Source organism: Erigeron canadensis, chromosome 6 (genome assembly GCF_010389155.1).
Source record: "Erigeron canadensis isolate Cc75 chromosome 6, C_canadensis_v1, whole genome shotgun sequence".
Classification (NCBI taxonomy): Eukaryota; Viridiplantae; Streptophyta; class Magnoliopsida; order Asterales; family Asteraceae; genus Erigeron; species Erigeron canadensis.
In genome coordinates this window covers 1,003,053-1,114,118 of record NC_057766.1, presented here as the reverse complement: position 1 = coordinate 1,114,118, position 111,066 = coordinate 1,003,053, and the positions used below count along the sequence as shown (strand labels likewise).

At 34.2% G+C, this 111,066-nt stretch overlaps 5 protein-coding genes and 2 pseudogenes across 7 annotated transcripts; 1 reads left to right on the top strand and 6 right to left on the bottom strand.

Moving 5' to 3' along the window:
- Positions 1-5,092: 5,092 nt before the first annotated feature.
- On the top strand, positions 5,093-11,124 carry LOC122605152 (uncharacterized protein At5g08430-like). 3 transcript variants are annotated; one of them, XM_043778041.1, is made up of 11 exons: positions 5,093-5,207; positions 5,344-5,434; positions 6,017-6,084; positions 6,214-6,401; positions 6,588-7,464; positions 7,593-7,696; positions 8,166-8,225; positions 8,605-8,655; positions 8,961-9,031; positions 9,418-9,620; positions 10,421-11,124. In XM_043778041.1, exons 2-11 carry the CDS (start codon positions 5,346-5,348, stop codon positions 10,792-10,794), a joined length of 2,085 nt encoding a protein of 694 aa, XP_043633976.1. In that variant the 5' UTR covers positions 5,093-5,207; positions 5,344-5,345; the 3' UTR covers positions 10,795-11,124. The 3 variants fall into 3 exon arrangements, with proteins under 3 accessions (XP_043633976.1, XP_043633974.1, XP_043633975.1); XM_043778039.1 differs by having other exon boundaries at positions 10,418-11,124; XM_043778040.1 differs by lacking the exon at positions 5,093-5,207 and having other exon boundaries at positions 5,255-5,434; positions 10,418-11,124.
- A 5,323-nt stretch (positions 11,125-16,447) lies between these two features.
- On the bottom strand, positions 16,448-18,106 carry LOC122602995 (protein CROWDED NUCLEI 1-like). The gene has a single exon (XM_043775609.1). It carries the CDS (start codon positions 18,104-18,106, stop codon positions 16,448-16,450), a length of 1,659 nt encoding a protein of 552 aa, XP_043631544.1.
- Positions 18,107-41,147: 23,041 nt separating this feature from the next.
- Positions 41,148-45,346, bottom strand: LOC122602994 (annotated as a pseudogene).
- Positions 45,347-51,543: 6,197 nt separating this feature from the next.
- On the bottom strand, positions 51,544-58,230 carry LOC122603771 (AP-3 complex subunit mu). The gene is made up of 8 exons (XM_043776569.1): positions 58,041-58,230; positions 57,856-57,946; positions 57,550-57,660; positions 55,925-56,014; positions 54,896-55,143; positions 54,519-54,728; positions 53,907-54,114; positions 51,544-51,961 (listed from the first exon to the last, which is right to left on the bottom strand). The coding sequence occupies exons 1-8, from the start codon at positions 58,073-58,075 to the stop codon at positions 51,716-51,718; spliced, it is 1,239 nt and encodes a 412-aa protein (XP_043632504.1). The 5' UTR covers positions 58,076-58,230; the 3' UTR covers positions 51,544-51,715.
- Positions 58,231-63,317: 5,087 nt separating this feature from the next.
- Positions 63,318-70,979, bottom strand: LOC122602993 (probable flavin-containing monooxygenase 1). Its single transcript, XM_043775608.1, has 5 exons — positions 70,512-70,979; positions 65,013-65,250; positions 64,717-64,883; positions 64,169-64,515; positions 63,318-63,977 (listed from the first exon to the last, which is right to left on the bottom strand). The coding sequence occupies exons 1-5, from the start codon at positions 70,977-70,979 to the stop codon at positions 63,632-63,634; spliced, it is 1,566 nt and encodes a 521-aa protein (XP_043631543.1). The 3' UTR covers positions 63,318-63,631.
- A 1,153-nt stretch (positions 70,980-72,132) lies between these two features.
- Positions 72,133-78,743, bottom strand: LOC122602992 (stemmadenine O-acetyltransferase-like). Its single transcript, XM_043775607.1, has 2 exons — positions 78,620-78,743; positions 72,133-73,469 (listed from the first exon to the last, which is right to left on the bottom strand). The coding sequence occupies exons 1-2, from the start codon at positions 78,741-78,743 to the stop codon at positions 72,133-72,135; spliced, it is 1,461 nt and encodes a 486-aa protein (XP_043631542.1).
- A 21,790-nt stretch (positions 78,744-100,533) lies between these two features.
- On the bottom strand, positions 100,534-105,703 carry LOC122602989 (annotated as a pseudogene).
- Between the last annotated feature and the right edge of the window lie 5,363 nt (positions 105,704-111,066).

Sequence of the window (111,066 nt, the reverse complement as noted above, 5' to 3'; positions counted from 1 at the left end):
GTATCATTTGGTATCCACTAATCCTCCAATCAGACTAGTGTCCAGATGATTCTCAGTCACTTAATAATCCTTTGATTATCTCAAATTTGACCTCCCTTGTAAAGCGGTGGCTAGTGGCTACTGGACTATTACCCAAAGGTTTTCAACTTTGTAGTATGATACACCTTAAACTCTCTATGTTACACAACCCTCACGGATGCCAGCAGCCAGAAACCGTCACTTACTTTTTAACTTCATGTCCTATCCGATAACATTTAAAAAATATTTGGATGCCATGTATTACACGAGCACACTTCTAATCTATGTAAAAACTCTAACATCTAGTTATTTTTGAATCTATGATTACAAAATTTTGCATGTAATGGGCTCCCTTTGGGGGTACCAGCGGTGTAAGGCGTTTTGAATCCTAAACATACTGCCCGTTTGGATTTCACTGCTCAACTTGATGGAACGACCTTCCCATCGCCGTTCAAAAAAAAAATCTATCATATTCTTTCTTATAGTATTTTTTTTTCTTAGAAATTATAAATTTGGTGTGAGAGGTTATAAGTTTACCATTTACCAAATTAACTAAAATAGAAAACTTCCATTAATTTGAAACTAATCGATCAAAAATGTGAAAATATCAAATATTATTCATCATATATAATTCAAAACTAATTAAATTTTTCCCCCCATTGGGTATTTGAAATAGACATTTCTACTTCGAGTGAGCTCTCTAGCACGGACACGGTTAAATAATGTATGCTAGACCTCTAGCTGTCGAATCATGACACGAAATATTCAAGAGAAATTCACCTTTAAAAAAAAAATTTTTTTTTATCTACTTTAGTGTAAGAATAACTAATTAAAGTATGTTGTTATACATAAACACTCTTATCATTGTCCTATGATTTTTTTTTTTTTAGTGTACTACGTACTTAAATTTTTTTAAGCAATTAGTTAGTATGTTTAATACAATTGAAAAGTTACCATGTTTATATCTTTTGACTTTTATAATTTTAGAAATTTGACTTTGAATTTTAAAGGCCAAGATTTAAAGGATTGTGAATTTTAATGGTTAGGATTAAAAGTTAGCTTTATTTTTTTCTCTATGCTATGGTAGCCATATATATATAATAGCTCGAGTCTGTTATAATTTCATAAAGTTACCGGATAAACATTTGTTTTCAAATGGCGAGTAGTATTGATAAACTTCTTAATTATTGCAAAGTTTGTTTGAAGGTTGTTGGATATTTTAGTGTAATTGGGTCAACTTGTTTGATCAGTATTGTCATAATAATACATCATATAGGATTGGTGGTGCGGAGTGCACGCTTATTTGAATTTATTATGACCTTAGGGGCGAAGCACCTAAGGTACGGGGGTCCGGGGGCAGCGTCCCTGGGAGCGGGGTCCAAGGGGCAGAGCCCCTGGCTGGGGTCGAGCTGCCAGGTCAGTTTGGAAATTTTTTATTTCCGACATATTGCTATATTGAAAATCCCTCCGAAAATTAAATTTTCGGAACTTGAGGGACCAAATGTGGCAACTCGAAATTCCTAGCAATAACTGCCCTTTTGTTGATAAAAAGATATCCCGTAACAGAATTGATCATTCTGATTTTTTTTTCTTTCTTCTTTCTGGTTCTATTTTCTCTCAAACACAAACGCACAGAAAATTCTTAATCTTTGATTGTATCCGATTGAATAGTTTGGTGAACCGCCAAATTGATTCAATCTGAAAGCGATCACGTGCCTTCAAAGATTGTTTATATCTGGTTATCTGTTTGTTATCTCGAATTTCCCCAACAAAGGTTAATTAGAAACAGGATGTCATGATTATTGCTTAATCTTTGTCGTTCATGAAGTCACGTATTTATGTTAACTAGAGTTATCGCGGGATGTGGCGGTGCAATGGCAGCGGAGTATTTAGCGGTGGTGGTGGCGAATTACAGGTGGCCAGCGCTCTTGATCTTATTAGGACATATCTTCAAGTATAGTTTATTTACTATGAGTTGTGACCACAACATATATAGCTGAAATGGTTTCAACTCCTCTCTCTTTAGTTTTCTCCACTTTCTATTAATAAATGAAACAACTTTTTTCTCATAAAAATCCATCAAGGTTTGAAGAAAATCGGGAGGGGGATTTGTGGGCGTTTCCCTCCGGAATTTGGAATGTCATTGAAACATCATTTACAGTGCCCCATCATGTGTTATAAAGCTGTTGGTTTTTTTTTTCTTTCCTTTTTTTTTCTTTTTCACGGATGGTCAAAAATGTTCACTAAAGCTTTGCCTTTTAATTTTATTAAAGATCCTCCACTCACCCAAACACCTCATCCTTTATTTATTTATTTTTAATTTTTTTTTAATGTCAACAAAGCTCCATCTGACAGAAGATGATTCTCTTATGAAATGTCTTGTCTAACCTGATTACCGAGTCGAATTAGATGACTTGCAAAACTTGGCTAAGTTTGACTTAGTTTTGAGGTGGCACTTCTTGGCGATGACACAGTTTCAAAACTTTGATCCAAATTAACCAACCTTTGAAAACAAGGAATTGTTATTCGTATTACAACAGTTATGCTTTACTTACTTGTATAATATGTTAAAAAAATTACATTGTGGTAAATAAATTTCTATTTGTGGTACTAAGGGGCAAGGGTATAGTGTCAAAAGATTGACAAATTGGCAAATTATCGACGAATCACAAGCCGCCACGTGTCGTTGCAAAAAACTAGCCAAAAACAAGCCAAAAGTTGTCAAAAGTGGTGGCGTAGTGATAAAAAACTTGTCAATTTAACCAATTTGATAACATAGCAAAGGTAACCGGAATTATAATCAAACTTGCTGGAAAACTAAAAAAGTGACCCTTTTTTTTTATAAAATGAAACTTGGGCTCAGAATTTGGGGGTCGGGAATTTTGAAAGTCGGAGACAATGCACGTTGTGCCGTAGCTAATCGAGTAGCTCTAGAAGCATGTGTACAAGCTCGTACCATGGCTGCTAACCCGAAGGGTTTACCCTGCCAAGATACGCTACGGATCGTCCGGGTCCCAATTTTACGAACATTTGTATCATCATCGCCCATTTAACCGTGAACCTAAAAAACCGTTCAACGATATCATCATCGGCTAAAAACTACTTTTTCCGGCTACCTATTGCTTTAATGGAACAAAATCCGGCAATGCTACCAAGGTAAAATCTGGCAACGCTACCGCTAACACTACCAAGCTAATCACAAACAAGCAATTAACGGTAATGTAAAAAGATAAATATACAGCAGCAGTAGTACCGGAAAACCCAAGAAAAAAGTTGCCGGAAAACTAACCGTCGTAAAAGGAGCAGCAGCAACAACAGTTAACGGAAAACCCAAGAAAGGGCTCGCCAGAAAACCATAGCCACCGTAGCAGCTGTAAAAGGAGCAGCGGCAGTCTCACCGGAAAACCCAAAAAAGGGCTCGCCGGAAAACCAAACCAACCAACAAAGCAATAGTATATCGATTAAACCGTGAACCCCCAAAAAGGGTCGCCGGAAAACCGAATTTCAAGTAGTCAATGGCCAACTACACCCTTGCACAAGCCAAAATATGTTTTGGCCTAATGAAAGTGAACGTTTTTGGTTGGAAACGATCGGAAACCCCAAAAGGGGTTTTGAATCTCACCGGAAAAGGGTGCCATATAACGTTAGGAGCATCAGCAAGTTTTATCGGCACATATTCCGGCAATAAAAGCCAAGAAAACGGTAGATCTAGCCTCAAAATCGAAAACCCCAAAAAAATGTTTTTAGGTTTCTGGCAATGTCGAAGAGATTAGCACAAGAACAAAAAAAAAACGGTCACAAGTACACGCTCTCACGTTCAAAAGGATTGGCCAAAACATGCCGATATATATAGCCAAAATTAGCCGATACAAGCCGATGGAGATGCTATAGTGTAGTCGATTAGCCGATGTTTGTCGATGGTTTTTGCCGATAAAACAAGCCGACTACACCCTTGCCCCTAATATCAATTTCCTTAAAGATATGAATAAAAAGTAAATTGACCTAGTTAAGTGGTCTCTTTATGAGGGTTTGACTTGGATATACCCAAGTTCAAGTCTGAAGGGGCATGGTTTACCCCTATTAATCGGCGTGCCTTCAGGCAGATTAGTAGAGATTTTTTCCCCCATCGGGTATTTGAAATAGATATTTCTACTTCGAGAGAGCTCTTTAGCGCATATCCAGTTAAAACAACGTTTGCTAGATCTCTCGCTGTCAAATCATGACACGAAATTTTCAGCGAAATTCATCTTTAAAAAAAATGGTCATCGATATAGTGGCACAAGATGTGACACAGTTACGTGACACATGGAAACCAAGAAACTTGGAATGTAGCATTAAACCAAATTGTAGATGAAAACTATACTGTGAAATAAAATTGAATTATAAATGTTTATAGTACCTTGTTAAAATAAATTATATTTGATCGACGTTGCCGATTCAATTATAGAGTATACATAGTTATACAAGTTCACTATGTTGTAAATTAAAAACAGTAAATTTTAGAGAAAAACCTATAAAATCAATTACGGAATAAAATAATATAGTAATGTTTTTTAATTAACACTAACATGGTACCCGGGCAAATGCGGCGGCGTGGCCACAATGTGATGGTGATGGACGGTGGTGACGACGAGTAGTGTGGCTATTATGTAAATTTAATTAATATAATGGTTGATATAGTTATTTTAAAAGTTGAGGGACTAATGATGTTTTTGTTTCATTTAGAGTGAAGTTGTATTGTATTTATGAGGTATTGTTTTAATAGAGGACAATTCTGACATTTTCTCTTTATAACTTTCAACAGGGGTCTATTCTTTTTAATAAGGAGGGTCTATTATTTTTAATTTGGAGTATAGATAAAGTAAAAAAAAATTAAAAAATAACATCATATGCTAACATTTTCCCTTCATTTTAACACTTGTATATTAGATGAGTTGAACAATTTGCTGACATATTAATCCAATGAGTTGAACACTTGCTGACGTGTCCTTAGGCATGTTGATGTACGTTGATCCAATGCCTTTAGATATTGGACAAGTGTAGATGATTCTGCATTCCCAAACCCACCCACCAACCCAAAACCCTTTTTCTGCAAATCAAAAAAAAATATCACTCCTCACTCACTCACCAACAGTGAACCGTGTGTTTTTTAGTTTCATCATCATCGGCACAAAAATTCTCCCTAAAAAGTAAATCTTGTTTACATTTTACTCAAAATGGGTCTTTTCTTATGATCTGTTTTGTTTCACTTTAAGGAAAAGTTGTCTTTTTTTCTTTTAAAAAAAAATCTTGTGTATTTTATTTTAACAACACCACATTTGACAGAAATGACAAAGAAGGAGAAAAATGCAGATGATTCTGAAGAATGGTGTTTTTTCTGCAAAGATGGCGGCGATATGATTATTTGTGAACATAAGTAAGTTTTTCCTTTTCCTTTTCTTTTATATATATAATTTTTTAATATTAAAGGATTTTGACCCTGTTTGAGTATATACTTGTCTCTTTTGTGTGTGTATATATATATATATATATTTATATTTATATGTATATTTTTAAAGCATTTAAAATAAATCAGTAGTTGGTTTTTTAGGATGTTAATTTGTGGATTAATTCTATATATATTTTTTATTCTTTTATCATCATCATTATGACTAAATGTAGCTGAGAAAAAAGAGAAGAAAGTTGTTTCATCCATGCCCATTTTTCATGTTGTTACTTTATTGATTTGATCATTGTTTTTTGTATTTTTTTTTAATATAAATAAATAAATAAAGAAAATGAAATCTAGATGAATACCCAGCTCAGTTTACGCCGAAAAGTCGAGACTTTGATAAATTTGTAAGCTTGAAATTCAAAAAAGAATGATAAAAGAATAGTGAAATTTACTAGATATTATGATATATAAAATGGCAGAAATCTGTTTTTATACATTAATTTATAATTATATATGTCTCATTGTGAATAAATAAAAGATGTTATATTTGTTTACTTGTTTCAGGGATTGTATAAAATCATATCATGAAGAATGTGCAGGTGCAGCTGCAAAAGCTAAAAAATTTATATGTGGTAAGCCAATTTTTGCTATTAGACGCAAGTTACGTTAAGTAACTTGATTGGTATTAACCAAATAGTATTTTTCTTGGTGATTCTGCATGTGAATTTATATGTATTTGATTGCTTTCTGTTTGTTCCCAGGTGTACATAAGTGCAACGATTGTCGTAAAACTCCCGATTTTCAATGTTATGTCTGTCCAAATAGTTTCTGTAGACGTTGTGTCAAAGATGCTGATTTTGTTCGTGTCAAAGGGAAGAAAGGATTCTGTGAACACTGCTTAAAGCTTGCTCTACTTGTGGAGGAAAACAAAGATATCGACTCCGATGGGGTATTGTTCTAAGATTACCATTATATATGTTTGTATGATATAATATGTCTGATTGACAAGTGTTGAATTAAACATAATATCAAAGTCTGTTTATAACTTACATATATATGTATATATATATATATAAGCTAGCATTCAACAAAGCTGTTTTTGTATTAGTTCTTAACTTGAGTTCTGGTCATTCAGGAAACGATAGACTTTAACAATCTCGAGACATATGAGACCCTGTTTAAGGAATACTGGTGGATTGTTAATGCGAAAGAAAAGTTGACTCTTGCTGATCTAAGATCTGCCAAGGTGCGGTTGAAATCGGAAAATAATTATGATTCAGACAACTCTGATGAGGGTGACGAGTATGAATCTTCAGATTCCGAAGATAATGAGGAAATTGAAGCACGTGATTCGGGGAAGAAATCGAAAAATTCAAAGCGTGGACGGCCCAAGAAGAATGTCAAACAACAAGTCAAAGAAAAATCAAACAAGCCAGAGTTTATTGGCTGGGGATCAACCCGTCTCATAGAATTTCTTAAATCTATAGGGAAAGATACAACTAATGCATTAACTCAGAGAGACCTGGAACTCATCGTAGGGAGGTATGCTAAGGAAAATAACTTGATCCAGAAGAACAAGGTAGTTGAATGTGACGATAGGTTATGGTCTATTTTTAAGAGAAAAACAATTAGGATGAATAGAATATTTGACTCTTTGGAAACCCATTTAGCAGAGAACCAAGTGGTATCATCAGATGAAGATGACTTAGGATATGATTCAGAGGAAAAAGACGATGATAATGATGATGACTTGGTGATCCATAATAACAAGAAAAAGAAAATGGCAGATAAATTAGTAGAGAAAAAAGAGGAGGTGGTTGATATTTCATACTATCGTTTTGCGTCGATTGTCCCTGAAAACATTAGGCTTGTGTACTTGAAAAGAAGTCTAGTTCAGAAATTTGAAAATGAACCTGAGACTTTTGAGTACAAGGTTATTGGAAGTTTTGTAAGAGTTAAAGAAGACCCAAATGGTTTCTTTTCAAAGGGTTATCAACTTATTCAAATAACAGGTTGTCTTTCAAGATACTTGATTTGTTCATGAGTTCTTCTATTGTTTAGATAATGTTCTTTGAAGATCATCTGTTTTATGTTGGTATAAATGTATGATGATCTATCGTTGGTATGAAATATTTTTCAGGGGTAAAGCAATGTTCAGTTGGTGAAAATCGACAAACTTTTGTGCTGCAATCTCTGGAAACAGATATATGTATCAACTCACTTTCAGATGACGACTTCTCTGAGGCAAGGCTTCTGTCAGGTCACTATGACCTTATTTTTTCCTTATGCTGTGTTTGGGTTATATCTATTAATGGCAGAAAAAACTAAACATATGGCACCTGCTTAATAGTTGTATTAACTGACATCAAATGCTTTAAATATTGCCAGATACGCTGTTATGCGTTAAGTGCTAAAGTAGTGAAAACAAATGCATATATTACTGGAAGATTGCTGTTGCTTTCTTAGAATCCAAAATTTATGAGCATAAAGAAGATACCAACACTCGATCGTTAAACATAATGCTTTAGTATTCCTTCTCATAAAGCACTTACATAGAAATATATAATAAGGAATTCTGTGCTTGCAAAAATACAAGGATGTATCACGTTTCACAGCTTCATAGGTTATTTATCCCAATGTGTTTTTCTTCTAGACAAGAATACAATATGAATGTTTTCTGTAGATGCTGACAAATATAACTTTTTCATTTCAGGAAGAATGTCAAGATCTGAAACATAAAGTGAAATCTGGCATACTTAAAAAGCTGGAATTGGTGAGCTTGTAAATATTATCGTACCTTTGGTTATATATTATTACTCATGAATACTTTCTTTATCTATAACATAACTTTTAAACTCAAAAACGATCAATGTTAAAGTCAACAAAACACTCGAATCAATTATATGTTCCTATATCAGACGATGTTCAAGATTGCATAGAAGCATAAAATAGTTTAGAGTTTTAGGTTTAATAAAATTAGGAAAAGATATCTTAACTAAGTGCTCTCAAAAGAAATCAGAAGTTAGGAAATATATAATTAAATCTTATAGGGGCCTCCTTATGTAGCATACTTAATATGATTTTTTATTTGGAAACAAACTTACTTTCTTTGAGTGTTAATAAGAAACTGACTAAATCAACTTGTGTATCAGGTTGAACTTGAAGAGAAGGCTAGGAGTTTGCACAGGGACATTTTAGCCAATGTATGGTGTGAAACATGCATTCACATTTAAATAGTTTGTCAGATTCACCAACTACCTTACTCAAATCCGTTGTCATACAATTGGCATATCTGGAATTTTTTTTATCCTGTCTAAACTGCACCTTGTCGTCTATCCTTTTACCCAATTGGTGTATAATCAGGCAGGCAATACGCGAATTTCAAACATGGTTTCGTCATATTATTATTTTCTATTTATTACCTCTTTAAGCTTATGAGTTGGTGAATGTATCACTTGAACATATAATCTTGCTCATTATGGTCACTTCTATGTTTCTTGTCAATCAGTGGATTCCCAGACAGTTGGTTTTATTGAAACACCGTATTGATCAAGCGAATGAAAAAGGATGGAGAAAAGAATATCCTTTTTTAGTGTTTTATGAGATTTACCTTCCTATTGCAGCATGGGTGCTTTTATGATTTGGCTCTTCACACAGGCGCTTTATGTGTAAGAGGCTTTGCGATAGCCAACTGTGGATTTGGCAAATTTGACCCATTTAGGTTGGTTTGGGCTATTTTATATGTTAGACGGGTCAATATTCGTCAAAAGCAAAACTCTCAAATTATTTCTGTCTAATTTTGTGTAATGAATCTGATTTTGGATATCAACTTGATATGCTAGTTTTCTCTGAACATTACGTGAAAAAGTTTTTCGGCCGACCCCAACCTGATCTGTGTTAAGCTGGAGAACTCATCCACTTCTAATAAAAATGGTAGTATGGTCCTTAACATGTGTCTTTTGAACGCTGCATGAATACTTGCAAGACAGAATGTTCCTGGAGAAGCCAGAAAACCAGGCAAAGTTGCTTGAAAAGCTACCAAAAGTGGTTCCTGATGTAGAAGAAAGTGAACCTCTTGAAGACGACGAGAAAGATGAAAAGGAATCACCAAAATCTATCCTAACACATACATCATCTGGAAATTTCAAAGACATTGGGATTAGTTCAGGTATCAAAAATTTTTTGCAGTCCCTTTCCTATGTTCCATAGTAAACTTCTTTACATTGAAAGCCTTGCATATTGTTTTTTGTGTTTTAGGTAGTTGCTAGGATGTGTCAAACATCATGTGTGATATCTATCATTGTTGCAAATTGCAATAAGCAATTTCTTTGCCTAATTACCTGTACCAAGCAATTCTGTTTCTGATATCCTGATTATGTAATACTCAAAAATTAGTTTCATAAGAGTTGTAGCAAACTAGATAATTTAACGTATTCAACCTTACTTTTAATACTTTTCAATTACAATTCACTCTGTTAATATCATGAGAGAAGATGATTCTTGAAGATTTTTTGTTTATAGTTATTGGATTGAGATCCTCTAAAGTTGAAATGAACTTTATAAGTAAAGTTGGGATATCTTAACCATTGGATTGAAATCAAGGGTCAATATTAAAAAGTCATCTTTGAATCTTAACCTTTGATTTTAATCCAAATATATAGATTCCCCTAACTTTACCTATAAAGTTACTTTCAACTTTAGAGGATCTTAATCCATAATTATTAATTTATTACAGTAATAACAAGTATGTAAGAAAATAGATATCCTGTCATAATAAATCAGGATGACCCCATGCGATTACTACTATTTCATGTAACACATCCAAACATCGTCTTTATCTAGTTTTATAAATGCACACAATTGTTTCAAATCATACCTGTAAATGCCCATTATGTAGTATTTTGCAAATTTCATGTAATAACATAAGGTGTCTTATGATATTGTTTTACAATTTTTTTGGTGCAGAAGAGACCAAACAAGAAGTGCCTGCATCTGAAAATTTTGAAATGGCAATGAAATTAGAGAAATTTTTCTGCTCCATGGAGAAGCAAAACAAGTCACACAAACTGTCAGCTGTAAAAACTCCAACTCAATTGTTCGACTCTTGTGACAGAAAGTTAAGTATTGATATAAGTAAGGAGGACCTTGAAGACACAAAGAGCTCTCAGTGGTATGTTACAAACTCAAATGGAGATAAGGTAGGGCCTGTTTCATTGTCAGTGCTTAAGAACTGGACTCAATTCCGAGTTGCATCAGAATCACAGATTTACAGGGGTGTTCAAACCGAAGAACAGGCCAAACCGTTGTTGGATGTGCTTCGTCTTGCTTTTCCTACGAAGTGATGTTTTATAAGGGTCACTTTGAAAAAGTTCTTTTTGACTTTGCCATAAGTCAAACTAAGCATGTGCAGTTTGAAGTCTATTAGCAGTTTTAGTAAATAACAAGAGTCGTAGTGGCTTAATTTGAAACTCATGTTTTGACTGCTATAAGTCAAACAAGTATATTAGTTGTTCGCTATATAAGGTGTCTCAAGTAACCAGTGGTTTCGGGACTAGGATGTTTATAGTTGCGAACAGTAAGTTTGGTCTCTTCGTAAGTGGAATGCTTTGTAGTTTATTATAATTTTTGCGCTTAAATATGGTGATCCGCTCTCGCCTCTGTATGTTGAAATATCTGTAGTTTGTATAGTTGTGTTGGAACCACGTTAAATATGACCGTCACTGATCGTTTATCATTCGTAATATGATAATTGACGATAACTAAAATCCCTATGTCTAGTAAATATACGATGGACATATTTACTCTTAAAGACATATTATAGGGTTTCCCATTAGATGATTGGAACTACAGGGACTTATAACGCACGTACTAAACACAAAGGTCTAAAGTGTAAATGCTCTCTATAAATAGAGAGATTTACAAGAATTTTAATCCTAATCATCTTGTGTGTGTTATTCTCTCCCATAATTCTCAATCTCATCATCAAACAATCATCTCGTTTTGGGAACCTGACAACAAATGACAAACATTCTTGTTCTCACAGGGTCCTCTGGATCGTCAGATATACTTATATTATTATCGTATTTTCATTATATTTATAATACAAATCATATTTAATCCAACATGATGTGCTTAACTATGGTGTTCCGATATTGAGCTTTATTGATTTTATACTTACTTACATGGACGAAATAGCTTTCTTGAGCTTAATGGATGACCTGTAGGTGCAAATTGGCTACCAAGATGTCGGTAGTTGTTTAAATACGATTAGGATACTCTAAAGTTTGATCGGAACTTTATTGGTAAAGTTGATCAATTATAACCATTGGATTAAATTCAATTATCAAGATTAAAATTTAAAATTTGATGTTTAAATCTTGACTATTGGATTTAATCTAGTGGTTAAAATTATCTCAACCTATAAAGTTGGATCAAACTTTAAGATCTCGATTCTCGTTCAAAACTGGGTAATACTGGGTATGGATAAAAAAATGTGTTTTTTTAGACACCACACACATTAAACTTCTTTGTATTTACTTTTTTATATTTTCATTTCATCTTTGATTACCTGATATTTTATTTATGCAGTAGAAGAGTTGGTGCCGTAGAAACAATGTTACATAGTGTTGTATACTTGTATCAACAGAGTGCTGCATAGATCATCTCCACTATAATTGATAATATAATTGATGATATTTCATTTCAGCGTTCAGGTTTAACAATCATAAGTTCATAACAGTAAAACTGATGATATAGTGACATAATGTGGGGCTGCTACATCCATATATAGATATAGATATAGATTCAGATTCGTGCTTTAATTGGTTAGTAGGTAGTTAATTCATATAATTATGTTAACACATAAATTTATACTATATTATAAAACAGATTCTCTCTATCTAATATTTTAAGTTTTAACATTTATTTCCTTAAAATGTCACTTCTATCAATTTTATATTACTAAACACACTTTCACTTTCATCAAATTTCAACTAATCATCTTTTTTTTCTCTACTCCATAAATAATTTATTCCTCCAATTTATTCAAAATCATTTATCTCACAAACCGTACATCGATAAATTATAAAAATTATATGGGTGTTCTTAAAATTTCATGCTCTTTATTAGAGATGTCATTCGATATACTTTCGACGAATTTCTAAATCCGAGTGCGAGGGCGGAACCCGTACAGTTAAGGCATTTGACTATCACACTTTATATATGACCTATCACCCCACCATCTCACCGCCGTAACGCGCGAGTATTTACTCTCGTACAATATAAAAGTACAATAAACAAATAATAAGTAAATTCATGTAAGTAAATTAATCAAAATAACAAGAATAACTAAATAGAGTCGAAGCAAAAGCATCTATAGCTAGTCAAGTGTCCTAATTAGACTCGAATTCATCTTATTCAAAACTTAATTAACAAATATTACTGGTAGTCTATATAAATATATTTGTAATGTACCAAACGATTCAAACCCACACACATATATCGCACAAGATCGAGGATAAAACCAAGTTCTCTCCGTTCAGTGTACGTCACACGATTCTGGATAATATTTTATCTTATAATAATGTGTTAGTTTTCAATTTCTTTATTAATTACTAGCTTATTTGTTTTTATGATATTTGTTTCCACCAATTAATTACCATGAGGGTCGTTAATTAAACATATATGATTTGTTTTTGTCTTAATATAGGCTTATATATATGGCGACTAATGATGACCGGTGTTTTAATTACTCCTGTGCCGCCTCAATAACAATCATGTGGTTGTTCTTCCTATGGTCCCTTATTTATAGTAATTCAAGAAAACATCCTGAATACTCAATCACGATGCACGACGATTTTCAGTTTCCGATGGTATCAACTCAGGAGTTTGACAAGAGATGTCCTGTTGGAAGTTCAGAAAGAGCAGATATAGAGAAAGAAATCATCATAAAATACTTGAAAGACGCCCTCAAGCATTGTGATCGTGAAGAGAAAGAGCATGCGTTACACCAAGATTTCCAAACTCCCACATGTGACAAACTTCATAGTTTAGGAATACTACTTCAAAGTTAATTACCTCCGATTAATCCATCAAGTTATCCTTCCTTTTTCCTTTTTTTTTTCTTTTCCTATTCAAATTGTAGCATAGTTATAACTATGTCTAGTTTTTATGTTAGTTTTTTCTTTTACGATTTTATTTATTTATAAACCATTTATCATTTTTGTTTTGAATATCTCATTTTATCTTATATATTTTATGTTATAGTATATAGTATAGTATAGTTGTTTTTTTTTTTTTTTTCATGTTGAACATTTTAATTACCCTGCTTCGAAGCCTTACCGACCTATCGTACCAAAAACCGATATTAATATTGTAACCGTATATACAACAAAATGCAAACCATGTTTTACTTAAACCGTAATTCACCTAAAACATCAATCATGAAGGGGCCAATTCAGGTTTTAGCATTGATCAGTGAACACCTTTTGAAGAAGTAAATGAATAGTCAAACATGCCACCAGAAATTAAAAGAGATAATGCATAGAATAAGAACCTACTTTGATAGGTAATTATCAATGTCCAATAAATTTTTCACTTTTTAGAAATCATCTTATGTTTATTCAAATAACTAGAAATATTTTAAATATGTTTTTACTTTTAAAAACCATCTTATATTTTAGTTGCATAAAGTAACATATATGACTAGTCATATCGATCGATTTGAAATTGTTTGTGTACAGCCTCTGAACAGGTGCAAGCGTTGTATGCTTAAACACCTTATAAACGAGGTGTATATTATCTCACTTTAGCACTGAAGCATGGAACTTTGTGCTCATAGGCTCAAGAAGTTGCTCATGTGTTGCTCATGATATAAACACTACAGCAGATGGATCTGATTCTAGCAAAAAAAGCAAGAAACGTGCCAAAAAGTCTTCTGTTGTTTAATGGAATATGCATCATATTTTGGTAATAAATTTTGCCCATTGGCCAGATTAAATTTTTTGTGAGATAAACTCAACTCATAGAGTGATAAAGCAATGTAATGTGTCACTTTGTTTCTCTGTTGGTTCTGACTTTTATCTATATATTGTCATGCATAATTATGCTCTTTATTTGACCATTTCTATAACCCTATGGGTATATGACTATTCTTGAGTGTTCTGTTAAAGTTCATATTTTTCAAGATGTACTCTATGTCCTTTGGTTATAGGAAATTATATATAATACATGAGTAGAGTAGATAGTGCTTCTTGATGACTAAAAAGTAGTGTTTTTTTTTTATGTCAATTTAGGTGCAGGTAACGAATTCTGTTAAAAAAGTTAACGGAGAGTGAGTCCAAGGCCTTATGTATACCAACTATCCAAGTTCAGGGTACTATCTTGCACCCTAAATAGTCCAGGGTACTAAAAAACCTAATTAACCAAGTTCGGGGTATTAAAATACACTTTGGCCTTTTTCTTTCAATTTGTTTAACAGCTTTTGTACGCAAATATGGTACTCCAATTTCGGTAGTTGTTTTAAGTGGGTAATACTGGATATGGATCAATAAAATGGGTCAGGTTTCTTAGACACCACACACATTAAACTTCTTTGTATTTTTTTTTTCCTTTCATCTTTGATTACTTCTTAAGGCTGCTCGTGGTTCTGCTTGGACGAGCTTGTCCTTGGGGTGCTTTTCCTCAAGGACCTTAGGCTAGGACTCTCTTCCTCCTCGTTTAAAACAACATCATTAATAATTAAGAACAAAATCGACATAGTGCATGTGGGGTCATCTGGCGTGTAACCGTTGCAAATTAAAAAAACAAAAATAGAATAAAATTTTTTTTAGAAAGAGATGAGGAAGAGGTGAGGCAGAGGTTTTAATGCTAGGGTTAGTTCCTGGAAAGAGAAAATATGATATGGCAGTGAGAAAGAGATGAGAAAGAAATTTAAGAAGGTGTCTTAATAAGAATGGCCTAAAGAGTATTTTATTTATTTATTTATTTATTTTGAATAGACAACTTTCATTCCAACCAAAAATATTACAACAGATAACATATACACCAAACACTAGACTACATAGTTACAAGAAGCAAAATTTTTCCATCTCTCCCATGTCAAGTTCAATCTCGGGACCCTATTCTTGATCGACAAAAACCCGGAAGGTTTTAAAATTTTGCACCACTTGATGAGCATAGACGACATTACCATTGAAAACTTTATCATTTCTTGCATTCCATAATCTCCAACAAGATATCATAATAGCCGAGTGAAACATATCTTTAGACACCGAACTAACCTTGGAAAATGAATGAAGCTCAAGCAAGTCTTTCATAGAGAAGACGTAAACCAGAGGAACATTACCCCATTCCCCTACCCTGTACCCAACTTCTAACGCCAAAAGGCAGACGGTCATCAGATGATTAAGTGACTCGGGAGATTCATTACGGGACATAGATTACATGACAGTCACATTTCTGGTCACCAAGTTGTCCCTAGTTGGAAGACTATTCAAAGGAGCCCTCCAAGCAAATACATTAATCTTTATAGGAATCCAATTGTTCCATTAATCTTATATATAATGTCTCCAACCGACTGATGAATAATCCTCCTACACGAAGAGACCGTATTGCTTCCATTTGCAGTCCATATCATTCGGCCATAAGCATTTTGACGGTTGGTCCCTCGTCCCTCACTTGAACGAAAATAACAATACTAAACTATTCTTCTTATTTCACAATCGTAGGTTTACATGTATATATAGTTTTCGAACCTGTACATATCAACAGGCATGACTGTTCAAACCGACACCAAACTTATAACTAACGTACCTATTCTAAAAGACGCATCCCTTCAGAAACTAAACTGCCTAACTGACATATAACTACCATTCGGTTGTAGACTTTATTCTTGACACTTTAGACCCCTTAACTTATACATTGACACTTTCACGGATTGATAAATTAGTATCTCAACACTCCTTCCTAATTTATTAATCCATGCCTTTGATATCTTCAAACTTCATAATCGTTATCCTTGAACTTTGGCTTGTTTCCATTTCCTATGACTTGATCTTTAACACGAACTATGCCTTGAACTTCTTCCTCGATTTGGTTTATCTTGTTCTTGTCTTCAATCTCATCTTGATCATCGTTGTTAACTTTGTCGGTAACTTCCATCATTTGTATCATCTCATAGTCTTGAATCTCCAACAATGTGTTTCTTGTATTATGATCTTCTGATTCAACTTTCTTGTTTCTTGACTTGATGTCTTTCCCAATCTTGCTTTCCTTTTGAAATCTTGATGGCGTTTCTTGATGCTTCTTGCATTCGTCATTGTCAACTCTTGGTTCTTCTTCTAGATGTTTCTTTCTTGAAACAACTCCATGGTTTTCTTTCTCAAACTTTTCTCTTTCTGATTCTAACTCTTTCATCTCTTTGCTTGTGCAATCTTTCAACTTCTTGAGGTTTTCTAATTCCTTTTGCATTTGTTTCTCAAATGCAATCTCTCTACTTTTCATCTTCTTCTCAAACTCTTGTTTTCCCATCTCAAAGTCTTGGAGTAATTCAAACTTCCAAAACTCTAGTTTACTTCTCAATTCACTTTCTATCTCTGACCTCATTTCATCTAACTTTCCTTTTGGAATTTCATCTTCCTTAATGAGAATTCCATTTCTTCTCTTTTTTTCTTTTAAGGATGTTGTATCCTCTTCATCCTTAGTAGTAACCATCAATAGCTCTGGTTCGTCATTTTTGAACACAAGGTTTGTTTTTTCTTCTCTATGGTTTGGTTTTGGACAATTTGTAGCAAAGTGTCCAAAATCTTGACAGTTATAACATTGTACGTTCTTAAGTTGTCTTCTTGGATTGTTTTGATCTCCAGGGCTTTTCTTCCATCTATCGAAACTATCTTCATTTCTATTATCTCTCATGAATCTTCCTTGGCCTCTTCCTTTTGTCTGATTACCACCTCCTCGTCTATTATTCCCATAGTTGCGTTCATAATTTCTGCCATTCCCTTGGCGTGTGAACAACGACTTCTCACTATTATCTTCTCCACTCTCTTTTCTAAACTTAAGCCTTTCTTCGTAAGTCTTAAGTTTCCCAATAACCTCCTCCAATTTTGCTTCCTTAAAATCAACAACCATTTCAATGGTTGCTACTATTGGTATAAACTTATATGGTACTACGTTTAGTAATTTCCGCACTTTTGTTTGTTCATCAAATGTCAATCCACATGTAGCAGCCTTTGTAATAATGCTCATCAATTTTCCGGCAAATGAATCTATTGATTCATCTTTTTTCATCACGAGTCTTTCAAATTCTGATTTCAATTGTTGCGAGTGCGCTTGTTGAACATCTTCTGTCCCAACAAATCTAGCCTTTAATGAATCCCAAATTTCTTTTGCCGTTTCACATCCTGCAACTTGCATTTGCAAATCTTCGGGCAATCCTTGGAATAGATATGCAGATGCAGAACTATCCTTTTTTATATCGATCTCTTTTGATGTACCCGTTCCTTCTACTATATCCCATATTCCATTTGCCACAAGTATCTTCTTCATTCTTAATGCCCATAGTGTATAATTGCTATTGTTTAAAATTGGACATTGATATGATGATAACGGTATGGCAACAACAGGATTGTTGTTTTCGTTTTTATCTTTCGACATATCTTTCGATTTGGTTTTCTTCTAAAACCAATAAATTTCTAAGAATAGTCGAACTTAACTTTGCGTCTAACTCACGATAATAATATTCAGATTCTAAACTTTTCTTATCGATTCTTCTAACACCAAAATAAATAAATCACAAGTATTTATAAAAATGATAGAACTTGTTACTTGGGCTTTCCTTTTTTTTTCGTGGGCTTCTACTTCTTTTCTTGTGGGCTTTATCAAAACAGATGGTCCTTTCCGTTTAATTCCAATAGAAAAAACAACGGCTCCCTTTCTTCCTTAAAAATATCTATCCCAAAAAAAAACTGGTACTTCTTCTCCTTTTTTCTTCTACACGTAAATTAGGGCTTCAATCTAATCTCCCTCTTCCTTCTGATTTTTCTTTTAATCGAACAGTGATGGTGGTTAATCAATGTTTCACTCACAACGATGGTGGTTTCTTTTTCCTTTCTTCTCTCACGGTGGTGGTGATGTGTGAAATCTAGTAATAAAATTTATAAACACGAATTACCAAAAGACTGACTACTACACACTCACAGGCAGTGTACCTGATCGCATGCAGTATAGTAAAAATCGGTAAGCCGAGATCGTTCACAAGGAATTTCGTAAGCAATTGTCTAAAGTAAGCGGGTTTTGTGACCGAATTGTCACGTTGCAAGAGTTAGTGAAATGAGTCAGTAATCCCTCAGGATTAATCGCAAAAGAGAGTTTTGATTAAAACAATAATTTAAAGGTCATCCATCTTGATTTCGCTCGACAACATGTTAAGATTGCACATTTGATGAAGTTCAAATTCAATTTAGTTGATTAAATAACCGAGACTCAAATTGATTGCCAACCCCGCACCCGTCAAGTTAACAATTTCATTTGACTCTCTTATTTAAACTAGTTTCGTTATTAAGACCGGTACCCCGAGACACCTTTTTATAACTTTACTAATTCGACAATGGTTTTGACTCTTAAGATCATCACAACACATTACAATTGACCCCAACAATAAGGTTTGACTCTTAAAGATCTCTAACGAACTAGTTATGGCGTTTTCAAAACAAGCCTATACACTTTCCAACTAGCTATAACCTTGTAACCAAACACTCCACAAACTCTAGTTTTGTCAATTAATCCGATTTGTGAAGAAGCAAAACTTAATTTATCCATTGTTACTCATAATTTGTGCACAATTCTTCTTGACCCGTTTTAAGAAGTCAAATTTGTGCACAATTCTTCTTGACCCATTTTGACTTTTGACAAAAACCCTAAATGACATATAATCGGTTCTTGGAGGTTTGGAACTCATTTTTGCAGCTTGTATGAACATATTTTAACTTAACCCACTTCAAAAATTGATTCAAAACAACCATTTTTAGCTTAAATCTGAATTTGACTTAAATTACCCATTTTGTAACCCTAATTTTGACCCACTTCATTTTTGACTTGCAATTTGACTCATGAACACTTGGGTTTGACTAGAAACATGATAATAAACATAAAATGATGGATTTTAGTGAAATGTAACTTACCAAAACAACCCGGAGCTTCAGATTCGGATTTGGAGCTTTAGGATGAAGAACACTAATTTATACCCATATTACTTGAAGTTTGAAGATAAGGGAAATGATATTTAACAATTTTCTAACATTTTGATGTTTGCTAGAGCCTTAGATCCGAATTTTATGAAGAGAAATGATTAGTGTGTGTTTTGTATGTGTGTTCTTGAGATTGAGGGAGAGAGATAGAGTGTGTGTGTGTGTGTCTGTGTAAGAATAAGACATAAGGAAAAGAATGGGAGGTGAGAATTAAGTCAAAGATAAGGGGGGTGGGGCTGGTTTCAAATGCCAGCACTTATAGACTAATACCCAGTGAATTAGTCTTATTCTGTCTATTTCTCACTTTTGCCTCTTTTAGACTATTACTCCACGAATTAGTCTTATTCTGTCTTTTTTTTTTTTCTTTTTTGCCACTTTTAGACTATTACCCTCCACGAATTAGTCTTTGAAGGTCCACGAATGCACAACTTATGTTTTAATTAAATAGACAAGAAAGTAAGCAAGCAAGTAAATAACAAGAACAATGTAAAGTTCAATTGTAACACATCAATGCAAGGATAATCATATGTATCATTGATTAAACGATGAATACATGGTTGATCTTATACACTTGACTTACAAGAATACAAAAGAACAGGGATAATTGCTAAGTCTAGACACACTAAAAACTTAAGCAATTACGAGTGACACACACTTTTAAGGTGATTAACACACATGATACAATGTGGCTGTGTTGCTTTATATAGGGGAAGACTTGGGGCAACACAGCCTGCTTTGATTGTGACTTGATGGTGGTTGTCGACTTCCAATTGGCTCATGGTGCTTGATTCATGTGCCCTTGTCTTTTATACCAAATCGGGTATGAGAGAGAGAACCCTTGCTTTGGTCCCAATATGTACATTTGCCATTTAGGGCAAATTACAGTTAGTTAACCACCCTGTGACCTTTTTGTCTTCATGCAATTTGAATGTTTCCCGCCATGATAAACTTAGGTCAGCATGCATCACGCTGAAGAGAGTTACTGGACTTCACTGAAGACTTGTTGATTATACATATCAGCAAGTAAGTCTTATCAGCGAATCCAGGTCTCAACAGTCTTATTTTGTCTAATTTTCATTTTTGCCACTTTTCTTTTTAGTCTTTATTACAGTTACATCACACACGAGTTCACTAGCGTTGACCAGTCAAAGTGGCAGGTGTTACAGATTGTACTCAACCATTAACCCGTTAATCCTTATTAATTATTAATTACTTTCTACCGTACCCGTCATAGAAATAATCGTTTCTAACCAAGCAATCAAAATAACTATTACTCAACCAAAGTTACCACTAAGATCATGTAAAAAATATCCGCAATTAATAATTAAATAACAAGAATCAATAAATTAAGATCACGACACAACGTTAAATTAAATCAATTTGAATTATAAAAATAGTGCAATCCTTACATATTGTCTCACTCCATCAAGATGGATGAAAAGGCGTTTAGCCACTTATGTTAAAGTACGAATAAAAACTAACAATCGCGTCTGGCATTAGTGTGTTAGACACTCCCCTAAACCATAGTATTTTTTAATTAGTATAAGTTTTATCAAGTATTATATATAGCACAAATCAAAATATTTAACATCAAAGTTTATAAATATATAAGCACTTTAAAAATTGGATAGAGATTCCCTAAAGTTGATAAATAACTTTAGGTAAAGTTTAATCAATCTTGACCTTTGGATTAAAATCAAAGGTCAAAATTCAAAGATTAATTTAAATTCAAGGGTCAAGATTAACAACTTTACCCCTAAAGTTGTTTTATAACTTTAGAGAATCCTCATTCTTAAAAATTCATAATGAGACACATTTAATAGCTTAGAGAGAGCTAAGTAATAATTAAGATAATAATTAGTAATAAATTGCAAGTGATAAGTTAATATAAATAACTAAATCTACCAATAAACTAAAATAGGATTGAAGTATTTATTAAACGACATGTGGCACATTATTAAAACGACACGTGTCTTTTTAATATATATATTTAATTAGCTTAAATTAAATAATTAAGATATTTATTATATTGTAGTTCAGGATATGGTTAGTCTTAATAGAAGTGACATTGTTTGATAGTATGGATGTGGATATAGCGATACTTTGGAGTAAATTGACGGGTAATATCTCCCTTAAACAACCATTATTGCAGATCTTGAAATTTATGAAATACAAGGCCTACAAAATTTAATCATGGTGGCACATGGAAATTTAAGGACCTAGTAGACGGCTCAAACTCAAATTGTATAGATAAATTTTTTTTTCCACTAGCACGGCACCCAAGCCACGACGGCACTCAAATTGTATTTCAAAGGTGAATTGAAAGTATGGTGTTTCGTATCTTGGTCATGCAGGTGCTAAAGGGAGTAATGAGGGGACTCATTCTAGTAAAATAGTGATGCAAAAAGTGAGTGAATAATTACTATAGACCAAATAGCCACGATGGCGGTCTGGTGGTATCGACGACTGGTGACAGTGTCGATTCGTTGTAAATTGATATAAAGGTAACTGATGTAAAGGGTGGTGGTGGTGTAAATATTTTTAAAGATCGACAAAGCATACCTAGGCAATGCGATGGTGATATGATGGTGGTGACTCAAAATAATGGACAGCATGGTGGCTTGATTTGTGTGATGGTTTTGATATATGAGCCTATATATATATATATATATATATATATAGACAATCAAATAAGAACAGATTTAAGATAAAAACGGTGAGAACACCTTAAAATCGTCATTTTGATGCATTAAAAGTCCATAAAACTGATATAGTGCATAACTAATTATCATTATTTAAGTGTTTAACAACACATTGATTCATCAAAATCAAAAAAATTACGTTTTTTGTTGGATGCATCATTTTGATGAATATGCATCCAAGATGGATGCACAAAACAAAAAACATGATTATTTCGATTTTGACGGATGAATGTGTTGTTAAACACTTAAATAATGATAATTAGTTATGCACTATGTTAGTTTTATGGACTTTTAATGCATCAAAATAATGTTTTTAAGGTGTTCTCACCAGAGTGTTACCCTATATATATATATATATATATATATATATATATATATATTGCACCCATCTTGTTGTTCTTCAAACCAGCTTGGAATATTGCTTCCAAGAATTTGGATAATCAAACCACCATATCATCAACTACAACCCAACGTTAAAAGATTGGTAACTGTTTGTACACTAGTCCATGATTGGATTAAGGATGGGATGATGGAGGTTTTGTGGTTGTTCGTTGGCGATTCCCCAAAGGTAGGGTTCTAGCCTCTTTATGCCAATCGAACGGTATATGAATGTATATATTTAAGATGAATGATTTTTTTTGTGAGAAATGATCGAGAGTTTTTATGATATTGTGTGTTGATCCTCCTTCGGGACCTTTTCTTGCTTTATATAGGGATTTATGCTTGGAGGAGCCGTCTAGGGTTTTTCCTCATTTCATGGTATCTTTCCAACTTCCCTTTTTGGCCGTTCTTATTGATAGAAACGGATCTCGTATATATAAGAAGTTGATTTTGTGGTTTTATTCTTCTGGGTGCCTTCGCTACTGACGATCCTTCGGGTCATAGGATGGTTCTGCAGGGCGGGTACACCATCAGTAACATTATTACGTATTGGGAACAAAAACTATTTTAGTCCATCAAATGGAACTGGATCAAAATACACATAACTAAATTAATCAAAATAACAAGAATGATATCGAAGCTTTAATTTTACACATATATATAGTTAAAAGCTAGGGTCCTAATTGATCTCAAATTAATAGCGCAGTTAATGATATATGGACTCGATCCGTGCGATGTACATAAGCGTGAAAAGAATTGTACTACGAGTATGCTGAGAATGATTCAAACTCCACTCCCTGATCTTCTGCATAAAGCAACAACTATATTGACTAGTTTTATTAGTTGTTGAGATATGACCGAGATAGACTAATTAGTGGAATAAGTAGTCGTTTAAGATTACACATGTTTTCCTATTTTTCAGTAAGTTAGGTAGTCAGTATTCTCTATTTAAACCAATGTAACCTGCAAGTCAGAGTATGCAGTTTATCAATCAATTTCAGTTCTCCTTCATTCCTTTTTTGCTAGCTTGTTAAATGGTTTTCTTCACTTCTTTATTTTACTTTTCTGAGACCTACAGTGGTATCAGAGCTTCCTTAATCCAACAACCCATCTGCAACTTCTTAACTCCACCATGACCGATCAAACAAGAAATTTACCCACTCAACCCACACCAATCCCTATATTTAAAGGAGAAGGTTATGAATACTGGTCAATACGTATAAAGACTATCCTAAGGTCCAGAGATCTATGGGATCTTGTTTTGAAGATTGTATTAACACCGCTGAATCAAGTTCAACAACATCCAAGGCAACCCTATTAAAGAATGCTTATGCCTTGGCCATAATCCAGCAAGCTGTTCATGATCAATTGTTCTCCAGAATAGCAGCTGCTACCTCTGCTAAAGACGCTTGGGACATCCTCAAAATGGAGTACCAAGGAGATGAAAAGGTCAAAGGGATAAAACTCCAAGGTCTTAGAAGGGAGTTTGAGAACCTGTATATGAAGGAAGGAGAGTTGGTGGGAGATTATTTTTCAAGGGTTATGGCGGTTGTAAGTTAGAAGAGAGCCTATGGAGAAACTGTTGCAGATCAGGTTGTTCTCGAAAAGATACTAAAGAGCCTCACTCCCAAGTATGATTCTATAGTATCTTCTATTGAAATATCTATGGATCTATCGAAACTCACACCAGACAAACTGATGGGGTCCCTACATTCTCAAGAAGAGAGACTGAGTAGAGAACAAGGAAAATCAGAAAAAGTAGAAGAACAAGCTTTACAAGCTATTCAAGTTGGATGCGGGTATTCACCTTCATATGCACGTAGTCGAGGTCGTGGACCAGCAGACGGTAGAGGCCGAGGAAGGGGAAGAGGGCCTCAATGTCATATATGTCAAAGATATGGGCATGTAAAAAAGGACTGCTGGTATAATGAAGAGGGACAAGCTCAAGTCACCACAGATGAAAACTCCACTGAAGTCACCACGCAAGAACCTCAAGCAATTCTCACTCACACTCAACCAACCTCGTCAACAATTAACGAATCATTCTTACTAATGGCTGTAACAAAACCTACTGCCCATAAATCGTGTATATGGTTTGTAGACTCTGGTTGGAGAAATCACATGACATGAATGATTGAGAGTTTCACTTACATTGATAAAACTTTCAAGATGGAGGTTAATCTGGGAACAAACAGAAACTCAAGGTTGAAGGGAGAGGCACAGTCACAATCAAATTGGCAGGTGGTGTTTCAAAATTGTTGGAAGATGTACACTATGTTCCTCAATTGAAATATAATTTATTCAGCGTGGGACAACTTATGAGGAGAGGTTATGCACTGTTGTTTGATGAAGATAAGTGTGTCATTACTCACAAAGAAAGCAATACTTCTGTGATGGTCATTCAAGCGTCAACAAGCAACATGTTTATACTGGATCCTTCACAAGCTGCCGACCAGACTGCACTCAAAATCTCTGGACATGATGAAGCATCGTTCTTGTGGCATGCAAGGTATGGTCATATTAATTATGATGGTTTAAAATATCTTTCTTTAAACAATTTAGTTAGAGGCCTTCCAGTCATTCAGTCAATACCAACTTGTGAAAGTTGTGTATTGGGTAAACAACACAAACTTCCTTTTTACTCCAATTCTTAGAGGGCCTCTGAAAAATTAGGACTTGTTCACGCTGACTTGTGTGGACCCATGCAAGTTGAAAGCCCGGGTGGAACTAGATACTACTTACTCTTTATAGATGATCTGACCAGAATGTGTTGGATTTATTTTTTAGCTAAGAAATCCGATACTTTTGAAAAGTTCAAACATTTTAAAGCTTTAATTGAGAAAGTAAGCGACCACCCTATCAAAGTCCTAAGAACAGACATAGGTGGTGAGTTTTGTTCTCATGATTTCAACTCATTTTGTAAAAATCATGGAATAAGACGTGAGCTCACCATCCCACACACACCCCAACACAATGGGGTAGTGGAAAGAAAAAACAGATTTGTTATGGAGATGACCCGATGCATGCTTAAAACAAAGAAGATGCCTAACTATTTTTGGGCTGAGGGAGTAGCAACTACCATCTACTTGATTAACAGATCCTCAACTAAAGCAGTTGAAGGACTTGAGGCATGGTATGGACTAAAACCATCAGTTTATCACTTTAATGTTTTTGGTTCTGTGGCATATAGGTTGACACCAGTTCAAGGGAGAAGAAATTAGATGACAGAGGTGAGAGGTGTGTCTTTATTGGATACCCTCAGGCAAGTAAGGGATATCGCTTATATAATCCCACATCAAAGAAATTTTATGTTGAAAGAAATGTTGTTTTTCTAGAAGACAAAGAATGGAAGTGGTCAAAAGATAATATTGGTGAGAACTTATTACCTGATGGGTGCTTCACAGATCCTTTTCCAACTTTAAATATTGAGCCTACTATATCTAGTGACAATGAAAACTCACAAGAATCTCATTCATCACATGATCACAGTACTAATACTCATGAGTCTAGTACACCTAACATTTCACAATCACCTATCTCTTCATCATCCAACACTTCCTGTTTGTAACACCCGTTATTTAAAAACCTGGATTTTCAAAAACTTTGCCAAACGGCGTTTAAAATGTAGCGGAAAAGATCACTTTAAAAACTGCTCCATCCGTAACGGATGGTACCTTTCATAAATGGTGTTACTAATGTGCATCATCAAAATAATAAAAGTAAAATCCAAGTCATGGCACCAACATAAATGCTATCATTATTATATGCATCATAAATCGTAAATAAAGTACCCAAACAATGGCTAAAAGGTAAAGTCTAAGCATTCAATGTCTAATGCTAATCTTCTTTATTACTCCTACCCATTTCACCAAGCTAATCCTTTCCTAGCTCAAACTTGCTTATCCTGAAGGCATAACATTTTCAAAAGAAAAGAACAAGTGTTAGCTAATAAATTAGCTAAGTAAGATAACATGATTTGAAAACATTTTCCGTTTCATAAAATATTAACGAAAACATGACATAAGAGTTAATATTATATACATAGCATTGCAAACAATAAACATACACAATAGGATCATTATATACCTAATGTGCCTAACTTTTCTTTCATGTCTTTCTTTCTTTACTTTATATCTTTGCCTAGACATAGGCTAAGTGACTTATGCCACTTACATAGGGATGTGGGGTTGTGTGTAGGCGGTCATAGACCATACATGGAGTCCTCACACCCGACATGATGGGTAAACCATAAGGTGGTCCATCGGCGTCGTTAAGGAAAGACAATGTCTATCCAACTGAATAAACCGTTTATGCCTTTACGCATTGGTGGTTAGTTACTCCACCCGGAATACTCAAACGTAACTATGCCATGGGAGGTATCATGATTCCCGAACCGCGTGACCACGTACGCCCTAGAGCTCCGAGGAACTAGCACGGGTTAAGCTTAACACAAGACTTTATATATGCTCGAGACTTATTAATTATATTCGCTTAGGCTAACTTTCACCTAAACTAATCACATAATATCATCTTTACTTTAGGGCCCTTAAACGTGCACGTGACATGGCAATCCCATTCATCTGTCTAGTGACTAGGTGTTCAAGCCATGCAAACATTCATATAATCATAGCATTAAATCATTTCATATCACATGCATATCATCATACCGTTAAAACATACATAACTTACCATTAATCATCAATGGTAATTATACATATCCCATGAGAACCTCTCATATAATCCCATAATCATAAAAACATGCAATTATATTTATTTGGGGGGTTTAACTTATAAAAACTATGTTTTATTGTACCATCAGGTGACGAAAGATGTTATCTTACCTCAATCAAGTCCGCAACAACCTACAAATATTTTTACCGTGCTTGATACGTACTCCCAACAACCTATAATGATTATAGAATTAATAAACGAGGCTTAAATGACTTATAGTATCTGTGGGTGTCGCATAGACATTTATACAATACTTTTAATATATCTCGAAATACACTAACTAGCCGAATCCTTATTTACAAAACAATATTATATTTAGACTTATGCAATTTGCCTATGTAATTTGAACATAACAGTACCCACAATTTGGATCTAATTAACTAATAGTAAATTTAATTTAATGATTCATGAGACCATAAAAATTCATGGCCTTGGCCACGTGAGGTAGTACTGATATTCATGTCAAACTCTTAACAAAATGATCTTCAATTAAAGTAATTAAATATGTCATACCATATTCCAACATTTATATATCCTGGTTTGAATATAATATTATTATATTCACTACATGCATGATGTCTATTATAGATCACATTACAAAGCATTCTTCATCTTCTTCGCATATAAGTAAACGGCCATGAACATAATTTTAAACTTCTATTTATCTACTATTTAACCACAATACGTAAGATTCAATATTATTTTGGTACGTCTAGACCATGACTACAGATTATCGATCGCAAGGACATATTTTATACCCATTAAAAAAAAACGCGATAAAAACATGAACTCGACGTAACTTTCTAAAACATGTTTTCACGAATTAAACTTGACTCAACAAACCGTAGCCTCATTACGATAGATATTATAAACTCTTGAAATAGTGTTACCTATCGATCTGTGAAACAACCGTAACTCGAAAACTATACATTAAGTTCCATATTTGAAAACTATAGATTCGCGTAACTTAAATCCTACGTTAAATATAACCTAGCAGCGTTAGACAAGGATAGAAACCGATGTTAACTTAGTGTGATGCGAAAATCTTAATCTATGAAAAAAAAGGCAAGTGCAAGACCACGTACCGCTTTGCTGCTTCTTCTCTCGCACAGATTATTATGGGTTTCTAGCTTTAGGGTTTTTTATTCGTTTTAGAGTTGTAACGAGGAATGATCTAACAAGAGTATATATATATGTCAACTTGGACCATGAGATAACATGGCCACAAAGATGTCGGTTTCCAAATTGGGCCGAACTAAATGTCGAACTAAAGCTATGACGTATGAATATTTGACCGACTTATATTATTACTATGAATTTCATATATCTCTAGTACATATGTATTTGTTTGTTATTCTCACCACTTGGAATATTAAATGCAAAACTACATGATACTTTTGTCTAATTTCGTACATTTATATATATCACATATAAATTGGCTATTTCACGGTGTGGCCTAAATACTTCTATCGGGAATACATATCGACATAACAAACACATATTAACATATAACTTCATTTTAATAATTTATTTTAATCTTTCTTAAATATATTTATCATGGTCACATTAATCATATAATAATTACTCACATAAATTACCAAGACACATAAATTTGACGAAACCTAACGTTAACTAATAGACTGGTCAACTAGTCAAACTCAAAAAGTTTGGGATGTTACACTGTTCCACTCAACATGTACAAAACACCATACCTTATATATCAACCTCTCACACAACTTTCAACACTTCAACCCCCGAGAATCTTTCTTGTCTTAATCAACCAGGTCATCCAAAAGAGTTGTCAAACCTCCAGTATGGTTACAAGATTTTGAATCAGGAGAAGGTCTTTCAGATGAGGAAAATCAACTGTTTGCCCTCAATGTTTATGATCCCATTACCTTTGTTGAGACATCTGCCAAAGATGAATGGGTTGAAGCAATGAAGGAAGATCTAAGAGCATTTGAGAAAAACAAAACGTGGGAACTCACAAGCCTACCAGATGGGAAAATTGATGTGATAGGTTTGAAGTGGATGTTCAAGACCAAAGTGGGACCTGATGGAAGATTTCTAAGATACAAGGCTTGACTGGTAGCAAAGGGATATTCACAAGTACCCGGCATTGATTATCAAGAAATCTTTTCTCCCGTAGCAAGGTTTGAAACTATCAGAGTTGTAATCGCTGCTGCTGCACAACAAGGTTGGGAACTACATCCGTTAGATGTTAAAACGGCTTTTCTGAATGGAGAATTATCTGAGGACATCTATGTAGAACAACCTGAAGGCTTTATTATCAAAGGTTAGGAAGATAAAGTATTTAAGTTAAACAAGGCCCTTTATGGTCTTAAACAGGCACCAAGAACTTGGTATGGGAAAATAGATGGCTATTTTTCTTCTCAGGGGTACATAAGAAGTGAGAATGAACCGACTCTTTATGTGAAGAAGCTGAATGATGGAAGGAAAATTTACGTGTGCTTATATGTTGATGACATTATATGCACTAGCTCAAGTCCTGAATTAATAGCAGAATTTAAACAGTGTATGAAAGATGAGTTTGAAATGAGTGACATGGGTTTACTCAAATATTATCTTGGACTTGAAATTCATCAATCGACACAAGGTGTATTCATCAATCAAGAACAGTATGCCAAGAATCTTTTATTAAAATTTAACTTGGAAAACTGTAACGTGGAAGGTACCCCCATGAATCCTAATGAAAAGTTAACTGCGGATGATGGAGGTGAGAAGGTTGATGCAACATTGTCCAGGAGTTTAGTAGGAGGGTTACTATACTTAACTCACACTCGTCCAGATTTGGTATTTTCTGTGGGTATGATCTCTCGCTTTATGCAATCACCTTCTAAATATCATCTAGGAGCAGCTCGAAGAGTGCTCAGGTATGTGGCTGGCACTCTCTCTTATGGCATGTGGTTCAAACGTAATTGTGATATTAAGTTAATTGGATATTCTGATAGTGATTGGGCAAGTTGCCCGGATGATAGAAAAAGTGTGTCCGCCAATGTATTCACTATTGGAAGTGGTGCGGTGACTTGGAGTTCCAAGAAGCAAGCTTCAGTGGCTCTCTCGACTATTGAGGCTGAATATATAGCTGCTACAGCTGCTACTTGTGGAATATGGTTGAGGAGAATTCTTGAAGATCTTGGATTCAAACAAGATAGTGCCACTGTCATATATTGTGATAGTCAGTCTGCAATCAGCCTATCTAAAAATCCCATTATGCATAGCAAGTCAAAACACATTGAATTACGTTATCACTTCATTAGGGAAATGGTGAATCATAATCAAGTGTCATTGAAGTTTTGTTCCAGTGAGGATCAGGTAGAAGATGGACTTACTAAAGCCGTGGGGAAAGGTAAGTTTACTCTCTTCAGGGAACAACTAGGAGTAAAGGAATTTGTATCAAGGGGGGATGTTGAGAATGTATCAAACTCCACTCCCTGATCTTCTGCATAAAGCAACAGCTATATTGACTAGTTTTATTAGTTGTTGAGATATGACCGAGATAGACTAAGTAGTGGAATAAGTAGTCGTTTAAGATTACACATGTTTTCCTATTTTTCAGTAAACTAGGTAGTCAGTATTCTCTATTTAAACCGATGTAACCTGCAAGTGAGAGTATGCAGTTTATCAATCAATTTCAAATTCTCTTTCATTCCTTTTTTGCTAGCTTGTTAAATTGTTTTTTTCACTTCTTTATTTTACTTTTTTGAGACCTACAGAGTATATGTTTTCATGAGCCTAATTAACCTAATTTGACTCAGATTCATATTCACTCAAACCTTGATTATTAAATATATTTACAAAATCTTAAGTAATGAGAATTAACCAAACCATTCAAATTAACACACCCACGTATATCTTAGTTTGTCGACCAATTAAGCCGCTGCTAGGATATATATATATATATATATATATATATATAGGATAAGGTTATTTTAAGAACCCCTAAAAAGGCAGGAACCTTTAAGAACCCTTTTTAAATTCAAATTATTCACTATATGATTGCTTACACATGTTTAAATGGCTATATAATTGCTTAAAAATGTTTATATAACCATCTATATACATTTGATCATCACCAATCTCATGAAAATATTATTTTACATAAATACTTGCATACATACGATCGACCTGCACACATGTGATCATAACGTTATTCGTGCACATGCGATCATAAAATTCATGTCTCCAAAAATTGCATAATGGATGATAATCTATGTTTCTACATAATTGTAAAATATAAAATTTCATCTAAACAATTCAAAAACAATCAAAAAACAATTATCATGTAAACAATAATTAAGGATTAAGCTTGATTTTAAAAAGTTCTTACAGGTTCTTGCCTTTTTAGAGGTTCTCAAAATAACTTTTCAATATATATATATATATATATATATATAAACTTGGGATATAAATATGGCGGCGTCGAGAGCATCTAGTACTGATCAACCTTCATAACCTGATCAATCAATGATACCACCACCACCAGTAGTTAATGCGTCACGGATTAATTCACGCTCCATCGACAACTACTCATGATGAATCTAGATGGGAGTTGCTCATCATTATAATATATGCGTCTATGGCCCTCTTTTTGTACCTAGTGCTCCTTATTCATAATTCAATAAGCGAAAAACCTGAATACTCGATAACAATGCACGACGATTATCAGTTTCCGATGGTGACCAAGGAAGCCGGGGTTACGTTTTACTTTAAACTAAGGGAAGAGTTTGACAAGATTTGTCCTGTTGGAAGTTCTGAAAGAGCCGACATTGAGAAAGAAATCATGGAGAAATACTTGGAATACGCCATCAAGCATTGTGATCATAAAGAGAAGGAGCATGCACTACACCAAGATTTCCCAACTCCCACTTGTGAAAAGCTTCATAGTTTAGGATTACTCCTTCAAAATTAATTACCTCCGATCCAATTCCCCCTCCCCTTACTAGCCGTTTCTAGCTATATTCTTTTTTTGTAAAAAAATATATTTTTTTTTGTTTTTTCACTTTATATATACTATACATTTTTTTAAAGTCAAATAACAAATAAATTACAAAGAAACTTTGATTTGATTTGTTGAATATAAGAAATCACAAATAACAATAGTAGAATTATTTAGTTAATTTTTAAATACATGACGCTATCTTTAATGTATATGAAAATATATAATATTTTTAATATAAAAAAACTTTGATTCGGTGAATATAGAAATGTCGACTAACTATGCGATAAAATCTTATTAGTATGTCAGTATTCCCAGAGGATTTTGAGTCTGGAGACTCAGGTTCGAGTTTTGCTGTGTCAAGGTTTACTCTTATTAATCGTCATGCCATTTGGCGGATTTTTTTGCACTGTGGTTTAGTAGGTGTGAAAAGTTGTATTAATATTAATGATTGAGAAAATGGTATAAAGTTTAGATCATATTATAAATAAAAATAAATCATATACAATTGTATTTTTTTTTTTAAAGGTGAATTTCGCTTGAGAACTTCGTGTCGCGATTCGACAGCGGAAGGTCTAGCATACGTTGTCTTAACCGGGTCTGCGCTAAAGAGCTCCCTCGAAGTAGAAATGCCTATTTCAAATACCCGATGAGGGAAAAACCCCCTACTAATCCGCCCGAAGGCACGACGATCAATAGGGGTAAACCCTGCCCTCTCAGACTTGACCTGGGTATACCCAAGTCAAGCCTTCATCAGAAGACTTCCTATGTACTTCCCAAGTCTTGAACCCATATACAATTGTATATTTAAAAAATTAATAACAAAACATCATGATTATTACATTTGTAATTATATTTAAAAATAAAAAAGAGATAAAAAGAAACAAAACATAATGATTATTTAATTATTAGTTTGACTTTATTATTTTATTGGTAGCCATAACAAAAAATATTGGTGTCAATAAATATTCCCTTAAAGGTTATCTAAAAGTTTTTTGTAACACCCCAACTAAGGCGGAACAATGAGATGTACAGAAAGTCGAGTATTCAAAACAAAGGATTATAAATAACATTCACCATAGTTGTATTTGATAAAAGAATTTACAAATGTACAAGCATGTGAACCAATTTCCAAGTACAAATGCGTCCACCATACTTGAATATTAAGTTCACGAAACAAATAACAAGCACATGAAGTAGTATACTACAATGATCAAGGCGGATTCCATTGCCTATCACAAGGTTTGATCCTTGACTCCAAAGGGCAATGCAAATAATCATGAAACATACAAATCCTCAATGCTTAAGCTTATTTCCTGAAAAGCATGAAGAAAAAGTGTCAACTACGAAAACGTAGTTGGTGAGTGCATAGGTTTTTATATAAATCTTGGTACATCACCGTTTTAATACTTAGAAAAACTGATTACTATTACATTTCGAAATATCCAAACCATATGATCGACAAAGTTTTCATATCATGTTATCAAGTTTCCAAATACCATAATGTCATATCAAGACTTGGAGAATTTATAGTTAAATTTCAGGTTCTCATTTGTCAAATCATCATGAGAGAAAAAGTAGATAAATTGATTAATCGTATATCATACCAAAATCATTCGGTTACCAAAATCATTTCAATATCACCAATTTCAACGTCTTTCAAGATATCACATGAGGGACGATACCCGATCCGTATGTCCAAACAATTTCCAATTATCAACAATATTAATATCCCTTTCACTTAGCCACAAGGGCATAATTTACATAATTTTGATGAGTAAATGCTTGAGCCACTACTACTACCATTTTATTCAAGTCCGATTACAATCCAATAATTCAATTCATAGCACAAGCTGTCAATCAAGTGCTGTAATAATAATAACAATAATGATAATGGGTCGTGCCATGGAGACGCCCGATTATCTTAAGGTAGTTAGAACACCCGGGGGCCAGACTAGAAGTGAAGGTTGTCACGAAGGCAACCAACCTTCCAACGGTACGCTTTGGGTGGGCGGACGAAACCTAGTTGCGCAACTAACTAACTACAGGCCTCCACTTTCGGAGTAAATAGTAGTGTACCGAACGCCGCGGTTTGACAGAACTCAAGCTCATCACATAAATCCTTTATTATCATTTCATACTCATACATCAAGAATCATTTCATATAACAAACTCTCTTTCAAGAAACATTGCATATATAGAAAGTAGTTTCATTTATCATGCTTTTCACCCCGAAAGTAAAACACATAAAAGAGTTTGAAAGGGGGCTATGACTCACCTTGATATGCCGCATATTATACTCATCTATCCAAAATAGGTACTTTCCATCTATAGCTTCCTTGACCATATATCCATTATGTTCCTCCATCATATTTCAAGCCAAGACTATCCCTACGATAGGACTAATACACGTAAGTTCCTATCTTAAGCCATCACTTAGAAATGCCACTTTCATTATATTGCTATCAATTGTGGAATCCAAGTATATTGCCAACATTCGCATTGTTTTGGTTGTAGCGATTGATGGTGTAAAATGTTACTTTAATTACATGCGTAGTTATAAGTTGTTAGATTTTTGGTAACTTGGCTCCATTTGTGGTTTCACTTGGCATCTTAGGTCATCATGTAGAAATATCATATTAAGTTATGTTATCCTTGTTCATCATTTGTTGTGTAATCGATTTTAGCATTAATTAACATTTGTGATATCAATATATAGCTTGGTTAACATAATTACTTATGTCAATCTCACTTAATTATCTTTGTTTTATTTTGATTACACTTATCTCGTGAAATTCATTTAAGTGTTATGGGCCATTATCAATTGGGCCTTAGGTGTCATGGGCTTTTAAATGTTTTGGGCTTACATTAGTTATTGGGCTTTACCTTATTTGGGTTAGGTGCATAATGGGTTATAGTGGTTATTGGGCTATAAGGCTTATTGGGACAAGTGGGCCTACTGATTTGTGTTCCTTATGGGTTCATTATTTGGGCCGGGTTAGCCCATTATGGTTCTTAGTTCATTACATAGCCCATTATGCCATTTATAAGATTGCTTACAAATTTTCTGTTTTATACTTGATTTTTAAGAAATGTTAGCTACTATTTTGGGGTCAAGACGAATTATTTGGACCTTCATGATTTTTACACAGTGACTTATATGTATCTAGTATTTTTGTGAATTTTTGGTGAATTTTTAGATGATGTTTGGTGTCCGTAAAAATTATCCAAACACAAACTGTCCCGAATGGGCACTGCTTGCGACATCAGAAGTTTTATAAAAGTTCTTGATGTTCTGATTGTTAGAAAAATCCCATGATTTTATTTTAAGTTCACAACACATTGAAATTACTTTCCACCAAGTATTACTTCCTGGAACTTTATAGATTAGGAGATAAAAATTGTTAAAGTTTATAAAGTATTCATACAAAATTACAGCTTTGACCAGTTTCAGTAAAAAAATCATATCTTTCGTTTGGTTCAGTATTTTTGAGTAATTCCAGTTGGAGGTTAATCTTAACTCATTTGTCTACAACTTTTATTTTGATAGTCTTTCTTGAAAATGCCCTCACATGCCCAGTTTTCCCGTTCAAAGACAGAAGATGGATTCTGTCAGCTTACTTTGTTTGCCCAATGCATGCCTTTACTTTATGGCTTCACCCAATACTTATTTTGGCAAACCCAATACATTTTGTTCATCCTAATTCACCTATTCATCTTTCATTAGTGTTTTCTCCAGATTTTATTTCATATTTTATGGACAAATCATGTGATGAAGGTGATGAATTTATATTTGTGTTCTTGTGATTTCGGTTAGTGACTTTTATGCATTGTTTGGTCTTGAATTCTTATAAAATCCTTATTTCTTGTACTAACTTCATAAATCCCAGATTATTAACATGTATTTAATCATCAAAATATATATATGAAATCATCAATTAAAGACCCATCTCAAATCTCAAATCAAAACAACTTAAACTAGTGCAAATCCAAGCATGCATGTAATCATCTCATCATTTTAACAACAAATCTTTATCCAACTTCAATTCAACAACTTAAAAACATATTTTATGAAAAACTCCAGAAATATATTCATCAAGATATATAAAAATATGACCATATTTCAAAGGAAAAATCACTTTAAAAGTTATTTAATCTATAACAACACTTTGGGTCTTAAACTTGTTGAATCCTTGAATCTTTTCTCTAGATCTTGACATGCAATATCATGAAAGAAAAGATTCTATCAACTTGCCCTCATCAAGTGTATATTCAAAAGAAAACTTGAAGATTCATAAAGAAAACATGAGTTTTTGATAAAACCTTTAAGCATAAACATAAGCAAGATTTAATCTAGTGAAAGGAGGGAAGATTATACCCTTGAAGAACACTTTTTGATGATGAGAATATGCAGATTTTCGTGACCCTTAATGCCTCCAACAACCCTTATTCACACCTTAATACAACCCTTAAACTATGCTTACAATAACCCTTGCTTAATCTATCTTAAACCCTTATTATTAGTATGTGTTTATGTTGATTTTTCTTGCTTTCCTTGCCCTTTTTCCTGCTGAAAATAAGAGAGAAAAAGAGAGGAGAAAGTAGTTGTTTGAGTGTAAGAATGTGTTTGTGTGTGTGTTGGAAGAATAAGTGTTGGAGTGTTAATTGTATGGGGAGTATAAGGGAGGATGAATTTTGATTGGAGGTGTTGTATGGGGAGTGGGGAGGGCTGGCCATCAAGGGGGTTTTGAAGGGATTTTCTTATTTTTTTTGTATAAAAATAGTGTATATATATTGTAGTGTAAGTATAGGTTAAGTGGGTATTTATTTTGTAAGTGTTATGTTAGTTAAATGTAGGTAATTAGTTGTTTTGGTTAAAAAATATATAAGTGTATGTATATGTCATGTATATATGTATGTATGGATATATTCTTGTATTTTTAGTTGGTTACATAAGCTATTAGTTGTAAACTTGTATTTATTTTTAAGCATATATATATACTTACTCATTATTTAAGCACTTTATATACATATAACTTACAAATATTTTCGAGATGGAAATTTTTATTTTCATGGCCATATTTACTTAAACTTGGTTTGGTGTTTAATTTGTTGGACAATTTATAGGAAATTTGGATTGTTATCTCAACTTGTGAGTCTTACATTATTGTTTATATAACTTAATTGGTTAACAATAAAAATTTTTGTTCAAAGGTATTTTATGAAGTTCATTTAAAACTAGTTTATTGCTTGAGATTATCTCGGATGATTCTAGTTATTGTTTATGGCATTTCTAAGGCATTTCACCGTACTAGAGGGCAATTGTCAATATGCCTAAATGTCTAGAAGGTCAATTTCCCTAACGAACCTCTCGGGATCGATACCTAGACAAGTATAAGTAAATAGTCCTAATTGGAAAAATGAGGGTTGTTACATTTTTTGTTGTGGATTTTAAAATAATAAAGTTCTTTTATAGTCATTGGGAGATTAAAAGATACCTTGTCCTCTAGCTGATTAATATGAGTTAATATATGTTATACACAAATGCAGAATAAATAATACGGGTATAATATATATATATGTATATATATATCTACCTAGTTGGTACTAATGAAGGTTGGTGGAGGATTATACATTTTTGGGAAAAACCAAGGTCAAATGTTGACATAAACATATTTGAAGTAATTTTTAGTGATGGTAGATTTGGTATAAGAAAAGAGTAATAACAAATAAGTAGATACATATAACGTACTAAATTAATCAAAGTAAAAAAAATAATGTCGAAGCAAAAGCTTGTATAGTTTACTTCAACTTCAGCTTGTTTTCTTACAGTATTAGTATAACTACTTTAACTTCAACTTTTTTTTTAATGTATTTTTGATTTCTTTCAATTCTCAGTTACTAATTTGTTTTGATTGATATTTGTTTCAACAAACTAATTACCGTGATGAATTAATTGAATATGATTTCATTTTCCCTTAATCAGGCTTTTATTTATGGCGTCCAAAGCATCTAGTGATGATATCGTCAAGAGTAATGCAAAACGTACTCAGTCGGTAACTGATGATGGAAAGAATGGTGTGATCACCTTCGTCGTCACACTAATTATAGACCTAATGATAGTGGTGCTTTTTATTATATTGGCCTACAATTCAAACAAACAACCTCATTATTCGATAACAATGCACGGCGATTATCGGTTTCCGATGGTAACAAAGGAAGCCGGGGTTAAGTTTTACGTGAAATCAACTCAGGAGTTTGACAAGATTTGTCCTGTTGGAAGTTCTGAAAGAGCCGACATTGAGAAAAAAAATCATGGAGAAATACTTAGAATACGCCATCAAGCATTGTGATCATGAAGAGAAGGAGCATGCACTACACCAAGATTTCCCAACTCCCACTTGTGACAAGCTTCATAGTTTGGGATTACCCCTTCAAAATTAATTACCTCCGATCCATCTAGTGTTTTTTTTCTTTTTTTTTTCTTCTGCTTTTTGTTTTCTAATATTAGCAAAGTTATAACAATCTAGTTTTTATGTTAGGTTTACTTTACGTTATTATTTATTTATAAATATCAACTTATTATTTTTTGACTTTGTCTTAAATATCATATCTCATATATATCATATAGAATTTTTTCCTGTGTTAAACATCTCGATTACCTCACTTCCGAGGCGCACCACCTTATCGTACCAAAAGACGGTATCTATCCACCGTGACAATGACATACACGATGCATCGCTATCTCAAAGTCATCAAACTGCCAAAACATGATATACTTTAAACGGAATCAATGTTGTAACTGTATATACAGCAAAACCCAAACATGTGTTACTCCAAAACCGTAATTCACCTTAAACATCAAACATGAAGGGCCAGTAAATATTGAAAAAGGAATTGAAAATCAAACATGTCATCAGAAAATAAAACTACGATCTAATTTCATATTGACCTGCCTCGGTTTGCGCTTGAAATCCTTTGTGAACAGGTGCAGGTAGATTTTTTGAATCCAACTTATTTATTTTTAAGCCAGATAGTCAGATAGAGCTACACCCATGATTTTAAAGCCTACTTTAAAAGTGGGCTTCACGAGAAGTTGTTCTAAGCCTTCTTCAAGCACCAATAATGTTCAGGCTTGATGATATGAAGTGACAATGTGACATTGCTTGATATTAGGCTATATTAGGTTTATATTATGTTGCCCTAAACAAAAGGGTTGTAAGTGTAAATACGTTGCCTATATAATCCCTTGTCATCTCATTACAATAATACAATATATACAATCACAATTATACGTCTTCTATCTTGGTATCAGAGCCTACGGACAATCATTGGGCGGCTGTCAAACGTATACCTTGTTATCTTCATGGGACTACAAATTACAGTTTGTTGGTTACTCATAAATCTGGTTCTCAATTGCATGCGTACACTGATACAACCTTCTCTTCTTTACGTGCCTTTACTGATGCCGATTGGACTGGATGCCCTGATGACCGTCGATCCACGGGGGGATTTGCTATCTATCTTGGAAATAATCTGGTTTCATGGTGTGCCAGGAAACAAAAGACTGTATCGAGGTCATCAACTAAATCCGAGTACAAGGCCTTAGCTGATACGGCTGAATTGACATGGCTTGAATCTCTACTTGGTGAACTACAATTTCCTACTATTGTTGTTCCAACATTATGGTGTGATAATCTTGGTGCTACTTATCTTTCAGCCAATCCCGTGTTCCATGCTCGCACAAAGCATGTAGAGGTTGACTTTCATTTTGTTCGAGAGAAGGTTGCACAAGGGAAGTTGTCGGTTCAGTTTATTTCTACACAAGATCAAATCGCAGATATCTTCACAAAGGCCCTTCCGTCAGATCGTTTTATATTCTTGAGGTCCAAGCTAAAGGTTGCTCCCCGACCTTAGCTTGAGGGGGAATATTAGGCTATATTAGGTTTATATTATGTTGCCCTAAACAAAAGGGCTGTAAGTGTAAATATGTTGCCTATATAATCCCTTGTCATCTCATTACAATAATACAATATATGCAATCACAATTATATGTCTTCTATCTCTTGATAATATGGATGTGGATATAACGATACTTTGGAGCAAATTGACGGGTGATAATGTCACCCTTAAACAGCCATTATTGCGGATCAAGAAACTTATGAAGTGCATGGAAATTCAGGGCAAACTCAAATAATTGTATAGATAAAAATTCTTCAATGGATACATTTGAATGAATTGGTAAACTCATCTTTTGTAACCTTCCAGCTCCAATAAAAAGAAGAAATAGAAGGTATGGTTTGTCTGATGGGTGCCACATCTTCTTTGTAAAAAACTTTTGCCCCACACCTTACAATTACATGCCCCGTATAGCTTGGCATTTCAAAGACAAAAGTACCTTTTGTTATATGAAACCAGTCTTCACCTCTAAAATTATTATCATTGCCTCCATGGAACTGCTCAAACAAACTATACGGTATATAACCAGCCCACCGGTTCCAATCAGGTTCTTCGGTTTCATTTATATTATCATCCTCCGACTCTGAAACCAACATTTCATCCTTTTCGAATTTCAAATTTATACCAGGATCCGGAAACAATGTTGTTGAAACACAAAAAAAAGCAAACCCAATGATCTTTGGTTGCCAGTCCATAGGTAAATTGAATGCTATCTTGCACCCATCCTGTTGTTCTTCAAACCAGCTTGGAATATTGCTTCCAGGAACTTGGATAATCAAACCGCCATCAACTGCAGCCCACTTCTGTATCCAAAAACGTTAGAAGATTGGTAATTTTAGCATTGAGAAATGAGAAGTCTTATTTTCATAGTCAAAACTCAAAAGTGTTAAAAAAAAGTAATTACAAGTCAACATTTCATTTACTAGTACTAAAGTTTACATATACATTAAACTACTCCATTTAGGACCATTCATTATATTATAACAATGCATTAATATTGTATTCAGGTTTTGTTAACTAGTGTGCTAGGGTATTAATTATAACGCATTTAATGAAATTCATATTTTTTAAGTAATCAAAAAATATATAATGTTTATTATTACATTTATATAAAAAGAAAGAAACTGCTTAGTGTTGTCTTCCACGGGTTTTGAGCCCTAATATCTCCACGGCGTCTGTAGAGGTTAAGATGTAGATAAACCTTGTCTCTACCTGAGTAGAGAGACTGCTTTCATGTTCTACCTAAATGATAGAAAATGTCTGGCCTCCAACCTTTGCCTTGGATGAGGATCGAACCCATAACCTCTGTCTCCATGGACTATATGGTGTTTACTACATATCCAACCATGATACTTTATTATCACATTTATATGTGAATCATATAAATTTTAACTTCATTAAATGCGTCGTAGGACACACTAGCTAGTTAGCAAAGTTCCATAATAATGAGAATAGTTGGATACCTTTGAAAAACTATTAGCCCATTAAATTTGATGATTTTCTCTGATAATGCTGTCAAAATAAAATTTGAATGACACAAGTAATTCGAGATAAGAGAGATATAGATAGTTGACCTTAAGAAAAGATTGATCCAACATCATATTCAAGTATCTTTCATTCTCTTCAGCTTCAAGCAGTTTCGGACAATGTATGATCCGTATCTTATTCAAACACTTGTACTTTTTTGACAGATTTTCAATCCTTTCCAGTAATTCGCAATATGTTACCGTCAATACTTGTATTCCCGACGGGAGGCCATGTAAAGTTTGAAGTGTGTTACAATACTCGATATGGAGGTATTTAAGACTAGAAATATGGGAGATACTTTCAGGTAATTGGATTGATTTAAAGTTGTGGCTTATATGTAATTCTTCCAAGGAGGAAAGTCCATGCAGATTTTTTGGGAAATCATTGTCTTCAAAAGCACCACAAAGATGCAACTTTCTCAAGTAACAAAAATTCGTCACAGCATGAATATGAATGGAGTTTATTTGAAGGACCTTTAGACTTTCCATGCTTTGAAAATTATCTGAAAATTTCCCTCTTGTCCAAAAGCCATAAAGGATAAGGGTGTTGAGACACCTTAACTCCCAAATTGAGTTTGGGATGTTTTCAAGACTTCCGCATCCATTAAGATCCCAAGTATCTTAGGTTAGAGAGATATTTGATGGACGATGGTATTTCTTCTAATTTAGAACAACAATGAATATCTATTTTAGATAGATTGACCATACATGACGAGAATTCTGGGATTCCTTTAAGAGACTCACACCCAATCAGAATGAGGGTCTCCAAAGATTCCATCTGAAGCATGGATGGGAGACACTCGAGGCTAGAGCAAAAACTCATGTCCAAGTGAAGAAGCTTTCTAAGACTCCCAACAGACTCATCAACCTCCACAAGATTATGACAATAAGTCAAACTCAAACTCTCAATGTTTTGTGCCCCTGATACATCTAGAAACCTTTTTATGGATTCACAACAATAAAGTGTAATGAATTTCAAGTTTTGTAGCATGATCTGCGGGAAACAATAAGGACATAAATTAACAAGCTTGACTTTTTATTTAAATTAACTTTTTAAAGTTAAATAAGAGATTGGTTTCGATGTACTATATACCTTTTTCCCGGTCCATAAATGTTTAATTTTTCCCTCCTTCATTTCAAGCCCAACAAGCTTACTCATATGTGTTATAGGCAAAGAAGAGAAAGGGTACCGACTCCAACATAACCATCTTAACTCATTAGGGAGAAAGGTAGGTTTACCACTAGTGAAGTTGCCATAACAATCAAGTACCCGAAGATTCTTCGCGCTTTTAAAAACATTAACCCTCACACTCTGCTTCGAGTCAACATGATCATTATGTGGCACTACTATGCCCTCAATTAATTCTAGTTCCTATAAAAAATGAACATGAAACTTAAATCAAGGTGTACTCATTTTCAAACTATATAAATTAGGGTCCTACTATAGGAACATCTCAATTCGGCATAAACACCCAAACACCCACCATGCTAGAAGTATACATTTATACTTAACTTAAGGTACTTTGACCTTTTTGGTCAAGGTCAGTATACTTTCCGTATAAGAGCATACTCGCGTATAGTAAAGTGTTTATGCCAAATTGGTGGGTGTGTGTATAGACGTTCCCCTAAAATATTATATACACTAAAGTATTATATAAAATACTAGTAAATGAAGAGAGGCTTATTACCTTCTTGTTGATTAAATTCTGTATCTTTTCGAGTTCCCATACCCTGCTATTTGGAGCACTTGCTTGAACTACTTTCCGACCCATTTCTTGTATGAGATCATGCATATCTAGTGTATTGTTTGATGAGATGGTTATAAGAGATTTTTCAACGAGAACGCTAATCCCTATAACTGGCTCAAAACCAAAGCTAGCAAGTATTCTAGTAACATCATCTACATATTTCCCCTTGTAGAAACATGCAATGTCTAGGAATATTTGTTTCTCTAAAACATTTAGATAATCAAAACTTAACTTCAGAGTGTCCAAAACTTCACCACTTGGTGTTTTCGCTAGTGTATCCAAAGCACTTCCCCACACACTTGCTTCTCTTCCACATAAAAAAGAACCTAAAACTTTCAAGGCCAGAGGGAGACGATGTGTATAGTTTATTGCACGATTGGTGAGATCCAAATATCCGTCCGGAGGGCTACTCTTCCTAAAAGCATGCCTACTTAAGAGCTCAAGAGCTTGATCTCGACGTAAAAGAGTAGGTTTGTACTTGTCGTCAGCATTAGCACATATTAACAAATGTTGATCCCTGGTGGTTATAATGATCCTACTTCCTGGACCAAACCACTCAGGTGTTGCAGCTAGGAACTCTAATTGCTTGACATCATCCACGTCATCAAGAACAAGAAGAACCTTCTTTCTAGAACACTTTGCTTGTATTATTTCCGCTCCCAGATCACGATCTTCTATCTTGTACCCATGACGTTCCCCTAGGATATTATTCAGAATCCTTTCTTGTAAGGTGCAAATATCTCTTTTACTAGAGCTATTCTCTCTAACGTCGGCAACAAAGCTACTACCCTCAAACTTATAAGCAATCCTATTAAACAAGGCTCAGGCAATAGTTGTCTTACCAATCCCTCCCATTCCCAATATCCCCAGAACGCGGACTTCTTCGGTTGCCTCCATTTTCAATACTGAAATCAATGCATCAATACGAGGTTGTATACCAATTAGATGGTTTTCCTTAGTAGCACTACGAGGTTGTATATCTGCTAATATCTCTTCAACAATCTTGCTTATAAATTCAGATTCACCCCTATTACATACATATGTACTTAATTATATAAGTTATATACGAGTAATATAAAATGTTTGTTATCTACATAATTGAATTAAAAAAAAAAAAAGGAAAAAAGAAGAGATTCACCCATAATCGGGCAAGATATGTCGGCCAGATAAACTGGCAGCTGCTCTTAAAGCATCCCTCCACTTCTTCACTTTATCCATGTCTCCTTCCCTAAATTTGTTTTCATGCGTCTCGAATGCAGTTGCGAACTCTCTTTTCTGTCCACGAATATCGGATGGATGTACATGGTAGAACACTGGTAATACCTTAAACTGACCACCCATTTGTTTGTGGCATTCCATGATTTTGGAAAGCTCTTCCAAACACCAAGTAGAGTTGGCATAATTTTTAGAGAAAACAACAACTGCCCACCTTGATTCTTTTATGGCTTTCACTAGCTCTTCTGAGATGGTTTCCCCCCCACGGAGCATCTTGTCGTCTTTGAATGTTTGTATTCCGTTCCGTTGGAGTGCAGCATAAAGATGATCTACAAAGTTGTTGCGAGTGTCTTCACCTCTGAAACTTAGAAACACGTCATATATCCATCCTTTTCTTCTTGGTATACTTGATGAAGATGAAGCACGTCATATATCCATCCTTTTCTTCTTGGTATACTTGATGAAGATGAAGGAGAAAAAGCCATTGAATGGAATAGAATAGAATTGAATTGATGTGATCTGTAAAGCTAATTGGCCCGATCAATGTTGTTTGTTATTGGTCAACTTTGGGGGGCTTAAATTAAGGCATTGGATCAACGTTTTATTGTTTTTGGTCAACTATAAGATTGTCAGCTTTAACATTTTTGTCATGTATCATGGACATATTTTCATTTATTATTTAAAAGAACAACTTTACTTTGATACTTTTTGTTTAATAAAATATGAAATATTATATTTATACTACTTGCACCCCTTGTTAAAAAGTTCAATTGAAATGATAAATTAATTTAACTAATTATTTTAAACTACAACCTAAAACTTTAATACATGGTAAGTCTATTATCTCAAATTTTGATTCTTTTAAATATCATCATCCTCATATTTATGTTACTTATACCATAAGTCTTTTTTTTTTAAAGATATCTCGAATACATTATTTACACCAATTACTTATTACTCAATTCTGTTAAGGGTTATTTCACTAAACCTGCTATGCGGGGCTTCAGAGGAGTTTACTCCAAGGTCTCGAGTTCGAGCCTTGGTAGGTTCTCCTCGACGGTATTTTCCAATTAAGGAAGTGGTATGGTGAGAAAGGCTATTTAAGATCCGCTTGTGCAGGACCCTTACGTTGTACGATTAGCACACATCATACGCGTCTAAGGTAAAATTTATTTGTCAAAAAACATCATGTCCTCGCCTAAACAATTTATCCTTCCCTTCCTTTTGTTTTTCTTAAAATAAATACTAGATGAATACCCGCGCGATGCAGCGGCGGTAAGCGGAAGTGACAGCGGTTGATGGTAGTAATTTTCATATCAGCTTAAACAAAATTGCGGGTTACAAAAGAGAGACACTGGTTGGAGCGGGCCTGATTTTAGGGTTATTATGGAAATAAAAAATGTCTAAGGGCAAATAAGATATTTCAAAGACATAAATAATTAATAAAGAGATTTGCTTTATTAGGTAGGATAAATATAGATATGACGTATAAGAAATGTCCTTTCAACATTATTAAGTGTTTTAAACATCCCTACTATTGATATCTTCATTAATTTATTAGTTATACTTTTTTTTATAAGCTTAGTCAAACTTCCTTTTAATACAATGACCATATTTAATTATCAGTTTAATTTGTTATAACTTATAATTTAGATATTTCTTAATTATCTTCTATAATCCGCGCTGATAATATGCAATCATATTGTTTCAAAAATATATATTTTTTTGGAACGGCAATTATTATTAATAAAACTGTCTAGCAAATTGCTAAACATCAAACAAAAGTTACACATACAATTACAGTATATAAGCGAGCAACACGAAACTATGCGATTCTAAATGAGCCTCAACAAACGACAACCTCACATGTTACGGAAAGAGGAGAGGGTTCGTAAACCACTTGTCTCGGGAGATAGTGATCTTCACACACCGACTCGTAGCCCACAAAAACGATTGGGACACAAGGAAGTCAAACAATAATCCCGAATGCTTCTGAGGAGAGGCGAAAACCTCGTCATTTCGGTAATTCCAAATAGCCCACATCGTACAGAAAATAATACCTTCAATCACCACTTTCATCGTATATTAATATTAACCTGTTCCAATTCGTGGACCGCATCCCATAAATTATCCGAAGCCAACGAGCGAAGATCCATCCACTTCACGATTAGATTCCACAATTTAGAAGCAATTCTACAACTTGACAAAAGATGCTTTGTTTCAGAAATATTTAGTTTAAGTTAACAACATCATAACACCTAACACACTGTATATTGTTATCGTTGCATTGTCCATATACTCACCTAATATAAGTCTAATTTGTTGATATACTTTATACAAATAGATAGAAATTTTAAGTAATTTAGCTTAACATATAATAAAACTTAGCAAAAAATAACCTTTGTCAACAATTAAGGTTTAGATTAACATAAAAAGTATTGCATGCGTTATACGATGACAAAGGTGATGGTGGGGACTAGTGGTGATAGTGGCCACGACGAGTAATGATATTAAAGATAGTAACGTAGTTACTAAAATTAATTCACTAAAAATACTTTTTAGAAATCTTGTACTTTGTAAGTTAAATGTGTCGAAGCCATTTAAGTGATTCAACTTTTATACTTTACATATTATTGTAGATAATTATCAAAATTTACCTGATATAATATTGGGCTAATTACTTAAAAAGTATCATACTTTCACTTTTTTACTATAACATGACCCAACGTTTTTTTTCATCTAATGTAAGGATCAACGTGAGAAATGACATCTAAATTTGAGAAAATGTCACAAATGGTCCCTGTGGTTGTCCATAATAGCATTTCAAGCCCTGTGCTTTTTTTTTGTTGCTACCAGTCCCTTGGTTTTTCATTTTCATTACTAGTAGTCCCTGACAATAACATTCGTTAGTTTAAGGCCGTTAGTGAGGGTATAATGGTCCATCTACATTAAAGACACTCTTCTTCTTCTTATTCTTCTTCTCCCTCTTTCAATCATCTTCCTTCTTCCGGCCACCACCACCAGTCCACCACCAAAATCTACTCGGTTCTAAAAACCCGAACCCATATATACATCTATCTTAATTAAGCCCAATCATAAAAACAAAACCTACGATTCCTTTATAAAAAAATCAGTATTACTAATAGAAAAAATTAAATTCTAAGCTGATGCTTTAAGAACCCAGCATTGCAAACTTACCTCGCCACAAAATATTTCTTCAGTAGTGGGTATCCTCATGGTGAATGTTTCCAACTAGAACGCTCAAAAAAAAACACAACTTCCAGTTCATACTATCCTTCCATCCCATATTCTGTGCACAGTGTGATTGAGTTTAATTGTTAATTGAGCACCACGAATTTAATTGTTAATTGAGCCCACCTGATAACGATGCTCCTTTCGCCTTAATCAATAACAACAACAAAAGTATATTAAGTTAAAGTTGGCGAATGTTATTAAGATGAAAATATAAGGTCGGGTTGGGTGGAGATGTGGCAAGCCATGAGTGGTTGGTCAAAAGTCAACATCAACCATAGTTCATACATTGTAATTGAAAGGTGAGATGTGTGGGTGTGTGGGCGTGTGGCTGTGTTTCACGGCTTCACATAAGACATACAAGAACAAGAATTCATTACCAAAAATTTTTAGTTTGTGAATATAAGATTTTTATTTTCTTAGGTTTTTAACATTTGGACAATTTCTGTTTGTTTAATTGATACTAGGTATTTTCTTAGATATATATATATATATATATATATATATGAATTGAGAAAGATGATACAGATATCTACATTGATCTAGTGGTATATATGATTTTGAAGATATAGATAAGGATAAGTATATATACTCATATTAATTAAAAAGGGTTTAATTATACAAATAGTCCTTGTAGTTAGTCAAAAGACGATTATACCTCACATGGTTTGCATATAAAAAGTTTAAACGGTCAAAACTAACAAATATTAGTGTCAGGGACTATTTGCAATGAAAATGGAAAACTAAGAAACCATTAGCAACGAAAAAAAATCACAGAGGGCAAAATGCTAATATAAACAACCATAGGGACTATTTGTGACATTTTCTCTCTAAATTTAGTACTAAAACCATCATCTGGTTTTAAGAAGTCTAGTTACAGTGGTTTTGTATGTTTTTTTGCCATGTGAGTCACGCTGGATCATAGTTGTGTTGACTGTCAATTCAACATGAATATATAATATCTCACTTTATCTTTTTTTCATATATAAAATCTGCAACACAACTTTCAACAACGAAATCTTCAAACTTCATTTAGCCAATTCGATCTGCTGCAACACAAACACTTTCGTTGAATTCAATTCGACAAAAACCCCTATATACATTCAATTTCATTTAGGGAGGAAATAGAGATCCAACCATGCCAAATTCCCCCCAGTCACTTTTTGTTCATTTCACCTATTCATCGTCATCATCATCCATCACATTTATTGATTAAAACTATATAATTTTTGTTCTTTAATCAATAAACATATAATCATAATCATCATCAACAACGGCGGTAGCACCACCAATATTATAACTCCACTTTCAATTTGCACCGCCACCGCCACCGCCACCGCCACCGCTTATGTATTTGTGTATATGTGAGTAATAGAAGCGTTAACTTAGATAATCGATAGATATAGAAAAAAACAGATCTGAAGATCTTTCGTTGACGAAGGTCTCGCCGGAGGTTACGTTGGCTATCCGGCGCCGCCTCAATCGCCTCCAAATTCCGGTGATGGAGGCGACAAAAAAAACAACATCCTTCTATGGATTATCCACTTCCATCACGACAACAACATCACCGTGTATATATATATATATATATGTATCCATATTAAAGTTTTGATTGGATTTTGGAGGGGTATATGGGATCAACGTAAATGAATGATGTTACTTGTGACATCTCGATTGGATTTTGGGGTTATGTGTATGGCATAGTGAAAACCCAAGCTTTGATTGAATCTATATGGGAATATGGGATCACAAACAATGAATTTTGTTACTAATTTTAATTTGGGTTTTTAAGGTTTCATCGGGTTACAGTGAGGGGGATAAATACATGTAATTGCTATATGACAATTTGGGCAAAACCACCGTACACAGGCATAGATGGCTCAACGGTACTATGGGACTAGTGTTTGAATTTTGGCCCCCAAATTTCTAAGGCATCAAAATCTTGTATATTAGATTTAGTGTTTGAATTTTAGATTAAGTATCATTATATAATTTGCATTGCAGTAACGCCTTTTTGATTTTTGCATCAACATCTACATATTTTTTTATTACTTGTAGTTCAATAACAAAATACGAGCTACCTTTTTTTTTTACTTTAGTTTATATGGTAATGAACTGGGCCCCCAAAATTAATCTCGTTTGAGGCCTCTAAAAACCTTAAGCCGTCACTGCATAAGCAATAAACCACTAGTGATATTTTTAAGAACCCTTAATAGACCGTGTTTGTCACATTGATATTTACATTAGATGGAAAAAAATGCTGGGTCATGTTATAGTAAAATAGTGAGAGTATGATACCTTTTTAAGTAATTAGCTCTATAATATTTCATGACCTATGTATTTTTCTTATTTGTATCATTGACATGATTATAACCTAACATGATATATGTGCAATGCGGTGGTGGCTGCAATGACGGTCTGATGGTGTCAGCAACGGGTGGTGATTGCAAGTGACTATGGTGGTGGTTGCGGTGTCGACTGGTGAAGTTTGATATAACTGTAACTGATGTAAAAGTGATGGTGAAAATATTATAGAATAACCACGCAATGGAGCGTTGATATGGTGGTGACTACGAATGGTGATGGCGACGAATGGTGATGTTGGCGACGACAAGTGGTGGTGGTAATTAATGTAAAACTAATTGATTTAAAGGGGTAGTTCAGATAGCTTAGAAGATGAGGAACTGATACTATAAATTAATTCATTAAGAGTAAGATATGTATTTCGTAACTCATTTTTATAAAGGTTATATAATTTTTACATAGCAATACAGATAATTTGTTTTTTCTCCAAATTATTCTATTAGGACAAAGTCCAATTTGAATAGATTAAGACTGTGATTGGCCAACTATGTGTTTTTAAGGGCAAATGAATATGGTGTTATATCACACATTTAGTTCAGCAAAAACCTTCACATTCTAATTGTTTAATACACTAGTACAATATCCGTATAATGCGATGACGGTGATGTAGTGACGACGGTGAATATTGATGGTGACGGTTATGTCAAGTAGTATATGTGGAACGATAAATTGTAATTTCTAATATACTTTCTAAAGGGGGTGGTTTTCTAAAAGTACTTAGTCATTTCGTAATTAACTTTCTAAAATTGGGAGATGGTGTGATGGATAACTTTTATATAATAATAAAGATTTAAAAAAAAAAGTAAAAAAAAAAAAGAAAAATCATGTCATTTATAAATTATACAAAGAAATATTAAAAAACTAATATGTGACAAGATTTTCATCGAACTTGATGTTGATAGAAAAATTAGATTGAATGGATCGGGAGGACACAAAAAGAGATGGAGAATAATGAGATTGGAACTAAAACATATTAAAACCTTTACCCAATATCAAAGTCATCAAACTGCCAAAACATGATATACTTTAAACGTAATCAATGTTGTAACTATATATACAGCAAAACCCAAACCATGTATTACTCCAAAACGGTAAAATCCACCTTAAACATCAAACATGAAGGGCCAGAAAATATTCAAAAAGGAATTGAATAATCAAACATGTCGTCAGAAAATAAAACTATGATCTAATTTCATATTGACCTGCCTCAGTTTGCGCTCGAAATCCTTTATGAGCAGGTGCAGGTAGATTCTTTAAATCCAACTTATTTATTTTTAAGCCAGATAGAGCTACACCCATGATTTTAAAGCCTACTTCAAAAGTGGGCTTCACGAGAAGTTGTTCTAAGCCTTCTTCAAGCACCAATGTTCCGGACATTTGTGGGGCTTTGTCTTTTGGAATCCTACCAATAGACCAGCTACATGTCTGCCATATCAAACACAACAAAGTTATATAAGCCATTAAAACTGAACTAGCAATCGAACACATGGACTCCCAAATTACAAGGAATACAAATTGACATAAAATTACCATTGGTGCAATGGTTTGATGGTTTTAGGCAATTTCCAAAGGTGGCGGGCAGTTGTGACATGTCATTGTTACATGGGGAAAAGAAGATGACGCGGCACATTTCTATTGGTGCACATTAATCTTAAAATGGAAAGCGGGCTAAAGACTAAATACTTACAGCATAATCAATAGCACACCATTTGTTGGGTTGGAAGAAATTATTTGGTAAGAGGAGAGTGTGATTTATTATTGTTATTGTGTGTGTGTGGGGGGGGGGGTTCTTTAGTAATAATCGGCAAACCAGATGTGGCAACACCAACTCTGAACAAACAGGGTTTATCAGGGTTCTTTAGTAATATTCTTTAGTAATAATAACGGTTAATCAGGGTTTATTTATCCAACAATGAACAAACATGTAAATGCAGATAAAAAAGGAAACACGTCAATTTGGTCAAACTTGACCCAAAGTATATTGTTAATTCAGTAAATCATTTTATTTTTATTCAAAAGATAGAAACAATATCCAATCACCAAATAGCTAAAATAAAACTTTAAATTTTAAAAGATATGTGTTTGCATGCTTTGTAAGCAGAATGTGATAATACAATGACCTTGGTTTAAAATAGCGTGCAACAGGCGTTGCGTTGCGTGTTGCGACCCTAGGGCACAACGCCAAGGGTGTGGCGACCAGGTTACATGTTGCGAGCGCTACATGCCCGTTGCGAGCGTTGCGTGTTGCGTCCTTAGCGTCGCAACATGTACAAAGTTATGTATTCACTTTTTTGGGCAGTTATTTTCTTTATGTTTTGATTTCAACTTTCAATTTCAAGTATATTAGTCTACTTTTATGGTTTGTTTTCTACTTATTATACATTTGGTGTCGTAGAATCGCAACCTACTACGATTTGGTGATTTGAAATCACAAACTATTGTCTTTTCTTATGATATGAAATGTTATCTTTTGGTATTCAATTGTTACATATAGAGTATTAACATATTTTAGAAACTGTCGCTGCGAATACGTGTTGTGCTCGCCGAGCTCGCAACGCCACGCTTGTTGCCTCAGGGACCTTATCGCCACACGCTATTTCAAACCAAGCAATTTACAGTATCACCCAAAGGTTGGTGGTAGCTGCTGATGTATATGCGATATGAAAGGAAAGAATTTAAAGATTGTCTAAGAATATGTATCTGCCAAATGATCAAGATATTAAGCTGTGGAGCTGGTTAGATACGAACTCATGAACTTTAGTTTAAAATGTGCTCGGCTTATGAGGAATAGAAAATAGATATACGGACTGGCTTGGTTTAGTTGTATGGTAATCATGGGACACCATTGGGTAATGCTAAAAAAGTGTGGTAAAAATATATGTAAGCCATAAGCATAAACAACCTGGCTGCCTGGCTGGTATGTTACGATATGGTAAGTAATGATTCTCAAGAGTCCGGGAAGCTATATGATGTCGATTGAATCAAGATGTTAAAAAATATCCTCTGCTGCTATTTTTAATTTTGTTTGATCTATATAGGTTTATTTTGTATTGTTTTTTGTATAGTATAGGTGATCGTATAGGCTTATCACTTTAGGTTAAGAGTTTTTGGTTGTGTTGGGGGCATGACAAATGTCCTAGTATGTAATTGTTTCCCGATATATATAAAATAAGTGAGGTATTGTCCTCTATCCTTGAAAACTAAAAGGAAAAAAAAGGTAAATTGATATTCATTGATGATCAATGGTGTCATTGGGAGTGTTGAAGAAGCTAAACCTTGTAGTAGAGTTGGTATAGTACAGTGGATAACAGAGACATAAATACACAAGTGAATGCCATGATGACAGATAAAGACAGAATAAAAATGGTACCTTATCAGCAAGGATATTTACTGTCCCATGGTTTGCTGTGAGATTGGCTGATAACACACAATTGGGGAGTTGAAATTGCACCACTACTGAGTCAATAGCTTTTCCTGGATCATTTCGTACTCCAACCATCACACTCAGACGGCATGTACCAGACTCTGAACTCAGTTGGGGCTTTACATATATAGGAGTGTTCCTTAACTTCTTAACCCTGTAGTGAACAAAAAATTAGTCACACTTGAAACATTTCTACCATAATAGACACATTAAGCCTATTGTTTTACTGCTTCATTTCTAAGCGAATAAATCATGAGTAACAGGTCAAAACAGCTACATCTTGTTACCATATCGGGCAGGGCAGGGTTGGCCAACAATACTTTCAGTCCAAAATTTTTAATCAGGAATTAGCATGACATATAAGATTATACAAGTACCGTTATTTCTATAATTATGAATCAAATGATTAAGAGGTCTCACAACTCACACATTAAAATTACAGCTGAAGCAACTTTTGGCCCGTTTAACCCATTTCCTTTACAGATAACTCTGTTATTTGCATAAAGCTTAACCGGAATAAACGCATTTTAAGTAATTGGATCAAATCTTGAACTCTACCTGTAACTCATGAGCTTAAACAGTCCATCTGGAGGCACAAAGGAAAGTATCTGTTGTGATTCCCAGGGTCGAAATCTAACACAAGGATGAAACTGCACATCATTCAGAATCGAAGGGTTTGCAAAGGAAAGAGTCAAATCTGGAATGCCTGATAGATGAGAGTTCACTTCTATTACACCAAAGATCTCACACTTCACTAACACCCCATCACTAAACACAAGAAAATCATAACAATGGTTAGTGGGGTTTCTAAACACTTTTCTATCCCATTTTTTTATCATACATAAGTAAAGTATTAAATATATTTATCCTCGTTAGTGGCAAGAAGAGTGTCTTAAATTTATATAATTCAAGTTGAAAGAAACTATGATGCCTACCTGTTGATGATTGTATCCATCTCCTCAACAAGATTGACATACACATCGTTATTTGCATGTTTCACCTGTGTTGTCCTCCATGGTACACATGAGGATGTGGCCCCTGGAAGGGTATTGCTCACGTTAGAACTATTACCAGTGACAACACTCAACATCTTGCTAACTATGTTTGGAGGAGCTATCATATCCCTCAATATGTTGGGTTCTGTAGTTAGAGGAAATCCATTGTCTATCATTTCATCCAATAGCTGCAAGTAAGAGTAGGAAAAAAAAAATAGTATGATTGACCTTTTTTTTCCATTCAAGTTAGTTATGGGAATTTTATGTAGTGGACAGTTTACTTCTAGCAATGAATAATCAGAAGAGCCATTTGATCAGAGTTGGGTGGCAAAATGGGCAGGACAGATTAAGTAACAGGTCCAAAGTCCAAACAGATAACTATTCGTAAGTTGTCATAACTAGTTCAGCTTGGATTTGGTCGACCTAAAACACTTGGGACAAAACTCCAGTGCTTCTCATCATTAGTGCATCAAACATCACTGACTGTAAAGATCTTATTATTTAAGTAATAATCTAACTTTCTATATAAAAATATACAAATTAAATATAGCTTGGGAAGCTATTAATACAATTGACCCGTCAGCTTTTAGCTATTGTTTCTTTAACTTTACGACATGTTTGTCTACTTATAGATAAAACATAGCCAGAACCAATCCATCTAAAAGTAGATGAGTAAAACTGAAATTGCAAAATATGGTTGAACTCTTTAAGAAAATTGAGTAATACTAGATCATCAAACATTTTCATTATGAACATGACATAAGTGATACTTGGCATATCAATAATACAAGAGGAAAAGACAATTTGGTTACTTTGCAAAAGTTTACATTAAGATTTAGAAAAACAGTGTAAAGCTTGAGTATCATGAAAATGAAACAATTACTTAGGAGTGGACTCAGGTCGTCACTGAGCAAATCTTTAGGAAGAGTTTATGGAAAATTCAGAATGCACAAGTTAAATCCCACACACCTCATATACGATAACAAAATTGTCCTTTATTACATCTTCATTTAGCCCCCCAAGATAATCTGAGAGAACATCAGCAACTCTGCAAAGAAACTAGAAGTGTACCAATCAAACACAAGCATTGTTCCCTAATGAATAAATAATGAAGATCGATACCAAAGCTTCTATGTTTGCCTATTTCATTATATAACAATATAACATGATGACGAGATTATCAATAAAACTTGCTTATCTTTCCTTTTGAGCTTATGTTGCTTGGCATACAGTTATACTCACCGTAGAAACATATAAAAGATATGACATCAGTAAAACAAAAGTAATATTGCCAATGGGGTTGGTGGCCCATTAGTAAGGTCTTTGACCTTGGGGGAATTCACTTGGGTTCGAGTCTCACTTACCACATTTGTGGGGGTGGATTAATAGGGATTTTTCGGGAATCCTGGGTTTCATCCCAAGCATGCGTGTAATTCAGGAGTAGGAGTAGGAGTAGATTAGAATGCCGTTCTAAAAAATAGATATATATTTATCCAAAAAGACATTAAACAATTGCTAGAAATAGCCATGTACATGTTACAACACAACTACAAACTTTCTGTCGTTTTTAAAGTATTGCAAGCAAAATCTACGTAATATGAAAAGGTTGTAATGCCATCATCATGACAACTCGTTACCTACAGTATTATAAGATTTTATACACAACTGTTTTTCAAGTGATAGAACATAATGAAGATTATCATGGGATGCCACCATTTAACAAATCTACACCTCATAACTTATGATCACTATTCAAGCAATTTAATCACTTGGACAAAGTGATAAGATCCAAACTAATTGAGTGTCTCCTCAAATAAGAGTGCAAGCCCCTGGATATGATTTCCAAGCAAGAATGTTATCAATAATCACAAGTCGGGACTAAGATTACGGACTGAGCGATGTTCTTGGATATTATGACCAGGAGACCAAGTCAAAACTTCCTCTTTCGCTTTTATGGTTTATTTTAGGATATGTATGTAGGTAACTTTCATAGCACGCGTGATTAATCACCCTTAGAATATTAAAATGTCACCAAATCTTGATTCACTAATCTTTTCGCTGATAAGAAAAACGCAAAACCATACTTGGATTGGTTCCAAGAGATGAAAAGAAACCAAATGAAAGATCGAGTCAAGATTATTGTACATTGACTAAAAGATGTGGTTGATATAAGCTATAAAACAAGCATACAAGTGATATGTAACTAGGTAAGGTAATCAAAACTAACTTTTTAGAGACAACTGTGAGTTATTAAGTAAGTCTTGGATTCTTGGTAAATGGCAGCTAACATCCATTATAGAAATTTCGCTACAATCTGACTATCTAAGTAGAATGAGGTAGAAACGTCCAAAGCGGCTCAAAAAGAATTCTCAGGTGACATGAATTATCTAAAGAGGATCACGTACTCTAGATAATTGTCGGCTATTACCGGAAATGAAAAAATCTTCCGAATAATTCTATGGTTCAACAAATGAAAGCAACACTACAGCTTTGATCCAATTTCTTTTCTTATCGTTGTTGTATCAATAACCTCAAAACAAAAAAAAAAAGACGTAACATAGTACAACTATAAAAATAAAAAGTCTACCAATTACCTCAATTCCCATCAAAGGGGGCATTTCAACTTGAGTACATGCTAAAAATGTGATGCCTTCGCGTACAATTTGGAAAAGATAATGCGTCGGGGAAGCTATTACCGGCAATACCTATATACATAATTAAATACAATTATTACACACATTATACATACATAAGAATTACTCCAATTTTATTTATCCGACCAATCAAAACATTGTATAATCTATACTGATATTGTGGCATCCTAATCTATACGCATTTTTATAAGTAACCCTAAATAATAATAAAAAAATAAAAGTAAAAAAAATGATGAAAATTATAACCTTGTTGAGGAGGAGGGATTGTTCCCAAAACCAAGCGCAGATTGATCGATCGACACGATGTCCGGTCAGCTGTTTCTCCAGCATCACCTCTCTGCATTACAATAATTATTATATCATCATCATTAATTCAATTTGTAAATTTCTTTTATTTTTTTTGGTAAGTGTTATAGAAATAATAATAATACCCAGAATCGGAAAGGAGAAAGATGCACTGCAACATATTTCTTGATTGATCTGTTTGGGGGCAGGCGCTGGTCAGATCTCTACCCCAAATTCCCCAATCCAATCAAAAAAATATTATATATGCTGCTTCGTGCTAAACTGCTAATAATCCAAGGACAATGGGATGGTTGTCGTTGCAGCACTAGTCTAACATGGAAGTGCCGGTGTTTTAGATAAAAGATATATTTTTATATATATACGAGCATCACGGGGCCGGTAACAGTGACCGCGGTTTAGTTTTTATTGATGGGTGGCGATGACACAATTGATGTCGAGTAGTATAAATTGATGTAAAGATAATAGTGAAAATATTTATATGATAAAGACTTAGATTGTAAATTATCAAGATTAGGAATGAGAGTGTAAATTAATTAATTAATGACAAATTTAGTAATCTCTAATAACCCTTTAGCAAGATTAGGGTTTAGACAGTAAATTAATTCATTAAGGACAAATTTGGTAATCTTCAACAACCCTTTCCATAAGGGGTGTTTATTAAGGGTAATTCGTACTTTCGTATGTAACTATTGTGTAACATTTTTCTATTTTTAATGAGGGAATAATCTTTATAAAAAAGTACGAGCGTGGTATCCGCACAATGCGACAGTGGTGGTGGTGGTGAAGGAGGTCTAGTGGTGTCGGTGATGGTACTATTGGTGGCGGTGGTAGCGTTGTTGTTAAGTGGTGTAAGTTGCTGTAATTGTGATAGTAGAAATTTTTCAAAGATAAAGACTTAAAGTGTTAATTATTAAAATAAGGATTTAGGGTGTAAATTAATGCATTAAGGGCAAATTTGATAATTTATAAAACTCTTTTCATAATGGGTGTTTATTAAGAGGCAATTTAGTAATTTCATATGTAGCATTTGAGTATCTATTTTTAAAAATGAGGGGTGTGATTATTTTCATAGAGTATAGAAAGATTTATTAAGGTAAAAGTGAATATAAGGCTGACACATAAGACTAGGTGTGAAACCTCTTACATATTAATTTTTTAATATTTGTTAAATTTTAAATAAATCACCTGACCCCCATGAATTTTATAAATTAAAAAAAAAAATGCTAGTGTTCCACACCTAAGCTTAGGTACCTAACAACCTTATATTCTCATCCCCCATTTATTAATATATTTATTAATTTATTAATTAGTTCATGTTAAAAAAATTTTTTCTTTTAAACTACAAATTTGGGCTCAACAACATGCCTGTTCTTATACTTAACTCTAGTCCAGAGAAACTCATTATGAGAAAACTCATTATGAGAAAACTCCTATCTTTATTCTTGGAAGCATTTTGGTCACACTAGGAAGTGAACTCAATACCTATCACTCCTAGGTTAAATGTCTAATTTAAATTTTCAAAATTTCATTCAATTTTAAATGTAAATAACATTATTATATATTGGTTGGTAAAAGTTATATAGTAAAAAATATATTTAAAACTATATTTAATCATATATTTTATATAAATCGTTATATAATACAAATAAAAATTTTTACAGACAAAATTAAAAGTTAGAGATTTAACCAGTTAAAATTAAACATTTAATATATAATATAGGAAAAGTATATTATATCATTGTTCTCTTTTTTTTATACACTTATCTTGGTTTAGTTATTAGTTTAATTACCTTTTACAATTTTTACAATTCTAAATACTCGTAGTAAATTACATTCGTGGTCCTTTATTGTTTACAATTCTAAATAGTAAATTACATCCATCAATAAGGTCGTAGTAAATTACATTCGTGGTCCTTTATTGTTTCATACTTTTCCCCCAACCCATTCTTGCTCCAAAGGTTTGACTAGATTTTGGTCTTGAAATTTAAACTTCTTGCCCAAAGAGAGATTAAAACCCGAATAGATATAGAACTTGGCCGGAGCCAAAACCAGAACGAAAACCAAATCGCTCTAAAGTTATCAAAGTCGGTGATTCCCCCACCGACCTTGAGTTTTCATTTAATGGGTTTAAGTGTCATGGAGTTTACAAGTAATCATTACCACCAATTGTCGCCACTGTCGCGAGCCGCCATCACCCGTCAATGCCACCACGACTGCCACCATTACATCGCCATCACCCATCGCCACCATTACATCATCGCATCGCGCGGTTATTGTTTTAATAGAAACTAAAATCAAAATCTAAACAGATACACAAACTTAGAAATGGTGAATCAATAAACAATTATATGAAACCTCTCAACTAGTGGTTTGTTACTTGCCATTGTTAAATAAAAGTATTCAATCAAATAACAAATGACAACGGCTTCTGAAGATTAAAATCATAAGTGAAAAAAGGTTATGCAGTGATCGTATTGAAAATTATAGTTTCTAGACAGGATATATAAAACTATAAAAAGTAATCCTGTATTTTTCATCTTTTTTATGTGTCCTCATAATTAACTTTCTTGAGCAAATCACTACCTTTTTGAGTTTTGATTGGCCAATAATACAACATTATACATGTGGGCTTTCATATATCATTTAAGGCCCTTTAGGTTTCTGTAGTCTAATTGGGTACAAAATGTCGATCTCAATATATAAACAAAGAGCAGAGATGATCGACATGCAGTCAAGAAACCGTATTGAAAATACATTCAGACATTCATTCATTGTTTTATATCGTTTACAAAGCTATACAACATCAATATACCATATGCCACAGTAAAGGCATTATTCGGATTTAGGAAGACGGGTGAACTTATACTGGCACAGTAAAGGCACACCAAGAACAATATTTTGCCAACCTTGAACTTTATGATCCCGAATCAGAACCCATTAGTCGTCCGTTTGGGAGGATTCCTGGAAACGATTATACCTTTTTTTTTGTGTTCTTATATGGAAACACTGCTTTTGCTCAATCAGTTAGATGGCTTTAGATATTCGATCAGTATCTGATCACAAATAGATGGAGAGCTTGTCATTAGTTAAGATGGAATAAATTACTTTCGACTTGTATAAGAGATGTCATTATTCACTTTAATTTTTAGATTTGTTTAAAATATTCCACTTTGTAAATGCTTCATTTATTAACACTTTATGTTTAAGTGCTGGATGATCCAAAATGATTCCATATGCTTCAAATATGACGTGACATCCCGAATGACAGCTAGAGTGTTTCCGGTTTGTGACTTTGTGTGTGGAAATAGTTAATTTTAGTTTGTTTGTATATAGTTTTCTGATTTGATCAGATTTTGTGTGCCTGATTTGCAAGCAAGTGAAGTTTTGGAATGAAATATAGTTTACCTTGCTGTTAATGATGATGGACCACATGAGTGAAGTTAAAATGTATAGATTTATCTTGTCACAGCTAATTGTTTTTTTTTTTTTTTATGAATATATTCATGCCGGGTAGTTTAAGTAACAGGAGTTCAGATGGATGACATAGATTGACATGTATTTATGTAATCTGTAGTTGGGCGGGTCATTCTTATATAGTGCTGCACTTTTGCAGCGTCTTGGGTTATAAATAGAAGTAGCAATATGGGAAGACTGGGCCAATTGGGGAATGCGTTCAGGTATATACGGGTTGGTGTTGATACAGGTCAAAACAAATCGACTTGGGTTGACAGTCGACCCACTAACATACTTTCTTGTCGTACCAAATACTTGATGCATTCACTATGACTACATAAACAATATTATTACAAGAAATATTTTACTAATAAAGCTATTTACGAGTTTATAACCATGAATACTAGACCTTAGACTCTTTCAATGTTCAAGATGTATAACATATTTGAGCCATTACACTTTTAGCTATATTATACTTGACCCAATAGAGAACAAACACAATCCAGATGGACCCGTTTATAAGTGAAGAGGCCAAAACTTCAACCTCTATAAAAAGTCAAAAGAGTCCATCAAAAGCATGGATTCTCACCTTTTGATGTCCCAGTAATCACTGGAGAAAGTAAGCCATGCACTACATTTAGACAATCTGCAGTTGGTGTGGCGACATCCATAAATATTGAAGGTATCTGGTAAGCGGTAAGCCAACAAACAGTATTATAAAACTGACAGCACAAGCCAATTACATGTTTACAATGTTGATGGAAGCATACAATTTCATTTGAAAGGTACCTTATTTTCAGCAACAATACCGTATACCACACTACACAAAGACCGACTTCCTCTGCTGAAACTTTTGTAATTTCGTTGCTGCCTTTATGACCGAGTCATATGTAATAGTTTCAGCAACAATACAACACTACACAAAGAAATGGACATATAGTCCTAGAAACCTCCATATAGATTTGACCGTAGGTAATCATTGTATGGGTCAAAATGGGTTAGGCCATATAGGGTTTACCTTTTCTGTCCAAATATTCAGTATTTTAAATAATTATTTTAGATTATATTATTTTCAATATTTAAATAGAATGTTTTATGCATCAAACATACACTTAAAGCGACTTGTAACTCATCTGCGTCTAAGCTAATTTTTCATTTTACCCATTTGACCCGTTAGAGATGTAACATTTTTGTTGTATCAAAATTTTACTGGTTGTAGTTTCTCGGGGACATTTTTGTGATGTGATGAAAAGTCATGTCATGCTGAAGACTAGTTTTGGCATTGATTTCAATGAATTGTGCCTTGACCTTGTATCTCTTTATATGGTAAACATGAACCCACTAATATAAATACCTTAGCAGCTAGGTCTGGTATAGTAGTTGACCAGTTGTATACCTATCGTAATGCTGTCAGTTCCAACTTACCTCTCTTTTCTCTCAGCATCTGACTATACAGTTGTTTGTGGCAATGCTGATAACATCGAAGGCCCTTGTTAGACTGGAGGTAGATTGGTTCGAGCCACAATGTCTAAACAAACATGCATCTTGTTCACTTGAACCATGTTAAACACCCCTTGGGGTTCCCCACTAGGCCTGCGATCATGAATAACATCTCTTTGCTTGACCTCACAAGGCAATTCTCTCGTTAGCTCGTCTAAAAAGCTTATTGTGAAGGGAAGAGTAGTGCTCAACCAGTCAACTCATTTTCTAATTGCAGTCTGTAACTATACTAATGTCAAATTTTGATTTGGAGAGTAAATTAGCTGTTTTGTGCTTAAGAAACCAACTACAATCACCCGAGGTGTGAAACCAGGCTGCACCACCATTTGTGGTAAATGTGGTCTCTGGTAATTAGCTGGAGAAGAGAAAAAATCGGTAACAAATAGCTATCTAGGAACAGATGCCCCAAATTTTTGGTCATACATCGGACATGGAAGTTATTTGGATGCTTTTAATTGAGAGGACATGGTGTGAAACTTTTACAGTTATATGGTGTCCTTTTTAAGCAAAGAACATTTGGTATTTTGGCACTTGCGCGCTATTGATTTTGAAAGTCATTATAAGGTGGCTAGCTTTAAAAGGTCCCTATAAACGACCTTCCAAAAACACACAATATCGAATTATAAACAGTTCGGCCTAGGTAGATCTAAACAAGCAATCTGAACTAATTCCCACTTATTTGTTATCAAAGATAGCCTACCCATTTCGACCACCATGTACCAAGAATTGATGGGTAGTTCTAATTAAGCTAGATCGAGAGTAATCAAAGGTTAGCATAATCGGTCGGGGCATATGGTGCAAACAACTCTGGTATAAACCATGACTTCCTCCTTGGGTTGCAACCCATGTCTTTGCACAACAAATCATTATAATGGATTTGAAGCAAGAAAGTAATACAAGCTCTCTTGTAGGTTTTGAAAGCATAATTCCTCATGAAATTTTCCCAATTTTCGGTATCTTCTTCCATGGCTTCAATGGTGGGAAGCTTCATGTTTCCAGCCATAAAATGTGCCAACCATTTGCTCCTGATCTCTGTCGTATATAAGTTTGATGGACTCTCTGAATACCCGAGTATTGCTACTTGTGGGATCCGAGGATGTATGCATTCCCTGTAAAGTATTTATGCATGGAATAACAAATGTATTTTAGGGATTGATCGAGATTATCTATAGTTGAAGACAACTTACTTGTAAAGTTGAAGATGTTGACCCTTGATTTTAATCCAAGAGTCAAGATGTTTCCAACTTTACTAGTAATCCATAAGCAACTAGATGTCTAGATTGGCATAAGATAAGTGCACCTGTAGAAGGGAGCCGAGGATCCTAATATACAGCTTTGGAAGTACTGCGATTTGAAAATGTTGGCAAAATTGTCATCTGGTCTAAAACCAGTTGCAAAGATGACGATATCTGTTGCTAATGGTGTCAATTCTTGGTCAAGAACGATACCGCTTTTAGAGAAGTGAAAGTTTTGAGATTTTTTCAGTAGTATGCTTCCTTCAACTCTTTTGTAAAAGGTAGAGGGTAATACAGGCAACATACACGAAGCGAGTTGTGTTATGAAGCTGTGTTTTGGAATCATATTGTGTTTCTTCAATGGATATATCCATTTCAGATAAGTTTCTGTCAAAGTCGAGAACATCCATAACTGCAATTAAAGTGTAAGTACGTACTTAATGAGTTTTGAAAAACTGATACAGTAATAATAAACAAAGTAAAAGCCAAACATTTACTGGATAAATTAAAATGGATCACTTTAAGAATTGACACGCATTGTTCCAAAAGTTTAAAAATATGATCGAGTTGCAGTGAGTAAATGAAACTCGAAATTAAAGTGTTTAGAATTTACCAAAGGATACAGAAGAATGACCAAAAGCCAAAGGAAGAAGCCCTCACAAGGCTTATGAATCATGAGTTCCGAGAACCGGTTTAGTACTCTAAAGTGAAGTTCGTTCAGATGTTCTGGGATCGTCCAGTGCGCCCTCTTGTACACAACTGTACATGGGTGCTTAGCGCCTAACAAATATTCACACAATTAGCCGAGCTCGCCCTTGCTCACACATGTCATTCAAAGAATATGACATATGTAGTTAAAAAAAAGCACAAGATTTACATAATGTCATAGTGTCGGAACATATGTAGTACCATTTGTTTTAGCAACTTCAACTGCAATGTCGATTGCTGACTTTTGAAATCCGACAATTGTGACCCGTTTGTCTTTGATGAAATCGGCGGCATGGGATGTGCTCATTGATGCATATTCCATGGAGTGTAGAGCCATACCATCAAATATTTCTGGCCCTTCGCCCGTTGGGAATTGGGGCACATTAGGAAAGTTGCTATAGTTTCCATTGCATAATATCACGAAATCAACTTCATAAGCCTGCCCAAATTATATACATAATTAATCTGTTGTGCTAATTAGGAAAATGTAATACAGTCCTTAGAGCTGCATTTAACGTGCATAAAAAATTTGTACGTTCTGTATCAAAAAGTTACACCCCTGAATTTTATGGTAAATATACAAGAAATTTTTTTTGAAACGGGCATATTTCAAGGGTGTTTTGTCAAACAAGTTTTGGAAAGAAAAAATTACAAAAGCAGTTATTCCGGTTTTTCAAATACCGGATTCAAAAATCCCACTCGAGTCCGGTATTTGAAATACCGGTTTCATAATACCCGGTTTGAATCCGGTATTTGAAATACCGGTTTCAGACAAGATGTGACACTTCGCAGGTTGACTTGTACAGTGGACTGTTGATTGGTTGACTGCACGTACTTCGAAACCGGTATTTGAAAAACCGGTTTCGTTGTAACCCTAACACGTGTCGAACTCTGGTGAAACCCTAATATGATATGTAAACCTAATTAAATTTTTGTTGTATATATATAGTATGTGATGGCTTCTTCTTCATCATTAAACATTATCAGTACTCAACAAACATTTTTAGATAACATTTCAAACACTTTAAAAAAAAATAGCTTCTTCTTCATCATTCAAACCCATTGTAGTTCAGTTAATATGGGATGATCATGTATCATTCATAAATGGGATCCTTCAAAATACAGATCCATCGAAAAGAAAAAGTTTTCCCATTTTCCACATGATGACTTATTCACAAATCTGTGATATGACTTACAGTTGTTTTGGTGTTTCAAAACAACAGTTCAAACTGCAATTATATTTGTGGTATGAATTTAAGGGTGTTCCTTTTAGGAACTTAATTACGGATGATAATACTTTGGCAATGATTTATCATCTCGGTGAAGCGCAATTTGAAGTGAAGTTCGAGCCTACTTTTACAAACCAGTTGTTAAGCTTGACTCAAAGCCAATGTTATTTCCAAGGAAGTAACGAACCAGAAGATAAAGAGAACGAAGGTGATGAAGACAATGATGATGATGAAGACAATGACGATGATGAAGACAACAACAATGAAGACGATGAAGATGTTCAAGATGATGATGAAATTGATCCAATGGGTGTTGGCTCAAGTGACGAGGCACCTTATACAAGTGATGATACCATTGACGACTATAGCGTTGATGGGGATGTATCTGGAGACGAAGAAGAAGAAGGGGCCCATGCACAAGGTCCTTTGGAGCATCAAGAACTTCTTAATCTCGTCGATGATAATGAAGATGCTCTAATGCCATTCAATGAAGTTCAAGAAGATGTGGTCTTTTGGTCGAGAGAAAGAAATGTGATAGAAAAAGGAATGTTTTTTCAAAGCAAGGCGGAACTTGTACACGCTGTTAGGCTTTGGAACATAAGAGAAAACAGAGAACTTATTGTAATGGATACAAGGCCAACGTTTTGGAAAGCACAGTGCATGATAAGGGGGAAGAATTATCGTGGTGTTTCGGACCGGGTCCCGTGTAGGTGGGTTGTAGTTGGAACAAGCAGAAACAAGTTAGGCATGTTTCAGATCACAAAGTGGCTGGAGAGTCACAATTGCTATGGAGAAGTGATATCTAACAACAACCGTTGTATGACAGCAAGTATGATTGCTTCTGAAATTTTACCTAACGTGCGGGAAGAGTTAACTTATAAAGTCAGACAGATCCAGGCACAAGTAAAAGCAACTTTCAATGTGGATATGAGCTACGCCAAGGCGTGGAATGCAAGAAGGATAGCAATTGAAGGTTGTATGGAACTTGGCCGAGTAACTTTGATGCATTGCCCAGGTATGTTGCCGAATTACAACGTTCTACCCTGACACTGTTGTGGAATGGCTCCATTCGCCAACTAGTTCAAGCCACATCCAAGAATTCAAGTTTGTATTCTGGGCTTTTGGACCGGCGATTAGGGCATTCCAACATTGTATTCCAGTGATCTTTGTCGATGGCACTCATTTGAAAGGCAGCTACAAGGGTAAGTTGCTAACTGTAGTCACGAAGAACGCCAATGGACAACTATTGCCGGTCGCTTTTGCCTTGGTTGATGAAGAGTCTAATGAAAGTTGGGCATGGTTTCTAAATCTCTTTGAAGAGCATGTCGGATCGCAGCGGCAGGGTGATTTGTGTATCATTTCAAACCGTCACCAAGGCATTCTTAATGCAGTGAACCAAATTCAGGGGTGGCATCATCGGTATTGTTTGAGGCACGTTTGTAGCAATGTGAACTCGCACTTCAAGAACAGGAGAATCAAAAATCTTACTTGGGTTATCGGTTCCACTTCCCAATCATCCAAGTATACTTGGACGGTGAGGGAAATCAAGGGTGAAGATAATGATGTTTGGCCGTATTTAAGAAATATTGGTCTAGATAAGTGGACTCTAAGGCACGACTCGGGGCTTCGCCGTTGGGGTAACTTAACGACAAACATTGTCGAGTGCCAAAACAAAATCCTTGGTAAGGCTCGAATGCTACCCATTAAAGCTTTAATTGAGACCACATTTACCTGGACAAGAGACCATTTTGTCAACCAATACCGGAGGGCCAACAATTGGAACCCACCACTAACTCCCAAAATGTGGCAGTTGCGTGCAAGAGCCTCAACAGGTCATAGGGTGGAAGTTTTTTCTGAGCGATCAGGAGATTACACGGTCATAACAAACCAAAGAAATGCACAAGGCGAGAACACATGCAACGTTGTCATGACGGCGAATAGGAAAAAATGCTCTTGTGGAGCTTGGCAGCATCAAAGGTTTCCATGTTCTCATGCCATTGCTGTTTGCGGATGTAGAGAAGAGATAGCTGCTAATCTTCCTAGCAAGAGGTACACAACTAGGACGTGGATAAGTCAGTATAATGCTGCACTTGCTCCCCTCCGAGACGTGCATTACTGGGCGTAGGTAGATTGGAAGATACAGGGAGACCCGGCAAAACTGGTCACGCATAGGGGTAGAAGACGCACCAGACGTTACCGGAACGAGATGGATGAGAGTTCTACCAGCAGATCTTCGACCTCAAGACAACAAGCTAGATGTGGCGTTTGCGGTTAATTGGGCCATAACAAGAAGACATGCCCTGAACTTTGAATTTGGCAATAATGTTGTCGTTTTTCTGTTTCTGTTATTGTGTGCTGTTGTTGTTTGATGTTTTAATCCGTTAAGTTTATCTTTGCTTAGCCGTTTTCATGTATGAAAATTTGTGAAATTTATGTTTGTTTTACGTCATCTTCGTATTTTTTGGCCAGTTATTTTAAAACAGAATAACATTAAAAGCATTATAAAACTAATTAAAAAACTTATTTTATTCCGAACGAAAACGATTACAAAAAGAGTAGAATTTAAAGGTTGCAATCGTTACGGTGAACCGAATAATATGGCGAACCAAATCGGGAATCATTTGAGTCTACGTCACTGTCACCATCATTACGGTGAATGTATTCACCGGCCTCATAGTCAGGTGAGATTGCAGCTTCGGGGTCTTCGGCATATTCCTCTCCCGGATCAGTCACGTAACCATCAGTTCGCCTACCAACCGGGCCAAATTCATGATGATAGCTAGTCTAGTGCTGAATCGTGCTTGTCATTGAGGACTCGGCAAAAGTAAGATGCCCAATGCTTAATTGCAACCATTGGACCTTCTCCCGCAAGTAGCACAAGTACCTGTTGTCTATTGTGGACGGTTGTACCACTCTTTCATGTTCAAAGATCTCACCCTCATACTCCGACTTTTTCCCCTTCAAATGATCAATTAAAGTTATTACCTCATTTTTACACTTGTTATCATCAATTCCGTCAATCCGAACCCTCTCATGTGCTCCAAACCGGGTGAGATTTGGAACTGAATTAGCACCAGAAGGACCTGCCATCTCAGATATAATTTATGAAATTCTTTGGATGGTTTTTTTGTAGTTGGTAAATTGCTAGAACCAGCCGAATGGGGGTATATATATAGATTTGAAACCGGTTTTTGAATTACCGGTTTCGAACTTAGTACCCATTACCCCTATTCACGGTCACATCATGCTGCACACCTTGCACATCAACCTGACACAAACCTGCAATAACTGGTTTTTGAAAAACCCCATATCACCTGCACATATTGCAAGGTGACAGTCGCTTCACCGACAGGAAGGTGAAACGTGTTGGTTTCTGGACGCCATCGCTCAGTCAACACAATGATCAAAGAATGATCAAGTTGGCATGTATATGCCTGGAAGAGTTCGTAAAACCCAGCACTCTTGATATAGTATACAACCTCGTTGGGCACACCATCTTGCAGTTGTCTGTTAAGCCCTCCATCACCTCTTCTGCAACGTGGCTTTTCTGTGAGGGCACGGTCATGGGAGATGTTGTATGACCGATGTTCATCTGCAGCTTGTAGCCACAACAACTCTGGGTTTCTAGGAACACAACTAACATTGATAGAGGCCATTTTTGTTTATGAAAATACTGCTTTGATAAATTAATGGTTGCTTGTATGAGAAATATATGTTTTTGCGTGATCATCTATGAGTAAATATGCATGTATATATACAGTAGATAGTCTGTTACGTTGCATGGGGTTTTTTGTCTCGACTTGAATCCGGTTTTTGAAATACCGGATTCATAGTCACGTAGTACTGTTCCTACTGCCACCTTTCCTGCACCTCTGAACCTTGTCACATCACATCAACTAGGGTATCACCAGGCATCGACACGTGTTAGGGTTAGGTTCAAACCGGTATTTCAAAAACCGGTTTCGATGTACGTGAAAACATTGACTGTTCAGTCAACATGCAATGTCAGAGTGTGTCACATCAAACTCGAGTCCGGTATTTGAAATACCGGATTCAAATATTCTTTTTGAAACCGGTATTTCAAATACCGGATTTGACTAGAAAATTTGAATCCGGTATTTCAAAAACCGGATTCACTACTTTCGTAAAAAATTATTTCCAAAACTTGTTTGACAAAACACCCTTGAAATACGCCCATTTCAAAAAAAATTTCAAATATACAACTATTTAATGCACCTTAAACAGCCTTAAGGGTTGGATTTAGCAAAAACACCCAATTGATTAGGCCCAAAATCAAACAGACGTCTTTAATGCCATAAGTGTTTTAGATATCTAGTCGCTGTCATAATTTTGGTACACCGTGGTTGTTTTGGATATCTATATTAAGAAACTCAGAGTTCATTGAATATCTACTAACTAGTGTCTGGGGCCTTATTTAGCAAATCCCATGTATGAAATTGCAGCTAATAACCTTTGGTGGTTCTGATGGATAGAGATTGTCTTGCACAAGCAATTTCCATTTCCCATCAAGGTCAGAGAAAGGCCCTCCATTGCCACCCCACTCATCCCAATTACCGTACATCTCATCATCATCATCATCTAATGGTAAAGAGTAATCAATAGCCAACACCTTATGATTGAGCTTGATTCTTGGCAAGAGATCAAAGTGTATAGCATAGGATTTAATGTACTCAGAAACTTGATTATGATCAGGAAAGACATCTGTGACAGAAGATGGCCATGGCCAATCTGAAAACTGATAATAAGTTTTTGGGGTTTGAAGTTTGGTGGATTCAATGGTCTGGTGAGCCCATACACCACCAATGGAGCACCAGGACTCAAAAACCACCGGCCGGAAACCTTTATCCATTATATGTTTGCATGCAGTCAAGCCGCTGATTCCAGCCCCAACAATGGCAATTTCTTTGTCGTTGCGCATTTTTGGGTTACCAGAGGTTTTGGTTTGAAATTAGTTACTTGTTTTCTTGAGATATTAATGTTGTGTGTTTTTGGTCATCATGTCTCATGCATGAAGAACTATAAATTGTATCGTATTGTATTTGTATATTATACCTATTGTAAATTTAAAATTTGGAGCAATGTAATTTCTATAAATTAACTCAACTGAGTTTGGCCCATCATTTGTTTAATTCATACTAAACCATGAGCCCGTATCTAAATTTACAAGGCCCAATCCCCTCGTTATGGGCTTGATCTTGCAATGACTAAGGAGTAAGGAGTCATATGGTACCTTAATCCCTATATCTAAATTTGTAACACTTGTTTGGTGATATATTGACTTGACTTAATGATTCATAATCTAAGTTAACATTAGTCTTCACTCTTCAAGCCTTTATTTTGCCATGAAGAAAGTTTACTCACAAATTATTTTTCTAGATTGTTGTTTATTTGTTATGTATCTGATTAGTTACAGCCTTACAGCTTATAGCATACCACAGGGAAAATGATTGCTATTATTGACAGATCATTTACTTCATATTGTTAATAAACAGATAAACGGGTAAAATTTCCCCAATTCAGGTTTCCTGTATAGATGGACATCTAATGACTAATTACTCTGTCGTAAAAAGTTATAAGAAAGGTGAAGGTGATTTTGATATAGACTTGACATTTTGTGAAGACCCGATTTAAACTATTATGTTTATCCCAAATGAAGTTTCTTATCCGTAAAATTTGTTGACCCAATTAAGCTTTTAACCTATGTAATTAGATCCTAGATCCGAATAGCCAGCCACAAGAGACAACGAATGAAATATATTAGCGCGTATCTATATGTTAGAAGCAGTATCAAAAAGATACTAAATGGAAAGATGCTAATTAAGCGATTTGAAAAGCCAATATATTAAGCTGTTTCATCATGCATGGTTGACTTTAAAAAATTAAACCTTTCATATATGGAAAATTTTAATTAAAAATCTTAGATTATCACAAACTGATAAGCCCATGTGAAATGAGCCTTATTCACATACACTTAAATTTAATTCTTAATCGTTACATACTTAAGGAAAATGAAAATTAAAGGGATGATGATATGGCCCATGAATTTGTAATGCACCAACTTCATCATAGTTTTAAAGAGGACTTGGATCTAGTGAAGCATAAGCAAGTAACTCTTGGTTTCCTTGAAGAATTTTCATATCTATTTCATCCAGATTCAACCATGCTTCTATTCCTCCATCACCAGATTTTGCATCCATTAGGCTAACAAGATTCATGAACACCGGGACACCGTCACCTACGAGACCAGTGACCCAACTCGGTTTTCCCCATCCAAAATCGATTTCATAGAAACCCATGTTGCACCAGCTTGTAAAACTATAGTTGTCTATAGGCCCTTTGGAGGCAACTTGTCCCATTTCTTGAAGTGACTTCATTATAGCAATGTACCCTTCATCACCTTGAGCCTTGTTCACAAACTCAACATCGATTTTGGAAATGCTTTCGCGAACCTTATTTGCCAAACCATCCAACGTGGTCTCATGGCTATCTGGGCACACTGCGTTTGCGATCCAGATCAAGTTACATATAGAGTGTTTTGATAAAGTCGGTCCAAGTTTTTTACGCAGATTTACAAAATGGGTCAGGCGAGAAGTGTTCTGTAAACCACATGCTTCTTTAGAAGCCGCCATTGCACACTTCCATATCAAAGCGGATACTGCCTCAACACGAGTTGGGTTTTGAACTCCATTTGTAGCCGCCTTTGTCTTAAGTTTGGCTATAGCATCTGAACCAAATAAGAATCTTTTCGTGACACATTTTCCTTGTTTTAATAGTGATTGAGATATGACCATTGATATGTCCCTAAGCCATGAACTTTTAGCAGGGAAAAGAGATGGTGCCGTTAAATTCGGATAGACAACTTCTTTAGCCCCACTTGCCATATTGGACCATCCTTTAAGAAAAGTGTGAAGAGCAGCCCCATCAAGGATCTTGTGCGAAATGCACAAACCAATGACGATTCCACCACATTCAAAAATGTTCATTTGAACATTTGTTACACGAGCTTCACCCGCACTAGATTCATCAAAACTAGGCTCAAATGGCAAAAACCTATTGATCAATCCGTGGTCAGGATTGCGCAAAAACTCATCAAGACGACGATGAACCAAAGCTAACACAAAGTTAGCACCAACGTCGTCGCAATCGATAGAAAGATTGTCCTTGACTCTGCCAGCAAGTGGGTAAAACTGAGTCAATGTTTTGGACAAAGACTTTTTTAGAGCTATTGATCTTTCTATAGCTTGGAAAATGGTATCACCATTGTTATTTGGGTAGTATAAGATGATTGGTACATATGGACTGATAATAAGTTGGTCAAGGAGAGAAAGCTCAAATGTTTTCAAGTTTGGTGGTGTTGGGGAAGATGGCTTGATGCTTTCTTGGGAGATGATTTCAATATCCATATTGACTAATAATAAAAAATATATGATTGGTGATATAGAAAGTTAGATTAAGGATGTATGTCTAGAAAAGATAAGATGTTTGTTGGAATAAGTATAAGCAACTTAAGTAGCCAATTTATAGCTTGAATTTGGGTACATGTTTAGATGTGGTGTGATTTATATAATCATATAAGATAATATTTGATCTCAATGGGATATTATGCATAATTAGCATTATAGTTGCATGCTACCATATGTGTTTATTCTAATGGTAATGATATAATGTAATGTATAGATGGTTACTAAACTGACATATATTAATGTTTTTTGTTTATATTACTTCATGTTAGGAAGATTTGTTCTCATCAATATGTTGATCACATTCGATTTTGTGTATCTTAATTAGTGATGCTTTTAATTAGCACCAAGTTTCCACTAGCTTAGACGATTTATATTATTGGATAGAGATCCAAAGAGAATGTACTTTAAAGATAATAGAGAGAAAGTTCGTTTTCGATTTTTTTTCCCTTTTTTTTTCTCCTATTTCATTTTTTCTTTAATTAACTAACTCCAAAAAAACAAAATTAAATTTTTTTTTTCCAAAGGACATGGTCCGTAAGATATAGGCGAAACCTTTCGATCGATGGTGGAGCCATGATGGCTAAGGGAGGAGCGCGTCAGATAAATCATTTCATCACCGATCACTCCTATGACTTTTAGATCTCTACCCTCTCATTTCAACCTGGCTGAGAATTGGTAGCTCTGAGTTTTTTCAAACGTTAATTAGCTGCTATATCACTTTTATTTTAGGTAAAGCTTTTGAAGATCTAACTTTTAAAAATCTACACAAACATTTTTTTGTTTTAAATAATAACCGTTAATTTATGAAGATTCAAAATTTCAAGCTAGCTTCAAAAAGGTCGGCCCTGTAATGACACTCTCCAAACACGATTTATAAATAGTAGATTTAATTGGGTGTCTATTAGTCCATCACCATCGGCTATATTTGGATGGGGCAGTCGGTGTTTTCTTTAGATAATGATAATAAAGAATTATTAAACATAGTCGTGTGACCAACTTAGTGGGTCTACCCACTTTTAGTTGTGAAATAAAACATACAATGCGGCCATAGTTACACACTTACACCACATGTGACCAAACAGTAGATAATTATAATTATTTTCTTTATTTATTTTTGGTATATATCAATTAATTTATAATTTTTAATGTATAAAAATTTAGTTATCCTTTATTGGATATGTTTAGCAAAAATAGTTGTAGCTTGTAACTGTAACTTTTAGTTAGAACTGTAAGTTGTAGCTTTTAAGCAAAGCTGTTAGCTAGAGTTTTTAATTTTTTAAAAATGTTTGACATAATAGCTGTAGCTACATGTTAAATTATAAAATGACCAAAAAGGATAAAATGATATAAATGCAAACATAAAACGTTATAAGAAATCATCGATGTCATAAGCTAAATATGTATAAACTTTTGTTTTGTAAATCTTTTGAACCCTAAGATATAAAACAAAAAGCCCAGAATTGTAGCAATAAACATACCTTTACTTTATAAAACAAACCAATAAAATAATATAGAAAGTCATAATAAAAAAGACTCAAATAAATAATAAAAATAAAAAATCCTAAAATTCAAAATATCAGCGATTAACGTGCACAAGTTTGTATAAACAAATCAAAATGGACGATGTTAAACAAGGTTGGGTACACTTTACCGAATTAAGAAAAAAAATATTAGAGATCTTTGCTTTGATAGTATTTGGGATTACGTGTATTATTAAAAAGGGGAATAGAAAAAATAGGTAAAAGAATTATATATACTGATTATTATGATACTAAAAGGATATTTGGGTAATTATAACTATTAAAAGCTCCATCAAGATTAGAACGTTAGTTGTACTAACGTTGATTTGTAGAGCTTTTGGTTGAAAAATAGAACCTACAACTACACCATCCAAACCAAGATTTTAAAATTTTGGGAGGTTTTTGTTTAAAATTAAAAGTTAAAGCTTCTGAAAAGCTCTTGAAAAGCTCTTGCCATACATAACCATTATATGAAAAATATTATCTATTACACAACGGTTAGGAAAATCTCATATATCTTCTTCCTAAACATCAAAACAACATATTTACCTATCTTAAACAACTTAATATCACATATACCCAATCTAAACTTTAAGTTTTTCAAATTTACCTATTTCACTTATAAAATCATTAAAATTACTAATAACTATAGATTAATTTAATCATCAACAATTATTATACTATTTAAAGTGATCAACCCTATTTTTTTTTCTTTCTCGTGACTCTATAGATTAACGACACTTATTCTTTGTCTTAAGAAAAGTATGCGAAGCAGTTTGTTAAAATCAGGACCTATAGTCTATTCTATGTAAAGTAGACAGTTTACATAATATAGATGTAGATTTTTGGCTATTTATCCACCATATTTTTTATATACTCAAATAATGATAATAAAATATAGTTTAGTATAAGACAATCTAAAAACGTTACATGTATAAAAATATTTAAAATGATTTTTAATATTTAAAATGATTTTTAAGTCTTATAAATCAATAACCCAATTTAAGTTTGAGATCAATGTATTCGTTGATTGATATTGGATGCAATTTCTTTTATAATCTTTTAGTTTAGTGCTAAAAAAAATTAAATAAATGTTTTACATTTCTAATTATTAGGGATAAAATGAGAATTTAGTGTTCAATTGAGTTTTTATTTATGGATTGGGTAATTTGGAGAATTTTAAAATTTAGATTGGGTAAATATGATATTAAGTGGGTAAATATGTTATTTTCAAGTTTAAGAAGGGGATATATGACATCCTTCCATCATGGAATTAATTTTTAATATTTTTTTGAACATTCACTCAAGATACCATATAAAAAAATCTTCACGAATATAATGTTGAAGTATTGCACATACCCTAGACAAAAAAATGTTGATTATGGGCAGTTACAAGTATTCCGGGAAAACTCAAAGTTTGTCATCCGCGATAATCAAACTCAAGAACTTGAGGTAAATCCGGGATTGTCTCTAACTAGTTGGGCTGACCATCATTGACTATAAGTTTTAATACTTTTAATTGGTCATGCTTATTCAATTATATTTGGGAAACTGCCCCACCTTTTATTGGTTTGGTTCGACCCAACGGGTAATTCTTCCTTAAAAGAAGTGTATGTGACGTGCGTTTGAGTCATTAACTTATAAAAAGTACTAACAAAATAATCGTCGTAGGTTATCAACGGTATGTGCTATTGGTGGTAAATTAAAAAAAAAAGGGTGTATTGAAATAGTGAGTAAAACATGACTCAATTCCTACTTAGGACCCAATTCCTAGTTAGTATAACAAGACCCAATTATAAGAAAGGTGAGATGTAGTTGATTCTGCTTAGAGGTAGAGAGACAAAGACCTTCGGTCAAATGAGACAAAAAACTAGGAGAATGTAAAGATTTTAGTAACCATACATATCGGTCGAGTATCATTAGAATACATTAAAAGTAGAGAACAGTCGCAAACATAAAACATAACGCACTTTAGCGTAGCTTGAACAATACACAGTAAATAGAGTATTTGAACATATTAAACATCAACATGAAAATATAATAAACATAAGAGACTAAAATACGGAGTAAAACGTACACTATTATTTGGACCTACTTATGTAATATTGATTAGTAAACTATATAACTTTATTTTCAAATTCTAGCAAAGTGCTTATGAAATCTATGGAAAATGATAAATATTGTTGACAAAATATCCTAATAATTTTTTTAATCACAAGATAATGACATGTAAAAAAAATAAAAATTAAAATTAGGAAATAGATTTAGTATAATTCATTTGTCATCATCTTATGATTTAAGAGAATTTCTAGGTTAATTTTCAGTAAATTTTAGCATTTTCCAAAATACACAATTTTGAGCGAAATCTTTTTTATTAGTTCAATATTACATATTTTTTTAATAAAGCATTTGTTTTTCTCTCATTTTCTTTTTCTTAAAAAATACTTGATTTGCTTAAATTATTTTTATTCATTATTCACTAATTAGGTTTTTGACCTATGCGTTGCACGAACTAACACAAATTTATGAAGAATAACAATAAAACACTCAATATATAAAATTAGATTCATTTCTCCACAAACAAATAATGTTTCACCATTCTCTCACCACTTAAAAAAAGACCCAAAAAATAAAACAAGAAAGATAAAACAAATAAGGTGATCGAGTGGTCAAGAAACCAGATACCACCATTACTACTTTGCGCCCCCCCCCCCCAGTACCTACCGGGTCACTGGTCGGTCACCACCTTGCTCTGCTACGTACTCTGTCTACCGTTAAAGAACTAAACATGGAGTATATATAAACATAAATTCAATTTAGATTTTTTTTTTTATAAAAAAAACAGCTAAATGTTAGTAGCGTTAGTAAAATTAGTCCAAGAAAACTTATCTCCATACCTACACCAAAATAGGACAAGCCCTTCCACCAGTAGGCTATTACCCAAGTGGCAAATTCAATTTAAATTAAGATAACATTTTTCAATAACATTTTTCAAGGTGATTAGTTAGGTAACAAAATCAACTAAAAATCATAGTGAGTAACAATTTATAAGCCAAAATGAGATACATTATAAATTATATATTTTGTATATATTTATAAACAATATTAAACATTTTACTCTTTTATATTGTAAAGTTATTTGGGAGGTCACACACTTATATGTAGATATTGTATTTGTACATCCATTTCTTGATGAAAAAGAAAAAGGGAAATGGGAAACAAAACTGGAATTTACTATTTTTTGGGAAAAAAACACTTTTGCTCTGCTGATTAATGAAGAGTGGGTAAGACTGCTCAAACTCGAGTCTCATCGACTCCTGGATTTAATGACTCGTTCATACTTGGTTGACTTTGGAAAAAGATTTTAAGTTAGGAAGAATCAATCTAATGATACGCAAGTAGAATAAGAGAAAAGAACATCAGTATGGACCTTATTAATTGGAACATCATCAATAACTGCACTGCTAATCTTAAATAACTCGTAGAGTGCCTCAATTGTACGCTGCTAATCTTAAATAACTCAGTAACGGTTTAAATATGGATATTGCAAGAAATATCTTAGACTAGTTGCATACACAAGGTCTCTCTAGCTAGAATTTCAGGATCTTCTATGCCTCTTGATTTTTTGTACAGTTCAAGATCACAACAGCTTTGAAGGGATGCAAGTAAATGCCTGACTCCCTCTAAGCACTGCGACATGTTACTTGCTTCATGATCATACTTGCTCCTGACAAGAAAGTAAGAAAAAACGACGTCAAGGCATTTTAACTACATACAAAAAGGGCAGCAACTACTTGATGAATAGAATTAATCTTTTGACCATTTCCTGTTGTTGTGATTTAACGTTTAATATTTAGTAGATGAGGAGAGCAATCAAACTATATCTGTTAGAAATAAAATAGAAAATCATCAGAAAAACATTGCTATGAAAACTTTGAATTGTACAAAAAAATAAAGTTCTGAAAATAAGTACTTTGCAGGTAGTTATCTATACGATTTTACTTGAGCAACCATAAATTGATTTGGTTCAAATCTTTTTAAGGACATGTGCTTAAGAATGTTTTGGTTATCACACAAAATTCATTTATGGTGATAACGCAAAAGTCAATTTAAATAAAAATGAAAGATAACCTGAAGATTGGAGCCTATCTGCCTATGCATAAAGATTGGAGTCTAAGTAATTCTGAGATTTAATAAAAGGTTAAAGGCGCCTCATCGGGAGACCAATGCGACCCATTGGGATGAATTAGGACATTTAGATTTCTCATTAAACAACAAAGCCCCAACAGATCCAAGCGAAAACGCACCAATGTGACGCATTGGTGTATGATGCACGGCATCAGTGGATAGGTTGAGAAGAATTGTATATAGAGGACCTTAGAACACACCAAGACACAACATCACCATTTGAGTCTCATCTCAGCGAACCAACCTCAGTCTAGTTGTTTCTAACAGACCACAATAGCCCCCAAAAGATAGAGAGGGTCAGCCCGGTTGTGTTATAGTCCCTATTTGGTATATTCTTGTCATTACAAATTTGACATATTTAATGGGACGGAAGGAGTATTGGATAACAATACCATAAATTATGGTATTCCTTTTTTCACGGTCAAGATCAAGTGCAAGGGATTTAGTTTCTTACAAAACCATAACATGTCATATTTTGCACAAAATTATTTTTTATAATATGGTCATTAAGAAGTATAGAGCTCATAAATCAACTTATATGACAATTAATATATATCAGCATCGCACACTCCGTCCTCTAAGCGAACATTTCCGTATGAAGGATACAATTGAATAAACATTACAAATACTACATCTAAAAAACTTCAACTAAGTATCCTTTAACATATTTGTCAAAGTTTTAAATTTATGAACATGTTACTAACAAAACTAGATTAGAAAATACAAGGAAACTAATATTTAAAATGGTCAGAAATGTAACTCACATTATTAAACAGAGAAATCATGGTCGGAAAATTTGATGGATAATCGATGATATAAACATCAGATGCCATCAATAACTTTCTTTCTGTCGCTAATTTCTTGATTACTTAAGATCCAACAGTATATTTGGTTATCAAAAAAGAAAAAAGAAATTGATTGTGAATTCCATTCCTGATCACGTTTGGTTGAGAAAAATGATGGAATTGGAATCTATTAACTTTCCATCAAATTCCTTAAAACAAAGAATTTGTAATTCCTTCAATATAGTGATGGAATGTTTTAAATTCCAATGGAATTCAACTATTTTGACAAAAAAGTCCTCCCCTATAATGAGATCTTATGACAATTATCCAGCCTGATTCCCTTCTTTTCTTCTCCATATTGATGAAATGGAGTAACAATAGCTTACCGGAATAAAAGTAGCCACCACCGTTCTCGCTTACCGGAGAAACAGTAACCACCACCGATGCTTACCGGAGAAACAAGAACTGCAACCGCTGTCGCTTACCGAAAAACATAGCTACTACCGCTGCCTCTTACCGGAGAAACAGTAACCACCACCGCCGTTGGTTACCGGAGTAACGACCACCACTGCAAGCGTGTGGTTTATTGTGTGAGTATGTTAGATCGTGATGAATAAAATCGCTGGAGAAATTGATTGGGGGTATCGAATATGGTGTTGTGTGGTGCTGAATAAAGGGTCGGAGAAGATAAAGTTTTTTTTGGTGAACATGGTGTTGTCTTGCTGCGTGTGGTTTGTTTTATTCTCCGTATCTATCATCTATGTGTAATTGTGTGTAGTATTAAAACGGTAATCAGAGAATCTATTTGTGTAATTGGTCATCTTATTCACTGAAACACGTTGGCTTATATAGCCAAAAACAACAACTGAAAATGAAGCACGTCCGGAGACAAATCCGGTGACCTCAAACACACGATCTGAAATAAACTACCTCAACTTCCTGACCTATAGACTCGGTCCACATATGAACTTAAAACAGAGTAAGCAAAGACGTAATCAAAGACCTAATGGACTACTAATACTGTTGGGCTCAAAAAAGCCCTTATTAAAAAAAGGCCCATAAAAAACTTAATAAATCCTCCCCTAAATAAGACATCATTCAAAGCCTTATTTAAACTTCATGGATCCCAATCAACTCTCGAAGTGCAGAAAATGTCTCCACCTTCAGGGGTTTAGTCATTATATCCGCCAAATTTTCTTCTGAGGTGCAATGCTCCAATTTTACCATTTCTTGACTAATCAGCTCTCTGATGTAATGATAACGAACGTCTATGTGTTTTGTACGCCTATGCATAACTGGATTCTCATAAAGTTTTATGGATGAGCTGTTGTCACAAAACACAGTAATGGCCTCTTCATTTTTCTCCCCCATTTCTTCGAGCAAACCCTTCAACTACACACAATGACACACACAGGAGGTAGCTGCCACATATTCGGCTTCTGTAGAAGATAATGTCACTATCTCTTGTTTTCTGGAACTCCAACATATTGCACCTCCACTAAACAGGCACACATAACCAGAGGTGCATCTTCGGTCATCAGTATCACGAGCATAGTCACTATCCGTATACACTTTTAGCTTCTCACCTGGGTATCTGGAATATGTTAGTCCAAACTTATATGTTCCTTTTACATACCTCAAAATCTTCTTTGCAACCTCCATGTGATCCTCTTTAGGCTTTGACATGAAGTGAGATATCAAACTCACTACATACATAAGATCAGGGCGAGTGACGGTCAAATACATGAGACTCCCGACTAGTCGTTTGTACTCGGTAACATCACAGTCCTCCCCTACACCTTCCTTGTTCAGCATCGTACCAGGAACAATGGGGGACTTCACTTCACTGCTGTTCCACATCTGAAATCTTTCAAGCACTTCTTTGGCATACTTTGACTGGCACAATGTGATACCTCTACTGTCTTGCTGAACCTCCACCCCCAAAAAATACTTCATTAGCCCTAGATCAGTCATCTCAAACTCATTTTGCATTGATTTCTTGAAGGCTTCACACATCATACGATCATTTCCTGCATAAATCAAATCGTCTACATACAGACTTACTATAATAACTTTATTCCATACCTTTCTAATGAACAGGGTGTGGTCAAAATTACTTTTCTTGAAGCCTTCACGTTTAAAATAGGTTTCAATCCTATTGTACCAAGCCCTCGGGGCTTGCTTTAACCCGTATAAGGCTTTCTTCAGTTTGTACACTTTTTCATCTGCTCCGTTCTTCACAAAACCTTGAGGTTGTTCCACATATACCGTCTCCTTGAGTTCTCCATACAAGAAAGCACTTTTGACATCAAGTTGATACACTTTCCAACCCCTTTGAGCTGCAACTGAAAGCAATGTACGTATTGTATCCCACCTTGCCACAGGTGCAAAAACCTCATGATAGTCGACCCCTTTAGTTTGAGCATAACCTTTAACAACCAACCTTGCTTTATATTTGCTCACGGCCCCTTGCTCGTTGAGCTTTGTCTTGTAAATCCACTTGACCCCCAACGGTGTCACATTGTCTGGTATACTTACTAATTCCCAAGTAGAGTTTTTCTCAATTGCAGCGATTTCAACTTCCATGGCCTTGTTCCACTTTTCTTCCTTACATGCTTCCTCATATGATGTTGGATCATCAAGAGAGCTGAACATTACAAAGCCCACTACATCTTCATCTTCAGGTAACTCATCGCTTGTATGATAATCTTGCAGCCATGTCGGTGGTCTCCTGATCCGAGTGGATGGTTCTGCTTGGGCTGTTTGGTATTCCACCACTCCAGAACCAGATTGAGTAGTGTCATGACTCACTGGTTCAGCTTGTTCATGAGAATTGGCTGCTGAAACCGACGAGTTACTTTCACCCAATACATTTTCAGATTGATTCACACCTTGGTTTGCTGAACTTGAGGGTTGCTGGTTTGTCACTAGCATATCATCTTCTTCATCAACGATTATGACTCCAGTTGGATCAATTTCTGGAACTATGAGTTCTTCACTCATGTTATACTCATTACTCCAATCCCAAGATCCTTCCTCGTCAAAGAGAACATCCCGACTAATGACAATCTTCTTACTAATCGGATCATAGAGTCTGTAGGCTTTTGATTCTTGACTTATACCAAGGAAAACACATTTGTGGCTCCTGTCATCCAACTTGCTCCTTAGTTGTGCTGGAATGTGAACAAATCCAACACAACCAAAAATCTTGAAATGAGCCACACTTGGTTTGTCTCCTATCCACATCCCTTCTGGAACATCATCATCCAAAGTCCTAGTGATGCACCTGTTCAAGACATGACATGCCCATTTGGCTGCTTCCGGCCAGAACACTTTTGGCATTGACTTTTCAGCTAAGAAACATCGAACCATGTTCAAAAGTGTCCGGTTTTTGCGCTCAGCCACTCCATTTTGTTGGGGAGTATAGGCTGCAGTGAGCTGCCTTCTTTATCACAAAAATCTTTAAACAAACTTGAATTAAACTTCCCGCCCCTATCACTTCTTAAACACCTTATTCTCAAACCAGTTTCATTTTCTACTTGGCTCTTAAAAATCTTAAACAGCCCAAAAGTTTCATCTTTATGTGAAAGAAAGTAAACCCAAGTTTTTCGTGTGAAATCATCAATAAATACAAGAATATACCTCTTTCCACTTTTTGATGTAGGTGTGATAGGACCACACAAATCAGTGTGAATTAACTGAAGTTTCTCAGTAGCTCTCCATCTGCTCCTCTTCGGAATAGCTTCCCTATGGTGTTTCCCAATTGCACATATCTCACACATTTTTGTCTTCTCAGCTTTTGTTGGTAGGCCCTTCACTATTTCTCTTAATTGCATGGTTCTTATGGCCTTGTGGTTGAGATGACCAAACCTTCTGTGCCATATTTGATCCTTCGGTTCTTCACTGACTTGCATACATGCCTTTGATAGAGACTTGATTGACCCATATAATGGGAACATTCTGTTTTTCGTCATGGTTGAGTTGAATATGAGGCCTCTTTTGTCATGATAGCCCTGACATATTCCCTTTTCGATGACAAACTTCACTCCCTTTTCTTGTAATTGCCCCATACTAACAAGGTTAGAGGTTAGTTGAGGTACAAAGTAAACATCAGTTATTACTTGCACAACACCTCCAAAGGAAACACGTATGTTACCCTTTCCTTTCACCTCCAATCTCAAATGATTTCCTAACTTCACGGTCTGGTTATAACTCTCATCCAAGAATGAGAACCATTCCTTAGACCCCGTCATATGATTTGAACATGCTGAGTCGAGGAACCAGATTCCTTTCTTCACTGCCTTATCATCATTCACAACAGAGGTCATTAATGTTAGATTTTCTTGTTCATACCTTTCAGCATCGACATATGCCATTAAAAGCAATTCTTCGTTTTCATCAAATTCCGCATAGTTTACAGATGTATCACCATTAGGGCACTCATATTGAAAATGTCCTAACCTGTGACACTTGTAGCATTCTACCTGAGACTTGTCAAACTGCATTCTTCCACGTCCCCTACCTCTGCCTCTAGTGATTGAACCTCTGCCTCGTCCTCGGCCTCTACCCATACTTTGGTCACTTTCAATCTTCAAGACCTGCTCATCACTTTGTCTTTGCCTGATCTTTTGCTCATGAACCAAAAGTGAACTCTCCAACTCATCACTGAAAGTTTGTCCAAATCTTTGGACTCTTCAATTGTGCATACCACGAAATTAAAGTTCTCTGTCATTGTTCGTAAGATCTTCTCCACGATCTTTGAGTCTGGCATCTCTTCTCCTGCACTTCTCATGTCATTAGCAACTGACGTGACCCGGCCACAGTAATCACTGACCGCTTCTCCAACCTTCATCTCCAAGAGTTCGAATTCACGTCTTAGACGTTGCAACTGGGCTCGTCTAACCCTAGCATTCAATTGATACTTCGTCTTCATCGCATCCCACAACTGCTTGGCTGTCTCCTTTTGGGTGATAGTCTTCAAGATCTGCTTATCAATGGAGTAGAACAAGAAGTTTCGAGCCTTAAGATCAACCAGCTCTAGCTCGTCTGACTTCTTCTTTTCATCTGCAGTAACTTGCACTCCTTCCTTAGGTTTTGTGAAACCGGGGTCGATTGCACCCCAAAACCCTTTCGACCGCAGCAGGTTCTCCATCACCATACTCCAATGATCATAATCCCCATCAAACTTTGGGACTACCGACCCCTGAGAACTTCCTTCGCCTGCCATCAAGCTTTCTCTCACTCTCACAATTTTCTGGATCAAGTAACAAAGCTCTGATACTACTTGTAGTATTAAAACGGTAATCAGAGAATCTATTTGTGTAATTGGTCATCTTATTCACTGAAACACGTTGGCTTATATAGCCAAAAACAACAACTGAAAGTAAAGCACGTCCGAAGACAAATCCGGTGACCTCAAACACACGATCTGAAATAAACTACCTCAACTTCCTGACCTATAGACTCGGGCCACATATGAACTTAAAACAGAGTAAGCAAAGACGTAATCAAAGACCTAATGGACTACTAATATGTGTATATATATTTATTATTGTAATTTTATTATTATTATTATTATATATTAATTTATTATTATTATTTAGATTTAGATGAAGATGTACGTATTTAATACTCCGTAACATCTTGTTGAATTAAAAAATATAAAAATGTAACAAAGGGAAATTTTGTCATTTGACATACTTTATATTAGAAATCCTTTAGCTGAATTCCATTGAATTCTGTCAATCAAACACTAGACAAATATTAAAAAATTTAGATTCTAATTCCTTCAAATTCCAATTACTTTAATAGAGTCTAGTTCCTTCAAATTCCAATTACTTTAATAGATTCTAATTCCTTCAAAAAACATTATGCGAACCAAACTGCCCCTAAGTCTTTGGCTTTGAAATCCAACTAAAAAAAGGCATTGTGCTTCGCAGCGGAGTAGCAGACTGTGCAACTTTTATTTGCAAATGAAAAATCATTGTTTTCTATTATATTAATTTGTAAGTTGTTGGTATTTTAGTGTAATTGGGTTAATTGGTTATTTAGTCATAATAATACATCATATAAGCTTGGTGGTGCAGAGTGCACGCTTATATGAATTTATTATGATCTTAGGGGCGAAGCCCTAAGGCACGAGGCGCCCCCGGAAGAGGGGTCCAAGGGGCAGAGCCCCTGGCTGGGGTCAATTTTCGGCAAAAACATCTCAGAAATTAATTTTCGGAACTTGAGGGATTAATTTTGTCAATCTTGGAAACTCGAATTTAACTGCCATAAAGGCAGTTAACAGACCCTGGTTTTCTCATTCTGTTGTTATGAAAATCAGAAAGATTTTATCTCCAGTTTTCTCACAAAACTCAAACACAAATCATACAGAAAATTCTCGAATCACTGATTGTATCCGGTTGAATACTTTGGGGTGAACCACCGAATTGATTGAATCTGAAAGCGTATCACGCCTTCAGTGATTGTATAATCCGGTTTATTTTCGTTGTTTACTGTGTATCCCCAACATAAGTTTGTGTTTATCTGTTTGTAAAATAATTTTATTATTCTTAAAAAAATATATTGTGAATAAATAAAATTACTATTGTACCAAAACAACCGGACAATTTACAAAACCATGAGACCTTCTCATTAAAATGAGGCGAGATATCAAAAGACACTGGGTAACACCACCAAAAAAAGGTCAACCTGACCAGAACATTAGCGGCGAGGTCGCCGCTAATTGTGATGACGTGGCGAACCCGACATGCTAGCAATAATTACTGACAACGCCGTCACAGTATTAACGGCGACGTCGCCGCTAATACTCTGCCAGATTTAGATTACTGACAGGGGGCTTGCTAATACTCTGCCAGATTTGCCATTATAGACATGGGAGCCCCGCAGCATTAACGGCGATGTCGCTGCAAATGCTGCCTGATCGGGCTTACCTTTTTTGCCCTGGTGGTGTTACGCGCCTCATATCAAAATGACATTTGTTTCTCATTCACAAATTCACATGACACATCTTATACTCATAAAAACCATAAAATCCCAATTGTTGTCGATTGTCACCTCTCGTTACTTTTGTTACTCATCAAAATGATCAATCAACTCGTTTCAATTTTTTTTCTCTCAAAATTATGTTAATCAACTTAAAAAAATCTTTGATAGTATGTACGTTTAACAATTATCGTCTTAACAAACTTTAATTTAAGAAACTTATTTCTTATGTTGTTCTACTAGCACAGTACCCGCGCAATGCGGCGGTGGTCGTGACAGCGACAGTGTGGTGGTAGGAGCGACTGTTGGTGGTAGAGGCGACGTCAAGTCGTGTAGATAATTGATGTAAAAGTAATTGATTTAAAGGTTAATGAACATATTTTAAAAGATAAATTACTGGTAGTGTAATCTAATCATTAATGTTATTTTAGATAATTTCTCCATGTAACATATAAAGAGAGAGTTTTTTTTATTAGATATTATAAAGTATAGATTAGGTGTATAGGGAAATTATGATCAAGAAATAGGGGTATTTTGGGTATAAAAAAGTGTTGAATTTCCAAAAATAGGAATTTCAATATGTTTTATAAGGGTTTATAGATATAGATTTCCCTCGTTCAATAGATTGCCTTAAGATTCGATTTTTATTCTATAGTTATGGGTTGTTTCTTAATATTGTTTTTAGTATGCATCCATCAGGACAAAGAAGATGACGAATGATTTTAGTTAATGCTGCGTAAAAAAAACAGCAGTGGTTTTCGGCAAGGACCTGTCGGAGGTTTGGCCGAGCATTCAAACAACCCATAGTTATTGTCGGTGATAAATGCTTTGGATTCTTGAGGAGAAAAGCATGTGTGGATTTGCAGTTGTATATATGGTCAAAAGTTTCATGTTAATTGCAATTCCGTCAACCACCAACCCAAAAATGGTTCTGGCGGTTAGCATGTCAATTGTTTTTTTTTTTGGCTAAGTGCGTCAGAATGTAGTTAACTAATCCTGAAAAGTTATTGTGTGCACGAACTCTAGGTCGGCTTTATTGTATTCAGGAAACTTATTCAAGAGTCCCATAGTAAACAAAAGTTATCGGGTAAGAAGTTAGCCGGTCACCACTTTCACGTTGACCCGCTGACTGCTTATGTGACATGCACAAAATACTTTTTGGGATTAGTTTATGCACACAATAAAAAAAATATATGAAAATAAACAAGTTTTATGTGAAGTAACCGGTCCCACATTCACCGGTCCTACATCCGTTTTATGTTCACAATAAACATAATTTCAAGATTCCTGAATACAATAAAACCGACCTAGAGTTCGTTCATACAATAACTTTTGGTGATTAGTTGACTGCATTTCAACGCATTTAGCTTTTTTTTGAAGGGGAAGTTGTGTCCCGTAATTTTTTGTTGTGGCTTTATAAGTGGACTTAAGTTTTACATTATTTACGTATCTGCCTGATGAATTGGTCTTCACTTTTACCTTATTTACATATATGTCATGGTTAACAGTGCAAAACGACACCACTTTTGCCGTTTCATTATGGTAATTGAGGGTAGTATAAATATTCCACTATGCTTAAAATATACAAGTATTACTTCACCCAATATATTTGGGAAACCGCCCCACCCTTTATTGGTTTGATTCAACCCTTTGGGTAATTCTTCGTAGTGTCATATTGTAACACCCCAAGATTTTAAAGATAAATAAATTAACCCTTTTTTGTAGTTTTGACATTAAACTAAGTTCCTAGTATTTTATTTTTGAGTCGGGGGTTAATTTAGTTAGAAATTTAGCGGATAGTGGGTAAAATACCCACAAAAAAGTGTTTTGAAGCGTGGCACTCAGGAGGAGTGCCAATGTACTTGTTATGACTCACCCATTTTCTCTTTTTCCTTCATTGATTCCTCCTACCTTCTTATCTAAATTCCCTTTCAATTCATACCTCATTTCAACTTAATTTTAAAATCATTATACAACAACAACTAACAATAATCTTCCTTTCATCTTCAAATTGAAAAGATTGAAATTAATAGTGTGTGTGGTGGTGGTGTATGGTCAAATCCAAGAAGGAAAAAGGAAGGAGATTAGTAGTGTGATTTCAATTCTTCAAGAGTGTTTATATTAATTAATCAAATTCTTCCAAATAACAATGATAATCAACCTAAATTGAAAAGTTAGGGTGTGTGGTGGTGATAGTGGTGGCCGAAAATTCAAAAGAGAAAAAGGAGGGGAGAAGAATTTTCCATCTAAGTCTTGTTTTAGCTCCTTGTTGTGAGGTATTGATTTCCCCTAAATTAGCTTTTATCTTTCTTTTGATTTAGGGTTAATGGAGAGAACCAATTTGGGGTTTTTGATAGATATTGGATAATGGTAATTTTTCCCTAATTCCTTAGATAACCTAGTTTGTCATTGAGTTATGTGTTGAGTATGATTATGAATTTGATAAGCTCATGTGATGATTTTGATTTATGAGAAAGTTGAGTTTTCACTAGCTATTGAAATATGGATGAAAATGGTAGGTTGAACTACCTAATGACTTTGTTGATGTAAAAGTAACTCAATGACAAATGAGTTGGGTTTTGGGTTTAGGAAGGCAAATGATTGAGTTGTTAGTGATCCTTATGGTTAAAATGAGAAATTGATATTTTTGAGCAAAAAGATGAATTGGCCACATGATGGTGGTAAAATAAGATTTTTAGCAAAATGATAGATAATTGTGATTGATCATTTTGAAAGGTAGAGTTTTGTAAAAGAAATTGGGTTTGAGCCAACTCAAAGAGAATGAGTTGAATTGTAACACCCCAATATTTTAAGGTAATATAATATTAACCCTTTTCATAGTTTTGACATTAAATTAATTTCCTAGTATTTTGTTTTGAGAAAAGGGGTTAAATTAGTTGGAACTTTAGTGGCTAGTGTGTATTAAACCCACTAAAAATGACTATGGGACGTGGCCACCTGAGAAGAAAGCCAGCCACATAGAGTTTGTGACTCATGTTTTCCCACTTCAAGTTCCACTTCACTTCTAACTAACTCATCTCTCAAACTCTTCTAAATATCATGCAATTGAATCTTCAAATCATAAGTTAAAGAATCTCAAACCTTGAACAATACATATAATCATCACCATTTATCTTAGAAATTGAAATTGAAGGTTTGATTGGAGGTGGTGGTGGCTGAAAAATTCTAGGAAGAAAAAGGGAAGAATTGTGATTTTGAGAACCCTAAATTGTTGTCTTTCACTCTTGAGGTATTTATCTCCTTAACCTTAGTTTTAATTGTTATTAAAATTTAGGGTTCTTAGCATTAGAATTGGAGGTTTTTGTTATTGAAGAATTTCAAGTAAAAACCTAACTAAATTTGATTGAGAATTTGTTAGTTTGATTTAAAGAATTTGTTGATAATGGAAAATCCCCCATAGTAAGGAATTCATATTTGGTGGTGTTTGGCTAGTGATCATAAGATAAAGTTCTATCATGAAAATTTGGGTTTGTTGGAAAAGTGTTGAGTAGCCAAACACCATAATGTTAGAATTGATGAATGCAAGTAAAGGAATTGAGTCATGGAACTCATAGATGTTATGTGTTTATTCTTGTTTAGGTGTTGAAGATTGAATTGTGAATTGTAGCCTTTTTGTGTCAAGTAGCCGAATTGAGGTGAGTGTATATGCATATAATCATATTCTTGTTATTAGAGGTCATATGTGGGTAAATTCCTATGACCCATAGTTTGATTGTTTGAAAGAACTAGTAGGTGGGTAAATTCCTACTAGTCATGTTGTATGCAAGAGCTAGTAGGTGGGTAAATTTCTACTAGCCAAACTGTCCATGGCCATGTTAAAAATGTATGTGTGATGTTTGCTATGAATGATATGGCTAGCTTGCTAGGCATTATGTGGTGCTTGATGCACAAAGTTGAAAATGGCAGGATTATGATTGTATGTGTATGCATTCATTAAGCGTAGTTTACGTTTTAGTTGTTTAAATCTTGTATAGGAGTTGGTAGTAGCAAGGGTAAAGAAGTGTTTGAGTGAAGATTAAGTTGAAGGTTCTTGCCATCTCTAAGGTTGGCACATGGGTAACTTGGGTAGAATATCCCTATTGTACTTAATGGCTCTTGATACAAGTCCTTTCGGTAACTTGTCATTTTGGTAAACTTGGTTTTGGCACATGTTGGTTTGGAGGCATGAACCTTTGGTAACTCATTATAACTTGGATAAATTTTGACTAAATGGGTGGATGACCCGTAAAGTTGTAGAACCTTCTCTTGAATATTTGAAACCTTTTGTAAATGTTAAGTAATGTGTTTATGATTTATTTGTATCAGGGAATGATAAGGAAAAGTTTGATTGTGAGTCGAAATGTTAAAAAACGTCAAAAATAGGGTTTTTGGTGTACAGCAGAGAGCACGGCCTCTGTGTCACAGAGCACGGCTCTTGCCCTGTGCAAAGGCCGTGCTCCACTGACCTCGAACCTTGTTTTTTTTCGAGCCTTCGTTTGACCTTTTCGGGTCCTGAAACTTATATAGTAGTCTATTTACATCATTTTAAGAACACTACAAGTGTCTTTTTTTGAATTGCAACATTTTGATTTTTCGCAAAAATGGCCGTATTTTTCTAAGTATAAAGTCTAAAGTTTTGGTTTTCAATAATTTCGCTTTCATTTGGGTTGAGACGTTACATTTTTGGTATCAGAGACATGGTTCAAGGGATTTAGGTATTTGATCTTTAGGGATTTATTTTATGGTTTGATAATGTTACCAAATTGTTGGCACTTAAGATAAATTGAAAATTTGATGTTGATGGTTTATAGGTAAATGATAGTAAAACTTTAATCAGTTTGATGATGTTATATTGAAGGGTTCCATTTATTAAATTGTAATGAAGTTGGTGTGAAATTTTAAGATCAATTACTATAAGAGAAGTGAGGATGTAGAATATTAGATAGTGTAAATTAAGATAAAAAGTAAGGTAATGTAAATTTATTGATCAAACTAATCATGACGAATTCAAAATATTATTAAATAGTTATTTGGTAATTTGGCTAAAATGATATAGAAAAGAGAACATAATAGATTATGGATTGAAAGAACATTAAGTATTTAATTAAGGAGATGGTTATTATAAGAATTGTGTACTATTTTTCATTATGAAGCATAAAAGTGGAACTAAAAATCATATTGCGGTCATAATGTGACTATAGAATTGAATTAAGTCAAAGGGTATAAAGAATGTCTTGGTAGAGAATTATAATAGAAAAATGAAAAGTACGTAAAGGCGAGTTGGTTAGAACAAAATACTTGTAAGATGAGACGGTAGTAACAAGTATCTAAATAATGGTGATAATGTTCATGGGTAATGTTATGACTTTAAGTGATAATCGGGTTGTCTAGAAATAAGTATGTAGATAATGGTGACAATGTTTATGGAGTAGGTTAGGACGTTAACTGATAGTCGGATTATTCAGGGTTGTGAACGAATTTACTGAAGTCTTTTCGGATGTAGTGCTGAGTCTTTCTCCGGATGGACAGATGAAACTTAAAACGAATCTCTGCAGGAACTACACCATGGCAAAAGCCTTATACTGTCTCGTTCAAAGTAAGATACAAGAATTGATGAGTTAATTTTTAGGAACTTATGGGTAAGGACTTTATATGTACAAATAATTTCTCGTTGAGTGTTTCCGCTTTATTTGTTAAGAAGCAAGGATGAAAACTTCAAAGGTATGTCGCATGTTGTGGTTATAATTAGGGATGTTTAATGATTGAAGAGAAATTCCCAAGTTATCAAGATGAGTAGAAAGATATTTATTACGTGAAAATAACATGAAACTTGTAGGATGTGAGTTGTTTTATTTGATTAAAGTAGCATTACGATAATGTTATAGTGGGGACTTTGTAGCATTGATAAAATTTTAGTTGATGAATGGTTACGTAAATTTTATAATGGTGTTGAATTGTTTTGGTAATATGTTTGGAACAAATAGGATGAGTATGAATCAAAGACCATTAGATGCAGAATATTTTTGATCCTTGAATGAATTTTGAAGACTTATAAAGTTTAAACTGTTGATTTGTAAAAAATGAGTTATAATGATTTTATGATGGTGATAGATTTGGAAAAAAAAAAGGGAGTTAAATGGACCCAAAGTTGGGTGGTGAATATGAATGTAATGATGCATGAATTGATGACGAACATCTGAATAGAGTTTATAGTATGAGAATACAATATATATACAATTGCATGATTGAAGTTTGCATAAGACCATAATGTAGCAAACCCGTGGCATTACAAAAACTAGTGTAAGACCAATGAGTAGAGAAACTCGTGGCAACATTATTCTGGGTGTAAGACCATTGGGTAGTGAAACCTGTGGCATCATTATTGTGGGTGTAAGACCATTGGGTAGTGAAACCCGTGGCATCATTATTGTTGGTATAAGACCACTGAGTATTGAGACTTATGGCATTATAATTGTTGGTATAAGACCACTGAGTATTGAGACCGTGGCATTGTAATTATTAGTATTGAGAAATTGTTTTGAGAAATTTTTAGCTATCGCCAAATTAATTAAAGACCATTGAGTTATGGTTAAAAGTGTTGTCATATGACAAAATGTGTTAGACATGGATGGGGCGTGACTAACTCCGCACAAACTATAGGCTACGATAGTTGATCAAAATGTTAGCATGAATACGTTGGTTTTGTTCTTGGATTGTTTATGTGATTGGCATGCTATACATTCAATGAACCGAGTATGTTGATTGGTATTTGATGATTTAGATTACAGCTGTAGTGAAAATGTTTTACCTTGTGCAAGGGTTTATAGAAGAGATGTTTTTAAATTAACCCGTGAGTTTTAGGAGATAAAAGGAATTATCTCAAGGGTTTGAATATATTTAGTAAACCCCCTTAAGTGTGGAGGATAAGAAATGATGAACTAGGAATGATTGCGGAATTTGTTTTTGAGTTAATAAGTGAAAATCTCTACGAATGTATGAAATTCGAAAGAGTAAACGGAAGGGTTTTAAAAGCCCCGAAACAAGAAGAATGTTGATTTGGTTGAACGAAATGACTTGGATAAATGATAAATTATATGATGTGGTAGTAGTAAGGTATAATGACGTACCTATTTAGAAAATTTAGTGATGGTTTGACTATATGCGGAATTAAGAAACTGAGTTAAAGTAAGAAAGTAACGAAAAGTTGAAGAACTTGAAGTTTTGAATTTGTGGATCATAGTAAGGATCACGAGGACGTGATCCGAAATGAGTTGGGGAGATTTGTAACACCCCAATATTTTAAGGTAATATAATATTAACCCTTTTCATAGTTTTGACATTAAATTAATTTCCTAGTATTTTGTTTTGAGAAAAGGGGTTAAATTAGTTGGAACTTTAGTGGCTAGCGTGTATTAAACCCACTAAAAATGACTATGGGACGTGGCCACCTGAGAAGAAAGCCAGCCACATAGAGTTTGTGACTCATGTTTTCCCACTTCAAGTTCCACTTCACTTCTAACTAACTCATCTCTCAAATTCTTCCAAATATCATGCAATTGAATCTTCAAATCATAAATTAAAGAATCTCAAACCTTGAACAATACATATAATCATCACCATTTATCTTAGAAATTGAAATTGAAGGTTTGATTGGAGGTGGTGGTGGCTGAAAAATTCTAGGAAGAAAAAGGGAAGAATTGTGATTTTGAGAACCCTAAATTGTTGTCTTTCACTCTTGAGGTATTTATCTCCTTAACCTTAGTTTTAATTGTTATTAAAATTTAGGTTCTTAGCTTTAGAATTGGGGGTTTTTGTTATTGAAGAATTTCAAGTAAAAACCTAACTAAATTTGATTGAGAATTTGTTAGTTTGATTTACAGAATTTGTTGATAATGGAAAATCCCCCATAGTAAGGAATTCATATTTGGTGGTGTTTGGCTAGTGATCATAAGATAAAGTTCTATCATGAAAATTTGGGTTTGTTAGAAAAGTGTTGAGTAGCCAAACACCATAATGTTAGAATTGATGAATGCAAGTAAAGGAATTGAGTCATGGAACTCATAGATGTTATGTGTTTATTCTTGTTTAGGTGTTGAAGATTGAATTGTGAATTGTAGCCTTTTTGTGTCAAGTAGCCAAATTGAGGTGAGCGTATATGCATATAATCATATTCTTGTTATTAGAGGTCATATGTGGGTAAATTCCTATGACCCATAGTTTGATTGTTTGAAAGAACTAGTAGGTGGGTAAATTCCTACTAGTCATGTTGTATGCAAAAACTAGTAGGTGGGTAAATTCCTACTAGTCATGTTGTATGTAAGAGCGAGTAGGTGGGTAAATTTCTACTAGCCAAACTGTCCATGGCCATGTTAAAAATGTATGTATGATGTTTGCTATGAATGATATGGCTAGCTTGCTAGGCATTATGTGGTGCTTGATGCACAAAGTTGAAAATGGCAGGATTATGATTGTATGTGTATGCATTCATTAAGCGTAGTTTACGTTTTAGTTGTTTAAATCTTGTATAGGAGTTGGTAGTAGCAAGGGTAAAGAAGTGTTTGAGTGAAGATTAAGTTGAAGGTTCTTGCCATCTCTAAGGTTGGCACATGGGTAACTTGGGTAGAATATCCCTATTGTACTTAATGGCTCTTGATACAAGTCCTTTCGGTAACTTGTCATTTTGGTAAACTTGGTTTTGGCACATGTTGGTTTGGAGGCATGAACCTTTGGTAACTCATTATAACTTGGATAAATTTTGACTAAATGGGTGGATGACCCGTAAAGTTGTAGAACTTTCTCTTGAATATTTGAAACCTTTTGTAAATGTTAAGTAATGTGTTTATGATTTATTTGTATCAGGGAATGATAAGGAAAAGTTTGATTGTGAGTCAAAATGTTAAAAAACGTCAAAAATAGGGTTTTTGGTGTACAGCAGAGAGCACGGCCTCTGTGTCACAGAGCACAGCTCTTGCCCTGTGCAAAGGCCGTGCTCCACTGACCTCGAACCTTGTTTTTTTTCGAGTCTTCGTTTGACCTTTTTGGGTCCTGAAACTTATATAGTAGTCTATTTACATCATTTTAAGAACACTACAAGTGTCTTTTTTTGAATTGCAACATTTTGATTTTTCGCAAAAAATGGTCGTATTTTTCTAAGTATAAAGTCTAAAGTTTTGGTTTTCAATAATTTCGCTTTCATTTGGGTTGAGACGTTACATGAATGGATAGGAATGCTAGTGAATTTTTAGTGGCTAGGTGAGCTAGCCAAGTTTTGTGAATAATGTCTTATGCATATTGTGTTGATTTGTTAGGTTGAAAGCTTTGCACTTGTTGTGGCATTCTTGATTGTTGTTAGTCGCGGAGGATGTGAGTACTGTTGCATACTCTTATATGTGCGTTGGGTCGATTACCATATGATGGTGGATTCCGTGTGTGGTAATCGATTCGGCTTTAGGGCCTAATTAGAGGCCGGGGCCTAAGAACCCCATAGTTGATTTGAGATAAAGCCCTAAGAACCTTTGAGGCCTAATAACCTCTTGAGATTATTGTTTAGCGTATATGGATCCATGTATGTTTTGTTAGCGCAAAAGTGAGTATGCAAGTGATGATATGACGGTATCATTGGCTACATGCGATAGTCTTTTGTGTTTTTGCCCTCCTTCGTATATATATATATTTGTATGCAAGTTGATTCACTAAGCATTCGCTTACTTTTTAGTTGTTTACCATTTTGATAGGTGGTTCCGAGAAAAGGAACTAGGTTTGTTGATTTGAGTTTGAAGTTAAGGTTTCTTTGGAAGACTTAAAGGTATAGCCATTCATGAAGAATGGATCATTTTGTATAGATACTTAGTAATCCCTCTTGACTTTGGCACTTAGTATATTTGGTTGTTCATGGTCATGTCTTGGTACATTTGTTTATGGTTATGTTTGGTCAAATGCTTTTCGAATTCTGGTTGTTGATGGATTAGTTGTATTATGGTAGGTTTTAACAGGTTTGTAAATGTGTTTGTGATTAGTTTTACTAGTTGTTAATATGTGGAAATGAATTTTTGAGTCGAAATGGGTTTGTGCAGAAGTATATGGAGTATTAGTCTGTTGTAGACTAGTTTGTGAAGTATTAGTCTATTGTAGACTAGTTTGTGGAGTATTAGTCTGTGTGTAAAAAAAAAAAATATATTTCCAACTTTTCCGTTTTAATTGGTTTTCGTCTTGTTCGTTTCACATATCCATTCACAACTCAACCAAATGATATTATTAATTAAGAAATAAAATTATTTCTCTTGTATACATCCAACCCAACTAAACTCGTATTTTATATTCCTATCAACAACCCAATCAAATCAAACTATTTTTTTTTAATAAATGATAATGTTTTATAACTATATATATTTAAAATTAAAAAAATAATAATAATTAAAAAAATTGTGGTACTTTTTTTTTTATTAAAAAAAATTAAGTTATTTATTATAAGTTCAAAAGATTAATAAATATTTTATGTTCATCAAACATATTTAATAAAGTAGATAACTAATTTTATAATTCTAATATGAACATGAAATAAAATATAAAGTAAACAAAACATAAAAACTACAAACGTATGTATGGATATTGAAGTAGAATGAACAACTACGTTTTTTTCTAAAAGAAGATTATGTACTATTTTATTGGATAAATTTTAATTTTAATATATATAAAACCAATCAAAAACTGAAATAATTGGAAAAGAAAAATACTTATCACTTAATGCATGTAAACTGGTTGTTGACCTCGCGCGTTGCCGCGGGATACGTTTTTGGCGAGCGTTTGAGCGAGTTAAGTGAGAAAGTGGAGAGTATACGATAAAGCTTTGGCAAATTTATGTCAAATATTCGAACCCAAACTTTAAAAATTACAACTAACTATCTAGCAATAACATTAAGAATATTGTAAAGGAATAATAAGTCGTATAAGAACACAAATAATAACTATATTAATGCTTTAAATGTTTCATGAATGTAATACGTAAGCATGATGAAAATTATTATATATTAAAAACGTTATATATATGTATAAATACGGAAGAAAATAATCTATAAGTAAAACCATAACTGTGTATAAATTGTATGATGAAAACCTGAGAACCCAAAAATTTAGTGTCAATAAAAATGAAAACAAAATTTTTGATGTGGGATACAAGTTAAAAGATGAAAACTTTCACTAAAAAAACAACTAAACATATAGCAATACAATAAAAATAATGTAGAGAATGTTAAGATGTATAAAAACATGAACAATAACTATATTGATGTTTTAAATGTAACATGAAGGTAAGACGTAACGATGATAAAAGTTATTGTATAATAAAAACGCTATATGTATAAAAAGACAAATGAAAAAATCAAAAACCAAATGTTTAAAAGTAAAACCGTAACTGTGTGGAAGTTGTTTGATGAAAACATGAGAATCTAAAAGTTTAGTGTCACGAAAATGAAAGTGAAAACTTTGATGTGGGGTAAAAGTTAAAAAAATAAAAATTTTAGGGGGTTAAAACGAAATTTGGTTTAAATTTAAGGGTTTAAAACGAAATTTGGTTAAAATTAGTATGCGCTTTAAAAGCTTGTACATCTCACGCATAAAGTACTTATACATTTACATAGGTTTTTAGTATATACGAGATAACTACCCGTGCAATGCGGCAGCGGTGACTGCAACGGGTGGTGCTAGTGACGGTGGTGGTAACGATGTGCTTATTAATCTAAAAGTAATTGACGTAAATGGTAGTGTAGTTATTTTATGGTTAAGAGATGTATCTTTTGTAAATAACTTTATTAAAAATATTATAGAGATATTAGGTGGAAATATTTAAATTAATTAATAAATATGGGTGTAAAATATTTTAGGGATATATTAGGTAGATTTAGTATGTGAATTAGGAATGTGTTAGAATATTAAGGGTATTTTAAGTATTTTAAAGGTAGAGAGTTGAAAGATGGGAGGGTAGTTTGTTTATCTAACTCCTTTATAATGATTATTCACCCCCTATTTTAGGAAAGAGTTAAAAAATAGTTTGATGAAAAATTAATAGATTGCCCTTAATAAACAACCCTTAAGGAAATGATTATTAGATATTACCAAAAATTACCCTTAATGAATTAATTTACACTTTAAACCCTTATCTTCTAAAATATCACTATCACCATTGTATCAACTTACACGGTTAAACCACTTGACACCAATTGTCGATGTCATCGATCACTACCCGTCACCGACACCACTAAACCACTGTCGCTGTCAACGTCACTGCATTGCGTGGGTACAATGCTAGTTAATATAATATAGATATAGGTATAATGTAGCCTCAATAGTATACCCACAGACTTGTTTGGTGTACTCAACACTTCAACAGTTGGGTTGCCAAAAGAATTTTCTAATATATCTTTGTAACTTTTAGCCAATCGAATTAAAATTTTTTCACCGATGGCAACGTTTTTATGTGTATTTTTTTTTCTTTTTTAAAGTTATGAGTGTAATATTAAATAAAATGTAGGTTCAAAATTAGTCCTTAGTAATAGGTTGATTCTAGAAGATTATTTCTTTGTTGTTTTGCTGATGATGACTAGGAGATGACTAGTCCTTAGTATAAGGTTGTCCCTTAGGACACCCATCAATTCTGCACGCCCTATTACACCAGTATTTTAGTATACAGGTGTAATATGGATTTGACCAGAAAAATGTCAAGGTTGAAGAACTCGTAACTCGGGATCGGATCGTCAAGGGAGGGAGTCATGAGTTTTTAAAAACTCGGATCAGAATCGGGAAGAATCCGGATCATGTTTTTATATAAAAATAATTTTTGAAAATATATGGAATAACCTTCAAACTTAAAACATAATTGTTTAAAAATTTTAATATAACACTTCAAAGTTCAAACTTCATTCATTAGAAATATAAACTTAAATCAATTTAGGATTATTTTTTTATCAAAAAAACAAAAAAATATTTTTTACCAAAGTTGACCCGATCCAGCCGATTTTTGACCGATCCGGCCGATTTTTGACCAATCCAGACAAGTTTGACCGAATTTTATAAGCGACCAAGTCGTTGACCGAGTTTTCACCCGATTCTAGCCAACTCGACCTGTTTAACCCACGATTCGAATTCCGATTCCGAGTTACCGACCGAGTTTGACAACACTGGTCAATGTATACTCGTTAATTTTGGGTGTTTAAATAACAAAAGAATGACGCCTCATACCTTAATGTAAAAGTGACTTCTATCGATTTTGATACAACAAGTATACGGGGAGTATTGATGCATACGGGGCGTATCATATTTAAAAATGAAGCCGTAAAATGTCAAATTATAACTAGACGTAAAAAGCTGTAATTCACTTTTGTATTTTTTTTTCCCTACCCAAAAGTAACTCGTTACTACAAAGGGCTGTAAATTACTAATTCCCATTTATTTGTTATCAAAGATCGTACATATGTCCTCCTTTATCTACTAATGATAAAGGTAATGAGACTAACCTATAACAAGCGAAAGAATCAAAGGTTAGCATAATCGGTTGGGCCATAGGGTGCAAATAACTCCGGTATAAACCATGACTTCCTCCTTGGGTTGCAACCCATGTCTTTGCACAATAAATCATTGAAATGGATTAGCAGCAAGAAAGTAATGCAAGCTCTCTTGTAGGTTTTGAATGCATAATTCCTCATGAAAATCTCCCATTTGTTAGTATCTTCTTCCATGGCTTTAATGGTGGGAAGTTTCATGTTTCCAGCCATAAAATGAGCCAACCATTTGCTCCTTATCTCCGTTGTAGATAAGTTTGCCGGACTCTCTGAATACCCGAGTATTGCTATTTGTGGGATCCGAGGATGTATGCATTCCCTATAACGTATTTATGCATCGAATAAAAATGTATTTAGACCCTTTTTTGTTGTATGACAATCAAATGAAAGTTTAGCTTGTATAATTGTGAAAACTAAATATGTAACTACCAACCATCAATAAACCATCAATAAATGGATCTGTACATGGGTTACAGGGACCTTAATTAAGGTTTTGTGTTCAGATCTGGTTGTGAGCAAAATGCTTCCCAAGGCTGAAGACAATAGTAGAAATAAGCATGTGACGAGTATTTATGAAAATGCAATGCTGATGAGTCGAAAATTTGTCATTCAAAAACTAAGCAAAATATGTAATTGATGCGTTATCACTTACTCCACACTTTCCGTTAAAAGTGTCTTGTTTTGAATTTTCAAAGTCTTTATTTTGTAACTTTAACCTTAGATATTTCCATTTGTGTTATATAATAGATGATGAAAGTTATATGAATTGATTGAGTTTTAGATATATTTTCGTTGACTATAATTTTCATCGAGTATCATATAAAATTTTTTTATATATATTTAAAGTCAAAGTTTAAAAACTTAGACTTTGAATATTCAAAATGTGACATTTTTAGTGGGAAAAAGGGAGTAATTAAATTAACAATGTGATCGTTAATTAGCAACATATATACTAGATTGGCCATAAAACTACTGTACCTGTAGAATGGTGCTGAGGATCCCAAAATACAGCTTTGGAAGTACCGTGATTTGAAGATGCTGGCAAAACTATCATCTGGTCTAAAGCCGGTTGCAAAGATGACAATATCTGTTGTCAATGGTGTCACTTCTTGGTCAAAAACTATGCCGGTTTGAGAGAAATGAAAGCTTTGAGATTTTCTCAATAGTATGCTTCCTTCATCAACTCTTTTGTAAAAGGTAGATGGTAAAACAGGCAACATACACGAAGTAACTTGTGTTATGAAGCTGTGTTTTGGAATCATATCGTATTTCTTCAATGGATATATCCATTACAGGTAAGTTTCTATCAAAGTTGAAAGTATCCACGTCTGAAATTTGATCCAAAAACACGAAATTTATTTACAATCATATATACATTACAGTGACGGAGCCAAGAAATGTATACGGGTTTACAAGATTTAATTTACATGTAGATTTAGATCAAATATTGCAATTTAAGAGGCATAATTATACATACGGTTGATGAACTAGTGTCATCTTTCATTCTTTCAATATTGGTTTTGTTTAGAGTTGAAGTTCAGCATGTTAAATATTGGGCTTGTCCATTGTGGTTAATGGGCTAGTCACAATCTCTATATATAATAAAACAAGATTGTTTCATATAAATATTCTTAGAAAGTTTTTGATGTGGCAAATTCAAATTTCTCCTAAAAAAACCTTTTATTTAATTATGATGTCATATATAAATAAAATAAAAATAACCCTTTACATGTTTAACTAAAATATTAATCATTTATTTAAAAAAAAAAATTCTATCTTATATAATATTACAAATAAAATGTGTTTTTTTATTTAGTTGATTTATTAACTATATAATTATTGTGTTAGTTGAATTATTAAATTTATATTAAGTTATAATGTTTTAAGAACAAACATAAAATAAATTCTTTTAATACATTTTATAATTTTACAATTTTAATTAATATTCCCGGGTTGAACCCGGGTTATTAACTAGTAAGTGGTATATAACAACATGTTCAATGTATAAATTTCTCCAAGTGCATTGCAAATTTAGATATTACTCGTGAGATATTCGTAATAAGATAATCTTGCAGTAAAATTCAGTTAACAAGCTAGTTAAGTCAGGTTCAAACTTTCACAGTACTCCTTCCGTCACAAAGAAATTGTCTTCAAAGAAAAAACCAATTTATGATAAAATTTTCAGTGAGTAGAAATTCATTTTATCGCGACATATATTTATGATAAAAATTTGACTATTGATTAGTTAATGTTATAATTCGTACAAGAGTAAAGTAATTAATTAACGAGTTTTTGAAAAATTAAATAAATATTTGAAAATAAACTATTACAGTATTTTTTAGATAAAAGATAGTAGTAAAATATACTAAAGATATGAAATGAAATATATACTCGTATATGTTATTGCTACAGAGCAAAAATTATTTAAGAACTCACAAATAAAAAAGAACTTAAGAACCATTTTGGAATATTAATTTTTTTTTTCTTTCTCTCTCTTCAATTAAATAATAAAATTTACCCAAATCATTCAAAATGTTTTATCTCACAAACCATAAATCGTTAGACGAAATAAAAAGCATGGATAATCTTAAAATTTCTTTCTCTTTCATTAGAGATCCAATTCGATATACTTTTGACGATTTATTAATTTTCGTTTTTTTCCTCTTCTTCTTGTGTACTTACACATGGGTAGGATCATTGTTTTCACATGTACATTAGTAAATGAACATATGTACACAACAATGAAGGTTAAGGGCGGAACCCGTCAATCCATGGCGGAGCCATGGTGGCCAAGCGCGGAGCCCGTCAGTCCATGGAGGAGCCATAGCGGCTAAAGGCAGAGCCCGTTAGGTAGATCAACCATCATCGGTCACCCCCTATGAACTATCACCCTTTATGACCTGTCACCCTCTATGACCTATTACCCCCACTAGCTTTGTTTATGAATATCCTTAAGGGCGAAGCCCGTTCCGAATCATAATTTTTGTTCAACCTACACATGTGTATGTTCAATCTACATATGTGTAAGATCAACCTATACATATGTAAGTTATGTGTAAATATCAAAAAGAAAACGAAAATTAAAAAGTCGTTAAAAGTATATCGAATTGGATCTCTAATGAAAAGAAACTGTATAAAAGTTTCTTAGAATTTATGGATGTGTCGTCGTTTAATACAGTCTTTCTTAATTTTATACAATTAATTACTGCGTACTACACAAATGATGGATCGAGTGACCACCATAACAATGCATGCAGATATTTCTTTACAGATGTCAAATCAATTGCGTCACATAGTTCGTATCGAATACCCCTACTATACGCTTACAATAGGTAAGGTTTTTTAATTAGACATACCATGTTACTCTAGTTAATTTAAGACGGATTTTAAGACATTTTCTGATTACTAGCTAGTCTTAATGGTCGATATAATATAACGGTTGATCGAGTAATATTTTAGTGATTATGATTACTTTTTAGGTACATAGTGCTAAAAGAAACAAATTATTGTTTTCTTTTAATGGCAAAAAAAAAAATAAAAAATTAATTATTGTAAATGATAATAGGGTTAAGATCCTTTGAAAACTAAAATTTTCATGAAAACTAGAATACTGGACAAAACACACTGTGATCTGAATTTAATAGGTTTTTAATGTGTTTTTAGAAAACACATTGTGAAGTTCATATCACAGTCTGATTTAAAACCTAACACAATATGTTTTTAGATTACACAATAAAAATACATTTTGTTTTTATAAAACACAAATAAAATACATTGTGTTAAATTTAGATCACAATGTGTTTTGGTCATTTTTGTGATTTTTTACAGAAAATTTAGTTTTCAAATGAATATTCCACGATGATAATAATCAAAAGTTTAAAAATACTACGTAAGTTGCAGTAAATGGAGTTCAAATTATAAGTTAGAGAATTTACCAAAGGATACAACAGAATGACCAAAAGCCAAAGGAAGAAGCCCTCGCAAGGCTTATGAATCATTAGTTCTGAAAACCGGTTCCGAATTCTAAAGTTAAGTTCACTCAAATGTTCGGGGACCATCCAGTGCGCCGTCTTGTACACAATTGTGCACGGATACCGAACACCTAACAAAAACACACACGATTAGCTTCGTGCTTGTAGTTCACACATGTCGTTTATAGAATACGACCCCTGTCAATCCAGAAAATCCCTCAACCTTATTTTAATTAGTTATATTGGTAAAAAAAACACAATATTTACGAAATGTGATAGTGTCACTCAGAACGTATATAGTACCGTTTGTTTTTGCGACTTCAACTGCAATATCAATTGCCGACTTTTGAAATCCGATAATTGTGACCCGTTTGTCTTTGATGAAATCGGCGGCATGGGATGTGCTCATTGATGCATATTCCATAGAGTGTATAGCCATACCATCAAATATTTCTGGCCCTTTGCCCTTTGGGAATTGGGGCACATTAGGAAAGTTGCTATAGTTTCCATTGCATAATATCACAAAATCAACTTCATATACCTGACCAATTTATATAAAGTTATTCTGGTAATTACGTACATAATCTAAAATTTATACATTTTACAAAAATTCTGTACTCAACACTTGTTTTTGGGATTTTTTTTCTCTTATAGAATACTCTTTAACTAAATAAAATCTAAGTAAATTAAAATTTATGAAATTGCCACTATTTTACCTTGGGTGGTTCTAGTGGGTGAAGATTGTCTTGAACAAGCAATTTCCATTTCCCATCAAGGTCAGAGAAAGGCCCTCCATTGCCACCCCATTCATCCCAATTATCATCATCATCTATAAATGGTAAAGAGTAATCAATAGCCAACACCTTATGATTGAACTTAATTCTAGGCATGAGATCGAAGTGTATAGCATAGGATTTAATGTACTCACACACTTGATTATGATCAGGAAACACATCGGTGACAGAAGATGGCCATGGCCAATCTGAAAACTGGTAGTAAGTTTTTGGGGTTTGAAGTTTGGTGGATTCAATAGTTTGGTGAGCCCATACACCACCAATGGAGCCCCGGGACTCGAAAACCATCGGCTCGAAACCCTTCTGCATTAAATGCTTGCATGCAAGCAGACCACTGATTCCAGCACCTACAATGGCAATTTGTTTGTCACTGCCCATTTTTGGGTTACAGAGGTTTTGGTTTGATACTAGTTACGGAGTATTTGTCTTCTGGGTATTTTAATGTTGGTGCCTTTTGGTCATCTTATATACGAGTATATATATATTAATTTCATGCACCGCACGTGAAGAGCTTATATAGATACTATCGTATATACAAAATGTAATCTATACATCATTCATTTCAATTCAAAAGTAGAATAGTGCAATTCATTTGTATTTTACACCAACTGCCAGAAAACAGAAATGCAGGACCACAAACAAATGCAAGCTTAGAATTAAAAAATAGTAATTCTTGTAATATGTGTCATCGATGAACGTGGTGAGGTACCGGAAAATCCAATTTGACAGCAGGGTGGTTTGAATCACTTGAAAACACTTTATATAGATCAAGGGTTCAATCTTCATCCCTTGCAAAGACAAGATGTCCTTTTTACCATTCAGTTAATTATATACTGAAAGCAGCTAGCCACTCTACCTTGATAGAGGTAAAGTCTGTCTACATCTTAACCTCTCTCATACACTGTCGAGGTATTAGGGCTCAAAATCCGTAGAAGGCGGCAATCAAAACAGTTTTTTTACTTATATTTTCTGTACTTGTAAACTTATAGGAAAGTCATACTATATAAATGGAGAAAAGTTATAAAATTATATTCCTATCAACCACTTGAAATTAACACTCAGAATATATATGAAACAACAAATTACATAAAACAAATATGGGCTTAGCTGTGGATTTAATTGGGCTGGACTAAAGCACGCCCAAGTGCGCTTACCCTGGTAAAAGACAGGGCCACCTAACATGGACTGACTTCAAACCGGACTTTTGATTGTTTTAAACAAAACAATAGAATTTTCTAATTTAAAGAAAATTATATATATATATATATATATATGGCTACCATAGCATAGAGAAACAATAAAGCTAATTTTTAATCCTAACCATTAAAATTCACAATCCTTTAAATCTTGGCCTTTAAAATTCAAAGTCAAATTTCTAAAATTATAAAAGTCAAAAGATATAAACATGATAACTTTTCAATTGTATTAAACATACTAACTATTTGCTTTAAAAAATTTAAGTACATAGTACACTAAAAAAAAAATCATATGACAATGATAAGAGTGTTTATGTATAACAACATACTTTAATTAGTTATTATTACACTACAGTAGATAAATTTTTTTTTTTTAAAAGGTGAATTTCTCTGGAATATTTCATGTCATGATACGACAGCGAGAGGTCTAACATACGTTGTCTTAACCGTGTCCGCGCTAGAGAGCTCACTCGAAGTAGAAATGCCTATTTAAAATACCAATGGGGGAAAAAATTTAATTAGTTTTGAATTATATATGATGAATAATGTTTGATATTTTCACATTTTTGATCGATTAGTTTCAAATTAATGGAAGTTTTCTATTTTAGTTAATTTGGTAAATGGTAAACTTATAAACTCACACCAAATTTATAATTTCTAAGAAAAAAAAATACTATAAGAAAGAATATGATAGATTTTTTTTTTGAATGGCGGATGGGAAGGTAGTTCCATCGAGTTGAGCAGTGACATCCAAACGGACAGTATGTTTAGGGTTCGAAACGCCTTACACAGTTGGTACCCCCAAAGGGAGCCCATTACATGCAAAATTTTGTAATCATAGATTCAAAAATAACTAGATGTTAGAGTTTTTACATAGATTAGAAGTGTGCTCGTGTAATACATGGCATCCAAATATTTTTTAAATGTTATCGTAAGGACATGAAGTTAAAAAGTAAGTGACGGTTTATGGCTGCTGGCATCCGTGAGGGTTGTGTAACATAGAGAGTTTAAGGTGTATCATACTACAAAGTTGAAAACCTTTGGGTAATAGTCCAGTAGCCACTAGCCACCACTTTACAGGGGAGGTCAAATTTGAGATAATCAAAGGATTATTAAGTGACTGAGAATCATCTGGACACTAGCCTGACTGGAGGATTAGTGGATACCAAATGGTACATTAGATGATTTCCATCCAATTACCTTTTTTACTACAAAGTTGAATTTTTATTTGTATTGTTTTTACATTACCATTTGTTGTTATATTGACTTTTTAATTACGATAGTATAACGACCCAGTTATATATGTTGACATGTTGCACTCTCAGATCTAACTCTAAACATTAAAAGTTTCATGTTCAAAAGTTCAACTTATGATCGACCCGGGTTTACAGAGTTGGCCAAGTTATAGGTTAGCGAGTTGATGAGTAAAATAAGTTGATTAAATTATAGGTTAGCGGGTTGATAAGTAAGATAAGTTGGTTAGTCAAGTATGCTTTTAAGTGGATTGGTTTTGATTAAATATATCAAATCAGTTGTTTTTAGGTCAATTTCATAACCCGGTCAACAACCGGGTATTGGTCTAGTTTCTCATGTATGTAAATCCACAAATATTTTACTATTTTCTCAAAACAAGGCTCAAGTCTACGACCTTTGAGTTGATGACTAATTGGGTAATGGATAACCTCACATACCGCTAGGCGAAGACCCTTATACAGCATAACAATACATAAAAGCAACCATGCTTTTTAGAGTCGGATATGATACTCCTTAGGCCAATTATATACATATAAATGGTTAATATGTAATGACTAACAAAACGACTACCAGCTACATCATGTACAATCACTTCAATGAAATATCAACCGATGTTGTCTTGGTTACTTCTACTGTGAATCTCGATTAAAATGGCGTAAGTAGTAACAACCATTGTGCATATATAACACTTGGTGTTGGTTGTATGTTGTCAGTGGGCCCAAAAAACTGTTGAAGTTAAACTAAATATATGTATATATTATAAAGTCTAGGGATGTATTATGTATAAGTCTAAAATAGGGGAAGTTATAACCGTTTGGTGAAACGGTATGTCGATAGGATGTGTCCTTTAGATGTGTCTGTTCACATCTTATAAATAGGGACAACCGTACATGTAAAAACCTTGTAATCGTGTATGCACTTTCATAATAAACTTCATAGTATATATCATAGAAGATTGTGTTATTGCTCATGGATTACCAACAGTGGTATCAGAGCGGTTTTTTTATTCAAGGAAGAAGAAGGGAAAATTGATCAGAAGGGCACTGTTTTTTTATTCGGGGTTGTTTCTTGTTCGAATCTATAAACGCAGAAAACATGGTGTAGCAAATTGATAGAAGAAAAGAGAAATTGATTAGAGCGATCTTTTAACAAGGAGAGATAAAAAGGTTCGATTTGTTTAATTCTTGGTTGTTGTTGTGCGAAGGAAGAACAGGGGAAGAAAAACAGTTTGTTTCTTTAATCAAGGAACGGAATTACACACTCACACATATACGTTTTTCTTTCTTTTGACTTTTCAATTTACTATTGCAATTAAATAGAAAAAGGGGAACGTAGTTAATTCGTTCAAGAATTTAATTCAGAAGTTTTTCTTTTGGTTTAAATATCGTGGTGTTAACATAATATTAAAAAGATCATTGTTTCTTTAAATTACAAAACCAAAAGAATGTATAGGCTTTTTCTTAGTGAAAATAAGTTTTGGATTAAAAGGAAAAAATCCTGGTTGTTCAAGAAAGATTTTTTGTATAGTTTTTCTATCAAGTGGTATTACTTTAGAAAAACGAGAAATACAAAAACAAGCGATTAGTTTTAGAAGATTGGGTTAGGAAAGTTTAAGATCAACAGCGGATTAGCGAGATTGATAATCAATAGCGGGGTAGCGGGTTTGATTATCAACAGCGGAATTGCGGGATTGATCTAGATCAACAACGGAGAAGCGGGATTGATTGTCAATAGCGGAGAAGCGGGATTGATTGTCATTAGCAAGAGGCGGAAGTGGCAATTATTTGCGAGGCTGATTTGACTTTCAAACAGCGAGGCGGGTTTGATCAAATACCCAAAATTCAAAGAAACTGGGAAAGAAAAATAAGAAAATGGCAGGCGACGGATCCAAGAAAAACAACGAACTTGTGAAAGACAGTGGAACATCGATGTCTTTCCAATGCCCAGTTCTCAGTTCAACGAATTACACTATTTGGGTAGTAAAAATTAAAGCAATTTTTAATGTCCATGAAATATGGGAGGCAGTTGAACCAAGAGAGGGTGCTGAAGTTGATGAAAAGAAGAACAAGATGGCAATTGCAATGTTATACCAAGGAATTCCAGAAAATATGGTATTGCAAACCTTACTTCGGCAAAAGATATTTGGGAATCATTAAAGGTTTGACACGTGGGAATTGAAAGGGTTAACGAAGCACGGGTTCAGACAATCGAGTCAGACTTTGAATCTTTAAGGATGGGTGCAAATGAACCACTCGGATGTCTATGCGGGAAATATTAGTGAGATTGTTTCACAAGCGAGCAGTCTGGGACATACTTTGGATGAAAAGAGACAAATTCGTAAACTTTTAAGTTATGTGCTAGAAAGGTTTATTCAAATAGTGGCGGCATTTGAACAATTTGCAGATTTGAATATAATGACGTTCCAAGAAGCGGCGGGGAGACTAAAGGCTTTCGAAGAACGTACAAAGAGGCAAACTAAGGAGGAAGACACATTTGGTAAACTTCTGTTTACCAATGAAGACTCTAAGGAGAAGAGAAAACACCATAGATGAGAGCATTGCGGTTGTGGAAACTCAAACCAGAAGGACTTTGGGCGTGGCCGGGGACGAGGTCGGTGGTCCGGGAGAAGTCAAGGGGATGTTCGAGCACAACGGGACAAGAGCAACATAAGGTGTTTTAAATGCAATGAACTTGGGCATTTTAGCAATGAATATCCAAAGTGGGAAAAGGAGCATGAGACAAATTTGATCAAAGATGATGACGAACCAACACTGGTGTAATGGGAAGATGGATCAAGAAAGGATGAAGACCTCACTTAAACTATATTTAGTTTAAGGGGGAGTGTTGAAGTTAAACTAAATATATGTATATATTATAAAGTCTAGGGATGTATTATGTATAAGTCTAAAATAGGGGAAGTTATAACCGTTTGGTAAAACGGTATGTCGATAGGATATGTCCTTTAGATGTGTCTGTTCACATCTTATAAATAAGGACAACCGTACATGTAAAAACCTTGTAATCTTGTATGCAATTTCATAATAAACTTCATAGTATATATCATAGAAGATTGTGTTATTGCTCGTGGATTACCAACAAAAACAAGTTGCCAAGAGTTAGCGACATATGGGCCTGTATTGATTGGTAGCCACTAAAAGAGCTGGGCCAAAAGATTGTATCTATGTATAATATAAACTATGCACAAAAAAATGTTAGATATAATATAATGTGAGGCCCAACAAATTTTAGTATATTTGTATACTAATGCTCGAAATGGACGAATAGTCTCAA

Coding starts and splice junctions, on each gene's coding strand:
- LOC122602993 (XM_043775608.1), bottom strand. CDS start 70,979: ATGCGCAACGACAAAGAAATTGCCATTGTTGGGGCTGGAATCAGCGGC. Junction 65,251..70,511: donor ATCCATCAGAACCACCAAAG/GTTATTAGCTGC, acceptor TAATTTGGGCAG/GCTTATGAAGTTGATTTCGT. Junction 63,978..64,168: donor TCCTCGGCTCCCTTCTACAG/GTGCACTTATCT, acceptor AATACTTTACAG/GGAATGCATACATCCTCGGA.
- LOC122603771 (XM_043776569.1), bottom strand. CDS start 58,075: ATGTTGCAGTGCATCTTTCTCCTTTCCGATTCTGG. Junction 55,144..55,924: donor ATTTTGTTATCGTATATGAG/GTGTGTGGGATT, acceptor TCTTACTTGCAG/CTATTGGATGAAATGATAGA. Junction 54,729..54,895: donor ATGGATACAATCATCAACAG/GTAGGCATCATA, acceptor TCTTGTGTTTAG/TGATGGGGTGTTAGTGAAGT.
- LOC122605152 (XM_043778039.1), top strand. CDS start 5,346: ATGACAAAGAAGGAGAAAAATGCAGATGATTCTGAAGAATGGTGTTTT. Junction 7,465..7,592: donor TCAACTTATTCAAATAACAG/GTTGTCTTTCAA, acceptor AATATTTTTCAG/GGGTAAAGCAATGTTCAGTT. Junction 7,697..8,165: donor CAGATGACGACTTCTCTGAG/GCAAGGCTTCTG, acceptor TTTTCATTTCAG/GAAGAATGTCAAGATCTGAA.
- LOC122602995 (XM_043775609.1), bottom strand. CDS start 18,106: ATGTCGAAAGATAAAAACGAAAACAACAATCCTGTTGTTGCCATACCG.
- LOC122602992 (XM_043775607.1), bottom strand. CDS start 78,743: ATGTCGCAGTGCTTAGAGGGAGTCAGGCATTTACTTGCATCCCTTCAA. Junction 73,470..78,619: donor TCTAGCTAGAGAGACCTTGT/GTATGCAACTAG, acceptor TTTTATTATTAG/TCAATATGGATATTGAAATC.